The sequence below is a fragment of the Saccostrea cucullata genome, unplaced genomic scaffold, assembly GCF_032062105.1.
Source record: "Saccostrea cucullata isolate Sc308-1 unplaced genomic scaffold, CSIRO_AGI_Scuc_v1 ctg1220, whole genome shotgun sequence".
Classification (NCBI taxonomy): domain Eukaryota; kingdom Metazoa; phylum Mollusca; class Bivalvia; order Ostreida; family Ostreidae; genus Saccostrea; species Saccostrea cuccullata.
Window position 1 is genome coordinate 22,134 of NW_026931211.1, and position 131,649 is coordinate 153,782.

The 131,649-nt window shown below is 34.2% G+C and overlaps 8 protein-coding genes and 2 long non-coding RNA genes across 12 annotated transcripts; 6 read left to right on the plus strand and 4 right to left on the minus strand.

Moving 5' to 3' along the window:
- Nucleotides 1-10,954: 10,954 nt before the first annotated feature.
- Nucleotides 10,955-12,598, plus strand: LOC134231799 (uncharacterized). The gene has a single exon (XM_062713770.1). It carries the CDS (start codon nucleotides 10,955-10,957, stop codon nucleotides 12,596-12,598), a length of 1,644 nt encoding a protein of 547 aa, XP_062569754.1.
- Nucleotides 12,599-32,152: 19,554 nt separating this feature from the next.
- On the plus strand, nucleotides 32,153-32,713 carry LOC134231801 (uncharacterized). Its single transcript, XM_062713771.1, has one exon. It carries the CDS (start codon nucleotides 32,153-32,155, stop codon nucleotides 32,711-32,713), a length of 561 nt encoding a protein of 186 aa, XP_062569755.1.
- A 9,011-nt stretch (nucleotides 32,714-41,724) lies between these two features.
- On the plus strand, nucleotides 41,725-43,365 carry LOC134231802 (uncharacterized). Its single transcript, XM_062713772.1, has one exon. The coding sequence runs from the start codon at nucleotides 41,725-41,727 to the stop codon at nucleotides 43,363-43,365; it is 1,641 nt and encodes a 546-aa protein (XP_062569756.1).
- A 3,892-nt stretch (nucleotides 43,366-47,257) lies between these two features.
- Nucleotides 47,258-59,272, minus strand: LOC134231812 (thimet oligopeptidase-like). 2 transcript variants are annotated; one of them, XM_062713783.1, is made up of 18 exons: nucleotides 58,990-59,272; nucleotides 58,693-58,832; nucleotides 57,220-57,335; nucleotides 56,824-56,955; nucleotides 55,012-55,049; nucleotides 54,826-54,846; nucleotides 54,571-54,662; nucleotides 54,209-54,263; nucleotides 52,518-52,682; nucleotides 51,742-51,903; nucleotides 51,540-51,605; nucleotides 51,002-51,106; nucleotides 50,770-50,877; nucleotides 50,533-50,606; nucleotides 49,382-49,613; nucleotides 48,750-48,881; nucleotides 47,754-47,870; nucleotides 47,258-47,405 (listed from the first exon to the last, which is right to left on the minus strand). In XM_062713783.1, the coding sequence occupies exons 1-18, from the start codon at nucleotides 59,242-59,244 to the stop codon at nucleotides 47,316-47,318; spliced, it is 2,100 nt and encodes a 699-aa protein (XP_062569767.1). In that variant the 5' UTR covers nucleotides 59,245-59,272; the 3' UTR covers nucleotides 47,258-47,315. The 2 variants fall into 2 exon arrangements, with proteins under 2 accessions (XP_062569767.1, XP_062569766.1); XM_062713782.1 differs by lacking the exon at nucleotides 54,826-54,846 and having other exon boundaries at nucleotides 54,571-54,683.
- A 610-nt stretch (nucleotides 59,273-59,882) lies between these two features.
- LOC134231815 (uncharacterized) lies at nucleotides 59,883-74,734 on the plus strand. 2 transcript variants are annotated; one of them, XR_009984631.1, is made up of 3 exons: nucleotides 59,883-59,961; nucleotides 65,703-65,818; nucleotides 74,651-74,734. It is a non-coding gene; the product is annotated as an uncharacterized LOC134231815 (long non-coding RNA). The 2 variants fall into 2 exon arrangements; XR_009984632.1 differs by lacking the exon at nucleotides 74,651-74,734 and adding an exon at nucleotides 74,155-74,225.
- LOC134231813 (protein patched homolog 1-like) lies at nucleotides 63,479-79,735 on the minus strand. The gene is made up of 26 exons (XM_062713785.1): nucleotides 79,382-79,735; nucleotides 78,841-79,033; nucleotides 74,718-74,904; nucleotides 74,486-74,561; nucleotides 74,143-74,243; nucleotides 73,852-73,963; nucleotides 73,629-73,721; nucleotides 73,407-73,528; nucleotides 73,005-73,284; nucleotides 72,649-72,807; nucleotides 72,058-72,156; nucleotides 71,788-71,913; nucleotides 71,557-71,675; nucleotides 71,184-71,440; nucleotides 70,580-70,740; nucleotides 70,165-70,477; nucleotides 69,574-69,719; nucleotides 69,313-69,484; nucleotides 69,117-69,205; nucleotides 68,689-68,880; nucleotides 68,398-68,535; nucleotides 68,111-68,253; nucleotides 65,710-65,809; nucleotides 65,087-65,468; nucleotides 64,748-64,851; nucleotides 63,479-64,505 (listed from the first exon to the last, which is right to left on the minus strand). The coding sequence occupies exons 1-25, from the start codon at nucleotides 79,478-79,480 to the stop codon at nucleotides 64,751-64,753; spliced, it is 3,960 nt and encodes a 1,319-aa protein (XP_062569769.1). The 5' UTR covers nucleotides 79,481-79,735; the 3' UTR covers nucleotides 63,479-64,505; nucleotides 64,748-64,750.
- LOC134231814 (uncharacterized) lies at nucleotides 74,767-76,105 on the plus strand. Its single transcript, XR_009984630.1, has 3 exons — nucleotides 74,767-75,152; nucleotides 75,517-75,629; nucleotides 75,797-76,105. It is a non-coding gene; the product is annotated as an uncharacterized LOC134231814 (long non-coding RNA).
- A 7,962-nt stretch (nucleotides 79,736-87,697) lies between the features above and the next one.
- LOC134231803 (transitional endoplasmic reticulum ATPase-like) lies at nucleotides 87,698-103,826 on the minus strand. The gene is made up of 17 exons (XM_062713773.1): nucleotides 103,702-103,826; nucleotides 101,021-101,123; nucleotides 100,610-100,782; nucleotides 98,314-98,394; nucleotides 95,730-95,922; nucleotides 94,685-94,816; nucleotides 94,348-94,450; nucleotides 93,936-94,069; nucleotides 93,628-93,763; nucleotides 93,077-93,354; nucleotides 92,629-92,751; nucleotides 92,064-92,396; nucleotides 91,306-91,355; nucleotides 89,679-89,808; nucleotides 89,115-89,273; nucleotides 88,671-88,828; nucleotides 87,698-88,044 (listed from the first exon to the last, which is right to left on the minus strand). Exons 1-17 carry the CDS (start codon nucleotides 103,716-103,718, stop codon nucleotides 87,954-87,956), a joined length of 2,394 nt encoding a protein of 797 aa, XP_062569757.1. The 5' UTR covers nucleotides 103,719-103,826; the 3' UTR covers nucleotides 87,698-87,953.
- LOC134231804 (leptin receptor gene-related protein-like) lies at nucleotides 103,792-109,951 on the plus strand. Its single transcript, XM_062713775.1, has 4 exons — nucleotides 103,792-103,826; nucleotides 106,842-106,910; nucleotides 107,189-107,375; nucleotides 109,230-109,951. Exons 1-4 carry the CDS (start codon nucleotides 103,792-103,794, stop codon nucleotides 109,341-109,343), a joined length of 405 nt encoding a protein of 134 aa, XP_062569759.1. The 3' UTR covers nucleotides 109,344-109,951.
- A 14,749-nt stretch (nucleotides 109,952-124,700) lies between these two features.
- Nucleotides 124,701-126,210, minus strand: LOC134231805 (uncharacterized). The gene is made up of 2 exons (XM_062713776.1): nucleotides 125,694-126,210; nucleotides 124,701-125,611 (listed from the first exon to the last, which is right to left on the minus strand). The coding sequence occupies exons 1-2, from the start codon at nucleotides 126,208-126,210 to the stop codon at nucleotides 124,701-124,703; spliced, it is 1,428 nt and encodes a 475-aa protein (XP_062569760.1).
- Between the last annotated feature and the right edge of the window lie 5,439 nt (nucleotides 126,211-131,649).

A 131,649-nucleotide genomic window follows, 5' to 3' on the forward strand; every position in this document is an offset into this window, starting at 1 on the left:
TTTTATTCCTGGGATACCGGAGTAAAGAGATTCCGAACATTATTCAAGCTCAGTTTATTTTAACGAATACAAATAAGGAGCAGAGCAAACGCTGGCCTTTAAAAGTTCAGAGGTGAGATCAATTCAATAAAGGAGTGAGCATCCTCTAACGACCAGTAATACTAGTGTGTGTTCCTTTTCATAATCATAGGCACTTGGGGTATGGATCCCCCCCACTTTCCCATTTTTCTTTTCTTTTTTAAATATAAGGTCGAGTCACCTTTTTCCTATTTTTTGTATTCTAATATGCACTATATATTATCAATAATGTAGCTGTTTTGTCTCTATAAGCTGTTTTTTTTTTTTATAAAATCCAGATAAACAATAGAAACCAAATAATAAGCATGGCTGATTATAGGTAAAGTATGCAACTTGTTTGTTATTGATTTGCTAGTAAAATTAAGAGATAAGCTTTACCTGTGATACTCCACGATCAATAAAACAGAAACATTAACTGACATAGAAAGACAAGAAAAATGGCGCAAATGTTTTAAAATTATTTTATCATGAACATTCTTGCATTATTAGTCTCACTTATTTTTTCCTGATAATTTGTTTTTCAAACACTCCTTCTATTATATTATACTTTATATTAAAATTATTTAGTCAATTTCAAAAAACAGAAATATTTACTGACATTGAAGGGTAAGAAAATTGCCATAAACATTTGCAAATTATTTGATTATAATTTAATTTTGTTTGTATTCTCGCCTCTTGTTGGTTGATTTCCAAAATGGAACGCATATTATTTTGTATAATCTGGTTTGGTATGGGGACATATCCCCTGACGACCAGCTTAATCATCTTATCCACGCAATTTCCTCATTTTCAGTCCTATTTATCTATGGATTATTCCAGATTTAATAAATGTACCTTTATTTTTAAACAGTAGCTCGATCTTACCTCATGTAAATAAGCATCATGGCTGCTAGATCTATTGTTCAGTTATTACCTCCCACGCTTCCTAGCACTTCCGTCACTACGGTAAATTTGAACTCATAAAAAACAACACAAATTCACATCAAAAGTTGTTTAATTATTTTAAAATTAGATCATAAGGAGTGAGAGTCATTCCATAAATAAACATACTTGCATACTGAGTTTTTGTTATTCATTTGGGGGGGGGGGGGGTTAAAATTCTTGTTGTAGTGAACAATTTTACTAGACGTACAGTACATTTTAAAATTTAAAACATTTAACTTTTCATGAAAATTAATGTCCATGAAAAAACTATATTTTTAAATGTAGATTGTCCCCTGAAGTGACATTTTGAACCTAAAAGAAAAAACATATTTAAGTAACACCATGAATAAGGATATCACAACTCAAATTAAAGTGATTCAATGCTGTCAATGTCAGAGGGAAGTTGAATTCTACTGCGGTACATGTGAAAAAAATATGTGTATGACATGTAATCAGAGACACGTTGTGTACCTCGATACCAAAGACCATGATGTTGTTATTTATCGTGTAAAGCATAGAGACTTTATAACACCGGAGTTATGTGATAAACACACAGACTGCAAATATAAAAACTGGTGCAAATCCTGTGAATGTCCCATCTGTGATAAACATTATGAACATCAAGGTCATGAAATTCTAGATATCAAATTAGCCTGGACGGTTCAAAAACAGAAACACAGGGAAAGAATTATTCAGATTAGAGGCGAAAGTCTCCCATACAATCGTGCGATCTTAACAGGTCTCAAATCTGACGTCAAAAGAGACGTAAAAGCCTTAAAAGTAAAACTTTCCAGCATTGGAGAAGATCTTACAATTAAAGCTGAAAACTTGAAAAAAAAACTTCTCGAAATACATAGTGAAGCGCTAAATGATTTACATAAAACAAATGTTTATACGCGTTTCAGAATTAAAACTCAAAAAGTGAAGAAATATTTGCATAGATACGAGCAAATGGCAACCAAGCCTGTGAAGTTTCTATTGTTTATAAATAAAACCCCTGTCCCCAAGATAATAGAACTTGCTGATAACATGAAGTGTAACTTCAATAAAGAAATAAGTATAAGGGACATTTTAAATCTATTAGTCGAAATCAAAATCACAGAGACAGGAAAAAGACAAGTTAGAAATGAGGCTGTTAAAAGGGGCTATCCTAAATACTAAGCATGTTTATGTGATTAATTTATATCAAGGTTGACACATTTCTTTTGTGACGTCAGATAGACTTCGGGCAGTGATCTCATTTTGACAAATTCTAAAGGTAACAATTTACATCATTTATTTGATGCAAGTGAATACTATGGTGTACATACAGTAAACAGTGCAGGAGAGTTGATTTATGAAGACAAAGACTGGAGCATTAACAAACTAAGTGCAGACAATACTACAAAGTCAACACTAATAAAGAGAAAAAAACTATGGGAACCATGGTGTATCTGTCACTCAGGCTCTGCTGGAGATTTGCTGGTCATGATAAGATATGATACAAGAAACCCCACCATAGTATTATCAAATGTGAAAGTCATTCGGTATAATAGTACACTACAACTAATCCAAACTATCCAATACGACAGGACAGGTAGACCATTATATCATGATCCTATCTACATTACGGAGAACAGGAATGGAGATATTGTTGTATCTGATATATGGAATGGTGTGGTGGTCACAGACCTTTAAGGGAAATATCGTTTCACTTACATAGGACCACCAGAGGGATTGTCTATTGGATTTATGCCAAGTGGAATCTGTGTAGATGCATTCTTAAATATCCTGATCTCTGGTCGGTGCTATATCTCACCGAAAATATTCGCCACTTGTATAAATCATGCAGGGGAAATAGCAAACGTGGCACACCTCCGGCTGGTCACGCTACCGGACACCAAACTAGATCTGACCACCCCGACAAAACCGGTCCCTTTATATACTCGTGGCAGAACAGACTCAAATGTATGGAACCCCATTCGAACAAAATTAAAATAATATATACAACAAAAAATCAACTTCTTCACAATCATCTTGCATAAACTTTAATTTACCAGTGTTCGGCTGACTTGTTTTATACCATTTGGTAGAACTTTGTTTTTTGCGCTCCGTTATTAGCAGACTTATTTTTTATATTCATATGAAGCAGAATTTATGCAAAATCTTATGCGTGAAAAGAAGAAAACACTTGCTGTGGCCTTCAGCTCGACATTTAGATATATCGACGTCGTATTATCAATTGATAATGATAATTTCCATTCCTACGTCGACACGATATATCCTGGTGAGCTTGAGATAAAAGATACCACAGAGTCCGACACTTCTGCTTCACACTTGGATATTTAACTTGAAAAAGACACCAATGGTAATCTAACAACCAAGCTATATGATAAACGTAATGACTTTAACTTTTCTATCGTCAACTTCCCCTTACTTAAGCAGCAATATACCTTCATCACCTGCATACGGAGTATATATATCTCAGTTGATTCGATATGCAAGAGCATGCTCTACGTATGAACAATTTCTTAAACGAGGTAAATTATTGACAAGCAAGTTGATGAAACAAGAATATCAACAGTCTCGTTTAAAGTCATCATTTCGTAAATTCTATGGTCGATACAATGACCTTGTCAGCAAATACAATTTATCATTGAATGAAATGCTGACTGACGTTTATCATACCAATTGTTAGTCCATTATTTATACACTGAATTGACTACGGATTTTTTCCGTTATTTCCTGATTATGACAACGAGCACACGGCGGGTGTGACCGGTCGGCAGGGGATGCTCACTCCTCCATGGCACCTGATCCCACCTCTGATGTTTCGGAGGTCCGTGTTTGCTCTGCTCTTATTTTGTATATTGTTTAATGGACGTTGAGATTGAATACTGTGCGTTATTTCCATATCCTTCTTGTACTGTATTTGACTACGGAATGTTCCGTGTATTTGATCAATAAAAAAGGTTTAAGGTAGGGGATGACATTTCAACGGGGGATGTTTTCTTCTCCTATGCACCTGATCCCATTTCTGGAGTGTCCATGGGTTCGTATTTTACTCTGTTCAGAGCATTGTATTGTTTGTAGTTTTTTCGAGATTGATCGTTCGTTATCTTCACCTTTTGATACATAAACAGACAAGGAGATTTTTGACATACTTATGATATAGATGATAATGATCTGATCCATACATATACAGACAAGGAGATTTTGGACACTCTTATTGATATAGATAGTAATGATCTGATCCATACATATACAGACAAGGAGATTTTTGACATTCTTATGATATATATAATAATGATCTGATCCATACATATACAGACAAGGAGATTTTGGACACTCTTATTGATATAGATGATAATGATCTGATCCATACATACACAGACAAGGAGATATTAGATATTCTTATTGATATAGATAGTAATGATCTGATCCATACATATACAGACAAGGAGATTTTAGATATTCTTATTGATATAGATAATAATGATCTGATCCATACATATACAGACAAGGAGATTTTTGACATTCTTATTGATATAGATAATAATGATCTGATCCATACATACACAGACAAGGAGATTTTTGACATTCTTATGATATACATGTAGATAATAATGATCTGATCCATACATATACAGACAAGGAGATTTTTGACATTCTTATGATATATATAATAATGATCTGATCCATACATATACAGACAAGGAGATTTAAGACATTCTTATTGATATAGATAATAATGATCTGATCCATACATATACAGACAAGGAGATTTTGGACATTCTTATTGATATAGATAATAATGATCTGATCCATACATATACAGACAAGGAGATTTTGGACATTCTTATTGATATAGATAATAATGATCTGATCCATACATATACAGACAAGGAGATTTTTGACATTCTTATGATATATATAATAATGATCTGATCCATACATATACAGACAAGGAGATTTTGGACATTCTTATTGAAATAGATAGTAATGATCTGATCCATACATATACAGACAAGGAGATTTTGGACATTCTTATTGATATAGATAATAATGATCTGATCCATACATATACAGACAAGGAGATTTTGGACATTCTTATTGATATAGATAATAATGATCTGATCCATACATATACAGACAAGGAGATTTTCGACATTCTTATTGATATAGATAATAATGATCTGATTCATACATATACAGACAAGGAGATTTTGGACACTCTTATTGATATAGATAATAATGATCTGATCCATACATATACAGACAAGGAGATTTTCGACATTCTTATTGATGTAGATAATAATGATCTGATCCATACATATACAGACAAGGAGATTTTGGACACTCTTATTGATATAGATGATAATGATCTGATCCATACATATACAGACAAGGAGATTTTTGACATTCTTATGATATATATAATAATGATCTGATCCATACATATACAGACAAGGAGATTTTAGACATTCTTATGATATATATAATAATGATCTGATCCATACATATACAGACAAGGAGATTTTAGACATTCTTATTGATATAGATAATAATGATCTGATCCATACATATACAGACAAGGAGATTTTTGACATTCTTATGATATATATAATAATGATCTGATCCATACATATACAGACAAGGAGATTTTGGACACTCGTATTGATATAGATAATAATGATCTGATCCATACATATACAGACAAGGAGATTTTGGACATTCTTATTGATATAGATGATAATGATCTGATCCATACATATACAGACAAGTAGATTTTTGACATTCTTATGATATATATAATAATGATCTGATCCATACATATACAGACAAGGAGATTTTGGACATTCTTATTGATGTAGATAATAATGATCTGATCCATACATATACAGACAAGGAGATTTTCGACATTCTTATTGATGTAGATAATAATGATCTGATCCATACATATACAGACAAGGAGATTTTGGACACTCTTATTGATATAGATGATAATGATCTGATCCATACATATACAGACAAGGAGATTTTTGACATTCTTATGATATATATAATAATGATCTGATCCATACATATACAGACAAGGAGATTTTAGACATTCTTATGATATATATAATAATGATCTGATCCATACATATACAGACAAGGAGATTTTGGACACTCGTATTGATATAGATAATAATGATCTGATCCATACATATACAGACAAGGAGATTTTGGACATTCTTATTGATATAGATGATAATGATCTGATCCATACATATACAGACAAGTAGATTTTTGACATTCTTATGATATATATAATAATGATCTGATCCATACATATACAGACAAGGAGATTTTAGACATTCTTATGATATATATAATAATGATCTGATCCATACATATACAGACAAGGAGATTTTAGACATTCTCATTGATATAGATAATAATGATCTGATCCATACATATACAGACAAGGAGATTTTTGACATTCTTATGATATATATAATAATGATCTGATCCATACATATACAGACAAGGAGATTTTTGACATTCTTATTGATATAGATAATAATGATCTGATCCATACATATACAGACAAGGAGATTTTAGATATTCTTATTGATATAGATAATAAGGATCTGATCCATACATATACAGACAAGTAGATTTTTGACATTCTTATTGATATAGATAATAATGATCTGATCCATACATATACAGACAAGGAGATTTTTGACATTCTTATGATATATATAATAATGATCTGATCCATACATATACAGACAAGGAGATTTTTGACATTCTTTTGATATATATAATAATGATCTGATCCATACATATACAGACAAGGAGATTTTAGACATTCTTATTGATATAGATAATAATGATCTGATCCATACATATACAGACAAGGAGATTTTGGACACTCTTATTGATATAGATAATAATGATCTGATCCATACATATACAGACAAGGAGATTTTCGACATTCTTATTGATATAGATAATAATGATCTGATCCATACATATACAGACAAGGAGATTTTGGAACTCTTATTGATATAGATAATAATGATCTGATCCATACATATAAAGACAAGGAGATTTTAGACATTCTTATTGATATAGATAATAATGATCTGATCCATACATATACAGACAAGGAGATTTTCGACATTCTTATTGATATAGATAATAATGATCTGATCCATACATATACAGACAAGGAGATTTTGGACATTCTTATTGATATAGATAATAATGATCTGATCCATACATATACAGACAAGGAGATTTTAGATATTCTTATTAATATAGATAATAATGATCTGATCCATACATATACAGACAAGGAGATTTTAGATATTCTTATTGATATAGATAGTAATGATCTGATCCAAACATATACAGACAAGGAGATTTTGGACACTCTTATTGATATAGATAGTAATGATCTGATCCATACATATACAGACAAGGAGATTTTTGGCATTCTTATGATATATATAATAATGATCTGATCCATACATATACAGACAAGGAGATTTTAGACATTCTTATTGATATAGATAATAATGATCTGATCCATACATATACAGACAAGGAGATTTTGGAACTCTTATTGATATAGATAATAATGATCTGATCCATACATACACAGACAAGGAGATTTTCGACATTTTTATTGATATAGATAATAATGATCTGATCCATACATATACAGACAAGGAGATTTTGGACATTCTTATTGATATAGATAATAATGATCTGATCCATACATATACAGACAAGGAGATTTTTGACATTCTTATGATATATATAATAATGATCTGATCCATACATATACAGACAAGGAGATTTTAGTCATTCTTATTGATATAGATAATAATGATCTGATCCATACATATACAGACAAGGAGATTTTGGAACTCTTATTGATATAGATAATAATGATCTGATCCATACATATACAGACAAGGAGATTTTCGACATTTTTATTGATATAGATAATAATGATCTGATCCATACATATACAGACAAGGAGATTTTGGACATTCTTATTGATATAGATAATAATGATCTGATCCATACATATACAGACAAGGAGATTTTGGACATTCTTATTGATATAGATAATAATGATCTGATCCATACATATACAGACAAGGAGATTTTAGACATTCTTATTGATATAGATAATAATGATCTGATCCATACATATACAGACAAGGAGATTTTCGACATTCTAAGGAGATTTTAGACATTCTTATTGATATAGATAATAATGATCTGATCCATACATATACAGACAAGGAGATTTTGGACATTCTTATTGATATAGATAATAATGATCTTATCCATACATATACAGACAAGGAGATTTTGGACACTCTTATTGATATAGATAATAATGATCTGATCCATACATATACAGACAAGGAAGTTTTGGACACTCTTATTGATATAGATAATAATGATCTGATCCATACATATACAGACAAGGAGATTTTAGATATTCTTATGATATATATAATAATGATCTGATCTATACATATACAGACAAGGAGATTTTGGACACTCTTCTTTGTATAAATAATATTGATATGATCAACGTACAATGAGAGTTAATATTTATTTTTATTCGTGAGATACCGGGGTATAAAGATAACAAACATTATTCAAGCTGAGTTTATTTAACGAATACAAATCAGAAGCAGATTAAACGCTGGTCTCTGAAAGTTCAGAGGTGAGATCAATTCCATGGAGGAATGAGCATCCCTTAACGACCGGTAATACCTGCGTGTGCTACTTGTCATAATCGGTAAAAGGGGAATGAAATTCATAGCCAATTCAGCGTGTAAATTTATTTGAAAATCGTCCATCAGCATTTTACTCGACATATATGATACTTTTGTTGTATGTAAAATTTTGCAAAATTAATAATGTTGGTAGAAATTCCTATACAAAACATCTTGTTGAATTAAGTTTAAAAGATTAAAATCCTTTTCAAATCAAACTAAAGAAAGTAATCAGCATCCTATAATTGTGTTACTTTTTTTGGTTTTTGGTAAAATAGGTCCCAGGTCACACTCTGAAAGGATTTCTCTTGATATCCTTTTACACTGTAACAAAATATTTTTATTCAATGTCTAAATGTCATTTTCTTCACTGAAAATGTTGTAGAGTATTATATGAAAAATCAGGAAAAAAATAATGTAATTTTGCTTCTTTCATTACTAATATGAACAATTAAAACTAACTAACCTTTTTCTAATGGTTTTAGGACACTTAATTTGTCAAGTACAAAAAGTGTTCAGGATAAGTTGGACAGAAATGTGGTGAATTAAATCTAGAAGTTAATATTTAATCCAAATCTTTTCCTTCTGTCGAACTTTCTTGAGTAACTCCCTTCTTCCACATTATATTACGCACGCATATTATCAGGGTCAGTTAAGAATTCGAAAGAAAGGTTAAATCATTGGGACAGTTCTTACGTTGTTGAATAACTGTTTAATTATTTGGTTTCTATACTGTTTATCTGGATTTTAGACCGTTTTCTTTTGCATGGCTGATTATAGGTAAAGTATGCAACTTCTTTGTTAGTAATTTAACAGTAAAAATAAAGGATAAGCTTTGCATGTTGTACTCAACGATCAATAAAACCAGAGACATTAACTGACATAGAAAGATAAGACAAATAGGAAAATTGTTTTCAAATTATTTTATCTTGATCATACATGCGTTATTATGCTCACTTATTTTTTTCCCATTTTTCAAACACTCCTTTTATTATGACATAGTTTAAAACAAACCTATTTAGTCAATTTCAAAAAACAAATATTTACTGACATTGAAAGGTAAGAAAAATGCAACAAACATTTGCAAATTATTTGATTATAAACATACTTGCATTCTGACTTTTTTTCCGGATAACTTGTTACATGTATTCACTTTGAGGGGGGTTAAAATTCTTGTTTTAGTGAACAATTTTACTAGACGTACATTTTAAAATTTTAGGTAAACCTTTACTTAGATGACTGAAAAATCCACTGATAAGAACGAAATACCACCTATTGCACATTGTACACCTATGATTTTTGTGTTAAATTTCGATTTCAAATAACTAGATCAATTACCTCGTTTCAAGCTAGGGGCCCTTGAGTATTTCTCGGGAAATGCCTCAATTTTTCACACTAAGAGCAACAAAAATAAATAATGAAATATTATGGCAAGGGAACAGAGTTTCTCTATATAAAGAAATGAGCAGAGTTTGGACCTTAAACGTGATAATTATTACGTTACGAATCTCCTCTGTCCTCTTTATATTTTTTTCTATTTTTAATCACGTACTGCAAAAATCTGAGTGATAAGAACTCTAAATTATTTATATAGCTTCGGATTACTTTTGTAACCCTCATTCTCATGGTATTAATATTATATGGGGTCAACGATCAAACTATTGAGATATGTTGACTGGAGTGGTTTTTGTACATGTTTTTGAATTTCTTTATGTCATAGCATTCATTTGTTTGAAACAATTTATGAGCTTAAACACATATAAAATTTTCAAATTGATGTCTTAAAATACATATTACATTTACTTTGTGATTACATATGTTATATTGCCCCCCAAAAAATTTCAAAAATTAAAAATTTAGTTCGAATTTCCTCTACATAGCCATACATTGAGTTTTGTTCCTGTATATTATCTTCAAAGACTACATATTAAATTTTTTAATTGATATTCAAATAAAACTTAGTTATCTTATTCATTTAAAACAATTTTTGATTAAACATATTATACTTTATAAAAATTTTCCTTCTGATTTCTGAAACCTGAGTAAACGTCATTCTTAAATCATTTTACTTATCATGAAAATTAATGTCTGAGAATTCATTATATTTTGTTTTATTGTAGACTGTCCCTTGAAACGACATTTTTAATTTAAATGAGAAAATATATTTAAGTAGCACAATGAATAAGGATATCACAACACAAATTAAAGTGCTTCAATGCTGTCAGTGTCAGAGGGATGTGGAATTCTACTGCAGACAATGTGAACAAAATTTCTGCATGCCTTGTAAGCAGGAACACGTTGTGTACCTCGATACCAAAGACCATGATGTTGTTATTTACCGCTTAAAGCATAGAGACTTTATAACACCAGAGTTATGTGATATACACACAGACTGCAAATATAAAAGCTGGTGCAAATCCTGTAAATGTCCCATCTGTGATGAAAATGATAAACATCAAGATCATGAAATTCTGGATATCAAATTAGCCTGTACGGTTCAAAGACAGGAACACAGAGAACGAATCATTCAAATGAGAGGTGATATTCTACCATACAATCGTGCAATTTCAGCAAGTCTCAAGTCTGCAGTCAAAAAAGATGTAAAAACATTGAAAGCACAATTTTCCAGCATCCAACATAAGCTTACGGTTAAAGCAGAAAACTTGAAAAAACTGATCTATATGCATAGTAAGGCATCTAATGAAAAAACAAATTCTTATATTAGTTTTGTATTTAAGCATCAAAAAATGAAGGATTATGTGAATAGATTTGAAAAACTGGCAAATAAGTCTGTCAGGTTTCTGTTGTTCATAAAGAAAACTCCTGTTCCCAAACCAAAAGAACTTCCAGACAACATAACATGCAGCTTTTGGGGAGAAATCAATAAAAGAGACATAAAGAACTTTTTTGTTGAAATCAAAATCACAGAGACAGGAAAAAGAAAAGTTAGAACTGAAAAAATGTTAAAGCTGATGCAAAAAGGAATGTTAAGGAAGTATGTTACTGTGACTGACTTAATTCATAGTATTCACATTTCTTTTGTGACACCAGATAAAATGTGGGTCAGTGGTGGACTGAATTTAATTTTGACAAATTCTAAAGGTGAATGTCTTCATTATTTGTCAGATGTAAATGAATATTATGGTGTACATGCAGTAAACAATGCAGGGGAACTAATTTATATAGACAACGACTGGAACATTAACAAACTAAGTGCAGACAATACTACAAAGTCGACACTGATAAAGAGAACAGAACTGTGGGATCCATGGTGTATCTGTCACTCAGCCTCAACTGGAGATTTGCTGGTCATGATGAGATATGATACAAAAAACTCTATCTTTAACTCAGTGGTGAAAGTCATTCGGTTTAACAGTAATGTACAACCAGTACAAATCATCCAGTACGACAACTCAGGACAAAAATTATATAGTGAACCTATCTATATCAAAGAGAACCATAATAGAGATATTATTGTTTCCGATGCATGGCGTGGCGTGGTGGTCACAGACCATAATGGAAATTATCGTTTCACTTACAGAGGACAATCAAAAGTATTTCCATGGATGTTCTTTGTTCCACATGGAACCTGCGTAGATACATTCTTAAATATCCTGATCTGTAGTCGAACAGATGACACGATACACATGATTAACAAGGACGGTCTCCTGCTGTCAATTCTATCAACAAAACAAGATGGGATATTTACACCATTGGGTCTGGGATATGATGAGAAAAATCATCTTGTTTGGATGGGATCAGGCCACACCAACAGACTGTGTGTATACAGACATATAGAACGACAAGATTATCTTGCATAAACTTTAATATGCTAGTGGTTTGGATGACTTGATAGAGCTTTGTTTTTTGTTAAATTTGACTACAGAATGTTCCATATACTTGATCAATACATAGGTCTCTAGGCAGGGTATGACCGGTCAACAGGGGACGCTTACTCCTCCTAGGCACCTCATCCCACACCTGGAATTTATATGGATCCCTGTTATGTCTGTTCACTGAATAGTTTAGTTTTTTTATAGATAGATCACTGTGCATTAATACACACATTTTTCATACATTACAGACAAGCATGTTTTAGACGCTCTTATTGGTATGAATAATAATGATCTGATGCCCAAACATTGAGAGTTAATATTTGTTTTTTATTCATGGGATATAGAGATAACGAGCAATTTTCAAGCTTAGTTCATTTAACGAATGCAAATCAGGAGCAGAGCAAACGCTGGCCTCTAACACTTTAGAGGTGATATCAGTGCCATGGAGTAGTAAGCATCCACTGCCGACCGGTCATACCCGCCTTGTACTTCTTGTCATGATCGGAAAAAGAAAAAATTAGACAATTGAGTAAAATTAATATGAAAAAAAAATCCATCAATATTTGACACGATATATAAAATACTTATTTTTTTAATTTTACAAAAAGAATGATGCTGTTAGAAATTCGTACCAAAAAATATCTTATTAAATTCTTTGAAAAAAGAAAATCAATGTAAAAGGGAAAGTTACCAGCATCCTTTAAGTTCTGCTGTAAAATGGGCCCAAGTCACACTGTAAAAGGATATCATTTTGATATCATTAAACTCTTTGACAGAATATCACCTTTATTCAATGTATGGATCACAGTGTTTTAATGTTGAAAATGTAATAAAGTAGTATATAAAATATCAGGATGGCAATCATGTTATTTTGCTTGAACCAATTTCAAAGCTTATGAATACTATTTTAGTTTTTCCATTGCAAATATAAAAATACGGATGGTTTTGCATTTTTTGTCCTTTAGTTAATTACAAGTTTAAAACAGAAATTCCTACTTGAAAGTTTAAGCTCATATTGCTGTAGAGTAAAAATTGAAAAAAAATAATAATCTGCCTAAGACTTGATATCCCAACACAGTAAAGTGTTCAGGAACAGATTGACAAAAATATAAAGAAATTCAAGTTCACATTCAATCCGTTTTTTTTTCTGTCGAGCATTCTTGAATATAACTGCCCTTCCACATTACATAACATATGTACATGTGTATATTACCATCGATATTATCAGGATCAGCGATGCATTTGGAAGAAGCATGGACTTAAAACGTTGTTGTATAACTGTTAAATATTCTTAATATTTTACTTGGTTTCTACAGTTTATTTGGATTTAAGACTGTTTTTCATTTTCATGGGTGATTAACTGTAAAGTATGCAACTTGTTTGATATTGATTTACTAGTATAAAGAAATACGTTTTACCTTTGGTACCTTACGATAAAAAAAAACAGAAATGTTTATTGACATAGAAAGATAAGAAAAAGTGGCGTGAAGATTTTTCAAACTATTTGATCATGAACATATATGTATTTTGGCTTATTTTTTCGGATAACCTGTTTTCAAATAGTCTTTTACTATGACATAGTTTATAAGAAAACAATTCACTCATTTTCACCAGTGTGAATTTATTATAGTTTTTACAAGTTTGTGGTTTGTTTTGTAGTATTAGTTAATCCTCGGACAATTAAGAAGATGCATGACAGGACAATCATGACATCATCAAAGATGGTGAAGTAAAGGAACTTTTAAAAATCATCAAAATTGTCTTCTGTTGCAAGGATAAAAGATTTCATTGCGCAATTGAATAGCACACCAGTGGATTTTTAGGCAGAATGACAAAAGTGAAGTTTTTCTATTCAAGGTTAGTATTTCTATTTACCAATAGTAAATATGCTCACAGAATATTCCCGAATGAAAATAATGTTTATCAAAATTCTTTAATTTTTATAATTAAACCATTTTGCTTTTCTCTCTTTTAAATTCGTATGGATAAATATAAAATTTTCAGTGGCTTACATTTGTATATTTCATCAAATGAGTACCGTTATTCGCCGATTTTTTTTTCTAGTCTAGACGTCTACTTACATTTTGCTATCGTAGAGGCGTAGATACAGCGAAAAGATATGGTTCTAGAGAGAGTATAGAGGAAATCCCCAGTAGATCATGTCCAACCTATAAAAAATATCATACGGTGCATTCTTGTAAAATATAATTTTGGTTTTTACAGGAAAACAGAATTAAACAGATCATACTTTGATGAAAATATAGCGAAAATAAAATTAATATGAGTCGCATTTAGAAACCTTCGTCGACATACATTTAAACTTTTTTTGCGATCAGGCATGTTTTCTAATTAGTGTATGGACGTAATGCATGCTATATTTAGACTATCTCACTATATAATTACACCCCTGTTTTTGATCCCCTTTCATAGAAAACGGTCTGGTGAAAGGTGGGGATACTAATTGTTGGTCTGTCTGTCTAGCTGTACTTCTGTTTAACTGTAACACTTTCGTTTCCACGCGAGATCTCTAGAGGCATTGTATGTGTATCTAAAACTTTCATTTCCAGGCCTTTGAGCTCTGGCAGTGAAATTTTATATAATAACTTCATAAGGTCGAGGTCAAGGTTGCAAATTCTTAATTCCGTCTCTGTGTAAAACTTTCATTTGCGGGCGAAATCTCAAGAACCTTTTTTTTTTTTAGTTTGTTGCAATGAAAGTTTTACTCCTAGCTGTAGCCTCGCATGCCCTTTTTAAAGCCCCCCTTCCCGAATATCTGCATGATCTGCATATGCTTTTTTATCACGACACAGATTCACTAAATTAGCTAGATTTTCCTATGTCCTAGGATTCTTATTTTTTCAAATAACAGAACAATTTTAGTAATTCACGATGTATCCAAATGCTGACTGATGTCTTTCATGTGAAGACGTGGTTTAGATATCTCAGTTTATTCGATACCCAAGTGAATGCTCTTTATTCCATTTCGACATTTCCTTTCTGCAATACATCAGATATAACCAATACTGTTTATGATGAAAAAAAAAAACAAGTCATTTAATTTTTTAAAGATGAAATAATTTTGTCTTTTAAAATATTGGACGATTTTAAAGCAGATACTTTGTGTTTGTCTTTTTTCATTCTAACAATATTAACTTTAAAAGTGACGTTTATCATTTGCTTAACGTTTTAAACATCTATAAAATGAATTCAATTGAACATTATTATATGAAATTTTCAATTTTGATTAGATTTATGTTCATGCATCTTTTGATGCATTACGAGGGTTGTCCGTAAAGTTCGTGGACAAGCCAAAAATTTAATAAAAATTGTGTCATTGATATTTATTATTGGCATATTTCTAATCCTTTACTTAATGTGAATTCAATAATGTAAAAATTTATTCAATTTCAAATGTTTAATTACAATTATGGCTCATAATTAGACGACGGATTTTCCGCAAAATTTTAATTAAAAAAATATTTATCACTTTTTAAATTTCATTTGTATTTCAAAAAATTCTTGGGGGTGAAGGAATTTTACATTATGAGGTTGACAGAAGTTATGATCAAACCTCAAAATTTTAACCAAAGTCCAAAATGGCAGCAATCAGCGTTCCCACCTCGATCAAAAAAAGAGACGTTTTGATTTGGAGCAGTGAACAGTGATGTTTGCTTTGTAAACTTCGGGAAAACATTGTTAAAGAAGTCTTTTAGTATTTAAGTGGCATATAATATTTTCAGACAGAATGAACGGTTTACAGGATGACATGCGTGAAGGAAAACCATTATTCCGAAATTGCAGTGCTGTAAAATATGAATTTCGTAACGTGATCATGCCATATTTCCGTAAATGAAATCGTCTTTACTCGGACAGTGGTTGGATGTTTGCAGGATATGATACAGGCATTTTTAAATATTATTTTAAGAATGAAACCTGAACATTTTGTGTATATTTTTATGACTGGTCAAAACGACATAAGATATGGTATTGAGTTAAACGCTGACTATGTTGAGAAAAGTTACTAGCTCTCATATTTAGTTTTTGACATCGGTTACGTCAAGAATTTTCGTTTTACTCTCCGGGTATGGTGTGTGTCTTTTTTTTTTATCTGATAAAATTATAACTATTTGCGCTTTGTTTTTGTTGAAAACTTGCATATTTATAAAATGAAACATGAATTTAATGAAAATAATGTTTCAAATATTTTGTAATGTTTGTGTAATTATCAATTTGTCCACGAACTTTACGGACAACCCTGTATATTTGATAATATGACGCCAAATATTTGACACAGTGACATTAATTTTAAACCCTGTAAATGGACAAAAATGAGCATTGTTGAATATACATGAAATAAAAATGAGCATTGTGAATATGCGTATAAAGCTACCAGTTTGTGATCCATTTCATGGGAAAATAGAATTCTACTGCAACACATGTAAAAGAGACCTTTGTGTTCCTTGTAAGGAGGAACATGTTATAGATCTGGACACTATGTACCATAATGTAGTAACACGTCAGTTAAAAAATAGAGTTATGATATTAGAGGCGTGTAAAAGACACAAAGGCAGAAAATATGAGCGCTGGTGTCTGTCTTGTGAAAAGCCTATCTGTGTCAAGTGTAATTGTAATGAACACCAGCAACATGAAACACAGAATATAGAATCATTTTGTATGATGTGCAGAGAAAAGAACAATGACAGGATTATTTACCTCCGAGGCGAGATACTTCCTTATAATATGGCTATCTTAGCGGATATAAAATCTGACCAGAAAACAGAAATGATTCAAAGGGAAACATCCAAAATCATGTTGCAAATGGCAAGAAAATGTCAGAGACTAAAGAATTTTATTGATAAAAAAATGCGAAAGGAATGTACTAAATTAAATTCTCAATTAATCTCATTAAAATTTCAGCATCGAAAACGACATATTGAAAAAATAATGAAATATGAACATAAATATGGACAGATATCAAACAGACCAGTAGGATTCCTTTCATGGCTTAAGAGGTTTCAAGTTCCTAAACTGAATGGAATAAATGAGAATTTGAGTTGTTTAATAGGAAATATCCAACGGAAAGAGATAGGGAAAAGGCAAGTAAGAAATGAATTCCTCCTGGAAATTATGCTCGAAATTGAGTTTCACGAATCTATAATTGCGATCAATACCGATGAGGATGGGATTCGTCATATTTCCCTTGGATTACCAAAAAACAATCTGGATAAGCGATAAAAACAAATTGATTTTGACCATCCCAACTCCCTTCATATTCCTGGTACATTGGCTAACAGTTACAGATATTGGAACGGGTGTACATACAGTGACTTACGAAAAAGAACTTATTTACATAAATGAAAATGAGAACATCTGCAAATTATCAAAAGACAACACAACCGAATCAACAATTATATTAAAATCAGATCCATGGAAGCCTCTCTGTGTCTACAGCTCCACTTTAAATGGAGATCTATTGGTTGGTTCTGGTAAATATGAGAAAGACGATCAAACAGAATCCAAAATAAACCAGCATTTTCCTACGGAGGCCAGAGTAAACCGATACGATAGCAAAATATTACAGATGCAAACCATCCAATACAAAAGGCGTAAAAAGAAAATGTATAAGTGTCCTGCATATATAACAGAAAACAGTAACGGAGATGTTATTGTGTCCGATAAAAGATCTTCATAGTGAAGAAGATAATGGTGTTGTCGTCGTAGCGGACCGTCAGGGAATCTTTCGGTTCTCCTACAACGGAACTCCATTCGAGAGCCAATCATTTTTTCCTTGTGGGATTTGCACAGACGGACTATCAAACATTGTGGTTTTTGATCACAACTCAGGCAACATACAATTGATTGACAAAGATGGACATTTTCTTATGTATCTCTTGACTTCCTCAGACATCATGCCACCATGGAGTCTTGCCTATGATGACATTAACCACCGTTTATTGGTTGAATCAAGTATGGGTGAAATATTTTTATACAGATACATTAACAGGAAGAATTACTATTAAGATTGATTAAAGAACAGGATCTGACATAATAATATAGAGAATATTTATTATTTAGAATACGAGTTGAGAAAATAGTGGATACAATTACAATTAGATATGTATTTTGTCAGATTTTAAGCAATAAAATGTATGTTTTTTTCCATTATATTTTGTTTTCTTTTTTTCAGACATTTATAGATATTTATATCATATTTTCCCTTTATGTTATATAATGCTTCAGACATAATCTATAGAATTATCATTGCAATTGGATTTTTATTTTGTCAGATATACATGTAAGCAATACAATGTATCTATTTGTCCCTTTATATTCTGTATGCTTTTTTAGAGACATTATATATATTCATATTAAGTTTTCCCTATACGTTGTAAAATAATTAATCAGACATACTCTTTAAAATATTAATAATTATTGAATACTGTAGACGTACTTTTTCCAGGGGGTCATAATTCAGCGGAATCTCTATTTCTGTTTAATTCGCTGATTGAAAATTACGCGGATACCTTAGAACTATTTATCTATGTCTTATATTAAGTTCAATGGGACAAATTTCCGCGGAAAATTTGTGACCGTGCACATAGCGTAAATTAATACCACGCGGAAAAATGTACTTCTACAGTAGATATAAATGTTCATTTTTACATTCTAATTGAATACTGATCAAAACATTTGCAGTGTGCTACTTGTACTAACAATCACATCTAATATCGTATTAAACATTTCATATGTTATATTGATTTTAGAATTATAATTTATTTTTATATTCCTTTGTTATTAATGTCTGACCGAAGCAAAGTCAACTGGGCTAGTTTTTTGATGGATCAAAAGAAAATAACAACATAAATGAAAGTTAAAAAATGTCATTTTTGAAGTAAATGACACAAAAACAAATATTTAACATATTATGAGGGTCAGACAAGACTATCAAAAACATCTTCGACATCATATTATGCAATCTGATCCTCTTACATTTAATATAGCATAAAGCAGGCACTGATATGCCCGCAATCAGAAAAGGGTGGAAATTTCATATACACGATTATTTGTTCGACACCTGTGATTCCGAATTTCTAGTAAGCAAAAACATAATAAAGAGATCGTAGCGGATATGAAATCTGTCAAGAAAAAAAAAATTTAACTTCAAAAGAAAACGTCGCCCGCGTGGCGCAGTGGTTAGAGCGTCTGCTCCTAGAGTCGCGAAGTAAGGAGTCAATCAGCAGTAGGTGCTGGCATGAAAAAGATCCCTCACTGCTCAAAGGCCCTGAGTGCCGAGTATAGGACAAAATTTGTAGCTCTCCACCGTCAAGTTGTGGCGGCACCATATGAGTGAAAAATTCTCGAGAGGGACGTTAAACAACATACAATCAAGCAATCAATCAATCAATCAAAAGGAACATCCAAATCATGTTAAAAATGACAAAACAAGCTCATAAAGTAAAAAATAATATTGATAAAAATGCGGATGGAATCCACTAAATTAAATTGTCAATTAATCTCATCAAAATTTCAAATTTTACAAGAATATATTTAAAAAAACTGATGAAATATGAACATGAATTTGAAGTTATCAAACAGACCAGTCGGATTCCTTTTATGGCTTAAGAAGTTTTATAGTCCTAAAATAAATGAATTTAAGAAAGAGATGATTTGCTTAATAGGAAAATACAACAAAGATAAGGAAAATGAAAATAGGAAATGAGTCTCTCCTGATAATGTTCAAATATGAGATCCAAAAATTTATAATGTGACAGATATCACAACAGTATTGTCAAAGGGTAAGTGCACTTAAGCAATACTTTATGGACCCTATTTCTGGGCCGATTTTTTTTAAAGAATATAATACCGAATCGTTCTCTTTTGGTAATAGTTAAACAGTATTGAATATTTCTAATCAAAAAATCATTTTAAGCATAATCTAAATCAGCAAACGTATAAAACAATGGAATATTTTAGATGCCTATATATATACCCAGATCCGGAAAAGTCGTACCGAATCCACTTTGAGTTTCGTTTATTTAAATCGAGGACGGAGACATTTGAACAATCTGATGACGGCTCATCGATGGGTGCGTTTACCGATTAATACTTTTTTTTTTGCATTTTAAAAAATCGAATGAGGTTGTGTAGATGCCCGAAACGATATAAAGTAACTCAGCTTCATTGCACGCTTGTATTTAGAAAATAAGTATTCATATTAGTTTCTTTGAATTTTGGAAAAAAAGAGTATTAAGGTAGATTTTATTACTGTCTCATTGTCTTGCATGAACGATAACAATGTTGACACTTTTATAAACGACACTGAGCTCTCTTTACCCCCTAGTGTTGAATACTGTCTGTTATCTCCATACCCTTCCTTCCCGAGTGTTTCTAAAACCAAATACATACAATCATCTCTAAGCAGCACGAATTTAATAATAGAAAGACTGGGTATGCAGTGAGCACCCTTGGAGAATGTTTACTTGGGTAGAACTCAGGTGACTATCAGTATTTTAAAAAAAATATTCTGCTTTTAAATTTTTATACATTTTTAATATTTTATAAATATATAAAGCATCTTTATAATTCGCACAAGTTTGCACAACGTAAGGCTCATGTTAAAGAAAGGCTTAGAAATGAATGACACTTCTCCATTAACTATAGGAAATCACGAATGTCGGCTGACCCCTACCACAGTGTATGGCTTTGCTCTTTGTATATTCATGATTTGCAGTGGTAAAAATTATTGAATCGTATGGTATATATATCAACTGATAACTTCAAATGAAAAAAATGATTTATTTGATTCTTTATTTTTTCATGTTTTACATGGGGTCCATAAGTGCACTCGTTCTTTCCCTTAAATTACAGAACAAAATCTGGGTTAGTGATAAAAATAGCTTAATCTCGACAAATATAACTGATAATAGACTGCACCAGCTGGCAGCTACAAATATTGGTACTGGTGTACATAGAGTGACCAGAGAAAAGAAACTCATTTACATAAATATTGGTACTGGTGTACAAACAGTGACCAGAGAAAAACTCATTTACATAAATATTGGTACTGGTGTACAGAGAGTGACCAGAGAAAAGGAACTCATTTACATAAATATTGGTACTGGTGTACATACAGTGACCAGAGAAAAGAAATTCATTTACATAAATATTGATACTGGTGTACATAAAGTGACCAGAGAAAAGGAACTGATTTACATAAATATTGGTACTGGTGTACATAGAGTGACCAGAGAAAAGGAACTTATTTACATAAATATTTGTTCTGGTGTACATACAGGGACCAGAGAGAAGAAACTCATTTACATAAATATTGGTACTGGTGTACGTAGAGTGACCAGAAAAAAAAAACTAATTTACATAAATATTGGTACTGGTGTACATACAGTGACCAGAGAAAAGGAACTCATTTACATAAATATTGGTACTGGTGTACATAGAGTGACCAGAGAAAAGGAATTCATTTACATAAATATTGGTATTGGTGTACATACAGTGACCGGAGAAAAGTAACTCATTTACATAAATATTGGTACTGGTGTACATACAGGGACCAATGAAAAGAATTCATTTATATAAATATTGGTACTGTTGTGAAGTGCGTTAGTAAAGGAAGTAAACTAAATATTGTTAATATAACTGCTGAAAATGGTGAGGGATAACAATAGGTTACAACCCACCTGAGCTGTGGACCTCGAACAGGACAGGTGTCGATAGACTTCTGTTTGGTTCCAGGGTAAATTCACAATTGGCTTAATATGGTAGTAAATCAGCTGATTGTGACGTATCAAATATATGAATCCCGAACTCGAACTATTATAAAGCCTTTATCACTACATTCCTCCCCGTTTTAATAAGCCTCGGGATATGGCACAAATCAGAACATCCGACTTAATGCCATTTAAATATTAAAGCAGTACACTGTACTAATATATACAATTTTAAAAATAATTACACTATAAAATCAACAAAACATTTTTAAAGCATCTTTCAAGTATGATAGTAAAATTTCATTTCCAATTCCGGTCAAATGTACCCCATCTCTTCTAAAAAGTGTTTTATTTTTCCAATAAGTTTTATGATGAAATATCACTTTCTTTGTTTTTTATATATAAAACATTAAAAACAGTTTATATTAAAATTGATAAAACATATGTTAGATATCAATTCACATGCACTTCTGCTAATTTAATCTTGAACATAATAAGATAGGTCACGGGGTCTTTGTCTTGTCCTTTGACCTCTTTTATCCTGGTCTTTTTCTGTAGAAAGAGGACTTGAAGCTGTACAGGGGTTTTGATGATGCATCAGAACATCCGACACATCATCCCTAGCAAACCTAGATGGTTTAGTAATGGAGTGATCTATGTCAATTTTATTGACAGATATTTGTTCGTCATCTTCCATATCAACCACTTCATCTATTTCCATTCCAAAAAGTTACAAATCTAGCTGTTGGATTTCTAAAGGAAATGCTTGTATGTTCTGAATTAATCACAGAACTTGGAGGCATAATACCCTTAGAAAAGTTTTTTTTCTGTCTCAATACAAAATGAACCTTTGTCTGATCTGTCAACTTTTACTGGTGTACTTTGAACTGTTTGAGGTGGTATAACTGTTCTTTTCTCTGTAAACCTGAACATCAATCCTAGAACCCTCTGTTTTGATCCTCGCGATTGGTACTGATGTTTGATTCAAGGTAAGAGTCAAGTTTTGCATATTGATAATGCTACTGTGTGCTTTCAAAAAATCAAGACCAAGTAATAATGAGTCTGCAATCTCCCAAACCACTACATCCCACCGTTGCACTATTGGCCCTACTCTCAACTTAACCTTTTCTGCTATTTTGGCTTTGATGTTATGTTTACCTGCCCCTTTCAAAGTTATTTCTTTATTTAATTTTGGTTTGGGTTTGAGGGTTTCAAAAAGTTCCCAATTCATAACAGTGACTTGTGCTGCAGTATCTATCTCAGCATCAATTGTTCTGTCGTTTACAGGACAAGGGACGTAAAGGGTGTTTTTCAATCTATCATCTTTGTAAAGGTCAATTTCTTGTAATTTAAATTTTACTTTAGGACGAGGCCTGTCTGATGTATCTGAATAGGCTGAAGAATGGCCTACATCTCCAACCTGTTGAAGTTTAAAGGCTTAGACTGGGCTGATGGGGACCTATTCCTACTCTGAAATGGTGACCTACTTCTACGATTAGGACAGTCATTGGCAAAGTGCCCTTCTTGATCACACTTAAAACAAGCTTGTCTGTTCGGGCTACTTGAAGGGGATCTAAGACTTGTACCCTCTCTACTGTTTGACCTGTAATTGTGTTTCTGATTTGGAGATTTTAAAATTGTTAGAATATCTTGGATGTTTGTTTTCATTTCTTTCATGTCATCTTCTAGTCTTGTGACCCTTGACTCAAGTCTTGACATTTTTGTTTGTTCTGTGTATGATGTTGATGTTTGTTTATTGTAAAGAGACCTAATCTTGCTAACTTTCTCATCTTCCTCACTATGACTTTCTGAACTTTCAAACTTTACCCTTCTTACTTCAGACTTTTTTATACCTAGAATGAGCTTTTGGTTTGTGATTGCACTTTTCATGTATTGTGTGGCAATGTCTAGTGTTTCCGGGTTTTTGTCCATGGCAATGAGTGCAGCTTGTTTATTTGTGCAGCCTCTCAAAAATGCATCTATTGCAACAGTTTGTTGACAATCTTCAGGAGTATCTGGGTATCCGTCTGTGGTCATTTCCAGAATCTTATCTGCAAACTCGTCTATGGATTCCTCAGGACTTTGTTTGATATCTTGAAGTTGTCTTCGTATTATATGAGGCAGGTCTTTCTTGCCAAATCTCTCATTCATTTTTGCACTCAGTTTCTTGAAACTTCTTTGATCTGAACTTGGTCTGGAACTGAAGTATTTCAAGGCCTTGTCTCGAAGACTCTCAATAAGTTTGTCCAGTTTTTGTTCATCAGACCATTTGTATCTGGATGCAATGTGAGAAAACTGTGTAAAGAAGGGTCTCCAGTCGCTCTTTCCATCAAAGGTGGACATTTTTGGTGGACTTGGTCCCTTTGGCTCATTGTAAACTCCCTGTAGTGCTAACTTGTCTACTTCTTGGCTGATTTTTTCATCTTCAAGTTGCTTAATTTTGTTTTCTAAATGTTGTATCTTACCTACCCATCTCCTGTCTTGTTCGTAAAGTTTTTGTTCTAATGTCGCAAGTTCTTCGTTCTTTGCCATCATTTTTTTTTACTAATTGTGTTTTCGTAGTTTGCTTTTGTGTTCGCTAGCTCTGTTTCAAAGTTTTATTGTAGTTTGTACATTTGTTGTTCATGTTCTGATCTTAATGTATTTTCTATATCTTGTATTTGCTGTTGTCTAGAAGTGATGTCTTTTTCTGACTGAACAATTTGTATGTTTTTTCTTTCATTGTCTTTTGTGAGCCATGCTATATCTGATTGTAATTTTGCAATTTCATTTAAAGCATCTTCAATTTTGGGGTGTTGTGTTTTTTCTGATTGTGTTTGTGTGTCCCACTCTCCAAAAACAATCACACCCTCACTCACAAGGGGATCCCATACTGTGCTTGGGATTGATGTTAGTTTTTTTAGATCGTCAACAGAGATTGTCCCCTTTTCTTCCCTAAGTCTCATGATTAACCCTGCCCTTTTATCTCCTATGTTTGGGATTGTTTTTAATTCCCCAAAACTAGCATTGTTTATGTCTACAGGGTTTTCACTATTTGCCATTCTGATTCAGTTTTGTTTTGTTCAAAAATAAAGATAGAAAAACAGACGTGTTGTTGATTAACTATCAGAATGTCCGACAGAAAATCAAGAGTGACTGTGAAGTGTTTATGAAAAATCCGACAACAATCAAATCTAAATGAAAAAATGAGAAAAAAGCAAGTAAATGGTAGAAACCGCCATTGGATTTATTTTTTTAAAAAGAATTTTATTTGAGAAGATAAACGGAAAACAAAGAAAAAAAAATGGCGCGAAATATAAACACACAATATGTCGCACTTCACCGATCGGAAGATCCTACCGGCGACGCCAATGTTGTGAAGTGCGTTAGTAAAGGAAGTACACTAAATATTGTTAATATAACTGGTGAAAATGGTGAGGGGTAACAATAAGTTACAACCCACCTGAGCTGTGGACCTCGAACAGGACAGGTGTCGATAGACTTCTGTTTGGTTCCAGGGCAAATTCACAACTGGCTTAATATGGTAGTAAATCAGCTGATTGTGACGTATCAAATATATGAATCCCGAACCCGAACTATTATAAAGCCTTTATCACTACAGTACTGGTGTACATAGAGAGACTAGAGAAAAGAAATTCATTTATGTAAATCAAAATGTTAACATTTACAAACTATCACAAGACACCACAACAGAGTCAACATTTATAAAGAAATCAGACCCTTGAAGACCACAATGTGTCTACAGCTCAATTGAGATATAACTAAACACTTTCCTTCGAAACCCAACGCTTTCCTTCGGAAATAAATAAACTGATACACCAGCAAAGGAGAAAAACCAAAAATGTCCAATACAGACGGTGTAAAAAGAAAATTTATAATAGCCCTGTATATAACAGAGAATAGAAATGGAACTATATTTGTGTCATTTACAAGACCCTTACATTATGAAGATGATGGCGCCGTTGTTGTTCCAGACCGTCGGGAAGTCTTTCGGTTCTTTTACAGGGCACTTGCATTCGAGAGACTCCCATTTTTTCCATGCAGGATTTGTACAGACGCACTATCAAACATCCTGATGTGTGATTGCAACTCTGTCGACGTACACATTAATGACAAAGACGGGAATTGTCTTATATGGCTGGGTGCAGACATGATGTCATGGAACTCGAATATAGTATAGGATGACAAAAATCATCCTTTATGAGATGGAACATACGTATGTTAATTATGTATATAAAGATACATTAATAGGAAAAAATGTTTTTAAAATTGAATGACGAAAAAAATGAATAATAATTATAACCTTTATTTATTCATGATAACACTTTTAGCTTAAAGCTAGATTTTATTACTTTGTTGTTCATCATTTTAACACATTTACATTCACATATGGGCATATAAAATTAGCATCTTAATATAAACACTAGATAGAAAAGAACAAACACATGCAGATATATATAGGCATGAAGAATCATATTTTTAACACTACACTCATAGATTGGCACACTCAAGGATCGGGGGAAAAATCCGTTTTAAGCATTGAATCTGTTAAAATACTCGGTGAGATACACGGAATTGAAAATATCCACTAAACTAAAGGTTCTAACATTTTTTGCAGCTTGTTCCATACAAATGCATTAAAAATATGTAAATAATGAATATCCCAGTTATATGATAGATAGGATTTTAATATGACGTATGTTTATTTACTTTCAGCGTTAAAGGGACTTGGACACAAATGCATTATTTACAATCTTCAACGTATGTTTTTTTTATTCAAGCATAACTTCAGTTCAATGCTTTGAACTTACATGAATAACATAACATTGAATACTGTTTGTTATTTCCATATCCTTCATGCATTTATTTTCTTAAACTCCAATGACAACGACACACCAAACACCTACGAGCTCTGCTGTTATTCACTTTGTTTAGTCTGCACACATCACTCAGTTAGGACTGACATATTGGTGAGTTGATTCTGCTTTATAGCATTTCTATACTGAACCTTCTGAACTATAGTTTTCATATTTTTCATTCATGCACAATAACATTTCTACTTGTCTTCAGGTAGTCCGATCCTCAGGTATATAAAATTAGCAGTTAAGTAATGAAAAATACTCATAAAAGTATCTCTGAATCCACAATGTTAAGAAAATTTATCCACAATATTTCTTAAAAGAAGGATATGGAGATAACGAATAGTATTCAATCTCAACGTCCACTCAACAATATACAAAATAAGAGCAGAGCAAACACGGACCTCTGAAACATTAGAGGTGGGATCCGGTGCCATGGAGGAGTGAGCATCCCCTGACGACCGGTCACACCCGCCGTGTGCTCGTTGTCATGATCAGGAAATAACGGAAAAAATCCGTCGTCAATTCAGTGTATAAATAATGGACTAACAATTGGTATGAAAAACGTTAGTCAGCATATGACTCAATGATAAATTGTATTTGCTGACAAGGTCATTGTATCGACCATAGTTATAGATGAAAGTTAATCATATTATATAGGGAAAATAGTCAAATCTCCAATATTTTTACAGAAAAAGCAAATTGGAATATCAGCAATGCATTTTCTAATTGCAAATTGATCAGCAAATATATTTTAGATTGAAAAATGATAGGTATCCAGGCATTCAGAGAAATTGTCATGATTTTCATACTAATTTGGTATTTTTTGTCTTCTATTTCCGTCATGTATTTTATGATACATAGTTTAAAAGGCTTTGCAATCATTGCAAGACATCACAAATTACTTCTCATTTCATATCATGCTAATTATCAATGGTATCTAAGGCTGGATTCAAGAAAATCTTATTTCTCTAAAACTGTATTATTTTTTTTCTCCTTTTATAGGGTACAAATGTCAAATCTTAAAAGACCTTTTCTAAGACTTCCAAAGACCTTGCATCTTACAGAGATGAATAAAATAAAAATTGTTGCATGAAAAAAAAATAATTTTCAAGCTTCATTTTAATGCATTTCAAATTAAATTTTATTTTTTGGAGTTATTGTAACGTGCAACGCGGCCGAGCTTACGGTGTTTGTGGATTTGTCTTGTATCACCAGGTGTTACACTTAGGTTCGTTAACCTGTTAACTCAGGTTTTTGTTGACCAAATCAAAATATACAAATACAATATAAACAGTTTCTTCTTGATTGGACAACCACTAACTGTGGTCAACGGGTGTCTCCCGTGCACAAATTTCTTCTTGTCCTGCCACTCCACAAGCACTGTATCCTGGCACTTCCCCCACCTTTATTTGTGGTATGCCACCTCTCTCTATATAAACAAATGACTGCCTTATCCAGGTCTTATGCCTTCTGGTTAACACTAAACTCTTCACTGTCTATTCCCCGCAACTATCTGCCTTGTTCGGGTCTTACAATAGTATGTTAGGAAATAAACGAGTAAAGGTTTGTCTATTCCGTCACCTGAGAGGTCTCAAACACACTCTAACACTATGTGTATTATTCCAGTGCAGTCCGCGTACAATGGCAGTCTCATACTACTTGTATGATCGTAACATTAATATTTTTTAGTGTTTAAGAATTTGAAAGATAACGTAGGTCTAACGTTAATACGAAACTAAACGAACAACCATTTCCGTTTCATTATCCTTCCTGGCTGAGGATCGTATATCCTTAAGTAATTTGGATTAAGTTTACATTGTGAAAGTAGAGGAATATGTGTCATTCAAACCCAACTCGCAAACGAAAAATTTCTATCATAATTAGTGGAATAAAGAAATTGATAGATACTCTCGAGTATGTCGCAGTTAAAAGAATTTTAAGCATCTGATGTTTGATCGCATTCAAGTAAAAATCAATATGGAACAAAGTCTCTGAAATCATAGTTATAGATATTAGTTGGAGAAATATTGTTGTAGGTATGGTATTTACCAAAATACTTTTGTTTGGAATAATTTCTTATCATTTATTGCTTATAAAATATTTAAATATAAAATGAAATGTAGAATTGTGAAAAATAATATTACAAGTGAAACCATGCCAATTCTTGAAAAATGCTCTCAGGAAATTCTATCTTGTGATCAAACCACCTCAAAGCATCACATCCAATTTTCACATTATGGGATCTTCCGAATTAAACTTGTAATTATTTTATTTATATTTATATATCTATTTTGTATTGTTTTATGGACTTTTGATCTTGAATACTGTTTGTTATCTCAATATGTTTCCTGTATGAGTGTAAAAAATGTACGTAATCGATTCCATGGGCACAACTTCAGACTTAATGTACTATTGTGTCCAGTTATTGGCAGACCTACTTTTATATTCATATGAAGCAGAATTTGTCCAAAATCTTACATGTGAAAAACCGAAACACTTGCTGTGTCTTTAACTCGACGTTACTTATTTCGCTTTACTTACTTATGCAACAATACACTTTCATTACCTGCATACGAGTTTATGGTTCAACTTTAAATAAATATTTTTTTTCACTAAAAACAAAATGAATAAATAAGATAATGAATTTATTTACGGTTAATAAATAAATATATTTCCTACAATAAACAAGTTTTCAAAATATATAACATTTTGAATGCATTCACTTCAAGACTACATAACACGATTGAAATGTAAATAATCATGGGTAGACAAGCACGATATGGATGTTTTGTTTGCAAAAACAGTTAAAAGGATTGATTGATTGATTAATTGTATATTGTTTAACGTCCCTCTCGAGAATTTTTCACTCATATGGAGACGTCACAGTATGACGGCGAAGGGCTTCAAATTTGGATCTTTACTCGGCACTCAGGGCCATTGAGAAGTAAGGGATTTTATCATGCCAAAGCCTGCCGCTGACAAGGGGCATTGGTTTTTAAGGTATCATCCAAAGTACCCGCAACTTTTACTTCAAAGTGCTGAGAGCATGACGAAGGAACAGTTGCTAGACATTTTATCGACTAGGTCATCGCGGCCGAGATACGAACTCACGACCTCCCGATCACGGAGCGAGCGCTCTATCGACTGAGCTACTGTGAATGGTGAGTTAAAAGGAAAGATAAAGCGTACCATATGCAAGTCCCTGAAAAGAGAGTGTTGATATTCTTTATTTATCAACTTTCTTGATAATACTTTACATCGTTTTAGAAATATTTCATACGTAGAGCATGCTCTCGAATGTTTCGAATCAACTGAGGTATATACACTCCGTCTGCAGTTCGAAAACAAAGTTGAGAACAATTAAGGTGGAACGGCACACTGACTTTTTTTATTTTATAGACCATTTGAGTCATCCTTTTTAAACAATGGTTTCGGCTCTGAAAGGTCGATATTAGCTGTTAATTAATTTCTTATTAAATGTTTCTTGTAATATAGATTTTATCATTTGGACAGTGCTGTAAAAAGTTAAATGTTTAATAGGTAAATCGTACAACTATAAAATTTTCGATATGCTTACAGAACGACAAAATCCGTGTGGGCATATGTCTCGCCTAATCCTCTCAGATTCTTTACCGATGCACATTTTCTTTTTTTCCGTTAGTAAATATATTTTTAGTTGTCGGCATGTCATCTGCTTGTACTCACATATATATGATTTAAGTGCATATTTCCTTAGAAAAATTAAAATTAAAAAAAAAAGTAATTGTAAAAAAAATGTTTTTATTGTAGATGGTATCCTAAAATTTTATTTTGAACCTAGAAGAAAAGAGAGACCACATAAAAGTAGCATCATGAATACGCACGCAACAGCACAGATTAAAGTGATTCAGTGCACTAAGTGTCAGAATGACGTCAAATTTTACTGCAGGCCATGTAAGCGAAATCTGTGTATGACGTGTAAGCAGAAACACGTTGTGTACCTCGATAGCAAAGACCATGATGTCGTTATTTACCGTTTAAAGCATGGAGACTTTATAACGCCAGAGTCATGTGAGAAGCACCCAGACTGCAAATATAAAAACTGGTGCAAATCTTGTGAATGTGCATTTTGTGATAAAAATGAAAACCACCAAAGACATGAAATTCTGGATATCAAATTAGCCTGCACGGTTCTAAGACAGGAACACAGGGAAGAAATTATTGAGATAAGAGGCGATAGTCTTCCAAATAATCGTGCAATATAATCTTAGCAGGTCTCAAATATGACTTCAAAAGAGATGTAGGAACCTTAATTAAAAGCAAAACTCTCCGGCATCAAACAAGAGCTTGTGGTTAAAGCTGAAAACCTGAAAAAACTAATTGATATACATAGTAAGACACTTAATGGTTTATATAAAAGAGACTTCTATATGAGCTTTGTATTGAAGTATAAAAAAAATGGAGAAATATGTGCACAGATACGAGCAACTAGCAACCAAGCCAATAAAGTTTCTGTTTTTCGTAAAGAAAACCTCCGTCCCCAAGACAATAGACCCTCCAGATAACATAATATTTAGCTTTTATGAAGAAATAAATATAGGACACATAACTGACCTTTTAGTTGAAATCAAAATAACAGAGGCAGGAAAAAGAAAAGTAAGAAATAATAAACGAATGATAAAGTGGATGCAAAAAATTATGTTAAAGAAGTATGTTGCTGTGACTGACTTAATTCAATGTGCCCACATTTCTGTTGTGACACCAACTAAAATTTGGGTCAGTGATGAAAGCAGTCTTATTTTGACGAATTTTAAAGGTACTGTTCTACATAAATTGTCAGATGTTAATAAAAACTATGGAGTACATACGGTTAACAATGCAGGAGAACTAATTTATGTAGATACACACTGGAACATTAACAAACTTAGCGCAAATAATGCTACAAAATCGACGTTGATTCAGAGAAATGAACTATGGGACCATGGTGTATCTGTCATTCGTCCTTCTCTGGTGATTTGCTGGTCATGATGAGATATGATTCAGATAATCCTACCATTAATTCAGAGGTGAAATTCATTCGGTATAATAGCAAAGTGCAACCAGTACAAACCATCCACTATGACAGCTCAGGCCAGCAACTATATCGTGAACCATTCTATATCACGGAAAACCACAATGGAGATATTATTGTGTCTGATAGAAGGGAGGGTGTGGTGGTCACAGACTATAAAGGAAAATATCGTTTCACTTACAATGAACCACCTAATGAAATGCCATCTGGATTCTTTATGCCAAGTGGAATCTGTGTAGATGCACTCTTAAATATTCTAATCTGTGGCCGATTTGATTTCGCAATATACGTGATCAACAAGGACGGTAATCTCCTGTCCATTATATCAACAAAGGAATATGGGATTATTGAGCCATTGGGTCTGGGATATGACGAAAAAAATCATCTTGTTTGGATGGGATCAGGCCAGAAAAACAGACTCTGTGTATTCAGACATATACAACGACGAGATTATCTTGCATAAAATTCAATTAGCAAGTGTTTAAGAGCCACTCCCTGTAATGATTTGAAATTTTATATTGGAGCTGTGGCACGCATAGTCTCAGAATTTCTCCAAACTCTCTATGATAAAAGTCATAAAAAGATGTCGTAATACGTCAGTTAAAGAATGGAGTTATGGTATCAGAGGCGTGTAAAAACACAAAGACAGAAAATATGTCCGTTGGTGTCTGTCTTGTGAAAATCCACTTTGTGTCAAGTGTAATGAACACCAAGAACATGAAACACACGATATAGAACCATGTTGCTTGGTGTGCAGAAAAGAGAGCAATATCAGTATTTTTCACCTCCGAGGAGAGATACTTCCTTATAGTATGGCTATCTTTGCGGATATAAAATCTGACCAGAAAACAGAAAAACATCGAGCGGAATCATTCGAAATCATGGTAAAAATGAAAAGAAAAGCTCAGAGACTAAAGAATTTTATCGATAAAAAAATGCGAAAGGAATGTACTAAATTAAATTCTCAAATAATCTCATTAATTTATCAGCAGCGAAAGCGACATTTAAAAGATATAATGAAATATGAACATAGATTTGAACAGTTATCAAACAGACCAGTAGTATTCCTTTCATGGGTTAAGAGGTTTCAAGTTCCTAAACTGAATGGAATTCATGAGGATTTGAGTTGTTTAATAGGAAATATCCAACAGAAAGAGATAGGGAAAAGGCATGTAAGAAATGACTTTCTCCTGGAAATTATGCTCGAAATTGATATGTTTCACGAATCTATAATTGTGACAGACATGTTAGAGATCGATAAAGATGACGATTGGATTCGTCATATTTCCCTTGGATTACCAAACACAATCTGGATAAGTGATAAAAATAGCTTAATCTTGATAGATACAACTGGTGACACTCTGGATCAGCTGGCAGTTACAGATATTGGAACGTGTGTACATACAGTGACCAACGAAAAAGAACTGATTTACATTAATGAAAATGAGAACATCTGCAAATTATCAAAAGACAACACAACCGAATCAACAATTATATTGAAATCTGATCAATGGATGCCACCCTGTGTCTACATCTCCACTTTAAATGGAGATCTATTGGTTGGTCCGGGAAATATGAGAAAGACTATCAAACAGAATCCAAAGGAAACTGACACTTTCCATCGGAGGCCAGAGTAAACCGATACGATAGCAAAATGTTACAAATACAAACTATCCAATACAAAAGGCGTAAAAAGAACATTTATAATTGCCCTGCATATATAACAGAGAACAGTAACGGAGATGTTATTGTGTCAGATAAAAGAATTTCAAGTAAAGAAGATAGTGGTATTGTCGTAACGGACCGTCAGGGAATCTTTCGGTTCTCCTACAACGGACCTCCATTCGAGAGCCAATCATTTTTTCCATGTGGGATTTGCTCAGACGGACTATCAAACATTGTGGTCTGTGATCACAACTAAGGCACCGTTCAATTGATTGACAATGATGGACATTTTCTGAGGTATCTCTTGATTTTCCCAAACATCTTGACACCATGGAGTCTTGCCTATGATGACAAAAACCATATTTTATTGGTTGAATCAATTATGGCTGAAATATTTTTATATAGATACATTAACAGAAAGAATTACTATTAAAAAAAAGATTTAAGAACAGGATCTGACATAGTATAGAGAATATTTATTATTATTAATATGATTTGAGAAAATAGTGGAAATACTTGCAATTGGATATGAATTTTTTTAGATTTTAAGCAATATAATGTATGTATTATTTCATTATTTTCTGTATTCATTTTTTTCAGACATTTATAGATATTCATATTATATTTTTCCTTGTATGCTGTATAATACTTCAGACATAATCTATAGAATTATTATTGCAATTGGATTTGTTTTTTGTCAGATATATGCAATACAATATATGTATTTTTCCCCTTATGTTGTGGTTTCATTTTTATCGAAATTTATAGATATTCATATCAAATTTTCCCTGTACGTTGTAAATTAATAAACCGTACATCATCCATAAAATTTTAATAATTATTGAATTGGAATAAAAGTTCTACATTTTTACATTCTAATTAAATACTGATCAAAACATTTGCAGTGTGTTACTTGTACTGGCAATCACATCTAATATCTTATTAAACCATTTATATGCTTCATTGATTTTAGAATTATAATTCCTTTTTATGTTCCTTTGTTATTAATGTAAGACCGAAGCAAAGTCAACTGAGCTAGTTTTCTAATGGATTAAAAGAAAATAGCAACAGTAGTGAAAGTGAAAAATTGTCATTTATTGAAGTAAATTACGCAAAAACAAAAATAAAACATATTAAAGGGGTCAGACAAGATTAGAAAGAACACAAAAATCTCTGGTATCATATTATGCAATCTGACCCCCTAAAATTGAATATAGCAAAAAGCAGGCACTGATATGCCTGCCATCAAAAAAGGGTGGGAATTTTATATACATAGTTTTTTGATCCACTCCTGTGATTCCGAATTTTTTCGAAACACAGTGACCAGAGAAAATGAACTCATTTACATAAATATTGGTACTGGTGTACATACAGTGACCAGAGATTGATTGATTGTATATTGTTTAAGGTCCCTCTCGAGAATTTTTCACTCATATGGAGACGTCACAGTATGCCGGTGAATGGCTTCAAATTTTGACCTTTACTCGGCACTCAGCGCCATTGAGCAGTGAGGGATATTTATCGTGCCAACGCCTGCCGCTGACACGGGCCTCGGTTTTAAAGGTCTCATCCGAAGGACCCGCAACTTTCACTTCAAAGTGCCGAGCGCATGGCGAAGGAACAGTTGCTACCCATTTTAACGACTAGGTCAGTCGCGGCCGAGATACGAACTCACGGCCTCCCGATCACGGAGCGAGCGCTCTACCGACTGAGCTACCGTGAACGGTCAGTGACCAGAGAAAAGAAACTCATTTACATTAATCAACGTGTTAACATCTGCAAACTATCACAATTAAGACACCACAACAGAGTCAACACTTATGAAGAAATCAGATCCATGGAGACCACAATGTGTCTACAGCTCCCCGTTCAATGGAGATCACTGGTAGGTAAATATGATATCACTAAGCACTTTCCCTCGGAAGCCAGAGTAAACCGATACACCAGCAAAGGAGAAGAAACCCAAACTGTCTTATACAGAATGAGTAAAAACAAAATTTTTAATTGTCCTGCAAAAAAAAAAAACAGAGAATAGAAATGGAGATATAATTTTGTCAGATACAAACCCTTACGTTGTGAAGATAAACCTTGTTGTAACAGACGGTCGGGGGGTCTTTTGGTTCTCTTACATGGAACTCCATTCGAGAGATTAACAATTTTTCTATGCAGGATTTGTACAGACGCCCTATTAAACATCCTGGTGTTTGATAGCAACTCTGTCAACGTGCACATTATTGACAAAGACGGAATTTTTCTTATATGACTGGGTGCAGACATGATGTCATGGAGTATGGCATATGGTCACATAAATAATCTTTTATGAGATGGAACGTACGTATGTGAATTATGTGTATACAGATACAATAATTAGATTAATTGCTTTTGAAATTGAATGACGAACAAATTGAATTATAATAATAACCTTTATTTATTTATGATAACACAATAACCATAAAGCAAGATTTTATTACTCGGTTGTCTTGTATTAAAACATAATACATTCACATATGGACATATAAAATTAGTATAAACTAATATACTTAATATAAACACAACATATTAAAATACAATCACACGAAATAGATATAAAGGCATGAAGAATCATGTTAATAACACTTCACTCATAAGGAACACTCAAGGATCGGGGGGGGGATCTGGTTTAAGGATGAATCCTAATATAAACACAAAATATAAAAGTACAATCGCACGAAATACATATAAAAGGATGAAGAATCATATTTTAACACTACACTAATAGATTGACACGCTCAAGGACAGGGGGATCCAGTTTAAGTATTGAATCTGTTAAAATACTCAGTGAGGTACAAAGATTTGAAAAAATCCACTAAACTAAAAGTTCTAACATTATTGACAGCTTGTTCCATACAAATACATTAGAATATTTAAATTATGAATATCCCATTGATATAATAGATAGGAATTTAATATGACGTATGTCTATTTACTTTCAGCGTTAAAGGGACTTGGACACAAATGCATCATTCACAATTTTAAATGTTTTTTTTTTATTCAAGCATAACTTTAGTTCAATGGTTTGAACTTACATGCATTTTCTAAAACTCCAATGACAACGACACTCTTCATACAATCACACCAAACATCTACGAGTTCTGTTGTTATTCATTTTGTTTAGTCTGCACACATCGCTTAGTTAGGACTGACATAATGGTGAGTTGATTCTGCATTGTAGCATTTCTACTCTGATCTTTCTGGAGTATATTTTTTTGTATTCTTATCTATACAAAGTAACATTTCTACTTGTTTTAAGTAATATGGATTTAGTTTACATTGTGAAAGTACAGGGGTATGTGTCATTCAAACGCAACTCGCAACTTGTTACCGAAAAATCTCTATATTAGTTTTAAAATGAAATTTTAAAAAAACGATAAATACTGTCCAGTATGTCGCAGTGAAGAGAACTTTAAGCATTTGATTTTTGATTGCACTCAAGTAAGATCAATATGGAACAAAGTCTCTGAAATCATAGGTATAGATATTAGTTGGAGAAATATTGTCATAGGTATAGTATTAGCCTAAATACTTTCGTTTGGAATAATATTTAACTATTTTCAGTTAAAATTGCTCTGGCAACATATATATGTCATAATACAATTTAGAAAACTGTAGAAAATATAATCTTTTACTCTGTCCCAGTCCATTTAAGGGAACGTCCGTCACCTTCTGGAAATAGAAAAATTGAAAATAACCATTCAAAAGTTATGGCCAATGGTCAAGTTTTAAAAAAGAACATCAAACAAATTAACTTCATGATAAAGGCCGAATTCCCAAAGTTTTTCAGTTAGTCGTAATTAAGCCTTTGTGTGAATCGTGCAGCTCTGTGACGTTAGTTACCCCCCCCCCGTTCATACAGAGCTGCGACTCTACGGCGATCATCCCGATCAAGCCACGATCTGAAAAGTTTTTGGATCGGGGCAGATCGCAACCGATCGGCGTCAAAAAAGAGCAATTTGGCAAATTATGGTCTTCGTTACGACCGTACTATGATGTCCCTACGTTAAACGCGTTGCTAACACGCTTCTACTACGATGTTACGCAGACCAATGCCGACACACAGCCGTGTTCACTGCGTTTACGCTACGCTGCCACTACGACATTGAAGACTATACTACGACGCTTCGCAGACCTTGATGACTGTACCGCGATGTCGCCACGGTGTACCCGATCATATTACGATTGCATTACGCTTCTAGTACGATTAAGCGATGTAAATATATCTTGCAACCGCAGATTTTTGTAGTACGATTTTAGCGATGATACATATCTTGCGTTCGCTGTTTATTTTTGCGGCCTTTACCACATGGTTTAAGGACATTTTCAATTCTAACTGTAAAAAGATGTAAAAATGCTCAATTGTAAATGATCATCAAGTTTAGTGTCACCCTTTACATGTAGTAAACAGATGATGATTGATCAAATATCAGCGCTTTAAGAACAAACTTTTTTTTCTGATAGGTCGTGATATGATCGGCGTAAGGTCATTGTAGGTTTTCGTAGGATCTCGAGGAACGTAGAGAGATCGTAGTGAGAAGGTAGTACGAACGTACAGGGAGCGTTATATGAGCGTGCTTGGTAAGTTCCTACGCTCTTACGGCGCTTTTACTATGATCATGAAGATCTCTCTACGATGCTTCTGCGCTGCTTGCACGATTACGGCGCTTCTACTCCGCTCTTATTACGACTCAATCCCGATTCTTGTTGGCCACGATGCCGCTAAGCTTGTTTTGAACATATTCAAAATCAGCGTGGTGAGAGCGTAGAGCTCTCCGATCATGAAGATTCTACTGCGATCATACTACGCTTATGACGACCCCTCGACGTTTCTCCTGCGATTTGTCACGATCGGCCACGCTTTTGGCCACGCTTTGATCGTAGTAGAAGCGGCGTCTATGTGTGAACGAGGGATTAGAGCAGTGCAGTACATATGGTAGAATATGTTGGTAAAATAAAAGGATATAATAAACAGTATTCAAGCTCAGAAGTCCAATATAAAATAAGAACAGAGGAAATCCAGAACTCCAAAACATAGAAGGTGGGATCAGGTGCCTTGATGGAGTGAACATCCCCTGTTGACCGGTCACACATGCCGTGTGTTCCTTGTCATTGAATCGACAAAAGAACCTACGAAATGATGACTTTGAACTAGACTGCTGATATTCTTGTTTCATCAGCAATAATTTACCTCGTTTTAGAATTCGTACATGTACATACGTCGAACATGTTCTAGGGTATCAATGCAACTGAGATATATAAAATCCGTATGCAGGCATGAAAGTATATTGCTGCATAAGTAAGGAAACGGACGATTGAAAGTTAAATTGAATCTTGTAAATTTATCAGAGAGTTTGGTTATTAGATTATCATCTTAATGTCTTTTTCAAGTACAATATCCAAATATGAAACAGCTGTGTCAGACTCTGTGGTATCTTTATCTTATCGGGATTTATTATATCCATAGAAGAATGGAAATAAATAATGTCGATATAAAGAGCAGGTGTTTCGTTTTTTTCACGTGTTATATTTCATATCAAATTATTAAACAGTTCGACGTTCGATTTACGTAATCAGGTTAACGTTATTCATTGGGTCTCGTGTTTATTTTTCACTCTTCGTTTCGAATTCGCGCTTGGCTTGTAAAGGTACCGGGATGGCTCAATTTTGCAATTTTTCTCGTTATATATTTTTCTTGTGGCTTCATTTCAATTTCCCTTTAGATCTGACAGATCTGAGCGCCTGACATGGTTGGGGAGTGGAGGTGTTTTACCCAACCTGTATGAAATACAACCAAGGCAGTCAAGATTCAGCTTTCCACTCTTTATTAAATTAAGCAATCTATTTGTAATCTTTATGATTACAATAATTAATTTCTTACAATATATACTTAACATTATGCTAAACATTATTAGTTCTAGTATTCAAATAAATGTAACCTGTGAATAAATTAAGCCATGTGAAAATTTTAATAATTTAACAAAAACCGCGCAAGTTTAGAAAATTATCTCACCTGTATGAAATACAACCAAGACAGTCAAGATTCAGCTTTCCACTGAAATCTTGTCTATCCCGGCCGTTCATTTCATACTAGGTTTACGTTTATAGATTTCCATCTCCATATTTGGATTGCAGTCAAAATTTCCAAGAATTACTTTATTTTCAAATTTGAATTTTTAACAATTATTTCTTTATCCTACAACACTCTTACTTGACTAATGCATTTTAAAAATTACTTTTTGTCTCTTGCAAAATCTTCTAATTTCACTTAATGTATTTAATTTATTTAAATAACTGACCTCTGGTCGCTCAAATGTTATTGGTCGCTCCTTCCTCCTAACCAAATGCCTTTCCTAATAAACGATTCATTTCTTGGAACTGGCCAGGTTAAAGTTCAACTTTTATTTGTTTACCTCTTTAACTGCTTAAAGTTAATTACGCTGAGCTGACCAGTACAAATCCATCGCAAATGTTATTTTCTTATTTTTAGTGCAATTTTTGTTATGATATATCTCTTGAACAAATTCTTCTTCATATGAATATAAAAGTACGTCTTCTAATAACGGGACACAATACGTACATTAGGTCTGAAGTTGTGCTCATGCAATCGAATGCGTACATCATTTACACGTAATTAGGAAACATGGAGATAAGAAACAATTTTCAAGATCAAAAGCTTATTAAACAATACAAAATAGGAGCAGAGCAAAACGGACCTCCAAATAAAGCAACAAAGGTGGGATTAGGTACCATCTTAGACAAGGGATGCAACGAGCAGTCAAACTCGCTGTCTGAAAACGATTTTGCAGATTTACAATTTATCATTGCGTCAAATGCTGACTGACGTTTTTATGCTTATGTTAGTCGATTATTTATACACTAAATTGACGACAGATTTTTCCGATATTTCCCGATCATGGTCGGCAGCGGATGCTCACTTCTCCTTGGCACCTGATCCCAACACTGATGTTTCGGAGGTCCGTGTTTGCTTTCCTCCTACTTTGTATTGTTTTATGGATTTTAGATCTTGAATACTGTTTGTTGTCTTCATATGTTTCATGAGTCTGATATGGTTATTTTGGCATCTTGGCAAACGGACGTCACACAGGGACGTCTAGTACGTGGTCGAATCTCAGTGTTGCCAAATGTTGGAAACTTCTACATTGTGAACACCCAGTTGGTGTGCAACAACTCACTCTCTGGGCAATCCCAGAATAAAACATTCGAACAGCTTAAAGACATCGATTTTCATCAAACCTTTGCATTTAGCACAACCACTATTGAAATAATTATTTCAATAGTGGTTGCAACATAGCATAATTACAGATTCAAATGATACCAAAAGTGAACAAATCCAGTCTTTAAAAATGTCCCGTTCCCATTGACACAAATAATAATGCCCGAGATACCACGTGAATAAATAAGTCAAAAATCAAAACGTGTTTTTTTTTTCCACCACCAAAAGTCCGTATAAAAGAGTCAAGTTCAAGTAAATTGTCATAAATATCATTACCTGTATCCATTTTTAGCGGGTTATAACTATTAACAATCTGCTTTGGGTTCTGTGCTTAATTTATCGATGTACATTTCTTTTTTTTCTGTTTTTTTTTTCGTATACATTTTTAGTTGTCAGTATGTCGTCAATTTGTACCTCACCTATACATTCTAAATTCCTTATAAAAACCAAAATGTAAAAAAAAGTAATTCTATAAAAATGATTTATTGTAGAAACAACATTTTGAACTTAGAAGAAAAGAGAGACTAAATAAAAGAAGCATCATGATAACGGACGCTACAGCACAGATTAAAGTGATTCAGTGCTCTCAGTGTCAGAATGACGTAGAATTTTACTGCAGGCCATGTAAACAAAATCTGTGTATGACGTGTAAGCAGAGACACGTTGTGTACATCAACACCAAAGATCATGATGTCGTTATTTACCGATTAAAGCATGGTGACTTTATTATACCTGAGTCATGTGAGAAACATCGAAATTGCAAATATAAAAACTGGTGCAAATCTTGTGAATGTCCAATTTGTGATAAAAATTATGAGCACCGAAGACACAAGCTTATAGATATCAAATTATCCTACAAGGTCCAAAGACAGAAAAACAGGGGGAAAATTATTGAAATTAGAGGTGAGAGCCTCCCATACAATTGTGCCATGCTCGCAGATCTCTATTCTGACACCAAAGCTTTAAAAGCAAAATGTTCTAGCATCAAAAATCAACCCACTGTTAAAGCTGAAAACTTGAAAAAACTAATCGATATACAGAATAAGACACTAAATGTTTTGTATAAAAGAAACTTTAATATTGGCTTTATATTGAAGCATCACAAAATGAAGGAGTATGTGGACAAATACGAGCAACTAGCAAACAAACCTGTAAAATTTTTGCTGTTCATAAAGAAGACCCCCATCCCCAAGGCAATAGACCTTCCTGATACCATAATGTGTAACGTTAATGAAAAAATAGAAACAGGGGACATTTTAGAGTTATTAGTTGATATCAAAATCACAGAGGTAGGAAAGAGAAAAGTAAGAAATGAACAAATGTTAAAGCTAATGCCACAAGGCATGTTAAAGAAGTATGTTGATGTGGGTGGCTTAATTCACAAAATTTCTCACATTTCTTTTGTGACACCAGATAGGATATGGATCAATGATGGACGCAGTCTTTTTCTGACTAATTCTAAAGGTAACATTCTACATCGTTTAGTTGCTGTGAATAATTATTTAGGTGTACATTGTGCAACCAGTGCAGGAGAGTTGATTTATGTGGACAAAGACTGGAACATTAACAAACTAAGTACAAACAATGCTACAAAGTCGACTCTAATTAAGAGAATAGAAATGCGGCGGCCATTGTGTGTGTGTCATTCTTCCTCTACTGGAGATTTGCTTGTCATGATGGGATATGTATCAGATAATAATTCCATACAAGAAGCAAAAATGATTCGGTATAATAGTACAGTACAACCAATCCAAACCGTCCAATACAACATTTCAGGAAAGCCATTATACGACACACCTAAGTATATTACAGAGAACCACAATGGGGATATCGTTGTGTCTGATAAATTCAATGGTGTGGTGGTCACAGACCATAAAGGAAAATATCGTTTCACTTACACGGGGCCTCCAATCATATCTGGATCGCCATACGGAACCTGTGTAGATGTATTCTTAAATATTCTGATCTGTTGTAAAAAGAACAAAGCTATATACATGATTAACAAGGATGGTGATTTCCTGTCATCTATAACAGCAGAACAACTAGAGGGTCGGATGGCTGAACCATTTGGTTTGGCTTATGACAACGAAAATCATCTTGTTTGGATGGGATCAAGCAACACCAGCAGACTTTGTGTATACAGATATATAGAACGAAAAGATTATCTCGCAGATATTTCATAGACTTCAATTTGCTTGAGACATATACATTGTATACAGACTTATAGAGAGGGAGAACAACCTAACTAGCATCAATTGTAATTGTAAAAGTACAATGAGATTCTTTTTTTGATAATTTGCCATAATACTTATGTTTACTGTATCGTGTAGATTCACGCTGAAAATCATTATTTTTTATCACAAAATCATTGATTTTTTTTTCTTAATCAAAAATGGGTCCAGTCTTGCATTCTACAATATTTAGTTGAAGACTACATCTTGTATTTCCTACAAATATACATAAACATTTGCTTTCAAGCTTTTAAATTACAAGAAAACTTTACATGGCCTGGATATCGAATATCTGAAATATAATCCTCCATAGTTTCATGTTCTTCTTCGCCCTATTTATAACTAGACTGCTGCTGGACAACACACTTTGAAAAAAATGTCAAAGTGCGTTAAATTTGGGACCAAATCAACGTACTTTTAAATAAAAAATGTCAAAGTGCGTTAAATTGGGGACCAAATCAACGCACGTTGGAAAAAAATGTCAAAGTGCATTTAATATGGGACCAAATCAACGCACTTTGAAAAAAATGTCAAAGTACGTTAAATTTGGGACAAATCAACGCACTTTGAAAAAAATGTCAAAGTGCGTTAAATTTGGGACCAAATCAACACACTTTGAAAAAAATAAAATTTCTTTTCAAAGTGCGTTGATATAAACCATATCAACGCAAATTGAACAAAAAAATTGTGTATGGCTTCATAAATATTCTTGAAAATCTTAGGTATGATACAAGGTAAATGTTGGATAATTTTTCGATAATAAGATCACTTCAGGATGTGAAAGTGAGCGGTTTTGATTTTTCAATACTCTGAAAATTCTCTCTCTCTTAAATGTTTTATTGTACTTATATTTTTCTTCAGTTTGCATGCAGTTAATGTAAACTAAAATTTATTGAAAGTTTTCAACTTCACACCAATTAAGCAAATACATATACATGTATTTGGGTGTAGCATAGGCATCAGTACCATGTACGAGAAATTAGAAAGGTTTTTTGAAAGAAATAATTATAAATTGATTTTCTCAATTACTAAAATCTAATTCTAGAAATTTTGTATTATGCATATTTTTTTTATTCAAAGTGCGTTAGGAGTCTACATGGTAAAAATGTACACTCTTGGCGCTCATTAAAAAATTTCAGTGTGTTGATTTTGTCCCACTTTTAATGCACTTTGAAAAAAAATTTCAGAGTGCATACTTTTTTTAAACTGCATTGCCACACACGTTATTACAGGTGACGTAAATATAGTTAATAATGAGAACCTTAAATCATCAATTTTAAAAGATTGTAAATATATGGAACTTCAATCCTTCAACTGGTGTCGGAATTTCATAAATATTTTATGTTTTATTGAAGATTGCGCCATTGGATGGGCCAGATATGAAAAAAGAAGACAACATTTTGTGGGAATGGATTAAGTGTTCAGATCTATATTACAACCGCATATAAAAGATTGAGAGGTAATATGAAAAACCATTTATCCCTCTGTTTCCAAAAAATCTTTACGTGAAAAAATAATAAGATGAAACATATGGATATATTACATCATCAGTACGTACTGGTTCCTGCTGACAAAGCAAGTAACAACATTGTCTTCGTTTGTAAGGTGCATTTTATAAATTTTATTTTAAAAGAACTTGGATTTAATTCTACAAGTATACATTTAACTTATACTCATAGTTCTCTTAAGTTTTTAAGGACGATTTTTTTTTTCAAAATCATACGTCAGTGTTGAATATTTCTTATATTCAAAGCAACCAAATGACTTTGAATAAACATATCTTTATCGGATTCAAAAACTTCATAAAAAATCTTACAAAGATACATAGAAAGTTTCAGTAAATGCTTTTTGAAATCTTGAAATACCAAAATCAATAGCTTTAAAACATACTACTTGTCAACGTTATACACAACCATTTCCCATGATAAATCAAATAGGAGGAATGTTTTTCAGATGCCTATAAGTCTGGACTTGATTAATCGTGGGGAATGGTTGTGTATAACGTTGCTTGCTTCTAATTTTTTTTTAAATAAGGTTAAGCTGAGTAAAAGTTTGACTTGACTATCTGGTAAGTACAATGAACTGATTAACCTCATTTCCTTTTCAAATTAACCAATATTTTGTCCTCTGGAATACTCGAGGAAAACAATTTCAAAAATACGGTTGGGGAACATAAAATATGTCAAACTAGAACTGTCCAAACGGGACAAAATACACCCGCTGGTTTTTTTCAGAGGTAAGTTTTTCCATAATAAAGATATGTCTCAAACATAAATTATACAATTTTTCTTTCAGTGACCTTAAACTTGCACAGATAACTTTGGGTCATGGTCATGACACACCCTTAGGTCATGGGCAATCTTTGTGTGGAGTAGTAGATTCTTATGTTCCTCCATAAGAAAGATATGGACTGGACATGTTTGCACAGACTGATGGATAGCTAGACAGATGGACAAGCTGATTCCTATACCCCCCCCCAAAAAAAAATTCCTTTGCGGGGGTTATAAAAATAGACCCATGCATGTGTAAATATGTAGTAAACTAGAATGTTTTGTCAATCTTTCATCGAATTGGACAATTTTTTTTTTTTTGGTAAGTGCCTACATGCATGTACGAAATAATAACAATTGCCATATAAAGTAGACTCCTCGGACATGCATATCCCCTACTGTACTGAGATCCGCCCATTCTCTTTCACAAAGAACATACTCTCAAAAACCAGACCGAATTTTGCCGTAATAGGGTCTAAAAAATCATAGATTGTAATGCAGTACCCCTTATAATTAAAATGTCTAATCTATTGAAATTATTCAAACAGCATCATACTTATTCAATCACGTTTAAAACTATCAAAATCGTTGTAGTCAATGTAGATTAGATATAATTCATCTAAGACATAGGGGCAGTTATGTCTCAACATCGGCAAATTGATAGATATGACATCTCCTGTGATCAGACAGATATTGATTATCCAAAGCAAAAGGAAATCTGTCATTCTTTCTACAATATTGGGGGTACCCATTTCTCATCTGCATCACCTCCTATACCAAAGTTGCAGAGAATATTTATTATATAGTGTCATTGAATACCTCCTGGGCTTCAATAACTCATGAATTATAGGACAAAATCAAATGTGATTTCGGTTTTGAAAGTAAGATAGGAATACTGAAAAAAATTAAAAGAAAATTAAATTTAATTCACCTAAAAAGTTAACCCTGCGTTTCTTTTTCCTTTCAGTATATAATGCATGTATAAGGGATACCCAACTCTTTACAACTCCTCCTTTATTTCTGAGTCAAATTTAATCAGACTTTCAAAGAATATCAATAAAACTGTAGAATTGTGTACCTCTCATTTGAGTGCATAAATATTTTTGAATTTTCCATAGCAAAATAAAAATGACTTTGCTATGTAGTCATATAAGACTGGGGTGGAGGTGGGGTATTATTTTGTGAAAACAGTGCTTGCAGTACTTTACTTTGTAAAATGAATTGTAATTGAAATGACTTCAAAGTTAATATCAGACAAAAAGACATCATGGCAGATACTTCAGACTCTGTCCTTCTTTTTTGACAGGTTCCCCATTTTGCATCCAGATTTGTGACAGCACATGATAATATAAAATTACTATAAATACATTTGAAATAAGGCTTTATTTCATATCTCCATAAGCCAGTACTTTGTTATTATTTATATTAATCATCAAAAAATGTCAACCTAAATACATCACAACTATTTATACTTTTTTTTCGTAATAAAGAATAAATTAAGCAAACCTACATTGACTGACTTGTTAATTATTGTCTACATTCTGTTTTGCACACCGAAGATTTTATTCAAGTTGAAATTAAATGTTAGTGGTGTAATCTCTGTTTATCACAATTGTTTATAAATGACCGATTTCACGCCTTTGGGTTGAGACCTTTGCTGATGAGGAAGGCTTCCGGTGTGGGGTCACGACCCAGGAAGTCACGCAGCATGTCCGAAGCATCCTGTATAGAGTTATTAAATAACAATAACATAACATAGGAATATTAACTAAACATATAATTTTAGCATTATTAGCAATGATTGTTATCAAATTAAGTGTCGCTAAATATTGTATAAGCAAAAAAAATTAAAGTTTTCCCTAAAATTGCTAAAAATTAACTACAATAAAATAATAACCATCTTTTTGAATTAAATTTTTAACTTTGCCAGTTGGTAAAATGACCCAACATGGAATATGAACTAAAAGAGTAAGTCAGGTTACAATATACAACCCACAGTCTATTTTGCTGATGGATTTTTTTAAATGAGGTGTTTACAGACTAGAAGTGAGAACATTAAGAGCCTGTTACCTTGGATCCTCCTGGGTGTAATATACATCTTCTGTAATCCCCGCCCACTTTTGGACTCATTATGCCCTCCTTCTTGAAGCGAGTGTAGAACATGTCCATACAGAATACTTCACTCCACTACAATATCAAGAGTCAAACATCAGTACATACAAAATACCTCACTCCTCTACAATATTATATCAAACATCAGACCATACAAAATACTTCTCTCCACTACAATATCAACAGTCAAACATCAGTACATACGGAAGATTTAACATTAGTAAAAAATCATATCAAGTCAGTAAACCTCTTCTTCACATCGTGAAAAAAAATATCAAAAGTGTCTAAGTTTATATACTGACAGCAACACAGACCTAGATTGTTCCTCTTTACATGTTACCATAAAACAATATATAGCAAAACCATAATGGGAGGCCCCCCCCCCCCCCCCCCCTCAAGTACTCAAGGAGTAATTATACCTCCCCTTCCCCGCTTGAAAAGTGGGAGGGTATACTGTAATCAGTATGTCCGTTCGTCCGTTTAGCTGTACGTCCGTCCGTCTGTCTATTGCGCTTTGGGTTACCCATCTCTTATCCGCAACTCCACTTATACCATGGAGTGAAATTTAATGAAACTTTCACAGAATCTTTATTACATATTGCCATTGTGCACTTCCTATTTTATATTTGATCCGACACATATTTTAGGTTTACCATAGCAAAACATGGACATTGCCATTATATGTTTACCTATGATGTGAGATATGGCGGCTTCTGAATTACAGTAGATAATACGAGTTATCCTCTTTACATGTTACCATAAAACAATATATGGCAAAACATGGACATTATGGGGGGGGGGGGGGGGGGGGGGGGGGGGGGGGGGGGGGGGGGGGGGGGGGGGGGGGGGGGGGGGGGGGGATCTAGTGAGCTCACTGCTCACAGTACCTCTAGTTTATTCAGTGGTAAGCCTGAGACTTATAAAATCTATGGCATGTTGATACCGATGACCTACCATGTATCCATAATACTGAGCATCATATCCCCCCGCTAAATGACCAAAGGAGGCGGACATGTTGGTGCCCTCAGTGGAGGGGAATCCAAGGTATTCTTGTGAAATCTCGGAGAAAAGCTTCGCCGTGTCAGCCTGAAATAAAAAAACAAACAACTAAATCCCAGGTACTATTTTAAGATCTCAGAGCTAAGTTTTGCAGTATCAGATTGAAACAAACAAACAAAGAAATAAATAAATAAACAATCATATAAGCAAGTAAACAAATAAATAAATAACAGGTACTCTTGTGAGATCTCAGAGAAAAGCTTTGCTGTGTAAGCCTGAAATAAACAAATAAATAATTTTATCTAAGGTATTCTTGTGAAATCTCAGAGAAAAGCTTTGCCATTTCAGCCTGAAACAAATGAATAAAAATAAGATTATGTGAATGAATGTTGTCTTTACTTCAGATCTCCTGTTTCATAAGATTTTCAAAAAAGATAAAACAATTTTCATTAATAAGCTGAACTTTTCAACTCAAAAACAGTCAATGCACTATCACAATAACCTCTATATCTTTCTGAAGGATAACATGCATGTACATCTAAAGATTTACAAACAGTAAGTCATCTCTAAGACTTTATACACTTAACCTTTTTCTGAGTGTGTATGGTCTGGTCAAACATTCCCAGTAAGATCTGGCGGAGGTTAAACATTCCAGCATTAGCGATGCGGCTCTTAATGAGCTTCTCTAACAGATCGTCGGGGATCGGTGCCCCTGTTTTATAGTGTTTAGACATTCTCTGGAGCGGTTCTTTCTCCCAGCACCAATTCTCCAACATCTGTGACGGGGCTTCCACAAAATCTCTCTCTACACTGGTTCCACTATAATAAATACAGAGTAAAAGCACAATATTCATGTCATTCACAAGACTTTATCTTTAAATAATTCAAAGACGATAAAATGATATGCATCAAAATTACCTCTAACTTTTATAGTACCTTAAAAATTATAAATTTTTAAAAAATTTATTTTGTAGTAAAATCACACAGGGCTTCATTTTACAGTTTATATTGCTCCAGCCATACAGCTTGGTATATGAGGAACATTAAGTATATACTAATATTAAATCGTCAGAGGTACCTATAACTTATATATTCATAGATACATGTAAATATTTTACAACTGCAAAAAAAAGGATAGACATAGAGTAATAACAATATGTATATATTCAAGGCACTCTAATATCAATTAACTTTTAACTTTTCAAATATGGTCATAGAATTGCTAGAAATGTCCAATATAAATGTGGTTCAAATGAAAAAAAAATTCATTTTGATCTTGACTTTCAATTGAGACTTATGCTAATATGTAAGTGGAATCTTTTTACCATTGTTCAGGTATGAAGCAAAATTTTTCTTTAGTTATAAATTGAAAGTATTGTGAAGTCTATACAAGTTATTTTATCACCATAGTGACATCAATAATCTAATCATTTGACAATAATCTTTGACCCAGTAACCTTAAAATTTATAGATACATTGTACTATCCTTAGTCCTTCTGTCCATCAATCAATCAAACAAGTGTTGGTGGACAGAAAGACTACTAGACATATGAAGTTATTATTATTGGGGACCCACATCATGACATGGGGAATGGGGACATCAATTTATTTTAGCTAAATGCTGATAATTTTAATCGAAATTCTTAAAGTCTTAATATAAATTGTCAAAAATACAATTTCAAAAAAAAACATGTTGACATATTGTGCATTTTATCATATATAAGGACAAAGAACTTACCTAAACAAAGCGAATTCTGCCTGAGCACAAATCTGATGCATCACATGACCAAACTCATGGAAGTACGTCTCTACCTGGATTTAAACATCAGTAACGTTAAAAACATGTACGTCCCAAAAAGTTGAGTTTGAAATTAAAACAAAACAGTAACTGTATTTTAAAATTTGCTTCTTTAAATATGTGCCAAAGAAATAACAATGTTTCAAATGTAAACAAATTGGAAATAACATTGGGTACCTCATCATGAGTGAGCAGGGCTGGTTTGTCCTCTGTTGGTTTGGTGAAGTTGGCAACCATTCCTGCCACGGAAACCTGTCTCCTTCCATCAGGTTGTAGACACCCGGGCTGTCGTAATGATCAATGATGTATTTCATACATACATCTACATGTACTTAAAATATTATTTACCAGATATCCTTACACAATTGCTGGCGATTTCAGTAATTAAAAACGTGAATGTGTTACTGACCTGCAGTCCAAAACAAGCAGCGTGTCCGTATTTCCCCTCCCGAGGATAAAGGTCAAGATAAAAATAGCCCAGCAGGTTAGACGATTCTTTATCTTCTACAGTATACTAAAAAAAAATTAATTGTTAGAGAAACTGGACAGAAACATCTTCATGTACAAATGTACATGTATCTCATTCATTCATATCATAATAATTTTAACAATAGATTCTATATTATAACACATTTGCAACAAACAATTCTGAATTCCTAATAAATTTAAACTACTTTTGTTTATTGATTGCAATAGAGCATAATTCAAATTAATGAACCACTTTCCACATTATAATTTTAGTAGTGACTTAGATTTCTTTTCATTTTACCATTGATTGGGGACGTGAATTATTTTATAAAGTTTAACAGGTACATTGTACTTTCTAATCTAGTACAGTTTATACATTTGTGATAGGATACATCATAAAGAAAATGTCTAGGTGTCAAACTTACATGCACATACTTACATCATAGTTATATTTCTACATACAGAAAAGAATAACTTACCAAGGTGACCTCTGGGTGCCAAACCTCAGCATCTTTCACTTGTGTAAATTTGAGATTCAACAGTTCCTAAAAAAATCAGACATAGTTTCACAATTCTATTCATTACTTTTCTGCAATATTTTTGTCTGTAAATATTCCACCACCAAGCTGTAAAATTATTAATTTTACACTTATTGATTTCAGTTTATTGATTAAGATTTACCTGGTAGATATCGAGAAGTCCAGCAGTCACTGTCTCCATGGGGAAGTATTCCTTTAGAAGGTTCGAGTCCACTGCGTACTGGCGTTCCTCTGTCATCGTCATGTAATATCGCAGGTCCCAGTAATTTATCTTCCCATCATATTCATATCCATACTTCTCACACTACAACAATGAAATAGATATGATCCTAGGGCATTAGGAGTACCGGGTAATGCATTTAAAACTTAAAAATTAAGTCACAAATAAAATAAGTAGTCTGTGTTCCAATTCAAATTTAGACCTTTCTCCATCAATAAACAAAGAACATTAACTCTCAAAGAATGCATTGTATTTTTAATGAATGAATCTTAAATAAATGCATTATTCAACAATGACAACTACATGTATGTATTTCAATAATGATACATTGGAGTATAGATTAAAAAACATGTTATCACTTTAATTTTTTGAAAAGAGGCCAATTCAGATGCAGAATTTTCCTATTTGAGCTCTGACCACAAAGAAGGATGTTCACAATCACACCAGGTAGTTTAATTTGCTTTTTAAAATTTGAAGTTGTTTTCCAAAAAACAGCAAACCAATATGATTTAAATCTTCGAATTCAAAGTTAATTATAACACACAATTTTACCTTTAATAAAGCATTTTTCATCAACACCATCATTTTTCAATATTAAAATAATAATTCAATGCCTTAATGTACAGCTTTTCACAACTTAGATTCAGTATGCAATGTTTTCTTAGAATACATCTAAAGGCATCAGCACATCAACTTACTTCTTCTTTCTTGTAGTCCAGGAAAACTTTCACTTCCTGGTTCTGAAGTGGGCGGAGCTTCTGAGCCAGGTCAACCAAGAAGTTCTTCACTGTGTCAGGATCTTTAGCCATTCTCATGTCTAACACAAAGGCAGCGTGGGTAGGGAAACCAAGAATGTCAGCTTTCTGGAATATAAATGTGCCTCCTGAGTAAAGATGCCATGAAAAAATTATTGTAACTAAAGAATTCTCCTCAGAGTCTGGGAAGCAAATTAATCATATTAATAAGAAAATTGTGTGAAATATATTTTGAGAAATATGTCTGTTGGTAACACACAAGAAAACTTTTATTGAGGAATGATGCTGTTATGCATTCTTGTTTCTTGCTACAGCTATCTCTAGACATTCTGAGCTTGTTTCTTTTTCTATACATAACTTAAATGTAAATACTAGGGTTGGCAATCGATTGCAGAATTGCTAATCGGTTAACTGCAAAACGTTCCGACTGATGAACAGGTTAGTCATATCAAGAAATACATTTTGACATTTCTTATCATATACACAAGAAGGCTGAAAAAAGACGTTAGGAGTTACACTCTGTTTATTATTTTGATCAGAGAATTTAATGTACATAAGAGTATATTTTATTTTAATTTCAATACACGAGCAAGAAAAAATTAGAAAACCATGAATCCTGTTTGAGAAATCAGAGGGATAATTTTCCAATACAGACGTTAAAAAAGTAAAAAGAAGTTAAAGAAGCATTGTCACCCATCGTCGCAAACCACGGCCATAATGTACAATCCTCTCCCATTCTGGATGTTGTTGTATGAGACGAGAATATCTCGTAGCTCATTAGAGTATTGACCAATGCGAGTAAAGCATAGTCGGAAATTGACCTTTCATGCGACCTTTCAATATCCAATCGCAGTGTACAAAATACTGCTGATGTACATTGTTGATTTCAATTGCGATGGAAACAAAACATGTCATTGAATGAATATGACGTCACAATAGAAAGGCGTAAATATTCAAGATTACAACACTTTTTGTGGTCAAGCAGCCACGGGTAGGAGAGAGCTATATGCAGACTGCGGACCGTGGCTTGAGATGATGATTGTCACCATACTCAAAACTATGTCTGAACTCTCACTTTATTCACAATTTACAACTTTCTTTCTAGTAACATAATTTAATAGACAACAGCAAAATATACACATGATATAATCAAGAGTGCTAAACATTGATCTTTTTAATATCATTAAAAAATCACTGGACTACATGTATCTGGGTAACAGCATGATGTTTTAAAAACAGTAATAATTATCATGATTAACACTTTACAAACTGACCAATTATCCCTGCGATCTCAATCTGGAGAGCTATAATTATCTCCAAATATTCTTAATTACCGGTATAAGATGTGTATGAACACTAAATAAACATTTATGCAGCGGTTTCCTTTCTAAAAAAAAAAGAAGGAATTTTGAAAAACTGTGCTTAAATTTACAAATATCTTATTTTTTCCGACTAACAGATTGCGGATTTTCTAACCGATTAACATCGTTCTGACCGATTAATCGATTAACCAGTTTCGAATTGCCATCCCTAGTAAATACTGAATTCCTGCAATAGAGAATTTCAAAATTCTAGCAACCAAAGAGCTGAAAGCAAAGAGAATTCTGTATTAAAGAAAGTGACTCTACCCATACCTTTGCTCTGAGCTCTATCAGCTCTTCTAAGATGGCTGTGTTTTCCTTGAGACATCTGTAAATGAAACAAAAAGAATACACAATGTTTTCATACTTGCACTAAATTCTACAAGCACTGTTTGCATATAATAGAAGACTCAGTTTTGACTGACTGACTAGTAAATTAGCAGAATATATTTCTATGCTCTGAATAATAGTATGATGCACTGGAAATCTTCTTTTCTTTTTATGCTTTTAATTATTTATGACTCTATTAAACTATATTCAATGTTCATGTATGTCAAGATTGTGATCAGAATTTTAAAATTGTGCACTGTTAAAGTATCTTTACCAGAACATTGACATTTTTAGCTGTTAGGTACCTTGAGTTGAATGCTGTCTCCAGTTTTCGTCTCGTGTCAGGATTCCTGGCTTTCTTCATACAGGGGAAATAATGGGGATACTTCAAGCTCACCTTTAGTTTACCCTCCTCATTCTATAGAAATAATAATAAACTGGTATACAGGGGAAATAATAGGGATATTTCAGAGATACCTTCAGTTTACCCTCCTCATTATATAGAAATAATGATAAACTGATATACAGGGAAAATAATGGGGGTACTTCAGGGATTATACCTTCAGTTTACCCTCCTCATTCTATAGAAATAATGATTAACTCATATTTATAAAAAAAAAATTAATGCACATGTATGGTCATCAGAATCTGATACTGATTTGCTCTAAGAGTTAAAACAATTTTATTTTCTCTTTGATTGTTAGTATGCCAATTTTAGCCATATATATGTGTACAGCTATTCCTACCTTCTCTAGAGATTTAAGGAAATCTTCAGGGACACCAGCTGTCAAAAACAAAACATGATAAAAAAAGTTAATGTATTCATTCATTTGCCAGGCTGGATCTTAATTTAAATCTATAGTACTTTTTTTTCTCATGCCAAGGACCATTATTAAATGAGCAGTAAGAGTCAGGTCCATACATGTTAACCTATTGTGATGAAAAATAGGGAGATTCAGACCTCAAAAGCGGTAGCACTAACTGAATGTTGTTTAACGTACACATTGGATTATCGATATATATTCATGTAATATACATGTATATTACAAGCCTTAAATGAAATCAGGTACCTACACTAATTAATCTTAAATATCAACAGCAAAGAAGAAGACAGAAACACCTTAAGTTTGACATAAATTGTACAAATTCAAATATTTTTCATGCTCATCATTTTGCTTGGATTGGCTGCTTTACTTAGCCTTTTGAAGAGTGATGTTTGCTGATATAGCCTAGAAGCAATAATTCTGAATGTTCATTCAGTTTTTAAACAAAATAAATGATGACATGGATTAATCTAGATCTAAAACAAGTTCTATCTTTCGTTAAATAAATCGGATTTCCCGCGATGATCGAAAACGAAAGTAGAGATGTGCCACATGGCTTGGTCAAACGAGTGATTTCTATTGACTTAATTGATAAAGTTGTGAGCTTCTGTGCTTTTAAAGACGATGTCAGGGTTTTTATCTATGTTTTTATCTAATTCTTAAAAGCTGTATCTCCTTTTTTCATGGCAGGGATGTTGATTAATTTATCGTAACCAATGTAATCACTGGTAGTCTTGTGTTGTTGTCGTTGTCAAATCCGTGCTTGAAATCTATGTCCAAAAAAGCGTTTGTATGATTCCGAGTCAAATCACGCGATAACTAGCGAGATTTTACGAGAGTGGCTTCAAAAATGGATACCCAAGCGAACCAAAAATACTTTAGACGCAGCTTTTGTAGAAAAGCGGTAGATTTCTGAATTAAATCGGTAGGCGGGAGATGGAGTGAAAAAGCGGTAGACTCCCGCCTAAATCGGGAGAGTTAACATGTATGGTCAGGTCTCTCTTCTTACAACAAAAAGCCTTTCTTTCTGAAAATTATCAACATGTACATCTTCAATATCTTAAAGTGGTTAACTAAAATGATATAAGCAAAGCCTGTACTTTTAGCTGTATAAATTGATTACAAGACAGAAGTCAAAATAGATAAGTTTTATAGGTTCAAGTTGAAGTATTGTTCAGACTATCACAAATTTCCTTGTCTATAATATATTGCATGAATAAAATGCAACATAGCTTGACGAAAACCTTTACTGTAGTATATGAGTAATTTAAAGAGGACAGTAGATGACGTGTGTCTGTGATTTACAAAACTAACACACAAATGGTATTTTGTTTGTGGTGACCTTGACTTTCTGTTTACTTCCTGTTCTCAGTAAAATATAAATCTGTGTTTAATAATAGCATTGTAAGAACAATGATTACTTTTTTTCTTTACATTCATACATTCAACAAATAAAATCAATGGCTAATTTTTCAACCAAGAATTTCATAGCAATTTCTAGTGCATGGATGATCCACAAGAATTAAAAAATAATTAACAGTCATAATATTAAGAGGCCTATGGAATCAAACAAAAAACAGATAGCAATAGGTCACAGTGGTCAAGGTTGGAGAAAAGTGAGAGAGAAAAAGAGAGAGAAAGAAGAAGAGAGAGGGGGACTCAGAGAAAGAGAGAGACTCAGAGAAAGAAAGAGAGGGGAAGAAAATGAGATTTGAGGGGAGATAACTCTCTCACCCAGTTCCTCCTCGGTGAATGTGAGGATGGTGTTTTCCTCGTTCAGATTTTTACTGAAGTCGATCGACAGGTCACTCATTCTCTTCTTGATTTCCTTGATCTTCTCCTGTTTCTCTTTTGGCAGATGTAAACCTGGACAAATACAGAACCAGTCAGTATTTAAATCACTTTCATCATAATTAAAACTTTGTTTTTAGGTTACCATTAAAACATTTGTTTGGGGTTCTACATCCATGGATAGAATTAGTCATCCTGAAGTTGTGAAGTTAACATGTATATGGACCATTGATATCAAACATCAAATTGTATCATGATGAAATATACACATATTGAAATCTAATCAAAACTGAAAACATTGATAACAAAGTCTGTATTTTTTTAGCTACATTTATTTACCATTTCTCCTGCCGAGTTTGATCATTCTTTCCACATATCTTTTTGATTCTGCTGAGCCTTCATTTGAAGATTTCTTCTCAAAATTAACCAATGCATCAAACACATCTTGTCTCATGCTGCCAAATAAAAAAAAATCATTTTATCAGGGGTAGACAAATAGAATTTTTCAGTACTTGCCCTCGGACAGGTTACCATCATAAAACTACTTGTCCTACCAAAAAATATGCTTGTCCCACCTTTTTCTTAAATTACACAGAATTGAAGCATTGATATTAAATTATTTCTTGAGTGAGACACCTAAACTATACACGAAGACCATCAAAGTTCTAAATTAAATCACGAAATTCTTCCACAGATAAATTTAGAGGAAAATGTTTAATTTTAAGGAGTATTCTTCCTCAAAATTCTGCAATAAAATTCACTTTTTAAAAAAAGTAATGTTGTGTTTATTTCGTGGAAAAAGGTGAAGATATCGGACACTGATCAATATGATAAAACCTACAAACAAAACGAGTCTGAGAACAAAACACTACTGCATGCTGTGTGATTGCCAGGGAACACCAATCAACAACAATTTTAAAACCACTATCATCTGTATTCAAAGCATGAATTAAATATTTTGACAATAAATGTCAAGATTCCCACACCACGTTTTTGACGACATCGATAACTCCATGTTTTACGACATCTACATTTTTTCATCACACGTTAACGGGTAAATTCTAGAGGAGTTCCGACTATTCGATGTACGTATGTACAGCTGATGCAGTGGTCAACAGCAGTGAAAACCGGTGTTTTGCTATGATTCATGATACTTTAAAAGCAATAACATAAAAAAATATTTGAGTATTGTACATAATTTCTTTTTTGTTAATTGAAAAACAACTTGTCCGCGGACAGGCAGCTGTTATCACAATCGGCAATCCTCGGCTGACTCCGCTACGCTCCATTCAAACCTCGGATGTGATTGGTGGAGGAATATGCAACAGATCCTTACATTTCTCCGCCGGAAACTGCCTTATCACTCATTTCATATTTCGCTCTGCATAACGTTCTTCAAAAAATGTTTCTTAATTTGTGAAATTCTTTATCGTAAACAGGTTTTGATTCATCCTCATGTTAATAGGCTTTGAAAGCAAGAAAAAACTGTTGTGTGTACCACAAAATAACTCCGATTTCAAATGTATGACATTTGAAAGAAATTCAACTAAGATCACATGACTGAATCAGCAAGATGGTAGATCACCGTTGACGTCCGAGGTTATGTGCGAGGTACGAGTCATCCGAGGAAATCCGAGTGCTGTTATCAAATTACTTGCCCACCAACCAAAACTGGTTGTCCCGGGCGTCGGGCAGTGCTATTTGTCTAGCCCTGATTTTATTGAGATGTAACACACTACTAACTAAATTTCTCATCTTAATACTTCCTTGTAAAGTACTAGGATGATAAGGTGTAAATTCAATCTGACGAACCTCATTTCCACATCAAACTCTGAGACTTTCTTGTCAATTTCCACGCTGGCATCTCTCAGCTCTTTATCAGCAGAAACATGCTGCATAAAGTCCAGGTTGTTCCTCACAACAGCATATTCACAATCATTGTCAGCGAGAGCCTACAAAAAAAATCTAAATTTAACAATATTTAAAAAAAAAAGAGCACACTATTCGTAATCATGTCATCCGAATTTCCTAGGACACGCACCCATAAGATCCGCCTACACACATATATATTGCATAAGCTTTTACATTGAATTTACTGAATGTAAATACCTTTACAACATTAGTGTAGGTGACAGCGTCTGGAGAAAGGGCCCCCACACCGTCGTAAACAGCTTTTGTTTTCGCCATCAGCTCGTCAGCTGATTTCTTTATAATGTCGGGTGTCAGCTTCCATATCAGTTTGTTGTCTTTCGGTGTCGACATGATGTTTGCGAAAGGGTTCGTGTACTGACGATAAAATACTCTGAGAGTGTAGAAAGATGATTTTACAATTCTACTCCGCAAAAATAAAACCGGCTTTCCCATGCATGCAAAGTAATATATCTAAGCGTCAACAATATTCTTTAAACGCATGCTGAATCTCCCGCAATGTTAAGCACCCATAATCCCAAGATTCGAAATTGTAAAGTTAAGTTGTACGTAAATTGGAGCACCATTTTCAGATTAATGAATAATGTTTGATTAAATAACAAAGAAATAAACGACAATGCTTGCAAGTCGAAAATTTAACGTCGAAATACATTTATTTCTCTTGCCCAAAAATAATTTCATTTCTCATTAAAAAAATAATAATAATTAACAGGAGGGAGATTTTTCGAGCTTTAGGAAATTTTAATGCTTTGGAACCACCTTATGCGACATGGAGCAATGATTTTTCTGTAAAAGACAAGAAATAAAGCAATAAATTCAATTTAGGTTCATAAAAATGATAAAAAAACACTCACAAATGACAGATATTGTACATGATTGTAGATATATGTATACATGTCCCATTTTCACAACTGTTCCATGATAATATTCCGTACACTCTAATAAAACAAAGGGGATAAATTTGCAAAAAATGTACACATGAATTTAATAAATAGGAGTCAATATGGATCTCTAGAAAAAAAAATATTTCTTATGTTCAGGTACTACAGGGTACTTTTGGGGTATTAGTCAACTCCGTAACGTCATCAGCAGAAGTTGAGACATAAAGCTCGTGCGGTTGGAAGCACGTGGCAAGCATTTAGCGCCAACAAGGTAAGAAACAGGCTATAGACCACCTTAATTGTCGTGAATTGATTGAATTCTCTTACCAATCACTGCACACTAGATAACGTTCTTATTTTAATAAGTCAATCCACAATTTACATGATTTAGTTTTAAAAAATGAAGCATGTCTAGAGACCCAGAACCATGCATTGGCCGTATTGGATGATAAAAGATCATTGATATTCCCTGCAAACTGAGTTTTTTCCCATGAAAACAAACCTTATCTTAAATGTTGTGAATTGAGTTGTCTTTGCAAAAGAACGCTAAACATCTAAAACATCTACAGCACATTGCTTAATGCTAAATGAGATAGTTGACAGCTGGCAGCTTTTCAACCGGTCCAAAATTTTGCGGTTAGTTGACTTAGATGCATAGCTGTACTAAGCTGTCCATACAAAATATCTAGAAATCCAGCACTCAGCGGCTATAGTTGAACAAGCGACCAAGAGAGCGCGATTTGGTAACTGATCACACCTCTGATGTTTTAGAATGTCATTTGAATGCAGCATTGGTGGTTATGTAATATATAAAAATAACAAGAACGAGACAATGTAAGTATCCTTGGATTCATATTTATTTAAGGTTAGACTTTCAGATAACACGCAGTGTTCCTGTGGATATATATTAATGAAAACACTGAACACTTCTTCTTGTACTGTAAAATTTATGCTGAAATTAGAACATAATTTTTCCACACTGAACAAAATAACAAAGGAGCAATAGACCTTGACATTATCTTACCTAAGGGACCCAAATTTGGGTCCTCAAAATAAAATCAATATTGTTAAAGCTGTACAAAAATATATTAAAAAATTAAAAAGATTTTATGAATAACCAGCATAACAATTCTACATGTATCTTTTACAACCTCATCATTCCTTTTTCTTTCCTTGCATTCCCATTCCCTTCCTTATTTCTCTGCACCCTCGTCCTTCTTCTTATTTTTTTTATATAAATTTATTGTATATCTGTTGTTTGTGCATCACATGTACATAATTTTGTTATTTTGTTTGTGTTGGAGAGGACAATCTAAGTTGGTATTATTTGTGTTCAGTCCCATTGATTGTGTTCAATAAAATATTATTAAATCAATTCAAACATATTTCATCCATGTAACTTTAGGAAGACAGGACAATTTTTTGATATTTTCAAAAAATAATTAAGTGAAAATTTCTTTTTTATTTTCAAATCTTTATTATTTCCTTTTGAATTTGGGATCAATTACATATACTTAGTATATCTTTTCAGAAAATGAGCACCTTTGTTATGAGTTACAAAACACGAGTCAAGTGCTTTGACTATAGGACTTCAGAAGAAAATTTAATTTATTGCAAGAGATTTTTTTTGAGTTTGTTGTTTGAGTTATCTTTCTTTTTAAGGAATTTTTATTTCTGTCACTGAAAGCTTTCGTCCTTGAGATCAGACATCTACTTTCTATGGTTATTTGTTGTTTCTATCCGACACCGAGGTCTCTACTGTCAAACATCTTTTCGCATTTCTCTACCAAAGGGGCAGCCTTTACATCCTGCATTGTGATAGACAAACTACATACTGATACACAACAATTTTAGAACAAAACATGAACTTTGTTTTATTCGAAGTTCCAAGTGGTTGAAACTTTCAAGTTTCAAACGAATGAATTATATAGGTAGTTTGTAATTAACACACATACAGATTACACAAAACGTGAGAGAGTGTGAAACCCTTGACCAAAGTCATTTTAAATGATCATATTTGGAGAAAATGTTGTTAAGGTTGCCCTGATCAAATCTCGCATTGGAGAAACATTGGAAGCTGGGTTGGAGTGTGGTATGACCTTGTCCCGACTTTATTGGGCAAGTTCAAGGTCAGTGGTAGAAATTGTTGACATGCGCGTGATAAATGTTCATCGTCTTTACCTCCAACCAAGAAACTTTGCACGGTACATGTCATAAAGTGGTATAAATTTTAAGCTCGTTCACAGTAGCGCTTGTCAATATAGTGCATTTGAATATTGATTTCATTGTAAATTTAAAAATAAACATTTTTGTCATTGCGTTGATATAGTGATAACTGTTTCAGATCAAACATTTCAGAATTTTTAAATATTTTAGTGTGTGGTAGAAGAATAAAAATCTGTAAGTTAATCATAATTATTCGCTGATTTACGTTTTTTCTTACTTTTTTGTAAGAAACATATAATTTAATTATTTACACACTGAATTGACGACGGATTTTTTCCGTTATTTCCTGATTGTGACAAGGAGTACACGGCGGGTGTGACCGGTCAGCAGGGGATGCTCACTCCTCCATGGCACCTGATCCCACCTCTGATGTTCCATATAATTATATTTTGTACACACTGAATTTATACTGTTCGTTATCATCATATCCTACACCGAATTTGTCCACGAATTTTCCTGTTTGTTTTCCGATCGTGCCAAGGAGCACACGGCGGGTTTGACCGGTCGAAAGTAGATGCTTACTCCTTCATGGTACCTGATCCCACCTCTGATGATTTAGAGGTCCAAGTGTGCTCTGTTCCTGACCTGCATTGTCTGAATATGCTTTTTAGCTTGAATACTGTTTGTCATCACCATATATTTCATTCAGTAATTTTCAGTTGAATTCACAGTTCTTAACTATATTCGTTGATTTTTTTTTTCAATTTATATTTCATGACCTCTTCATATCACATCTACGTTTGTACATTGTACAATCTCTAAAACGTCGGAGGTGAATTATTGACAAACAAATTGATGAAACAAGAATATCAGAAGTCTTGTTAAAAGTCATCATTCTGTAAGTTCTATGGTCGATAAAATGACCTTGTCAGCAATTTATCATTGATTCAAATGCTGGCTGACGTTTTTCATGCTTATTGTTACGCAATCAATGACATGAATACACTGAATTGATGGCGGATTTTTCTGTTATTTCCCGATCATGACGAGGAGCACACGGTAGGTCGGCAGGGGATGCTCATCCCTCCATGGCATCTGATCCCACCTCTGATGTTTTGGAGGTCCATGTTTGCTCTGCTCCTGTTTTGTATTGTTTAATGGACTTTTCATCTTCAATACTGTTCGTTAACTGAAATTATCTCCACATGTGATAATGTTTCATCACTCCTCGATGGCATCTGATCCCACCTCTGGTATTTCGGAGGTCCATGTTTGCTCTGCTACTATTTTTTTTTTTTTTTGGACTTTCGATTTTGAATACTGTTCGTCATCTCTATATATTTCATTTTACAAAATATATACATCACATGCTGATTAATTTTTTAATCTCATTATTTACTTCTTTAATCTGCATTTGAACCCTATCAAGTTTCAAGCTATGTTTGATAAAATCAGCTGCCCTTAAACATTGATTGATAAAGTCATCTGTTTTTAAACGTTGTTTACGTGCATTGGCTATCCTTTTCATCAAAAGATCTTCAATGATTGTCCATAAAATGAACTGTTCACACTCATTTGTTTGGTTTTAGATACCCATGAATGAATAAGAAGAGAAATCCATATTAAGAAAGACATGAATTTTATTGACTTAATGTGAATAAGTCGACCTAAGTCAGACTATAATGCCGAGTGACTCGGCCTATCACAGGTGATGACCCGACCCCGACCCCTCTACTGAGGTATGTCTCATATTCAAACTAAATGCCAACAACAAGGGGGCGGGGCGGATGAAGCGCCTACTCCACCAGAGTGGGCGCCCCTTACAAAAAAAGTTAATGCTGGATAATTTAGGATTTCACCAAATCCATAGCAAGATATCGTCATGGAAACAACAGCAAAACAATCTTTTGACATTGTACAAAATATATATAAAATATTGGCAAACCAGAAATGAATTTAACTTTGACTGGCTTTAAGAAAAAAGTCCTCGCACATATCTGTTATATAAATAAACCTGAGATATTTCAACAATCTAATGCAGTGACAGACGCGTTGTTTGAACGCTCTGTGAAGTGCCGCTCCATCAAAGATGACGGCGAGGTAATACTTACATACAAATTTCTTTGGTTTAACAAGCTATATCACAAACTGTATACACTAATGCAAATAAAACACCTTCAACAATGATATGTTCACCATTCAGCCTGATATGTAACAGTTAACAACGTTCGACACGTGACCGGAAGTCCCCGGGTCTTTTGGCCGGATGTTGAACACACATCACTCAACAGGTGCACACATTTCACGTTTGAACACTAATAAATACAGTCATTCCTCTCTCACACTGCACACTAATGAGGTCTCAATCGCACATACCACTCAACCTAGTCAACATGAAGTTCAAGAAGAAAAAATACCCGTAAGTGAGCAGTTTCTTAGACAATAAAAACACCATGTATTCCTTAACATTTGAACGTTCTTTGTAGCACATTGTAGATAAAACGTCCTGAACACACGTTACGTTTGACGTTAAACGCCGTTCAACACTGGAGTCACGTGACTTCATCACAACCAAAAATAGAACACCACATGAAATACTGTTGTCGCTAACGACTGGAAATACTGTAATGTAGACATGGTACTGGCCTCCTACAAGAAAGAACAGCAACGTTAGACAATACATACAACACAGACAAACAAACGTAGAAATAGCCAGGATTTAAATACTACCGTAAAAGGAAACGTTTTACTTTGTTCTTACAGTAATATTGATAAAATCAATTTAAAAATGTCAGATTGTTATGATTGTTACTCTTTTCTATAATAAGATTCAAATTTGGATTTCAAGTGAACGTAAAATAGAAGACGCTAAACAGGCAGCGGTGACTTACATGCTAGGACTTTGAACTGGAATCCGATTCTGGAGTCTCTGTCTCTTTGTTCTTCCGTCTTTTGCTTTTGTATACGTGGTCGTGATTCACACTCTCTACTGAACCTACCCAAAACAATGAAAAATTTAAATTCTTGTTGCAACCAGTTTTTTTTAGAACGGGAGTGGTATAAAACCACAATTTTGTGTTGGAAAAAGTCTAACCCCCTTTTTTCTTTTGAAAAACTTTGAACATACTTAAGGAAGCAAAATGCTTAAGAAACATGAAGTTATTCTTTCATTCCTTATCTTTATGTTTGAGGGAGAGTTGAAGTAATTAAAAGTGCAGCCTGGTACCCACCTGGAATTGGTGTGTGGACTTCTACTTTAACTGTCGCTGTGGCCTTGACTCGGGTCACGTGATGAGTTTGGGGTGTGGTTGTAACTACGGTAGGGGGCGGTGTTGAACATCGGCTGTTTTCGCCGCTGCTCGGGACAGAATCACTCTGTTTGGTTGGCACAGTAGTGGTCTCCACAACCACTTCCGGCTCTACAACAATCTCATGTGAAGAGTATTGGGTGGGTTCCTCTGTGATGGTGGTTAGGGATATATCCGAGGGGATCCGGAAAGGTCGACCGTGTCCTCGGGACCGTGAAGATGAGGAAGACGATTTCTTTTTAGGTTTTGGGGAAGGTTCTGGCGAAGGGGTTGGGATTCTATCCTCATCATTCTTAGGCCTAATCTATTGAAGAATAACAGAAAAAGTTGGGACCTGAAGTTATGAGCATTTTTTTCTTCAGACGGCATCATAACAGTTATTGAATTAAAGTTATTGCATGACGCGTACTTAAATAGAACAAAAACGTAAATTTTGCTTTCTTAAGAACAGATTGTCTTATGGTTTCAAAAAAACTTCATAAAACATAATGTATTTTTAAATACTATATAATTTTATTAAATTTAATTTTATTGTAAGGATTTACCTCTGCCTTTGGACCGAAGAGCGACAGAAGGATCGGAAGGAAAAGCAATCCATTGATGAGGCCAATAACAATCAGCGCCGCCAACACATTAAAGAAATACCTGTAACAGGTAGGTACAAATAATTAATTAACAAAATATCAGGCCCAGAAACAGATTGTTAGTAGAAGTTAAATTACTTCATTTGCAAATTAAATTGACTAGCAAGGCTATCTTTAATAAAATATTCGTTTGCTCTCTTCAGACTCTGATGAAAAAATTGGAGTGATAGGAACGTTATTTTTTGAATTGAATTTCCACTTGGAGTTTAAATATTTTTTGGGGGGTATTAAAACTTCGGAATGAAAAAAACAAAGAGTTGTTTCCTTGAGATTTAAACACGTTTTAAGTCAGGCCCTTTATTGTCAGTCGGTTAGGAGAGGACAGACTAACAACTGCTTAAAGATGGATCATCACTTAAATACCCTTTATTAGTAATCAAAGCTGATACTGTACAAGTTTTCTTTCATCATTATTTAATTATTATGGTAATTTTTAGTATTATGGAATATAAGTAGAAACATATTTAAAAAGTTTTTTGCGAATAATCCTTTTTTTTTCAGAAAATTTATTTAAAATCATTTTTTTTTCTAGAGAAACCTCAAGTCTTATCAAATGATAATATTTAAATTTCGCGGGACATAAAACAGCTTTGATGCATTGTGGGAAATATCATATTAAAAGATTTCTGCACTTTCTCTCAAAGAGAGAAAAAAAATAACATGATGTTAAACATTCTTGTCATGTTCAGGTAAAGACTTGATAATCAATAGACGTTAAATAGGACCACCCAGCGTGGCTATCGGCAGCCGATTTAAATGTGCATTAGATAATGAAGTTCCATTCATAACTCGATCAGGGGCGCGTTTCCCACTGAACCGCTGTTCTCATTGCGTCAGTATGGCCGATGTAAACAGTTCGATTGAGAAGACCACCCGGCATTTGGCGAGATATAGAGAAAATATTACAAATCAGTGACAATGCAATTCAGATTTCTTATTATCTCGGACGAAATAGCCCCGACCATTAAAGCTGGAATTTTCATTTATGATCCACTTCATAAACAATAAAGATTTATTAACCGGACATTATTTAAGATCCGCTCCCCAAGAAACCTTTCCATCTTTTTGATGATTCTTATTTTATGTGTTGGTTTGTGTGAGTGGTGTCTGGTAAAGGATCTCCGTCCAAATCGCCTACTTTTACTACATTCTGTTAAGCCAATTTCCATTTTATTTATGTGCTCGATTTCCGCTTTAATGAAGACGTAATTGGAAGAACGGCGGTGGCCGCGCGTGTGGGCCAGATGAAGATAAGAGGTACTCAAGGGGAGGCTTCTTACCGCGTGAAAATTGATCAGAGTGATCCCGGGAGGGGAGAGGCCTCGACGGAGACCGAGAATCGTGTTTATTCGCGGGATTAGCACCGTCTTGTGTACCGAGGTTACGGTCAATAGATTGCCTAGATGGGTGGTCCGCCCATCATCGTCATTTACCTTGAGCCAAACCACGTGACTTTAATGGCTTCCATCAATATCAATCTCGTATATAAAAATTATTAGTATACATTTGTCTATCTAGTGTTTATATCTGTTTGTTGTAATGAAACAGACGTTCTTAATTGCATACTTTCTTTTTTTTTTTTTACTGTTGTCCAAGTCGTGGGATAACCCTGGGTCGCCCCCAGTGTAACCTACCGAGCTTTGTATTTTTTGCTGACATCAGAGCACAGAAAAAGCAGATCATTTGTATCAAATAACATAACAGCGGTCTTTCTTCATTGTAATATTCCTTTGGAATTCTTTCATACTGAAGCGAAAGTGCAGCATGTATTTGACATGTGACTTAATTTTTAATGTTTATATTAAAGAAAATAGCGATTTAAGACCCGAGTGAGAATTCGATATCGGTTAAATATAGATTTTTTCCGTACGATTTGATTTTACTAAGCCCCACCCAATAGGCATATTTTCCCTTTAACTGTAAGATAGCAATCTTTTTTTTTCTTTTTTGCTTTGTCACGCGACTTTGAAACATGGTTATTTGGTATGAGTGTATTAAATTGTGAATGGAGTTCAATGCCAGTTCTATCAGATTTAATGACTTTCAAAATCCAAAACAACATTTCTTATCCTAACAAAATTAGCATACTTATATTTTGTTCTTTTATTGGCGAGTTAATGAGCAAATTAGTTAATATAAACTGAATGTTTGAAGCATGCAAATGAAAGTATTTTTCAGCTTATAGGTAAATAACAGATGTCCATACAATAAACACTGATTACAAGCTTTCACACAGGCACCTGACATTACTCATTCATACCCCATTAATAGCAATATAGGATGTAAGGTGTTTAATACTTACTTCACGACAAACTGAAACTCAGCCCCCACCAACATGACGATGCCCAGGAGAGTCGAAATCGCCCCGTGAACAACAGGTGCGAACATATGTTCCAATGACATCGTCATACGCTTATTTCGGGAACCAATGGCTGTCAAAAATCCCTGTAAAATATCAAAAAAGAATTTCTTATAATAAATTTGAATCGCCAGAAAATTATTTAGGGAAGAATTCATACAGAAAAATACCAGGAAAATGGAAATTTCTATCTTATATTTCAATGTAAAGGATTTAAGACTATCTCTTACCACAGAGATGTGGACGGTGAATTCTACTCCGATCCCCACACTGACGATTAGAATAACGGCGGGAACAGCACTGAGGCGGATGTCCGACAATCCCATAAAGCCGAACAGCTCCACCACAATCAGACCTAGGACCACAACCTACCAACAAAAAACAAAATACTTACAACATGGTCACTCAGCAAATCCCCACTAATTGTAGAGTGTCGAAAATTAAAAACGGGACAATGTTCTATCTAAATCAGTTATAGAGTGGGGAGAACAGTGACAAATTTTTGTTATAAGGATACTTACCACAATACTGGCCAGCCATGGATTTAACAACACTAAGGTGAGAACCACGAAGGTGACGATTAGAACACAGAGCAGGGACAAACTGAGGTAGAAGCGGAGGTTGATATACTGTTCCCAGAATGTGAACGGGGTTCCACTGGGATAGTTGGGAAGTCCTCTGTCTGTGTAGGTGTCACAGATATCTCGAATTGCCTGCAATTACAACCAAGATCAACTTCGTATAAAAAAGACTTTATTTTCATATGATGTAGATATTGGTGAAAATTGATGCACTCAATGTAGTGCAAAGATGTATATAGTTAACATGTTTGAATACTTAACCTCTTTACACAGGAACGTTATTTATTTTAGAATGAGATGTGCACTCCAGTTGTTTTAACAAGTTTCAAGTCACACAGAAATTTGTTGCTGTTCTTATTGTTCTTTACCTTAATGGTGTCCAGTACGACATCAGTAGTGGTCTGGTCACTCAGATAGAAGGCGAGTTGTGTGTAAGTTAGTGGCTGGGCTTTAGGCACTGAAAGTGATTCAGACATTCTTATGTAGTGATTTGTTTTCTGTAAAACTTCCTGACTGAATTTCACTGACAACTTAATTGTTGAAGGCTTGTTTTTCGGGTGTTACCTTTAAAATCACGATCTTGAGCATCGTGCAACCAGATTTTTGGTTCTGGATGAAAGTTGGCCTGTGAAGAAGCGTATGCCATGGCGTCGTTTGATACCCAGGCAGTCAGGTAATTATAAAACGCATCTGGAGAAATTATTCCCTCCGAATCCACCAGCTTAGTATTAGGGATCTACAGAAAACGAACGTGTAATAAGAAAGATAAAAGGTATCAATTAGCTGTTCTTCAAATACAAGTGAAGGATTTTTTTCAATGCATACTCTGCTTTTGTCTATGGGGTTGTCCACATCCCCTGTTTGGATTAATAATTTGTAGGCGAGGATAGCGCTGTCTGAAGCATTCGCCTTCCAGTCCTGTTGTGTTACTCGGCCTTCCGCATATTCTGTGTCGAAAGATCTTTGGAGGTCTGTTTTATAAAACATCAATCAATTAACAAAGTCGGACTAAAAATGTTAACATGTATTCACTTAGATGCAAAAAAGAGGAAATGAGTGTTCTCTGTTTAAACGTCGTAGCCTCTCGATAGAATGATGTTTTTACAAAAGAGAACATGCAAAAAACATGCACTGAATCATATAAATAACATTGCCTCACAGGTAAAACATTGTACAAGACTTTTCTCTAATCTTAGGATTTTTTCATGAATTGGCCAGGTGTTAACGTTTTCTCAGCTGTCAATTTTTAAAAAAAACACATCGAATATATTTCACAGAAAACAAGAGGATGACAAATTTGTATACCAAGGCAAGCAACACATTTATATCACAAGATAAAAACGGCATACCTATGAATAATATACAAAGTAGAAATGCATGTTTGCTATTGAGAATATGACAACTATTTCCACCCACCTTGTAACCACTGTTTGAAGAGGTCTAACCAGAAGTTCGGCAAGGAACCATCCTCTCTCTTTATAATTTTATCCACAGTTTGAAAAGAACGGTGGTACTGCGTCAGTAGTCTCTGATTGTTCGGGTAATCTACCCCACTTTTGGTAACAAGGTATATATTAAAGAAGCCGAAGTATTTCGACTGAGCTGTCAAGAAGTTATACTCGGGAGTATGTTTTGGCACAATTTCGGTCAAATCTAGACCGTTCTTCACATGCACAATTCCATATGCACTCACACACAATAAAATTATAAATCCAAGAATGGAAAATACCTGTAAAGAAACAAAATTATAGGTAATTGTTGAAAGTTTCGAATTTCGGGATACTTTTTCAAAAGATAGATTTGAAATTTTATTATAAGGTACAAAACTTACTTTTACGTATGCCTTTTTAATGAAAGGACCATACACATTTCTAGCAAAAGTGTCCAAACTTGAATTAAGTAAATGTCTTTGGAATCTAGCAAAGCGCTCTGCACATGATATATGTTCTGGAGCCGTCAAACACTGCCGTGATGACGTGGTGGAAGGGCAAACTGAAATATTAATAAAAGAAAGTAAGACCCTGCAGATGTATGAACATATAAGACATGAGTTTAACTGACACCGTGAAACACTATATACTTTTAGTAGGAGCAGTTTATAGTTTAAAACCGCGAAACGGTTTATAGGCAAAATCTTTTTCGACCTAGGTTATACAAGTATAACTTGGGGGTAATTGTTAAAACTTGGATGCCTCATAATTAAATTTTCTAATCAATTTGATTGAAATAGGACACTTTTCTTTTCAAAATGCTTTAACACTGCACAAAGTTTGAATGTAACGTCAAGCGAACTTAAACGTTTTTGACTTGAGTTGCGGTGAGGTAGATAAAAGGATTAACAGATAACAGGTTAAAGGATATAAAAACTTTTTTCATCACGTCATTGTTTAATTGTAATATTTTAATAGAGACGAAAATATTTAAACCCCATTTACCAGCCGAAAGTGAGCGAGGACGGCACGAAAAAATTCCCACTGATGGCGGAAGGTCAATTATTGAGGGTCTGGCCAAAGAGGTCACGGCGGAACCACCCTCCTCGGCTGAGCGCGCCACCGTGTTATGTTTGACCACAGAACTGTAGCTTGGGGGAAGAGAATCATTGTAGCTAGGAGGGGGACTGGGTTCCTTCAGGTCGTACAGATCACTTTGCTTGGGTTGAAGTTCTATTACTGTGTCTTTGGTATCCGCAAAACTGAAGAAATGTAAAAAGTCACCTTTAATGTAAATAGTTTATCATAGTTGGGATGAATTTGATACTTTTTCTTGGTATATTATATGTGTGAACGGGGCGAACGGAGTTAAACGCACCTTTGAAAGCAACAGAAGATATCAATTCTTCTATCATCTTTCCTGTACAAGTCAATGCTACATATGGCTGGATATATCAATAGGACACTGAACAAATTGAAGAAGATGAGAATTGATGCCTGAAAAAAGAAATATTTCAACAAGTTGTAGAAGGAAAAAGAATTTATTCATGTCAACTGCGGGACAAACAAGACAATGGATTTTATTGTTGTTGTTGTGTTTTGTATCTACCTGTAATGAGAAAGCTCGGAGTGCGGGGATGGGAATGATGGATGCGGAGAGGAAAGCTAGCATATTCGTCACTGATGTCAGGAACACTGATACACCTGTCCTCTTCAGACATTCGGCCGTCTGGTCCTGAAAAATAGAGGCGGGAAACATCGGTAGACCCTAAATCACTGACTGACCAGCACATTTATTTTTCTTGACATGTACATAAAACAGGCTTAATGTCTTCAGTTTTTAAGTGAAAGTATTTTATTTAGTCAGGGCAAGCCTTACATTGAATGCTATATGTTTGTTGGCCGAGTTCTCTCCATAGGTATGTGCCATTAAAAAGATGTCATCCACTCCCAAACCCAGTGCCAAGAAAGGAATGATCTGAAAGGAAAATCGACATTCTTTTATGTGTCTTAGAAATCCGCTTTAACTGTTCGAATGTTTATGCCATCGGTATTTCCTGCAGTTGAAGAAAATATAAACACGTGAGAAATTTAATACATCACAGCTCCCAATGTTTATATTATATGGGTGGCCTGAAGCGGCTCAACATTCTGCTTTCATTTTATAGCTAAACTGTTCTCCCCGTCAAATCAAATTCTTCCTACCTCAATGTAAACCATTGTAAGGAGATCAAATATGATGGATATTATGTCGATTTGATTATGGCCACTTAAAAGAGGGATCGGAAAGCTTTGAGGAGAATTCATACCATCTAAATAAACTCTCCAAGGAGAGGTTCGATTTCAAGCCTAAGTGGCCAAGTTCTCCAACTGCAGTATTTACCGATCATTTAAGGCAACATCTAGCCATATTACATTATCAGCAAGTAAAATGCCTGAAATCTAATACAAGACTGCATATTTCACTTACTTGTGTAGTAGCGGCATTGAAACTGATTCCTAGTACTGCGCAGACTCCAAGTCCGGCTGCCACGGAGAGAGCTACAAGGAGGACCCCTGCCACGCCCACCCCACTCTGTGACTGGACCCCGTTATTCCACCTCATCAGAGAGATACACGCGTAAATTACCTAGAAAAAGAAAGCAAACGCTTACTTATAGCTCCATTTATAATATTTGAACACTCTTCAGAGGGGGAGTGTATAAAATACTAGTTGATGTCTAGGGACAAAACATTGGTGATTTTTTTTAAAATAAAAGAATGATTATGGTATTTCAAAAATATACCGCTGGTTGTTTTTAGTATTGTTTAAAATGAAAACCGTACCATTAGGACGTATCCTAAAGCAACTCTTGTTGGACTGAGACTAGAAAATTCTTTCATAATGTCTGCAAGAGATACGGAAGAAAATCCGTAAATTTCGTCTCCTTTGGTGCCGTTTTGAGCGTTATTCACGACCTCGGTGAACTTCCGCTGCCAGGCCTGCAATATGGCTCTAGCTTTTTCCAGTGACCAACCAATACTGTGTGTCTTCCAATGTTCTGACCAATACTGGTACATCTCCTGCTCTGCCATCAGTTGAATAATGGATTGCAAAGCTTCACCTCTGTAATTTGAATTGAATATTCTGTAATTTTACGCTTGTATATTTCATAAATACTGAATTCCATAACACAACATAAATAATACATAAGTCTTTTCTTGAAAACTAGTCAGTAGTTTACCTACCGGACTATGTGCCCAGTTCTATTTTTCCGCACCCCTCCCACTATAAGGTCTTCACTCCAATGCATGTACTTAGTAGAAATCCCGGAACATCCCCCGGTCAAAGTAGCACCAATATCCGGGACCTAATGAAAGATCTCATTTAATGTTCAACTTCAAGGATTTATACATTTTTAAAACATAAACATTGTGTTTCTTTTTGGGGGAAGAAATTGCGATACTAACCGTTCTGGCGGCTTTATTAGGTGCAGATCTTGGGCACTCAGATTCGTAGGGATCCAGACAGGGTTTATCCAGATATCCTCGGGTTATACCAGACTGTAATGAAATAATGGAATATGTGGAGATGTCGAACAGAATTCAAGCTCAAAACAAATTAAATTTTGGGTAATAAGATTTTTTAAAGACTTACACATAGGTGTGTATTCTGAATGAAATTGAACCTTACTTTATTCATGATTTCCTCCAGGTCTCTCAAGTAAGAGTTGGATGGATCTTGTTGTCTGTACATCTTTATAAAACCCAGGGGATCCAAATTTGTCCACTTGATTGGTAAACCTCTATAGGGACACATATATAGGAAGAGTTATTACTTCTAATTTACTTTACGAAACTTGGATTTTAAATATTACTGTGTTACTTTAAATCAAGAACAATTTGTTTTTTAAAAAAATTCTGAATTTTTTATCGTATTTATGAATTGTTTTAGATTATTATCAATAGATTTTCTTTTACTTACATATCTACGTAGACATTGTGATCAGGTCCCAGAATTTTTGCACCATCCCAGAAACAGTCCAGAGGAGAAATAATCATACAGGGAATTATTTCTTCCATTCTCTGCAATAAAAGACAGGATGGAAACTTCAACGGGGGAATAATTTTCCGTATGATGAAATGAATACAGTATTAACAATCGCTTAAATATCAATTATAGTAAAACTAAAACTTCACTGATAATAAAGCAGTGTGAAAGTTGTTTTATTTTCATGTGTGGAAACTTTTAAACTTTTATTAATAACAAAATTTGAGTAAAATAATGATCCTATACAGTATTCTTTAAAGATGTGGGGAAATCTTACATTGGCAAACCAGACTCCACTCCCCTCTGTCTTTGGAAATTCAGGGAGATAGCAGAGATCATGGAACTTCCATGTCCTGAACAAAAACAATTTTAATGTCATTTTGATTATTTTCATTTCATTTTTATTATTTTTAAACAATTGTACTTTTACCAACACGAACAGAAAACGTCCAGGCAACACAGAAGATAAATGATAATCAATGTAAAATGGACTTCTGATGAAGACTTACACGTCAAACATATCTACGGATATCTGGGTGACTTTCAGGAGAGTCTCTAGGTGGAATTGTAGGGATGGCACCGTGAGGATGTTGGAATCTCCCCTCGGGGTTTGGATTACCAGTTGACTCGTGGTTCCTCGCCCCTCCCCGACTGTTGTCCTCGTGTATTCTAATTCCTTCTCTAGCCTTCCACCCTCTACAATTACAGGTACAATTTTTGTCATGTTGAAAAAAAATATTTTCACAATATAAGATGTTTGGTTTTCTTTTATATTACATGTGATGCTCATATTTCAATGTGTGGAACAGACATGTTATTGAATTGTTAATTGGGAAATTTTGAAAATGAGGATCCGAGCAATGTTGCACCTGATGCAACCATTGCCTATTATAATCATGATTATATTGTTTTAATCGGATATAGGCCAGAAGGGCCATTGATTTGTGAATACACAATTCACATATAGAACCATATGGTGTATATGACAAATATTTGTATGTGTGCTTCCTTCTATGTTTTTTTCTCATTCAGTCAAATAGCCCCAGGACATTCATCTTTTCTTTCATCACTACTTTTTTATAAATTAAGTTTTTATTATCTTTTAAGTTCTATTTTAGATAACGTTTAAGTTATTTCTCGTGCCATAATTAAAACTTTCATTCATATACACTTGTCATAAAATAAAATCACCATCTTCAAACAAGAAACGCACGCTCTGTTCTCAAGGCAAAATGTATTTAATGTCAGACGTTTTCATGTAATGCTTCTCTTATCTGAATCATTTTATAAAACCCAAATAAAATGCAGTAATTCAGAATTGAGAGGTTACAGACATCAGATTGAGCTTGTCAGGTCATTAATTAGACAGAGGTTACCACCTAGGAGTTCGTACTCAGAGGACTTAGTCGTGTACTGAGGAGGTATGTATAATAATGGCAGCCGAGCTGCGGTAGGTCTCTCTAACTGTCATTCTAATTTATGCGTGTTAAACACCTTGAGATTTATCAATTTAAGAATTTAAAAAAAAATCAGGAATGCCTTCTCTCAGTGACTGACGATGTTTTATTCAGGGTTTATTTTTTTGTAGATGGAAGTAGTGAAATGTCGACGACAACTTGACATTTACATTCGGCCGAGGCTTATCTCTGCTTACACGCATTACAGAAGCTCCCTAGTTTGTTTTCATTGCATTCATTGTCGATTGTCAACATGTAGATTAACTTACGTGAGTTCTATTTACATATAACTGCAAAAAGAATGAAATGAATGCCGTACAGAGCTTATAGAGGGCATACTAATCTGGGTCAGAGAGGTATATGTATTTAGATAAAACGGCACAGTTAATGTTCTATGACTTAATTTTGTTAATTTATTTCAACAAAATTATTGAGCCAATATAGGTTGAACTTTAGACTTTCTTAGTTTTGTAGTTATTCTGCAGTTCTTTGTGTAAGTAAAAATTTGTGAATTTAACTTTCCTTCTTTAAGAAAATTGAATCGTTTAGATACAAATCCAACATTCTTTACGCTTTTTTAATCATATGTGGATATGTTTATTTTATGATCTGCAGTGGCCTGCATTTCTTATCTTTCCTTTTGTTTTTATAACTTACAGTCCTTTACACTGGGCGGTCCTAATTGTCATTTTATTTTATTGCAATATTATATATATAAATACCTGTAGGTCTATCAGTATTAACTAATTTTTGCATAATAATTCGTCATAAATAATGACTGTCTCATTGTTTAGCAAAAAGTTCTTCACTTACAGGTTTTTATTTATACAATGATGTACAAATGTTTTATGATTATGTTGTCCATAGCTCCTCTAGATATAATGTTTTCTATGTTTAAACACTTTACACATTTATATGTGTAATGCATTCTTGCAACTAGTACTTAAACTTACTGTTTTAAATATCATTTCATGTGTAATAAATGTCAACTGGGATTTTAATTTTACCAATTATCTGAAGTAAATTTTATTTATTTCCTGTATACCATCATTTTGACAATGAACTTAAGAAATAAAAAGTTTTTAAAAATCTCCGTATCATTTTTGTCTTTTTTCTCAAAAATACTTTGTCTTTTCCAATTTCTTGATCTAAACTTTACTGTGCGTTATTCTCAGCCTGGCGTAATTTTTCTCAAATTTCTCCAGATATTTTCCATTCCTTTGTTTTTCTACCTTTTTTGCTAATTTATTTCCATGTCTTTTGTACCTTTCCAACCAATTCTGAAATTGGATCTGGTATTAGACGCTGTTTCTGTGGAGGAAATCACTGTGATCGCACACAGTATCAGATTGGGGGTATAACCGCGTTATCTAATGACCGGCAGTGTTACCATTGTACACTGTTACTTCTAGATATGCCAGGGTTTTTTTCTTGTCCAACTTGCCGATTATCTAGATACAATTCACAGCGTAGTAGAAATACTGGGAGATCCCTGACCCGTGAAGCTGCGGCGTCACAGGTTACTGCGTGGCCTCTTATTGGGTTTCTGCCTATGAATGACGAGGACCCAACTTCTGTGTGGTCCCAGATTGATTAAACTTCTTTAAGATTTCATTGTTCGGTAATGTAATGGGGGAAAAAGAAAAGAGGATTGAGTCGCGCTGAGAACTGTGAGTGTACGTGGGTACAAAGAAGGCTTTGTTGGAAGGAAGCTAGGACGTTCGGGGTACACACAATGACAGGGCAACCTTAACCAGAGTGTACACAACAATCCGAACAATGTCCCCGCTCAAAAGCAGTTACTTTTTAACTCTCTTAATTTACTTTTTTTCCAGAAGATCCTTTGACCCAATTTTAACTGGCGCTTCTTAATTTGTTATCTTGAATTCATGCTTCTCTGCCGACCAGAGCGAGTGAACCAAGTGCAGAGTAACCGTACGCTAATATGTAGTTACTTTCCCAAAAATCCTCAAACAACCCTGAATTATTTAAATTTTTAAGGATAAAGTTGTTTTATTTGTTCAGTAAGTAAATTAAGTATGGTATTATAATATCCCTTTTGGTATATAATTTATATTTTTATAACTTTTTAAAACTTAGATAGATGACAATGTTCTGGGTCTCCACTTTTAAAAAGTTTTTTTGCACAATTTTCAGAAATCTGTTAATTTCCTTTGTATCGATAATTTACAGAAATTTTCTAGATTCCTGACTTTTTGGTAATTTATTTGCTATTTATGGTAAATTGCTGGACGGTGTAAGCGCACCTGGGTTAGTACGGGGGAAGGTAACGTGCTAATCACCCCCTAACACGATAGCGGCTTGTTTTGTGTTCGACGAGCGCTACAGCTGTGCACATCTTCATGGTGGACAATTTCCCACCCAAAAATAACATACGACCCTCTAACTTATTACAATAATATTTCCTCATTTCTAAATTAATCTGAAGTGATAAAATGTTCACATTTGCCGTAATTAATCGGTTCTTTGTTGAATTGTGACAAACCTTTGATGGTTTAAAAGATTTCGGTGCGATTTTAAGGAGTCATTGAGCCGTGCCTTGTCACGGTGAATGAGCAGCCATTTAATACACCGTGTGTGTGGTCTGCCCGATCTTTGTTCCTTCTCCATCGGGACGATTAATCAACCTGTTATATGTCTATTTCAGAAATATTCTCCCATTATGTACTTTATTGCATCGGCTTAGGAATGTTTCGGACAAAACAGATACATTTATCTATTTCTCTCTGCAATTTTAACAAATAACTTCATATAAAAATAAATTAAGTTGTTTATATGTATAATAAATATTAGGAGAGAAAAAATAATTAACAGAATCGTTAAGGAACGTTTATTCATGTATTCTGAAGGATAAAAAGAATGGGACTTAGAGAAATCTACAGTAGAACTAGAGTCGTGCGACTTCCACTAATACCCTATCGATTGTTTTCCTGGCGGATTAAATAGAAGCGATGGCGGGTAAATTCAAGCCGAGATACGCCCGGACATTGCGATATTTTCCAGCCTGTATCTTCTCTTTGTGAAGCGAAAACATCTGAAAATATCTGCCGTCTGTACTGTACATTACGGGACCACACACTACGCCGAGTCGTATTTAGGTCACCAAAATGGCGGAGCTACCGTTCTTTTGAATTTTGTGAACTTGTATACATACCTTCAACCCAGAGTTTCTCTACGTCGGTCTGCAGTGTGGTCGTTTTTAATCCGATACAGCACAAAGATAAAAGTAAAATCCCAACAAAAAGTACTTTTCCACAATGTAACTGAATGAATCGGCCTATTTTAAACATGTATCGCTGTATGTGCATTCTTAACCACAGCGCACAGACGCTTCCATCTGCCTTTCCCTGTAAATATGACACAAAATAATCTGATTTGATTTTACTACTGATCTTTTTAGATATTCAAAGAATGTATATCAAATCTTTACTGTTATTTTCAAGCTTTTTAAGGTCATAATAAACAACATTTTTCGCGTTTCACATGAGCACCACGGCGTAACATGTGTGTGTTGTCAGTTATTATTATGAATGATTTTTTCCTGATTTCCAAACAATGTCAATATACTGCTATCAGAACTAAGCTAATTATAACTTGAATGACTTTCATAATAATTTTAACATCCCATTCAGGTGTCCCGAGGGTCCGATTCCCCCGGAACGCAGTTTAAGGAGGGATGGCTATTTACTACTGACCTTTTTGACGTGTTTGTAGGCTAGTTCGGCGTTGACCCAGCTCGTCCGAGTCACTAACTCCTCGTCCACCTCTTTATCAGGTTTCTTCCTGGATCTCATTGTCTTTCCATCAGAGTAAAGGATCAAATCACGTATGTACAGTTGCCATTTGGAAGTTTAAAAACCCACGTGCAAAAATTCTTCCAAGATTTTAGCCGGTATTTGAAGTTGAAACAAAGTTTTCAAGATACTCAGCTCTAGATCTACATTGTCCTTTAATTAACTCCTGAGTAATCACTGTGTAGTCCATTATATTCAGTATATATCATTCAAACATCAAAACACCGTGCATTCCATATGATTCTTAGAATAGAACTGCTTGCTTGTAAGATTTGCATCGACTCCGCCCCTCTTCCCTTGATTGACGTAGGAAGATCACCCACATCTTTAAGACGATTGGAGGAGCACTAATAAGAATTCTCTTGTAACAGCGGCATTACATTAGTTGCCTAGCAACCATTCACCGCACAGGAGAGGCCACCCAAGTTGTGCGACCGCCAACAGTGCGATAAGCAGACATACTTTCATGGGGAATCTTGCACTGAAGCGCCGAGCGGCAGATGCCATCAGAGTTGTTAGCTACTAATCACATTATAATTTAATATCTATCGAGATCGGCTTTGTTTTTATTTACCACTGGGCTGAGAATTGCCGATCTTGTTTTTGAATAAAAATTTAAATGGTGTAATTACTTGTGCACACACTCCATAGTGCGGTCTCGATTTGTACCGATAATTACATTTTTCTGCCGTCTTCTTGGGCGGCCCTTCAATCTAGATTCGGTCGGACTATCATGTGAAAGCTGGCAGACGAAGAGGATGTCAACACAAAACTCACTTTTATTCTGCTGCTGAATTTGACATGAGTGGCCTCCCCCTGCTTTGATGTTTTTCCATAATTAGCTTACCACAGAAATTTATTTCCTTTTTTGTATGGTTTTGTTGTGTTCTTTATAACTTTTCTATAGCATAGCCCACAGAAAAACGAACCCTTTTTCCTAATCTAGTATAACTATTATAGACCCGCCGATTGCCCCTTGTCTTTTTGACAAACGACTTGAAGTAATGGGTAAAGAGAGCAGCCTTAATCTTTTAAGTTTTATCTTTTTATGAACTTTTAAAAAACTTTATTTGCTTTTGTTTGACAATTTTATTTACAAGTTTTATTCCATGCATATAAAATAAAACCCATTTGACGATGTTCACATTAGATTGATTCTAAGAGAATTAAAAAAAAAAAGAAACTCCCCCAGAAATAAGCATATCTTTTCTTTCCAAATAATAATATTTTTTAGAACAAATTAATTGAACATTAAGTCGGATGATTCCAAAAAGAACTATTGCATATAACCTGCTGCATCTCATCTGAATAAGATTGGAGAAATTTTCAAATCTTTCTTGTTTTAACTCCGTGACATGTATACATACGTTAAGTGTTTTATTAAATCCTTAAATTATTTCCCACTCATGAATGTATAATATCCTTTTGCAGTTCAGAGCCTAGAAAACTTGCGTTCTTCTATATAATATTCATACTGAGAATGATATTCAAAAGTTTCATATTATAACTTTAACTTACGTAGAAGGAATTAAGTGATAAAAATCTTGAAAGAACACTCAGATGATATTTGTTATATAGAAGTGATTGAAAGTAAATAGATCATGCAGTCGTTTATTAACAATGGTAAATTTTGGAACTTAGACAAAAAATAAATTATTTTTTTCAGATACACATTTGATTTTCACAGAATTGTTTCATTAGTTTCACAAGCGATATTCATTAACGATAAAAACTATAATTGTCTAATATTGTGAACAGGAGAATTAGAGAAAATGTAATAAATAGATAAGAGACTGTTCATGTATAATGTTCTTTGAATTATTTTGCGTATAAGACGGGATTATATTAAATATGTATCTTATTTCCTCGTTGCTTCGCTTTCGTAACTTTTTTTAAATAAGAATATTCTGTCCCATTCAATAATGAAATATATTACATACATTGAATATATTCGATATATTTTAGATAAAATGTTAAATATCTCTAATTGATAACTCGGTCAAAAAAAAAAAAACACCTTTAAAGCATTTTATTTTAATTTGATGGGAATGTATACTAATATAGATCAAATGAGAATGGAATCTTGTATAGACAGAATTACCCTGACTGATAAGGAGACATTATTGTCACACGGGATAACCGTGATATGTGCCACAGCATCGGATCTGTCAAACACCAGCACAGTGACAGAATGTTGTCTGTCTGTCTGTCAGATTCCGATATCAGAGAATGTCAATTACGAGGCAGTGGTAACTCTTCACGCTAAGTTAGATTACCCCCTTAACATTTTTGGTTTGGGTGGGGGAACTTGCTTTTCGTTAAAAATGTTAGCTGAATAAGAAATTATTGATTTCTGGTTAACAATTAACACTGTGTGACTATAAATCGGCTATCTTGTTGAGGGAGACAACTCTTAAACAGAAATAAATATGATTGTAATAAAACTTCCTTATTTTTCTCGAAGTTGATTGAAAAAAAAAATCTGAAGACAAAGAATTGTAGCGTTCGATCTCTTATTTCGTTTAAACAAAATAAATTATCAATGAGACAAAACCACGGACGGTTGGAACTGGAAGCACCATAGTTGAGGTCAGGTGCCTAGAAAGAGTAAAAGCATACCCCTGTTCGTAAGCTTATAAGAAGGCAAACAAAGTATTATCATTTAAGATACATTGGGCAGCACGATACATGTAAGTATAAAACATGGCCAAAAAATACTACCAAAGGATAGGTTGTACTTAAAAAGTACCATAGAATTAGCAAAATGTTGACTTCAAACAAAGTTTTCGAAGTCGTTGTGAAATCAAGTTATTTGACAGTAACTTGTATCGATTTAAGAATTGGTCGAACTGAAGACCTTTCTCAAAAAAAAAATAAACTGTGATCTCAGAATTTAAAACAAGATATTGAGTAACATCTTTAAAATGCACATACGATATATGTATCACCTTTTTTTCATGAAATACTTTAATGCATATATATATCCTAGATTTTAAGCAAAAAAAATTGAGAAAAATCTTTTTTTTTGTCCAACTTACAATGATATAACTTATACCAAACAATGGTTTAATACACTTTGCTGCATTTATAAAGGGCACGACTAAATTTAACTATGGGCATATAGCTCAAATCAATTGCACTTTCCATGTCCAATAACCTTTGTTGTGCAGTGGTTGGATCGTAGTAGCTAGAAAATTAATCATTAAATCGCGGATTTTAAAATAAACTGAGAAAATGCGTGTCACAGTGAGTGCTGGCACGAAAAAGATAATACACTGCTCAATATCCAATGTGACATGCCAATAAAAGATAAGCACATCCTTCTGAAGCTTCAATATAACTTTAATGAAGTGGAGGTGGACTCTATACATACGGACTTCTATAAACCTCAGTAGTTGGAATCAGGTGTCACTAAGGAGTAAGCATCTCCTGTCTCACACTCGCTGGGTACTCCTTGTCAGGATTGGACAATCGGGAAAATCCATAGATAAATTCAGTGTGAAAAGAATCCGTAGAGCAATTCAGTGTGAAAAGAATCCGTAGAACAATTCAGTGTAAAAAGAATCCGTAGAACAATTCAGTGTTAAAAGAATCCGTAGAACAATGCAGTGTAAAAAGAATCCGTAGAACAATTCAGTGTGAAAAGAATCCGTAGAACAATTCAGTGTGAAAAGAATCTGTAGAAAATTCAGTGTGAAAAAAATGTCTAAATAATCTTTCAATATTCAACTTAATTAATGATAGTGTGTATATGCTAAGAAGGACATTGTAAATACCATTGATATTGCGATATCTAGACTTTAAGAGTCTTTTGATATCCTTATATCATAAACTTATTTGTTAATAGCTTCCTTGCTTTGGAATTTCTTGTACTTAGAGATGACTTTTCCATCGTCAACACTGTACACTTGCAGACCCTGTGATGGAGGTATATTGCTACGTAAATAAGTGAAGTTGACGATAAAGTTGGAAGTTATCAGAAAGTTTCATTAGGTTACTTTTAATGTTTTTGTCTAGTAAAATACTCATAACTTAAAATATGTGTATCATTTATTTCAATTTCACTAGGATACATCTAGTCGACATATGAATAGAAGTAACAATTATTAAGGGACAACGACCCTCAGCCAGGAAGGACAACTCTTTAATTTATAATTTAATTCTAAAAGTCTTTAAATGAAGCTTGAAAATTAAATATTTTCATGCAACAATTTTCATTATTTGCCTCTCAATGTGCTTCAAGGTTCTTTGCAAAGCTCCATAAATCACTTCTAATTTCATATCATGTTAATAAACATTGTTGGCCCAACATTAATTGCTTACAATGGCCCAACTGTACAAAAATGACGTTTGCCCAACATTGAAAGAATACATTGGCCCAAAAGTGGTCCAATATTAACTATTACATTGGCCCAACAATAAGCCAACAAGTTGGTTTGATTAAGGCCCAATGAGCAAATTACCGTTGGCCCAACATCAATCGCTTAAAACGGCCCAAATGTACAAAACGTTTGCCCAATATTGAAAGAATAAATTGGCCAAACAGTGGCCCAATACCGTTGGCCCAACATCAAGTTGGATTGATCTAGAAATGCTTTTACGGGATAAAAATTTCTACTTTTAATTAGACCTTTCTGAGAAGTTCAAAGAACCTTGAAGCACATTGAGAGGAAAAAGCTAAAAGTCATACAACTTAGTTGTTAATTGGTCCAAACCATCTATACTCAGTTGGAGAGGACAATCTAAGTTGGTATAACGTGTCCAATTCCATTGATTGTGTTCAATAAAATATGTTTAAATCAAATAGTCCGTAAAACGCCCTTTTGTGTTGTCTTTTATTTCAAGTTCACTGGGAGTCGTCGATTTATCTACAAGTCGATTTGAAGATCACAGCAAGATGCTTCTTTTCAAGTGAAAGTTTTTAAAAATGTATTCTGCTACGAGGGCTGTTCAATATATAATGTCTTGAACTCTATGACATACAATATAGAAATCATATGACATTAAGCTTGACTTTCTCTCATGATTGAATCTTTGATGAATTATTAACAGTTTATGTGACCACTTTTCATCAAAAACTTTCATTGTGAGAAGCTGGAAAACAAGGGTTATTCGAGACACTGCATTAAAAATGAATGGTAAAGAATCGGTAAACTAGAGTGAAATTAAAGCCTTCATTAAAGTTCCTGTAAACCTTGTTAAGAATCCCAAAGAAATATTCACTGAAATATGTGGAATTTACAGTAAGAATATCTAAACAACTATTTTTAAAAAATCAGAAATTGTAGTTATCCATATTTGTCAAAAATTCAAACGGATAATGAAACTTCAATCCATTGCTTATAACCCTCAAAACAAAATTTACAATAAAGATGCACCTGATAAAAACAGCAAAGGTTTGAGAAAAGCAAGGAATTGCAAGAGCACCAAGACAGTTTTATATGCCATTTTCTTAAATATTAGTGGTCTTCTTGTTCAAATTCTTATTCGGGGAGGCAGTCTAATTTCTTAAGGAGTATAGAAGGCAAAAGTTTTACAAAAAATCGAAAGGTTTATGAGGGGAAGGAACCAGAATCAGGAATCCACTACATTAAATTTCTTAATGGCAGCGTCCAAACCCGCACGCCATGAAGAGTAAATAAGTTTGGCATGGGAAAATAACTTCTCTAGAATCAGAAGTGTAAAACATCAGGAAATATTAAAACTGTTGATATTCTTGTTTCATCGACTTGTTTGTTAATAACTTACCTCGTTTTAGTGTTCATACGAGAGCATGCTCTTGCGTATGTATCGAATCAACTGCGATATGCAGTTGATATTAAAGGTATATTCCTGCATAAGTAAGGGAATGTGACGATTGAAAAGTTAAATGCATCATGTTTATCATAGAACTTGGTTGTTAGATTACCAATCAGGTTTTTTTCTAGAAAAATATTCAATATATGAAATAGATATAGAAGTGTGAGATTTTGTGGTATCTTTTATTTCAAGCTCAAAGGGAGATATCGTATCAACATAAGTGGAAATAACCGTTCTTGACTGACAATACGTCGTCGATATATCTAAATGTTGGCTGGAAGGCAAAGCCAATAGATTTAATGCAATCTTTCAAAAATCTTCTTTCCCTTTACATATCAAACCGTTAAAACTGTCTCCGTGATATTAACAAGCAATGAGTTCACCAAATTGTGAAATCCATGGTCCCAGAGTCGTGTGATCCTATGATTCACTCATAAGGAGAAGCCACCACTTTGCTGGTGGAGAGCTAAAAAAATGTTCTATACTTGGCACTTAGGGTCATTGAGCAGGGAGGGGTCTTTTTCATGCCAGCACCTACTGCAATACAGGACCTTGGTATATACGGTCTCATCCGAAGCATGGTCCCCACGTCCCACAGTTCAACTCCTTACTTCACGACTCTTACAGCACACGCTCTAACCACTGCACAACACGGGCGACTTGAACACGGTTGTGATGAGCGAGGGTGCTTTCAGTATTTTGAAAGTCATGGCTCCAGAGTCAGGAGTTCTAAGTTAGAGGTTGAGACGCCATTGATACATTAAAAGAAGTAATGCTTTGAAAATCTTCTCTCCTAATGGATAATTAACAGAGAAAGTGCATTGTTATGATGAGCAATGGTGCCTCGATCTTTTAAAATTATGAAATTTCTGGCCCCTATATTAGGGATTCTGGTGTTGGATGATTATTTGGTGAACATACATTAATTCTTTGACAATCTTCTCTGCTTCTGGGAAATATTGAATAACCAGAAAAAGTTAAGGAATAGTTATTGTGAGCAAGGATGCTCCTTCCTCTCTTTGAAAATCTCTGCCCAGGGTACATAACACCTTACCAAATGCATGTATTGATAAGCATGGGCACCTCTTTCAAAATTGAGAATCCATTGCAAGAAGTTTTGGTGTTAGGGTGGGTCTTTTGTTTATATAGTGAAAATGCATTTAAATGTATATTTTTTTTTAATTTTCCATGTACTTGGGTTTTAAGAAAGTAACAAAGTACACAGTTATGATAAGCCTTGATGCCTCTCATAAACCCCTGCAAAAGGGGCTAAGGCATTAAGTAGGGCTCTATTGACCATAGGAAAAATCTATACTTCAGAAAAAAATCTAATTCTCTTCTCCAGTATCAAGTATTCTGATTAGCAAAGATGCCTCTTCCAAATTTGTGAATTTCCCGATCGCTAATAGGGATTCTGGTGTTAGGGTGGGGCTCCTTTGATATTTAGTAAGAATATATTCTTTGAAAAATCTTCTCTGCTTGTAGGCAACAACAAGGCAATCAGAATACATAGTTGTGATTAACATACAAGGGAGTTTTTACTGAATATTTGAGAATTTTGGACCACTGGATCATGTGCTTCTTTATAGTGTGATCTTTAAGGCCCTGACCTGGAGTCTCTTGTTTTAAGAAGCATACTTGCTTGACTTAACAATACTCACACAATCCTAACCACAAATTTTCTACTGAATTTACTAAAAAAAAATTTCTCTAAAAGCATTGTCTTATTGTCTTTTAAATATTATCGAATTTTTATTAGAGATGGAGCCGAGACCATCAGATTTAGAGGTATCCACCCATTATGAAACAAACAAGCTCACAATACAGGGAAACATTTCAGAAAACTGCTTTGCATTTGATTGTAATGGACTTTTACGAGAAGCGCTGACTTTTACAGTTGATAGCTTACTTTTACACTGGGCCAATGTACGGATGCTCTTTTATGAAATAAATATTTAGCTCAACATTTAATTCAACAAAAACAAAAGGTTATTCCAATGCACACATAAGTTAACCTTGAAGAAAATGACAACCATCTTACTTCCTGCCTTCAAATGTTTGTGCCCCTAACACTATATACCCATGACCACTAGAATAATTTTCTTATCTATTATCAATTCTTACCTCCGTACATTATGTCAAAGTAAACCCTCAACTGTAAAAGTTGGTGCTTCTTGCAAAAGTCCATTACAAAATACAAAAGGTAAAACTGAGAGGCATGTTCTTTCCAACGGCTTAGATCATTTTTAATGTTTCAAAATAACCTTACCTATCAGTGCTCAGGGATTTAATAAATGTTCATAAATCAAAAAAAATAGACATCAATTTAATTTACAGCACATATATCATGGATTATATTTCAAACTTCTGTACTATTTTTACAACATCATCTTTTATTAAATTAATAAGAAAACAAAGTACTGGTTTCTGATTTAATACACATCGTACACAGAGCTAGTCATGCTGGTACACGTACTGTGTTGTGATAATCTTATATTCTGTGGCATTAATGATGACTGAATGCGAAAAAAGCTTTGTCCCACAAAAAATTCATATGACAACAGTCTTATGTTTGCACGACTCAAAAATGATAAATGAAATAAAATGAAAACAAAACATTATAAATATTACTATCACTGTCTGTATGTTTTCAGATAAGAGATGTTTATCACAATTAACTGTATAAATCGTCATCTCCATCATCATTAAAGTTCCCGCCCTGACCTTGATTTGGGGGGTTACTGCCACTCTGTTGTCCTGGAAACCTGAAATTTATAAATTGCTCATTAGCGCTATTTCTATTTATGTACCACAAGTTCAAAACAAATATTTAGGTCATTTTTCACTTTTATTTTGTTCAATTTAATTTAATGCATGCCTCTCATGTGCTTATGCAAAGCTCCATAAATCACTTCTAATTTCATATCATGTTGATAAACATTGGTATCTAAAAATGCTTTTACGGGATAAAAATTTCTTCATTTAACTAGACCTTTCTGAGAAGTTCAAAGAACCTTGAAGCACAGTGAGAGGCATATAATGAAAATTGTTGCATAAAAAGATTTAATTTTCAAGCTTCATTTAAAGACTTTTTGAATTAAATTATAAATTAAAGAGTTGTCCTTCCTGGCTGAGGGTCGGAGTCCCTTAATGCACATTTATGGCAAGATTTCAAATTGTTCAATTAGTATATAATAATAGAATGTCCCAATTTCAAACTGACATAATATTTTTCTGATTCCACTGGTGGAGAAAAAGTGAGTCAACATCATTATGGAACCCTTCCCCTCCCCTGTATCTCTCTCATGTCTAATAGATCACTGTATAAATCTGCATTAAAATTACTCGTGTATGATATATGAACAATAAAACCCTGCCCTCAATGACCTACCTGAAGTTTCCTCCAAATCCTCGACTCTGCTGTAGTGTTTGAGCGAACATCTCGTATTTCCTGATATCATTGTCACTGACAGACCTACGGGCAAACTTCATTGACTCCTCAAAATGTGCCCTGGTTATTTCTGGAACGGGGTCAAAGTCCTCAATTTCCTGTAAGTAAGACCAGCCATAAACAGCAACCAAACAGACCTTTAGATTTCAGTTTCTTAAACATTGCCTCACTTGAGAGGACATCGTAAACAAAATGATCTTTTCGCCCAAAAATAACAAACCTAAGAATGATTTACTCTATTCTCACAGACTTACCAAATCTGCGTTGGGATCTCTGTCCCTTTCTCTCTCCATTCTGATTTCTGCCTCAATAGACTTACCATGTCTGAGTTGGGATCTCTGTCCCTCTCTCTCTCCATTCTGATTTCTGCCTCTATAGACTTACCATATCTGCGTTGGGATCTCTGTCCCTTTCTCTCTCCATTCTGATTTCTGCCTCTATTGACTGCCTGATGGCCAGTTTACAAGCCCTCTGACAAATCTCGGTGAGATCAGCTCCACTGAAGCCATGTGTCACCTTGGCTAGGTAATCCAGGTCTACATCCTGACCAAAAAAACTTGGGTGTTAAAAGCTTACTTCTTTTAAAATGTTATCAAAATTATTCTACATATTGCATAAACTGTCGCAACTTATGCTAGCAGTACCAACCCATTTTTGTTACACATTATGTATTCTACTCTGGATAAAGATGTGTGATAAATGTAACACATCAGGCTGAAGTAATGGTAAAATACATGTATAAATTTTCTAATAAAAAATACTTGGGCTATATATATGTGAACACTTTTAACATGAGTAGACTGTGAACACCAGAGGCTTGTTCAACAGAGCAAACATTCATGAGCACTTACCACAATTACTTATACCTCCAATAGAAATGTTTGCGAGCGCTCGCCCTGTTGAACAGGCCATTGATTAGCACCTGACATGTTTACACAGTAAGGATACCTTAGCTACTGGTGACTTTCTGAGGTTGGCTTTGAGGATGGCGATTCTGGATTTATCATCTGGCAGGGGAATGTAGATCAACTGATCCAGACGACCAGGTCGTAAGATGGCAGGATCAATAATGTCAGGTCTGTACAAAATGGGGAAATAAAGAACTTAAATTAATCTTTGTAAAACCTATATAAAATCTAAATCTAATTTAAAGAATGATGAATTTCTAACTTTGGCATCCAAATGTCCAATTTTAATATTTTTAAGAGTGCAAAGAAATTATTGATTAGTTTCCACTTCTATGTATAACAAGAGGCCCAGGGGCCACAGCGCTCACCTGAGCACATCAGGCTTGAATTTACCCCCCCCCCCCCTTCCAGGCGTTCATCATTTGAACAAACTAGAATCTACACTACCTGAGGATGATTCCATATAAATACCCCGGGTATCACTAATCATAGCTTTGAAGTACTTGAAAATAAGATTTTAAAAGGTTTCCCAATATTTCCCTATGTAAAACTTGGGTCGGCCATTTTGGCCCCACCATATCCCAAGGGCAGGGGGTCATGATTTGAAAAAATTTTACACTACCTGAGGATGATTCCACATATATTGGCCCAGTGGTAATTGAGAAGGATTTTTAAAGATATTTCCTATATATTCCTATGTAAAACTTGGGTCGGCCATTTTGGCCCCATCCTTGCCCCGTGGGTCATGATTTGATCAAACTTGAATCTACACTACCTGAGGATGATTCCACATGAGTTTCATCTTTCCTGGCCCAGTGGTTCTGGAGTAGAAGATTTTTAAAGATTTTTCTTATATATTCCTATGTAAAACTTGGGTCGGCCATTTTGGCCCCACCCTTGTCACGGGGGTCATGATTTGAACAAACTTGAATCTACACTACCTAAGGATGATTCCACATGAGTTTCATCTTTCCTAGCCAAGTGGTTCTGGAGAAGAAGATTTTTAAAGATTTTTCTTATAAATTCCTATGAAAAACTTGGGTCGGCCATTTTGGCCCCACCCTTGTCCCAGGGGTCATGATTTGAACAAACTTGAATCTACACTACCTGAGGATGATTCCACATGAGTTTCATCTTTCCTGGCCCAGTGGTTCTGGAGAAGAAGATTTTTAAAGATTTTTCTTATATATTCCTATGTAAAACTAGGGTCGGCCATTTTGGCCCCACCCTTGCCCAGGGGGTCATGATTTGAAGGTTTCTGGACTTTCTGGACTTTCTAGTTTCTGGACTTGAAACTACACTACCTAAGGATGATTCCACATGAGTTTCATCTTTCCTGGCCCAGCGGTTCTGGAGAAGAAGATTTTTTAAAAATGCCATTAATTTTTTAACAAATTATATATTCCTACGTAAAAGGGCGTTGCCATTTTGAACAAACCCATCCCCTTTACCCGGGGGATAATTTGTGCCAAACTTGAAACTACACTACCTAAGGATGAAAATTCCACAAAAGTTTACAACAACGACAACCTACGACGACAACAACGACTGGAGAAGAAATTTTTTAAAAATGCCATTAATTTTTTAACAAATTCATGAATTATCTCATTGTTTAAAAGGGCATTCTCTGCACCTGTTTGTTGCACAAACTGATGAATCCCCTTTACCCAAGGATAATTTGTGCCAAGTTTGGTTGATCAATTGGCTGCAGCTCCACCTATAAATAAAGAAGATGAAAATGTGAAAAGTTTACATGTATACAACGACAACGACAAAATACAAAACCGACAACAATAACATACAACGATTAGGGCAACAACATTGAACTTAAATTTTTTAGTTTATTTTTGTTATTTTTTCCTATGTCATGATCAGTCCTTGTGTTACTGTAAACTAAAAACGAAGTGAATTAGATATATTGTTTAACTTGGCAAAATTTCTCTCAAACTTCACTCATATATGTTGCACCAATTGATGTATAACATTATACCGCTTAGGCTCCCTTTGCCGTCCATTAAAACTATATCAAAGTTATTTTTAATTTCTTTTGTAATTAGTTATGAAAACATAGTGATATATAATCACAACATAAAATCATACCAAAAAGGCTAAATACACGCCGTGTATATCAAGTTTTATCAATTGATCGCTTTAATGAAAACAAATTACAATTAAGAAATATTTTCAAATCTCACACAAGATAGTTTGTACAATCTTACACAGTGATGGTTGGACAAAAATAAATTTTAATGATTCCATTATTTGCAACAACATTGAACTTAAATTTTTTCAAGTTTATTTTTGTCATTTTTTCCTAAACAAAAAATCGTCAATTTTTCAACTCGTCAATATAACCACGTTGTGTTATCTTCAAGGGGCTAAAAAATGTTGTTGTGTAAATTTGTGTTAATGGAAACTTTTTTACAGAATTTTTCTGTACTTCTGAGTAGCCTCCCTTACCTCCATCACCAGCGTTTCCTCCTCTGGCTTTAGCTATGGAGTCCAACTCATCAAAGAACAACACACAGGGGGCAGCAGATCGCGCCTTGTCAAAGATGTCTCGGACATTGGCCTCGGACTCTCCGAACCACATGGTCAGCAGCTCTGGACCTTTGATGGAGATAAAGTTGGCCTGGCATTCGTTAGCGATGGCTTTGGCCAGCAGAGTTTTACCACATCCAGGTGGGCCGTAAAACAGGACGCCTTTAGAAGGAGTCATTCCAAACTTCAAGAATTTCTCTGGGTGCTCTACTGGGTACTACAAGAACAAAGAAACTAACAATACAGAACCCTGTGAATCTGCTGGTAGTTCACATGAAAAATAGATGTTCTATCAATTTACTTGTTAATTTTCTATTTTCATTATTTAAAAACACTGCATTTTCTAAAATATTTTCTTGATTTTACAAAAATTGCACTTAGGTCTGCTCTTAATTAAAAGCCGTTGTTCAGAATTATTTATGAACATGTATGTATGGGTTTGTTTTTACCTGGACCAGTTCCTGCAGCTCTTTCTTGACGTTCTCCAGACCTCCGATGTCATCCCAGGTAACCGAGGGAACCTCCACACAGGTCTCACGTAAAGCGCTGGGGTTACTCTTACTCAGGGCCCACTGAAATAGGTCACATGACAAGTGTTAGTTACTTAACTGAACAAGGGATTACAAATAACGTTAAGTCCTTTTTTTGTCTCTTATTCCTTCAAGAATTCCAAAAATGTGGTTTAATCATAATATGAAATGTAATCAACTTAAAGATCATAATATGAAATGAAAATCCTACAAAGATTTAAGCAACGTAGTAAAAAATTTCATTTTCAACAATCGGCTGCGTTTATAAACCATGTTAACTGTTATAAGTAGAAGTTTAATCTTAATATAAAACTTAATATGAAAGTGTGAGATCAGTAACTTCACCCCTGTCATTTAGACCTCTTACCCTGAAGTCCTCCATGGTGACGGCCAGACTGTCCAGGACTTCAGCGTCAATGTGTTCATCCTCCAAGTCAATCAGGTCCATCTTCTCTCGGATCTGTTGTAGGGCAGCCTCAGAACACAGCGCGGCCAAATCAGCTCCCACGTGACCATGTGTTTCCTGGGCAACCTGTTCCAAATCTACATCTTCTGCAAGCTTCATGTTCTTTGTGTGAATTCTCAAGATTTCCAAACGCCCAGTGGCATCAGGAATTCCAATGTCAACTTCTCTATCAAATCGACCTGCAAACATAAGATTACACTAATTTTTACTTTAATGAGACAGAATTACAACATGATCTTTTAGCACTGGTGCTAGTAAAGTCATTTCAAAAAACTTTGTTATAAAGAAGTAAACAAACATGTATGTACTGAAAATTTCAAGCAATTTAATTCATAAGAAGTCAGAATTCATCATTTTTAATCAACTATTTCATATCTATTGCTGGTGCAGAATTTCAGTGTAATTGATCGATGACTTTGATGAAAGATTGCTTTTAGTTACAGACACCTTACCAAATCGTCTAAGCGCTCCATCCACGCTGTTGGGTCTGTTTGTGGCGGCCATGACGATGACATGTGCTCTCTGTTTAAGCCCATCCATCAATGTTAACAGCTGTGATACAATTCTTCTCTCCACCTCTCCATGTGTCTACAAGGTTTATTGCATTAAAATATCAGTACAAGAAATATTATTGGGTACTTCATATCTTCACAAAGCTTAACATTAAAATTATTGCAACACTGGAGTACCATTTCCTCAGCTCAAGATATTCTTATTGATCCATGCATGTTACTCCAATGAGTCAGTGTAATGTCCTTACCTTTTCACGTTTGGGGGCTATAGCATCCAATTCATCAATGAAAATGATGGCGGGAGAATTCTTCTCAGCTTCTTCAAATGCCTTCCTCAAATTACTCTCAGATTCTCCTGCCAACTTACTCATAATCTCAGGACCTTAAAAAAATTTAGATACCTGAAGATTATTCCAGTAAAAAGTTATCAGAGAGACAGTAATGACATACAGGATAATATAACTGAACAAAATAAAACGAAGAAAAATGACCACCTATTTTTAACTGTGTGTCTTTCATAGCCACCTTTCAGATAATATTCATGCAAATTTATATTTTTTCTATTGAAGGTAAAGTGGTCGAAAAAAAGGTTTTTTTAGTAGTAGGGATCTTTCTGAAATATTTCATTTTACTGAAGTAATTTATTTTAGAAATTTTTACCATTGATAAGAAAGAAAAATGCTCCTGTTTCATTGGCTACAGCTCGGGCAATCAAAGTCTTCCCTGTACCCGGGGGTCCGTAAAGCAAAATACCACGTGGAGGCTGTTAGATTTAACACAATAAATGGTCAAACAATATTGTTCAACATTCTCTATAAATACAGTATATCGTTTACTAAAACAGTTTTCTACTTTTATTCGATATACATGTAAGACCCTTTCAATTCATCAGAGGTTAACAGGGCCATCAATCAAATTACAAAGTCACTGCATAAATTTTCATTCAAAGATAAGTTCTAAGTATGACAATTATACTTCTGATATACGGTTGACAGACCTTGACCCCGATGGCCTTGAAGAGCTGTGGATGCCTGAGGGGTAGTTCCACCATTTCTTTGATTTGAGCCAGTTGTTTACGGCAGCCTCCGATGTCATCGTATCCGACCTCATTCAGAGCTTCCTCTTCCTCCTGTATCAACAGACGAAAAACGCTCAGTCACAACCCAGGGATAAAATAAACAATCATCATATCAAACACATTAAATATATGTATGCTCAAAAAACTCTAACAATTCTCAGATTGCCTTATGTAACACACACTAGACGGTCAGTCAAGGATACAATCAACAATAATCGTATTACCGGCTTCCATGTTTTGTGAACAAACTCTACAATTAAGTGTTTGTCTTTAGAAAGATTTCACATTTCTTTTAACTTATTCTGATGATTCCGTATGTATCTATTTTCTTCATGTTTGGTACATAAAATTTTATTTTGTAAAATTAAAATTGGAGATAGCTATTTCTATATGTTTTCCTTCATTTAGGCTTAAAAAAAAAAAAAGTTTGTTTCCTGTAACACTCCCAAAAAATCAAGGGTCGGTAGGTCGGAAATTTTTTTTTTTTTTTTTTTTTTTTTTTTTTTTTGCTTATGAATGGTCAAACATCCCCGGACCGAAAATACCAGGTGTTATATTTACAGTGGACACCCAATATGGCATCCAAAATGGCTGCCAAGCGGCAGAAAACAAACTTCAGAAAGTTGTAGGGGGAAACTGTTGTTACAATAATGATTACTCTTTATATTTAAGGTAAATGTACACTAAGTTGACATATTTTATGTCTCAAATTAAGCTACAAGCTATTTTTTAAAATTTAATAAATGGAATCAGCTGATTGATCAAACGAAGTTTTGCCATTTGTCAGGAAAAAAAAATCCACCCGGGAATAATTTGAATGGGTCAGTCGGGTTACAGGAAACAAACATATTTTTTTTTTAGGCCTTATAACTTTCCTAAACCCTAAGACCTTGTACATTTTAGTACCTCTTAATATCAGTCAAAACACAGACTCAAAACAATAAAGAAGTTCTAATAAACGGACCTCTCTTTTGACTGGTTCCCCTTCACAGTGTATGACGGTGTCTGGTGCCACGATACAGTAGGGATTAGGGTCGGTCTCAATGACCTTGAACTCCACTCCTCTCATTCCCCCTCGGACCAAGAATATGTCGCCTTTTCTGATTGGTCTATAGGCTTCCAGAAAGTAGGGCTTCAAGTACACCTCAAATAAATTGCTGAAAAAAAGAGAAGTCTCTGATGAGAGTGATGCTCTACTGGTTTGTACTTGAACCAAATCAAGAGCACTTGGTCAGTTGGACTTGAAACTATGCAACAGCAATCAACAGAATCATGATCCTTGATTTAGTTTCTTTTTGTGTGTCAGATAAATTTCAATCAAACTAAAACTGCAGGTGGACTAGTCTATTGCAAGAATTTTACAGAAATTTCTATTTTATCAACCATGGCAACACCGTTCATCAAAATCAGAAACTGATCTTAGTGTAGTCTACTTGTGTACTTTGTTGAAATCAGACCAAAATTGTAAGAGGAAAAGTGTTCTGAAATATTTTTCATAGAAATTTCTACTTTTGTAACCAAGATAAAATGGTTCATTGAAATAAAAAATTACATTTCATAGTGTAGTCTACATTTTGAAACCTACTTCTGTAGGAGGAGTTCTATTTTTGAAAAATTGTTGACAGATTTAAGATGGACTCCTTTATACCCCATAAGCTCCTCTGATATCTTAATAGAAGAGCTCAAAACAAATTAGATAACAACAATCATCATGGCAAAAATAAGCATGAAAATACAAAATTTATGTATTATTTATGTAAAGGAAATGAAGTATTTTAAACATACAAGAAGATCTATGCACAATGGCATGCCTGAATTCTGCTCTTGATTATCCAAATATCACATGTACAAATATCATACAAATGAATACAACTTATACGGAACAAAGGTTTGCCAATACATGTATGTATATAAAAGCATTAGCTATGTGCTTAATGATAACTTTATGCTGATAATGTAGCAGGCTGGAATAATGCACAAAAGGTGTGTTTTGAGTTGGGGGGAAAACTTGAGAGGAGACATAATTCTGGCTTAGGGCAGCTTTTACTATATGTTTTGACTGCTTCATATATTGTGTATTTATTTGGTTTTTATTATCTGTTCATAAAATGTTATGGACTATAACTCGTGTGATTTTTTTTAATACAGAAAAACAATTGAACAGTAGAAGATTTTTTATATTCAGCCAAAACATTATTTTGGCCAAAAAAAAAAGAAATTCAAAACTTGAGAATTCAAAGATAAATAAAAACAAAATCCTGAAAAATTGAATTAAGGGGCCTCAGCACTTCAGCAATACATGTACAATGACAATAACATGTTAAAGCATGAAAGATGGTTATAATAAATCAATAATTACTTCTTTGGATGATATATATTTATTTTTACTAACATGCTAATGTTATGCATGATAAGGAAATGTATGCACAAAAAGCAGAGAGAACAAAAAAATGTCTTCAGAATGCCCCTTTTACTAGGGATGTCAAAATGAGCTTACTTCATTAGACAATTATTTTTTTAGCTTTTAATCATCTAACATTTGATTTTTCATTTCTGTCAACTTTTTTTCAAAAATTTGTAATTTCTTGAATTGCATACATATTCTGGGAAAACTTTGAAAGATGAGGGCATATATATTCTTCATGCACAAACCAATCAATTCAAAGAAATTGCATACTTAACATTTAAGACTAGTTTTTTTTTAAATGTATGTAATCATGTAATATATAAACTTTTAAAAAATCCAAACCAGGTAAAATTTATAAGGAAACTCACAATGGTGAAAAATCACATTGGCTGACTTTTCAATTTTGCTTTTCTTCATAAAATTCACCTGGCTTTGCATATTTTTTTTTCAAATTTATATTACACTTTTACAGCAATAAGCCAACACATTCTGAAATTTGTTTTCATTCAATTTACTAAGTTGATTTGTCCACATTTATTAATTTATTGAAGTACTAACTAATATTTTCCAAGACTATTTCATTTTCCAAGACCAAGGAGAAAAAACAAAGAATTATTCACTTTTCTAAACCTGTGACATATCAAGTCTCTTCTAAAGAAAAAAAAATGTTTGTATCATCTGTCCTTAATCTTGCACATTGATTTTGATTTGAAAAGCTTAGAACTAGCATATGAGCTTGATTGAATGTAGTTCTGAAAAAAGAACAGTTCCATGGGAATTTAGTGTAAAATTCTTGTCCGATTTGCTGCTTTGGGATGGAGAAATGTTGCCTCATAAATGTAGTGTATATGTAGCTGTTTGATTAATACAAAGGTAAGTAACATATCATTTCCCAAAAAATGTATCAATATCATATCAGAGCATATTAAATCAATATTTTATTCAACTCATCAATGACAGCCCCATCTTATACATTACCTAACCGGACCATCATTGCTGGAACAGTGAAATCTCTGATATTTAGGACACATTTTTATGAGTCTTGAATGTGTATGTACACAGATTTATGATAGTACTCAAGACAGCCAAAATTACAAATCCACTAACTATATTTTTTTATTCTATCCCCTCCTTTTCTTACCCTGTGAGTCCCTCCACTGTGTCATCAATTGGCAGGACATGGATCCTTTTCCCGTACTTCACATCAGGACAGGCCTGAATACTGTAAACACATAGAAATAATAAAATCCAGAGCAGGCCTGATTACTGTAAACATAGAAATAATATAAAATCCAGTAAACACAGAATAGACAGTAAAACATTCAGTCTAAATAGTTTGATATACAGTATAATTTGTCCAAACCGGCTACCTCCGGTTCCATAAAATTTGGCCGGTTTAGACAGAATCCGGAGTGCAGGAAAAATGTAGGAAAATATTATTTTTGAAAATTTCGTTGTTTATGTACAAGTTCATTTTTATGCATAATATAAAATATAATTAAATGATGAAATCAATCAATATTTTGGAGTATAGAAATTATAAAATAGTCTCTCATGACTTACTGTATTTTCTTGTTTTTCACGAAGTTTGAAAGTCGGGTGAAAGGTAACCTAAATCAAAATCTACAGGCACGCATAACATAGGCCTACTATATATCTAGCGAATCATGTTTCGCTTGTCAAAGAGCTCATTCAATGTAAAAACAGTAATGCACAATTATTTACGATGTGCTATTTATTAGATTGAACTTTTAATTTTTATGTAAAACATTACGTCTTCCCCCAAAGTGTTATGGCGCCATTTTGAAATGCGTCCGATTTTCGATCCCGATTTATAAATTGATCTGAAAATCGCGAACATATTTTTTTTGTTATAATGTGGTAAAAGGATCGAGTAAAAACAAAATTATTTTTTGTAATTCAATAATACACTGGTTTTTTTTTTTTAATTGGGCTGTGTCACCGCCGCGTTTCATTAAGTTCGTTTCATGGCACTGCTAATGTAAACACAATTATCAAATCCACCACGAAAGGTGTTAATTGCTTTGAAGTGACTCAGGTGTGGCCGGAATAGAGGAAATAATTACCGTTGTCCAGTATGGCCGTTCGGAATACAGAATAGACAGTATCCGGACTACACAGAATTTTTTCTAATGAATTTGTTAAAGAAGTGCATGGGACTAAAATTTATAGACGGAATGGACAAAAATCCGGAGTACACAGAGTCCGGATTAGACAAATTTTACTGTATATACGAGGGGTTATCAAAAAGTTCGTGGACTAGCGTCATAAAATTAAAACCGCTTTAGGCAAATCAATGAATTTTAAAATATCTAGTTAGCATAATCTTTTCTATGTAAAGAATAAACCATAAATCATAAATTTTATTTTTTAATAAATTAGTAATGCTTTTGTGAGCAATGGTGTGTCCAGGCGGCGCAACCTCGAACACGACGTTTTGCAACCTATGTGTAACTGAGAAAAACTCTTTTGATATGATCATTTGACATCTAAAAATTCCGTTAATTCAGGTATGTGTCGGGACACAATTGTTCCATAAAATATTATATTTTCACTTCATTCTGGAAGTTCTATGAAATTTTATCGTATATTTTCACGGAATGTCCTAACAAATGAGGCCTTGAAAATGACGTCAAAAGGGGGAAGGGGTTTCCGTTTCCAACATTCTATAAAGTTTTGCCCCTGAAAAAACTGGTATAGACCAAAAATATGTTGAAGCTGGCCACAGAGAAATAATACGCATCCAGAGTACTTGTCTTTTAATGTCAAAATAGATTCAGAGAGAAAAGGGATACACAGTTAATGTGGATTTGCAATCAAGGTGTGAAAAATTAATCACGTCAAAAAATGACGTTGATCATTATGTTGTAGATATTGAACTCCTAAAAGCAAAATATGCTTGTACAATCAAGTGCGGATCTCTCCCAATGTATTAATCCATTTGTAATATTCTATTCATTAAAGGCCACTGTTCATGACATTGTAAAGTCATATAAACAAGGCGGGTTTAAGTCCATACTCAGCTCCAGGGAATCTCATCAAAAAAGTGTATGAGGTATAAGAAGCGGATATTGAAAAAACAATGACGTTATCGGACGTCATGAAAATAAACGACGACAGCGCCGGGTGATCATATAATGTCGTTTTCAAATTGTAATAATTTGGCAAATAATGAACGTATCAGGCTAAAAATTTCAGCATTTCTTTATTTTTTGTTGTTTTAAGTTACATATAAATTTTGAAAGCACAGACTACATAGTACTAATTTTACAGCCTCAGTCCACGAACTTTTTGATAACCCCTCGTATATTATCAGTTATCTATCTTTTTTTAACTAAAAAAATAAATTTTTGGTTTTCAAGTTCAGAAGTTCTTACACTTCTGATTTGTTTGTGTGACTTGGTTTTTTACATTACCTGACCACGTCTCCCAGACGGACGCGGAGATTGTTACGGACACATCTGTTAATTCGGATTTTGTCGTCACTGACTGTGTCGTCAGACAGGACTATACAAACTGTGTCCTTTCTCCGCTTCCCCTTCAACAAAACTGTGTCTCCACGAAACAACTGTAGCTCATCCATCTTAGCCTAAAAATAAAAACATTCAAGTCATACTTCATATCCCGATATCTGTAAGTTATCGAGACAATTTTTTAAAAAAAAATTTAGATAACCGAGAGCAGTCTATAAATATAGTCAAATCTTGTTATCTCGAACTCTATGGAACTGTGAAAAAAACGTCAAGTCATCCAAGAATTTGAGATAATTAAAGAAAAGAAAAAATTATGACATATATTTCAATGCCAATCTAGATTTTATTTCATACCTGAGAGAGTGAAACGACCGAGTTGTCCTCATTGATGGCTTCCTCAACCAGTAATCTGTTGGGGCGATCTTTCTTCTTTAGGATAGCTGTCGCTAAATCATCACTGAAAAGTCATTCAATTTATTGGATTAGTTAGCAAGCAAGAAGTATGATGGGGATATGTTTTTTCTAAGGCCTATATAAACCAGAAGTCTCTGTCGAGACTGAAGCTCTACTGGTTTGTACTTATAGCAAAGGAAGAGGAAAGTACTTAAGCAGTTGGGAATTGAAACTTTACACTAGCAAAAAAGAGAATAATGATCCTTGAATAAGTTTCTTTATGTTCTTAGTGTAGTCTACTTGCATGCCACATTATATTATAATCATACTAAAACTGTATTTGAAGTAGCATTTTGAGAGTAACAGAAATTGCTATCTTTATTAACCAAGGTAATAATGTTCATTGAAGTCAAAAACCGATATAAAGAATTATGTACCTTAGTGTAGTCTACTTGTGTGCCAAGTTATATTGAAATCAGATCAAAACTATAGGAGGAGTAGCATAATTTCACAGAAATTTCTAACGACGCCTACACCATTCGTCAAAATCAAAAACCGGAATTATGTATCTTAGTGTAGTCTACTTGTGTGCCAAGTTATATTGAAATCAGATCAAAACTGTAGGAGGAGTAGCATTTTGAAAGAATTTCATAGAAATTTCTATTTTTAGTAACAACGCCAACACCGTTCGTCGAAATCAAAAACCGATACACAAAATTATGTATCTTAGTGTAGTCTACTTGTGTGCCAAGTTATATTGAAATCAGACCAAAACTGTAGGAGGAGAAGCATTTTGAAAGAATTTCACAGAAATTTCTATTTTTAGTCTATTTGTGTGCCAAGTTATATTGAAATCAGACCAAAACTGTAGGAGGAGTAGCATTTTGAAAGAATTTCACAGAAATTTCTATTTTTAGTAACAACGCCAACACTGTTCGTGGAAATCAAAAACCGATACACAGAATTATGTATCTTAGTGTAGTCTATTTGTGTGCCGAGTTATATTGAAATCAGACCAAAACTGTAGGAGGAGTAGCATTTTGAAAGAATTTCACAGAAATTTCTATTTTTAGTAACAACGCCAACACCGTTCGTCGAAATCAAAATCCGATACACAGAATTATGTATCTTAGTGTAGTCTACTTATATGCCAAATCAGATCAAAACTGTAGGAGGAGTAGCATTTTGAAAAATTGTTTGCATTTTATCGCATAAGCTCTTCTGGTCTCTGACCTATATAAAAAAAGGAGTGAATGGATATATATATGCTTCGATATAATTATACATGTACAAATGACCTGTAATACATGTACTCCATAGACCTGACCCATCTGGCAAAACATTTTCATACTTAATTTAGTCCCACAAATTATTGCTATCTAGAGCAAACATTTAAAACAATTTGATAATTGCATTTTACAACACAAATAAACCAAAACTCAGGAACTGTTTGCAATGTCTCCTAATTTTTTATCACACTTCATATTACTTGCAAGTGTTTTTTTTTTCTTCAGATACTTCATCTTTACAAGCAAAGGATTATCAGTCCAATACACCCAAGAAAAAAAAAAGGTCGCCATATTGCAGCACTAAAGGTTGTTGCTGTTGTATTATCCATTAATACACCAGATACCAATAAAAAAGATGTTACCATGGTTACAAAAGGCAGAAAAACATTTTTATATCATTTTGCTACTTTTGTTCTTGTACTGGGTAACCCATGACTCCATCTCTTTTCTCATCCAGTTGATAAACCTGGATCCCCTGGCAGATTTTGAATGTCAGAAAATTCAATACATTTTATTTCCTGCTTATTAAATATTTTAAAAATCTGAACATTTCTCCTGCAAGTGAGAGGAAATAACACTTATAAATAGTCTTCAGAAGACTCGAGATAAAAAATGAAAGCTTATTTGTGTTATAAAATATTACAAAACAACTTTAGCAATGTATTGTCCAATTTGGCTATAAACTTTTCTTCAAATTGCAAATTCCTTTGGTTCAACATATTATAAGCAAAGGTCTTGTGTAAATTTAAATGATTTTATTTGTTAAACTCAAATCTGGGTTTATAAAATGAAAGTGAAACTAAAATTGTTACACAATTTCAAGTGAAACAGCATTTTTGATCTGACTGTGACACGTCTGTATTTAGAACATGACGTCATTATGTAAACACACAAAGAGGATCTAGGATTTCCCCCAATTTGTTCGAATTTTCAACACTTAAAATAAACCTCAGTTGTTTTTTCGTGATTTTTTGAAAAACATATTTCATATTAATTAGCATTTAAGCCTAGTCTTATAGTGGGAAACTTAAATTGATTACATGCTTACTGATTGAAGTCGTCTGCAAATTCAGACATGTCCTTTGTCCGATGAAGAAAAAAATATATTGATAAAAAGTAATCCTTTTGTACTTAATCAAATGAAATGAATTTAATCCATAAAACAGATTTCTTGGAAAAATTTTCATTTAAGTGAACTGAAAATAGCATATTCTTGAAATGATGACTTGCTGATTTTGAATAAATACGAGACTACCGGCGTAATGATTTCTTACAAAAATAACATGGAGTTCTAAGGAAATATTCATTGAATATGAACAGGTCTAAACAATATCACATAAATGAATTTCTTACTTTGTTCCTTCTGCCATTGTGTCTTTAATTTAGGATATATGATAGTCTTTCTCAAACACAACTTCACGACGCAACGTTCGTGAGCACAAAATGGCTGTTTATATTCTAAAAGAAAAATCTCGAATGTAAACCTTACATTTCCGGAATATAAATAAACCTGACGTGTAACAATACCTCATTTCGCAAAATAAATATTATGATACATATCTTGATTTTTTCATCAATCAAATAAAGAAAGAAACAGAATGAAGTCAAAAAATGTAATTCTATGTCAATTTTAAGCAAAAATTACGACCGCAAAATCAAATTCTTTGGAAATTGCACAACTTCTCAATTATTTTTTAAAATTGATTTTTAAACCGGTAGTTATCAATCTATTTATTTGCTAATTCTTTTTTATTTCAGTCTTTTGATGCTTATAATTGTCCATTTTATTCCATGTGTAGGGGCTTGTCTTCCGGATTGTTAAATGTAAAATAAATTTTAAAATTTTTTGAATCTTCTTTAAATACACTTAAAAGTTATTAAAATAAAATTCTTCACACTTTCAGGCAAGAAAAACCATGTTTACAAAAATAGACGTACCACACTTATATGCATAAACTATAGAGTTTTTTTTTCTTTTAAATTTAGATTTTCATCGGCTAACCATGCTAACAGTGCATTCAAACTCGACGGTATACATTTGACGGATTTGATTTCATAACACATTTTCATTAATGTTGATCACATTGTAGCACATTTTGCTAGTTTTTTTTTTTTTTTTTTTTTTTTACTCCTTTATAGAATAAATTCTGTTTTTGACGCATTCATTTTAAGTTTATTACCGTTCATCCAGTTGTTAATTTTTGCAAAATCCTCATTCTGAACATTATGTCTACTGCTACATATTAGAAAATCTATATAATTGAGGACCGCAAGGAATGCAAGGCCAGGCTATTGATTTTCAAAGGGATCAATGACAAATAATTTATATTTATCTAATTAAAATAATATCCCTGTCATACATTTAAATATTTATGCAGAAGTTTTACCGGGGGGAGGGGGTGTCTGGAAAAATCCTGTATTTGCCACAGAATTTGCAAAATATATTTTATTTGATATTTAACATAAAGATTTCCGTCCGATTTGCTATCTAAGTAAACCCTCATATGTTAAGTATGCCTTCAACCTAAAATAGAATAAACTTGGCACGAAATCGCCATTTAACTTGGTTCTCCTTTTTGTGGAGAACCAGTTTAACATCTCGGAAACACTCTAGATTTATCTTTTAATCATATATTCATGACTATTCGTCAACAAAAATGGCCGGAATAAGATGTAAGCTTCCAAAATATTTTGGATTCTTAGAGAATTTTATTTGCATTTTCATTATTTTTTTAAGATTTTATATGAAGTATAAATTTTGCTTCGCTGCAAAGTGTTCGCTTGAACTTCAATAAGATTGAGATGATGTTACATGGGCTTGGTCAAGTTTGTAAAACAAGACAGTTCCGGTCAGTCAATCTGCAGATTTTTGTGTGTGCTGTATTTCCTGGATTTACTAAGTCCAATGATCATTAGCCCTTGCTTATGCAGTGTTTACATCTAATTCCTGTCAATGCGAATGATGTTCCAGTTTCAAGGAATATAACTCTGTACACTGTAAATTAATTTTCTATCATATAAGTCATTTAGATGATTAATCAGAGTGATATATTTACTGTAGCGTTTATTTTCCGAGCATGTAAATCCTAAATAATTAATATTCCATCCACAAAACTGTACTATATTCCTTTTCTCTTAAATGAAAACACAGCGTAAAGTTCACAATTTATTAATGGCGATAAATCCAAAGCATAGCAAATAAACAAAACAAACGAGTGACTTGGTCAAAACTTTCCTAACTACTACTGCGTTTCTACAATTCTTCCCCTTATATACTGATTAAACTCACTCCTCCCATGACGCAATAATTTAACTCCTCTTTACAAAATAACTCCTCACTTGAAATACAAATACAAAATCTAGGTCATAGCTGAGGAGTAAAAGATATAAATAGGTTACTGGATTACATTTTAGGCCAACTAATAAAATACTGCAGTTAACTTTAATTAATTAAACAGTTTATACAAAATAATATATAGACATAAATATGATTAATTTTTAAATCTGCTACATTACCTCCTTATAGAGGGGTAAATATATCATACCGACCAATCATAATATGTTTACGGTGCAACTGTTAAGGCGAGTGCAGATACTTATTCAGTTTTAGATTAATGTAGATAGGGCTCGTCAAACCACACTTGACATTTGGTGCATATAGACGCTTTAGTTTTATGTCATAGTAGTAAGTAAAATTTTAAATCAAACCAAGACTTGAAGAGTGCTGATTTTAAAGAAGAACATTATATTTACGGTACATTTTATATATTATTTATCTGCGATATATCCATTAAGGCGATGTATGGCGTATCTTTGTTGTTTTTTTTTTTGGTCAGTCTCGCCAGGATATAGCTTAAAGAAGCTATGCATTGAGGGTCCAAAATTATTGTGGGAAAAAATTTTATTGGAACAATGTGCAAGTCAAAATTTTCTCTTCGCCCAGGCGTCGTTGTTAGAACTTGCTGCACTGGCTATAATGGCTTAATGATAGAAATTCACGGCTTGTGATTTAAAACAAAATATTATACATGTTCTTGCTCCATATAATTAAGCATCAAAATTCTAATGCAAATTATTCTTATTTTTCATTTGATGATCTGTTCCTCCTGGCCCTTTGATTGAAATGTTCTACAGCGTAAGTATATAAACACAGATGAAACACACTATTACAAGACTAATCTGAATGTAAAGTTTTTGTCAACTGTAGACAATTTTATTCAGACACCATTTTATTTTATACATGCAACAGATTCAGCGGATTATTCTAAATGTTGATGTCATACGTACAATATATATATAGATTAACCATAATAAATGAGTTATTTTTATGAAACTTTTAATTACCTGAAAATGAATATGACACAACTTTAATACTCATGTAATGCAATCTGTTTGGTAAACATAGTAAATGTAGAACAAAGAGTACAACTTGAAGAAAGCCATTTCGTTCTATTTCTTACATGTGTATGATTGATCAATGATTTTATTTGTAGATTAATAGCCTTGGCTTTCTCTGCTGCCATTGGGATCACGTTTCTTGTACTAGGATGTGCTCTGTTTCAGTAAGTTACATGTACTTTGAAAATTTGATAATCTTCTAACTGCAGTCGGGGACATTCAGTTCTGCTCAACTGCATTTCATTAATTCAAATCATGGTAAAACAGGATTGCAAAAACTGCATTCAAGAGCAAATGTATCAAGTTTTCAATAATCATCAGTTTTTGGCAGTGAGCATAACAAATATAAACAGTTAAAATTTGATCAAGTTTACAAATAATATGACTACAATGATAGGGTGACAGATCAACATATAACAGACTTCTGTATTGTCTACGTTAGGAACTGGTGGCCGATGTTTGTGCTGTTTTTCTACTTCCTGTCGCCTGTACCCACCGTCATCTCTCGCCGTCTGTCCGGCAGTCTCGACTCCTCCAGCAGTGCCCTTATTGAGCTGTGTATATTTCTGACTGTGGGAGTCGTCATTTCAGCGATTGGTTTACCCATCGTATTGGCTAGAACCTCGGTGGTAAGTAGAATACACCAATACTGCATGTAAATGATGATTAAAGTATTTAAAAATCCATCAAAGAATTGAAGAAAACACTTGGCACTTATATTTTTAAGCATTTCTTGATTCAACTTTGTTAAGTTATTAGACTAAAATTCATGTTTATTGTTTCTAAAGTCGTAAAGATATGAATATAAGATAAAATTCAATATCAGTGTTGACTGTTTGTATAGATGAACATTAAAGTCAATGACAGTGTTGAATCGTAGGTTGAATGTTCTGGTTGTGTCTGGGGTTAAGGTTAAGGTTATACGAGGGTTGATCCAAAAGTAATGTCACAACTTCGATAAAATTGCTATAAATTGACGTAAAACAACAAAATTATACATGATGAAAGCTTACTTAATTTCAAATCAGATCTGAAAAAAAATGAAAGGAATATGATGTATACTTTCCAAAATATCAGATTTTAAACAATGTGCGTTTATGGTAGTCGCCGCACCTAAATATAACATCATATGACGGATACGCACCGTCATTCTTTTAAGCGTTTTCCCTTTATTTCATTACAAAATATTTGTGATTTGCAAAGACTTTCACCAATTTCACTTTCTTTAAGAATTCCTGGTACCATTATAGACTCAATCTTTTCATTATTAAGCCCTCTGTCAAAATATTTTGAACAGTAGCAGAGTACAAACTTAAAAATTCACATGTCACTCTATCCCTCTTTGTTTTTTGACAGCGTCAGACACCATTGAATGTTTCTCCTATCTTTCGGGCTTTTTGTCCTCTGCTGATCATTCAATGACCCACCATCCGACCAAAATTGCTGAAATCATCGATTACGAAGTCTCTCATTTATATTCTTTATTCTTTGAGTCTTGTTTATTAACACAACTGTCGCTAGAGAAGATTCCCATATTTTGAAGCAAAAATGTATTACACTTCGTCGAGCTGTTTTTTTTTTTTTTCCTATTTCGACAATCCCTTTGTTCACTTCAATAAAGTAAAATAAAATGTTTATGATCACAAATACCAATACCGTCATTTAATTTTCTATTAAAGACAAGAAATTCACTTGAATTGTGTCTTTTAAAAAATAAGAGATTAGGTGCTTTTTAAAAAATCTTTTTAATGTGTTTGTATTTTTCATTCTAACAAAAAATACACTTTAAAACTTGACGTTCAGTTGTGATGCGGCGACACTCCCTATGCTCTATATTTTAAATATCTATAAAATAAATTCAAATAAACATTATTAAATGAGAATTTCAATGTTAATTAGATTTGTATTTGTGCATCTTTTGCTCTATTGTATTTGATAATATTACGCCAAATATAAAAGATATGGACACTGTGACATTACTTTTGGATCAACCCTCGTATAATGGACAAAACTTAGCATTTCTAATTGTTTTCACTTGATTAAGCTATTCAGTACATCATTGATATAACTATTCAGTTTATTGTTGATGTAGTTATTCAGTATATTGTTGATATAACTATTCAGTTTATTGTTGATGTAGTTATTCAGTTTATTGTTGATGTAACCATTCAGTATGTCATTGATAAAACTACTCAGAATAATGTTGTTGTAATAATTCAGTATATCGTTGATGTAATCATTCAGTATATCGTTGATGTAACTATTCAGTTTATCTTGGATGTAACTATTCAGTATATCGTTGATGTCACTATTCAGTATATTGTTGAGTTTGTCATTGATGTAACTATTCAATATATTGTCGAGTTTTTATCAATGTAACTATTCAGTATATTGTTGAGATTTTTTCGCTGATGTAACTATTCAGTATATCATTGAGTTTGTCGTTGATGTTATTATTCAGTTTTATCGTTGATATTTTGTAGATCCAGTGGGGAGCCTGTGGCTTGGTCCTGGCGGGGAATGTCGTCGTGTTTCTCACGATCCTCGGATATTTCTTCGTGTTCGGAAATGATGACTTGGATTATTCCTCATGGTGATGAACACAGACCTGATCTATTTATATTTTAAAACAAACCGTGAGAATGTGACATTTTAATATGTGATTTGAAAGTTTTTATTCTACATCTTAATGTAGAGAGATTTTGCTGGAAGGGAGAAGTAACGTAGTGTTTTATGTTGCAGACTTGTTGCTGCGTAACAGAGATGGTGAATTGTTAGTATTAGTCAGATCATCCTTATATCATTAGGTTTGCATCTCCACATGTCTTGCATCATTTCCTATGTAACCTAATCTGAAACATTTAAAATCAGTATAGTTTATAATCTAAGATATTTACATGTATTCAGTTGACTGCAGTAACTATAGTTATAGCTAATGCTTCAAACACCAGTGGTGTTAGCAGTTATGTATGATTGATTTGATGCTGATTTGATGCTGGGTTTGATACAGTGGTAGACAGTGACACACAGGCATGTCCATAGCAAAGTCCTGCATGTATCCTATTACAGGTCATATAAAAAGTACTGCCTCTCTCCAAAATAGCTGTATATCTTGTTACAAGTACTATGAAATCACTTATTTTCATGGAGATTAATTTCCATAGCTTTCTTAAGAAGAGACCTACAGATTTATGTCCTATAAAAATGTATTAAAATTTTAAACTGTGCAGTATCAAATTCACATCTTTAACCACAAAATATAAAAATGTATTAAAATTTTAAACTATAAATGTGACTATGGTTGTGTATGGAGCTGCTTTCTTTTAGCCTTTGGGTCATATAACTTCAGAACTCAAACTGTATCAAAAACTATTCATTTTAAAACATAAGTTTTCATCTGCTTTTTTATGATATTTTGCACATTTAAATTGTATAGAATTCAACTTATTACATTTTTTAAACTTATGCAATACCAGAAAAAGTACTAATTTGTATAGGATTTTAAGTAATCAGCATGATTTTTTTTCATGTCTGTATAAAAGGATGTACATGTATAAAGTTTTTGATCATTTTCATGCATATACTTATCAGTTGGAAAGAAAAAACATGACAGTGTTTTATTTTCAGTAATTGCATTAATAATAGTACTTTTTTCCAACATATTTTTGCTCCTATAAGAATTCTGTGAATTCAAGGTTTATACTCTTTAGGTACGAAGCCACTAGTGATCAAATACACATTTTTTTAACATATCAGTGAGAAACTAAACTATGAAATATAATTAGGGATGAAATGTTCAGTGGATGAGGGTTTTGCATGAAAATGCAATGTTAATATTTAGTTATCAATTTCACCCCTACCTTTTATCTTCTATACTGCTATCATGAGTTTTTGAAATTCATTAGTTTTAGAAAAAATATCTGTGAAAACAGGATAATGCATTGCTAAAACTGTGTGCAAAATTTTCAACATACATTTGGGGTTTTAAGTTAAAGAAACTTGCGTATGTATGTTTATTTTTAACTAATATAAATCAGACGTAAAACTTGCAATACAATTGTGATGCTTATATGTGAAATAATGATATGATTTCCCTCATATATATATATATAAACACATACATGCATTATTACATGTACTAACAGAGGAGTAATTGAAAGTAAATAACATTCTAAAGTTAAGTATTCAATTTCTGCCTTCTTCCTTTATTTTGATTTGTTTGACTTTATTTTATCCACATTTATACTTTCATATATATAGGCACCGTGTACAGCAGAAATCAAGACAAAGCTCCCGTTATACGATGGATTGCTTCAGTCTAACATTGTAGGAACCACCTAATTATTTGTTTTTGCCAAAATGTCCAATACTTTGTTATTTATATAATTTTTTTTTGTTATTCTGTAATGATTTGTAAAAGCTTGATAAACTTTATACGTGTTTGTTTATTTGATAAAAAATAAAAATTGTCAAAAATTTATTATTTATTTATCTTTAATTAAAAAAAAATTATGGAGATGGTTTGAGTTTTTCTACAACACCAGACAAGGAAATAAATATTTTAAAAAAAAACCTTGACGAGGGAAGCAAGACTGGGAAGCAGGAAGGAAATTTAAAAAGTGAAGAACAAAAAGGAACCCTAGTTAGGCCCCAAAAAATTAATCAAATGTTTCTCAGGCACCGCCGCATCAGTTCAAAAACGGCCGCATTGATGAATTTTATTGACATATTGGAAAGGGAAATAACCCAATTTTCTATTTTTTCCAAGTTGAAAAAGAAAATTGAGTTATTGCCCTTTTCATAAATGCTAAGTTCGACGTTTTTATTAGAATAACAATATCTTTCTTGTAAATCTACAGTATTTTATAAGTTATCTTTTGAATAAATGTTTGGATTAACATTATTTAAGGTTGAATACATATTATAACTAATTTCAGAGAACAAAACTTAAGAATTAGTAGATATCATTTTATTGAACAAATGACTTTGAAAAAAGGTGTAGACTAAATCCTGCTTCAAAAAAAAAAAAAGCCTGCCTGCCGCATTGAATTTTGATTTTTTTGGCCTGAGAAACAATTGATTAATTTTTTTTGGCCTTATTATCGATATAAGAAATGAGCAAGAGAAAGTGCATGTATATAGAATAAAAAGTAATATATGCGTTATTTTGTGCAATCCCTAATTTTGAATCTATTAATACCTGTTAAATGACACGACAGAAAGAAAGTCCAATCAGTTGTGTTCACGAGATAATGTGTAGAGTGAAATAAACTGAAGAAACAGAGATAGATTAAATCTATCAAATAATAGTTGAAATCTTGCATTATATGATTCAATGGCAATATACAATATAAAAACCAACTATAACAGACCTGTCTTTCAGAATGCAGAAGTAGTGGAGTGCGCGTATATAGATCACGATTTGAATTTCGCGCCAATGACGTCATCAAACTTTCGACCAATCAGAAGGCAGCATTTGAATTTTGGTCACGGGACCCTATAGGCGGGATTTTTTTTAAATCACCTATGCTTATGGGGGTCAAGGGTCCAACAAAGAGGTGTCCTAAAGGGTATTGTGTGACCTATCAAAGGAAAGGTCTGGACGAGGAGAGGTCATCCCGGGGGTGGTCCGGGGTCATTTAGTGCCAAATCAAAAATTTACTTAAAAGGTAGCGTGTGACATATCAAACGGAAGATCTCCACGAGAAGAGGTCAGCCCGGGGGTGTTCCGGGTCATCAAGTGCAAAATCAAAAGGTTACTAAAGGGTATCATGCGACATATCAAATAGAAGGTCTCGACGAGTAGAGCTCAGCCCGGGGGTGGTCCGGGGTCATCAAGTGCAAAATCGAAAAGTTACTCAAAAGGTATCGTGTGACCTATCAAATGGAAGGTCTGGAAGAGGAGAGGTCATCCCGGGGGTGGTCAGGGGTCATTAAGTTCAAAATAAAAAAATACCTAAAGGGTATCATGTGACCCATCAAATGGAAGGTCTCGACGAGAAGAGTTCAGCCCGGGGGTGTTCCGGGGTCATGAGTGCAAAACAGTTACCTGAAGTGTTTAATGTGATATCTCAAATGAAAAGTCTTGACAAGTGGAGTTTAACTCGGGGGTGTTCCTGGGGTCATCAGGTGCAAATTCCAAAAATAACCTCAAGGTAGCGTTTGACCTATCTTATGGACGATTCCGGGTTTTTCCGGGCCATTAGGTGCAGTATTTAAGACTTTCCTAATAGTATAAATGCTCTGAACAATCGTGAATCTCTTCATTATCAAACAGAATGGCAATGACGCTAGTCCTTCGATCTTCGGAGGGCAAACACCTGTTCCCAAGCAACAAACCTTTTGATTTCACCGTCACGTTGCCAAAAACGTTGGTTTTTAAGGAACAGTGGACACTAGAATTAAGTGAATTTTATATCACAACCCCTGTCAAGACCACAAAGAAGGAGCTTTTCATCTACTGTGACGCATGCGACACTTCTGTGGTGGGTGAACAATACAGACCATTGCTGAGGCGTGTTGTTTTGGAATCCAACAAGAATCAAATCTTCACGAGACCGTACCCAGTTCTGATGCGAATCCAAGAGTTGAAAAAGATACGCCTGGAAATAAGAGATAAAGATTTTGAGCATGCCACCTTCTTGAATGGCGAGATTAGCCTGACTCTGATATTTCGACCCGCAGTCATGACCAGTTTCTCGGCCTAAAGCTATAAAAAGTGATTCAAGAATAAATTGGTCACATTTTAAGAGTGTCTGCGGAAGAGTCAACATGCATAAAGTCCAGTGTGACGATTGCCGAGGCTGGTTTTCCCGAAAGGATGTCTTAAAGCGGCATCAGCGAAGTGTACACGGAATGATGGAAATGCCGCCATCACCACCATCGTCGCCACTGCAGGTGATCACACCGCCGCCGCCGCCGCCATTCAAGCCACCGCCGCCGCTGCAGATGATCACCCCGCCGCCGCCGCCGCAACTCAAGCCACCGCCGCCTCCATCAGCGACTCTTCCTTTACAGCAACGGCACCAGGACTTTGTCTTCATGCAGGCATCCCTTTACTGCGAATATTTCGGGCCCCACGTGTTGTGGCAAGACGTATTTCTGTAAAATGCTCTTGCAACACTGCCTGAAAATAATATGGCCTCCTCCCGAGAGACTCATATGGCTCTACAAACGTTGGCAACCCCTGTATGATGTCATTCAGAGTACCGTTTATCCCAAGGTCGAATTTATTCAAGGAATACCTTTGGATTTGGATCAAGATTCCTTTATACATCCCAGAACGAGGAATCTCGTTATTTTGGATGATCTGATGTCTACGGCATCCAAAGATTCCAGAATCAACGAATTGTTTACGGAGGGCAGTCATCACAGAAATATGTCCGTCATAGCCATCAATCAAAACCTATACTACAACAAAGATCCCACCCAGAGACGAAATTGCCATTACCTGGTCCTGTTTAACAATCCTGTGGACAGACAACAAGTTATGACCTTGGCTCGTCAGATGTATCCCGAAAATCCTCAACACCTGCTGAGACATTTTAAAGACGCCACTTCCAAACCTTATGGATACCTGTTAGTGGATTTGAAGCCCACTACTCCCGAACATCTACGTATGCGCACTGACGTCTTGAATTCTATTAAACAGCACGAAGCAGAGAATTTCCATCATTCTTCAACAGATATTCCTACCGATCGGACGTACCACGTGTCTGTTCCTTCAACCTTCCAATCCATCGGGTCGGATTTTCAACACGTCACACCTACAGAAGATATGCCTTTCTGTGACGATTGTGGTCTGGTCTTTGAAAACGTCCACGACCTTCAAAGACATGTGAAAAGATGGTGTCCAGAAAACGGACAAGGGAAAGATGATATTGCCCCCATGGAGGTGGATGGATCAAATGCCTCAACTGTCGAACCAGAGAATGAAAATGATGACGAACACAAAGTCTTTAACTTTCTCATGGAAAGGGCCAAAATAGACAACGAAAAACTATGGGACCTGAAATATAATAAATACATAAAGGAAGGTCTATCACGAGAAGACGCTCGAGTTCAAACGGAGGAAAAAATGAACTCTAAAGACCTTAAGAAATTCTCTGAAAAGTATGGACAACTCATCCTGTACATCCTTCAGTTACAAAACGGATCCATTCACACAAAAGTCATGGATGATGTTAAAGATTTCCTGTCCGACGGCTATGACGAACGCAGAGCCATCAGAATGGCTTTGAATAAGAACCGTCCTGTCCTTGAAGAAATGTGGGATCCCGAGAGCGATATGGAGATCGACGATGCTTCCGAAAGCGAAGACCAAGTGGGAAAGGATGACGACAGCGAGATGGAAGAAGATAGTGATGAATCCTAAGAACTCTAAATAACATTTTGAGACTATTCCCAATTATTGTTTGAAGAATGAACTATCGATTGTATACTGTTGCATTTACTTGAATAAACAGTGAAAAAAGCATTGTTGTTTTTTATGTCATTATAGGTCACGTGCTTAGGTATTAAATAAGGAGTGGAAATACATTAAAGCTTCATTTTAACGCTGTCCATGCCAGAAGAAACATGTCTTGGGAGGATTATCTCAAGCAAGTGTATTACGATCCATCCACAGCTGGTAGTTTTACCGGAGTGGATAAATTATTCAGATACGTTCAAAAAGAGGGAAAATATGATATCAGCAAGTACAAGGTACGCAAATGGTTACAGAGACAGGAACCCTACAGTCTCCAGCGACCCGTGAGACGACCTTATCGTCGCAATCAGGTCGTCGTCGCTGGCCTTGATGATCAATGGGACGCTGATCTCATGGACATGACCAAATTCAGCAAAGAAAATGAGGGTGTGCAGTTCGTACTCTTGGTCATCGATATCTTCTCCAAGTACCTGTGGATGCGACCTTTAAAGGATAAGAAAGGGCCAACGACAGCCCGGGCGTTCGAAGACGTATTGCGTGAAGGGAGGCAACCTAAGAAGCTTCGCACGGACAAAGGACAAGAATTCCGATCAAAAGCCTTCAATAATGTATTAAAGGATCACAACATAGAACATTTTTATTCTCAAAACACCGAAGTGAAAGCCAACTATGCAGAGAGAGCCATCAAGACGATTAAAACTAAGATGTATCGTTACATGACATTCAAACAATCCCAACGATACATTGATCGTCTTCAGGAATTCGCTCGGAGTTACAACAAGACGTACCACCGCACCATTGACACTGAACCAGAACTGGTTAGACCAAACAACGACGAAGAAGTGCGCGTATCAACATTCCTGTCTCGAGAGGAGATCCCTCGCAAGCAATCAAAGCGGCCCTACAAGTACAAAGTGGGTGATAAAGTGCGCATTTCGAAAATATCATCCATTTTCGACAGGGAATACGATCAAAAGTGGTCTGGTGAAATTTTCATCGTGTTTCAACGTTTCCTGAGGAACGGCATTCCAGTGTACAAACTCAAAGACTACAATGACGAAGCCATTACGGGGACATTCTATCAACCGGAACTCCAAAAAGTGGATGTTAGAGACGAGGATACGTTTAAGATTGAAAAGATCCTCAAGACCCGTGGAAGAGGACCAAACAAGCAATATTTTGTGAAATGGCTGCATTGGCCAAAGAAGTTCAATTCTTGGATAAATGCTGATGATATGGCTACATAATGCAATGCAATTATCATTGCTTGCCTTGAAATTATATGTATTCAGACTTATGTCGAAAATATTGCTCTTCATGTCTTGCAATAAAATATGAACAAAAACAATATATGTGTTGTTTTGATCAACCCCTGACTGATCTTTACTCGACCTTCCATTTGATATCTATTTTTTATTTGCACTTGATATGCCCGATAGACCCCTGGACTGAACATAACTCGTCAAGACCTTCCATTTGATATGTCACAATATACCCTTTGGGTAATCTTTTGATTTTGCACTTGATGACCCCAGATCACCCGCGGGCTGAGCACTTCGCGTTGAGACCTTCCATTTGATATGTCACACGCTACCCTTTGGGTAATTTTTTTATTTTGCACTTAATGACCCCTGACCACCCCCGGGCTGACCTCTCCTCGTCCAGACCTTCCATTTGATATGTCACATGATACCTTTTGGGAAAACCTTTTGCTTTTGCACTCGATGACCCCGGAACAACCCCGGGACGACCTCTCCTCGTCGAGATCTTCCATTTGATAGGTCACACGATAGCTTTTAAGTAACTTTTTGATTTGCATTTAATGACCCCGGACCACCCCAGGGATGAAACATATGTGATTTGAAAATCTGGTTTTCCCGTCTATAGGGTCACGTGACCAAAATTCAAATGCTGTCTTCTGATTGGTTGAAAGTTTGATGACGTCATTGGCGCGAAATTTGAATCGTGATCTATATATGCGCACTCCACTACTTGCAGAAGTTAACTAAGAATTAAGCAGATAATACGATTCGTAAGTATTGGTCCCAGCTTCCAAAGCAGGAAACAACTTTATCTTTGCTTGCAAGTGTCATGTTTATCTCAAGTACATTTTATTAATAAAAAGAAATTTTGCTTCATTAGCAGATATTACCAGACTTAGTTTTGTATTCAAATGAAGCAGAATTTGTCCAAAATCTTATACGTGAAAGAAGAAAAGAATTGCGCGTGGCCTTCAACTCGACAAATACTGGTAGTTATAAATTGACGACGTATTTTCAATATTCCATTCCTATGTCCATTCGATGTATCCTTGATATATCCCATTGAGCTTGAGATAAAAGATACCACAGAGTCTGACGCATCTGTTTCATATTTTGATATTTTACTTGAAAAAAAAAACGCTAATGGTAATTAATGTAACAAACAAGCACTATGATAGAACGTGATGACTTTAACTTTTCAATAGTCAACTTTCCTTACTTATGCAATATACCTTCATCGACTGCATACTGATTTATATATCGCAGTTGATTTGATCCGCAAGAGCATGCTCTACGTATGTATAATAAATTATTGACAAGCAAGTTGGTGAAACAAGAATACCAGCAGTCTCGTTTAAAGTCATCATTTCGTAAGTTCTATGGTTGATACAATGACCTTGTCAGCAAATACAATTTATCAGTGTGTTAAAATGCTGATTGACGTTTTTCATACTAATTGTTAGTCCATTGTTTACACACTGAGTTGATGACGGGTTTTTTCCGTTATTTCCTATCATGACAAGGAGCACACGGCGGGTGTGACCGCTCAGCAGGGGATGCTCACTCCTCCATGGCACCTGATCCCACGTTTGATCTTTTGGAGGTCAGTGTTTGCTTTGCTTCCATTTTGTATTGTTTTATGGACTTTTGAGCATGAATACTGTTCGTTATCTCCATATGTTTCATGAAAACAAAATAGGTTTGCTAACAAAGGAATGTAATTTAAATTTAAAACGGGGTGATTTCAAATTACACAGCATAATTTCTAAAACAGAACTATGACTGGTTGAATGGAAAATGGAGCAAAATTATTTGCAAGTGTATATAAAACACGTTTTGCAAAAAATAACCCTGTATACAGAATTACTTCTTTTGTGGTAAATTACTCTTGGAGTTTCTTCTTCACCTCCAACCTCTTTGTGGGGTTTGATTGTGCTATATATCTTTGTATGTTTGTCATATACCTGGAGCTTTGAAAATCTTAATTTTGTCAATATAAGGTATTCATTAATGAATAAATTATTAAATGTTGACAAAACAAAATGTGTGTGTGTGCATTTCATGCATACTCAAAAATATTTTAACTTTGCTCATTTTGTAAAGTTTTGATATATATTAATTTTGTTTTGAGGGTTCACCAATACTAGTTGTTCAGTTATAGATTTTCAAAATTGTATTGTCTTTGCAGAGTCCAATGGCAATATGTAATAAAGATTCTGAGAAAGTTTCGTTAAATTTCACTTAGTGGTATAAGAGGAGTTGCGGATAAGAGATTGGTACCCCAAAGCGTAACAGACAGACGGGTGGACGGACGTCCAACTAGACAGACGGACGGACGGACGGACGGACATAACGATTACTGTATACCCTCCCACTTTTCAAGCGGGGGGTATAATGATTAGAATTTTATTTGTGCTTTTTTGCATCATATCACTAATAAAGTAATTACATGTACTTAAAAGGACATCCTATGATTATACCTGTAAGACTGTAATGTTATCGCATTTATAATCTTCACCATTAATTTCTTTATTTTCAAAAGCTTATGTACATCCAAGGTTAAAAACTTCTATCAGCACCAACTTTTACAGGATGTAGAACAGAGTTCTGAGGAATTTCAGTTAGACAAATCTGAAGAACATCCTCAACTATATGCAAAACTGTATTCTAGGGTAATGACTGGTACATTGTCTCCTTAAAAACTCATTTTGAAATCCTTTTAGAACAGTTATGAACAATTTGTGATTTTTTCATCTAAGGGTTTACATGATTAAAGGACTTTTCATGCATTTGCAAAGAATGTTCCGTATCTGATATAACTTTAAAAGGTATTTGCAATTCAATGATATAAATCTATCTTTTATGTCTTGGATTCTATTGGCTTCATTGAAACCTTTTAATGTGTCATTTTTACATCATCTTCATCACGAGAACATAACTAGAATCCTCAGACTGCAGAAAACAAATCATATTCTGCCTTATTTCACTTTCCCTTGTGTTACCTAAAACTTCCTTTGAGTTACCATTTTTAATCATCATTTATTTTTAGAACTTCATTATTATACCCCCCGCTTGAAAAGCGGGAGGGTATATAGTAATCGTTAATTCCGTCCGTCTGCACGTCCGAACGTCCGTCTGTCCGTCCGTCCGTCTGGTACGCTTTGGGGTACCCATCTCTTATCCGCAACTCCTCTCATATCACTGAATGAAATTTGATGAAACTTTCACAGAATTTTTATTACATATTGCTATTGTGCACCTCTTATTTTACTTTTTGATCTGACATATATTTTGGATTTTCCAGAGCAAAACATGGACACTGCCATTTTATTCATGTGGGAGGCGGGGGGTATCATTTAGTGCGCTCATTGCTCACAGTACCTCTAGTTTTATTGTTACTTAAATTGCAAAATCCCACCACAATTGTTTTTTGCTATACAATGAGCACAATTACCACTCGCTTGTTTTATTTTTCTATCTTTGATCCTTGCTGTGTCCCTTGAGTAACTGAATTTGTCTATGGTGTTACCATAGGCTACTATTAAAGAGCATAAAAGGGGATATGATTGTATTACATAATGCATTTTGATATTTCAATTTAATCAAAATGAAGAAAAGTTGTATATTTTACTACAGAAACAAAAGGAGATGCAAAGAGTATGTTAATAACATAAATATTTAACCGGTTTTACATCCATTGTGTTACCAAACATTGTGCTTTGTGTTGCTCAAATTATTTATTTAATTAACTTATAGCTCATGGAAATATAATATAAAAAAATAAATGCCAATTTAATAAAGATATTTCTGGTTTTTTTACATTGCAATAAACTTTACACAAATTTTGTATTAGAATTGGCAATTTAAAGGGTTTTTTTCCAATTGGTCCGCGGAGTTACCCAGTTCTGTCCTTTGCATAACGAAGACTGCAAAATCATAGGATTTTCAAATGGTAAAAACATTTAGTAAATAATTTGGCATTTTAAAGAAAATTAATTACTGGTTAGTTTTAAATAAGGGAGGAACATAAAACATATGACTCCAACTTGCATTCTTTTTAAATATTATTTATGTAAATTGTCCATGGAGTAATTAGATACGTCATTGGAGTAACTTTTCTTGCAGTAACAAAATGGACAGTAACACCAGGGAATTATTATATAAATAATTGGAAGTATAAAAGCAATAGCTGACTTATAAACATAAAGCATAGCTCCTAGATGATAGGTATTTTGTTATAAATTTGCTCAATGCATCAAAGAAATGGTAAATTAATTTAACATCACAATATATAAGTAACTCTTATGACTCAAAAATAAATTACTATTGCACTCAAACTTGCCTTCAACCACATATTGTACCTATGGTGTAAAGACCTGTGTCGCCCCGTGGGGATCCGAGAGAGAATAGGTCCTCAGTACCAACTTGCTTGTCGTAAAAAGGCGACTAAATGGGGGCGGTCCTTCGGATGAGACCGTATTAACCAGGCCCCGTGTCACAGCAGGTGTGGCACGATAAAGATCCCTCCCTGCTCAAAGGCCGTAAGTGCCGAGCTTAGGCCTAAATTTGCAGCCCTTCACCGGCAATGGTGACGTCTGCATATCAGTGAAATATTCTGGAGAGGGACTTTAAACAGTATAAAACCAATCAATCAATCAATCAATAAAAGATCTGTGTTTAGTGTCTCATGATATTTTGGCGGGAACAAGATCAAAAGAAGGAGGCTATAATAGTGAGGAGTTTCTTTAGGAAAGATAACTGTTACAGATAACTTTTATGTCCTGGTTACTCCAAGGACACGGCAAAGATAACACACACTTACCATAAAAAAATCCTATTCTTACTCTTTTTCAAATTGCATTTTAGCATGTATTTAGACAGTATTAAACATGTACAATACAATAAAGGTCATTTTACACTAACTAAATATATTTACATCAATAATCAGAGTTGAAGTCAAACATCTGGCGAAATCACAAGCAATTCTTTTTAATCTAACTCAAGTTGAAGGTGTTTTTTTTCAGTATTCAAGTCAATTTTTAATCGCACTTAATTTTTTTCTACACTTATAGATTGTTGTTAAATTCATCAGGTAAAAATATGTGATTTTATTGCAATATTTTCAAAAAAGCTTGTTTAACAGGAATTTGGACATTTTTTGAAAATGACCCATAAATAATCTAAGGTCCGAACTGAAATTAACAAACAAACTTTAAATAAACAGAAGTTATATCATCAGACTCCGGCTATCAAACAGTCAAATGTTCCAAATATTTAAGGAATGAAGCTTATTTCAACTTATGTTATCCGATATAACATAACTTGGGGCAGTTTACGCTTTATAAACCGCTTCTTTATAAGAAAGCGAAAACTGCCCCAAGTTTTGTTATATCGGATAACATAAGTTGAAATAAGCTTCATTCCTTATAATTTAATTTCAGGGTAGACAATAATACAATATTTCCTCCGGAAAAAGGTTTAAAATTGAGCGTTATATTAAAATTAACGTCAAGCGAAGTAATACGTTTTTGATGTAACTCATTGTGACGTAGGTAAGTTATGTTATACACTCAGCACACCTCGGCCTAGCCTGGTCCCCTGTCTCATCCTTGCCAAGGCAGGAGAGCCAGGTGGACTACATTCTATGCCTTCCTTTGATTGGTCAGAAAAATGCGCGCTAAATCATGGGTTTTTTGATCCGTTGCCGTTAACCACAGAAATAAATATCGACGTAACAATGACACGTTACGTCGACGAAGTAGAAAAATACGACGTCATCATGAACGTTTTCACCGGAAGCGCAGCCATTTTCGACGTCACAATGGGCTAAGATTCGGGGCAGATTTGCCCTGAATCCATTGTACTCCACCTGGCCCTAGTGACGCGGAGAATACGAAGCAAAACAGGGACAGGGAACCAGGCTAACCTCGGCCGATTCGTACCTCATCTAACTTGATGTAGTTCACGGAATCAGCCGAGGTTTGCCGAATGATGTTAAATACTAGCCTGGTTCCCTGTCCCTATTTTGCTTCGTACACTCCGCGTCAATAGGGCCAGGTGGAGTACAATGGATTCAGGGCGAATCTGCCCTGAATCTTAGCCCATTGTGACGTCGAAAATGGCTGCGCTTGCTTGAAAACAATATTGTGACGTCGTATTTTTACAAATAAACTAGAGGACGTAATGGATCATTGTTACGTCGATATTTATATCCGTGGTTAACGGCAACGGCTCAGTAATCTACGATTTAGCGCGCATTTCTCTAACCAATCAAAGGAAAGCATAGAATGTAATCCACCTGGCTCTCCTGCCTTGGTAAGGATGAGCCATTGGACCAGGCTAGTTAAATACAAAATGGATAAAACCGTTTAACAAATCAAATGACGTGTTACAACTAAAATTAAATTATTTATGTTTTCTAGACCCTGGTTATACCCCCGCTTACTCCCCGCTTGAAAAGGGGGAGGGTATATAGTGATCGATATTTCCGTCCGTCTGTATGTCCGTCCGTCCGTCCGTCTGTTATGCTTTCTCTTATCCGCAACTCCTCTTATACTACTGAGTGAAATTTAATGAAACTTTCACAGAATCTTTATTACATATTGGCATTGTGCACCTCATATTTTACTTTTTTGTACAACACGTATTTAAAGTTTCCCATAGCAAAACATGGACATTGCCATAATATGTTTACCTATGACATCACATATAGAAGCTTCTGGATAACATTTGATAGGACGAGTTATTCCTCTTAACACATTACCGTAAAACAATATAGCAACACATGAACATTATCGGAGGCGGGGGTATCATTAAGTGAGCGCATTGCTCACAGTACCCCTAGTTAAATGAGGAATGAATAAATTTCATACTCGGTGTTTGCTTTCATCAATATTTCTGAATTTTTACAAATAAACTAGAGGTACTGTGAACAATGAGCTCACTAAATGATACCACCCGCCTCCCATATGAATATAATGGCAGTGTCCATGTTTTGCTCTGGAAAATCCAAAATATATGTCAGATCAAAAAGTAAATCAGGAGGTGCACAATGGCAATATGTGATAAAAATTCTGTGAAAGTTTCATTAAATTTCCTTCAGTGGTATGAGAGGAGTTCCCAGATAGCATGACTATGTTGGACAAACATTTATTAATACAGTAATTGTATTGTTTCTAATCTAGAGAGATAACTCTAGCTCTGAAATAGATACAAATAATTTAGGAAAATATATAAAGTTAACATATGATTTAAATGTTCAAAAACATTACAGTATTCATTTAATTTTTCATGTTTTCTTCAATATTTTTTAATAATATTGCAGGAATCGTCTAATTCTGAAGTTGGACAAAATTTAAAATATCTGTATCTAGGAATTTGAAAGATTGATTGCGTGTCGAATAAAAAAGTGAAATAAAAGGTGCACAGTGGACTTTTACGAAGAGCGCTGACTTTTACAGTTGACGCTTACTTTTACACAAGGGCTATGTACGGTAGCTCTTTTATGATATTAACATTTAGCTCAACATTGAATTAAACGAAAATAACGGGTTATTTCAATTCACATAAAAGTTGTCCTTGAAGAAAACGACAACCACCCTACCCTCAACTCCCGGTCTTCACATGTTAGTGCCCCTACCACCATACTTACGACCACTCAAAAGGTTTTCTCATGCATTATCAATTCTGTACTTCCGTACATGAAACAAGTTTAAATGTCCAAGTAAACCGTCAACTGTAGAAGTCAGTGCCTCTCGTAAAAGTCAATTGGCAATATGTAATAAAGATTCTGTGAAAGCTTCATAAATTTTCACTCAGTAGTATAGAAGGAGTTTTTGATAAGAGATGGGTACCCCAAAGCGTAACAGACGGACGGAAGGAAGGAAGGTAGACAGCTAGACGGACAGCTAGACGGACATAACGATTACTATATACCCTCCCACATTTCAAGCGGGGGGTATAATAACGATTATCATTCTATCAAAATCATTGACATCTTCTAGGGAAATGTTACATTCGATTTAAAGACAATTTGTTTAATAATTTAACGAGACTTCTGTTCTAAACGACCAGAGACAATACTTTTATTAAAAAAAAAAGAAAAATAATTTACAACTACAAACTGAGAATTATATGTACCCTTGAATCAAAAAGAATACTACTAAGTATTCAGTTACATGTTCCTCTCTGAATCAACATTTCTTTTTAAAAAGTAGCTTGAATGCATGTCAGCATGACTACATGCAAGATCACGTGAAAATCTGTCATTTCATTTCATAGAAAGTAATTGTTTTATAGTTGCTGCATACACAGCAGAGTTTTCTTTTCTCGTCAATTTTCATAAATACGGGGCTTCTCATATTTTGAAACAGTCGAATGAATTCACCAGTATTTGATATAACATGGATATTATGGCTTTTCATTCCTGCTACGTATACATTTCCCTTTGAATCACTGTCAATTCCATATTGACATTTTAGTTCAGGACTTATGTAATCCCACAACTTTTCCATTTTCTCAGTTATTGCAGTGACTTGGTTTTCCTTCCAGTCAGTGTAAACTATATTTCCGAATTTTGTAGTTGTAATATGTGAAGCGCAATTACACTGTGTATCAGACTCTTGTATAAAGTTGCCCACATCATCGACTTTAGCAACCCCAAAACCACAGGCCAAGTAAAATTCTTCCATCCAGCTTGTTATTCCCAAATGTTCGTAATTAATTCTTATGGTCCTCAATTTCTTGAAATCAGATACAGAAAATACTCCAATAGAGTTTGAATCAATGCACGTAACAAAAAATTCATTTCCTTTTTGCAATATGTCAAAAGGGTTTTTTAAGAAGTTAATGTTTCCAATTACTTTCCATTTCTTTTCCTTAATCTCTCCATAACAAACTTTACCTTTCTCTCCATTAGAAAATATAAATATTTTGTTTGATAACCATGTTCCACTGCGTATTTTTCCTTCGGCAATACTAAATTCAGTGATTGCATAGAGCTGCACATTACTCACATCAAAATTAACTGGAATATCATGAGCTGATTCAATGACGTCAACACATGCTATTTTCTTCATTTTTGCTATTTCTTCTAAAATAGGTTCTCTTTTAGCCATTATCTGTGTGTCTCTTGTCCTAAATCTAATAGTTTGCAACTGCTCAAACGTCTGTTTTGCTATGTAATATTTTGTAATTAAGGTTGACTCTTTCTGTTTTTCTTTGGTTTTTTTCAAGCATATCGTAACAAAAGTCAGCACACTGGGTCCCATCACTAAAGGTTGCCACATTTTTATTCAGCATTTCTTTGCCTTTTTTGACAGCAGCAGAAAACTCATCCAGATGTTCATTTTTCAATCTCTCTATGAGACAAACAATATCATTTATGACTTTTTCAGTCTCCTCTGTGACTTTATCTAATGTGATTTCTAGCTGTGTAATACTCTTCTCTTGTTCATGTTTTCCATCTACCAGTTTCTGTTTAAAACTTCTGACATCTTCTAACATGTTGTTAATTTTGCCACTCTCTTTAAAACTTTGTGCAACTTTTTCAACAGGTTCAACAGAATCGCACTGTCTATGCTCAATTCCCCCACATATTATACAGCAAGGTTGTTCATGTTTGTAACAATATAGACTCAACTCATGGTCTGGGTGCTTTTTACAAATGCCATTTTTTCCAAAGGCTGACTGAATGTGTTGCGATTTTAACTCATTAAGAGGACAGATGCTATGATCTCTTGATAACAAATGTTTTCTATGAAACTTGGTACACATTTTGCATAAAAACTCCAAACAAGATAAACAAAAGTCAGACGCTTCTTCCTCTTCGTTATCTCTCATACAAGAATTACACATTTTTTGGTCTGGACTTACAAGAATTTTCTCCAGTATTTCATTCACAGGAAAAGTTTCAGCCCATTCCCCTGGCTTATCAACAACTGGAATATATCTTCGACATAAGATGTAGATGTAGATATCTTCGACATAATGGGCAATTAAAACCTAAGCGTGGTTCCTCGGCCTTACACACACTTACAATGTGTGACGATAAACAGCCATGACAAAAGGAATGGGAGCATGGTAGATATCGCGGTGTTTTAAATCTCTCAAAGCAAATAGAACAAACTGTGACGTCCTCAAACGATGAGCTGTCAGTCAAAGCAGTGGCCATCTTCTTACAAATATCACAGTATATTTCGTATGTTAAAAAAGCCTGAGGATGTATTATAAGAACTTAGAACAACACATTTTTCATTTTTCTCAGAAGTGGGCCAGCTTTTACTTTCGATTTTGTTTAATATATTGTATTTCGAGCCCGAAGTAAATTGTCCATCGTTTGATTGATTGATTGATTGTATATTGTTTAATGTCCCTCTCGAGAATTTTTCACTCATATGGAGACGCCACCACTTGCCGGTGGAGGGCTACAAATTTTTGTCCTATGCTCGGCACTCAGGGCCTTTGAGCAGTGAGGGATCTTTTTCGTGCCAGCACCTACTGCGACACGGGGCCTCGATTTATACGGTCTCATCCGAAGGACCGGTCTCCACGTCCCGCAGTGGGATTCGAACCCGCGACGTAAGGATTGACTCCTTACTTCGCGATTCTAGAGCAGACGCTCTAACCACTTCCATCGTTTGAAAGGAAAAAAAACGCATGGTAAACTTTAGAATTAAGAACAGACGAGACGTTCCTTTATATAATAGATAAAACTTTTCTGAGAGTTTGTCATTGAAGTATTGCTACTAAAACATGTTTAATCACAAAAAATTGAGGTACCTTACCAGGCATTTCTGCAAGATACCAGGGGTAGGTTTTCTAATACCTTTGGGGAAGAAAAATAATTTTCCAATTTCAAATGTTTAAGTGTTTGGATTTTTTAAAAAAACGTTTAGAAACTGGTTTAGAAACCAGAATGTTATTAAAATTTTGAATATTTTTCATACATTACGAAGATATACAAAAAAAAAAAAATGGGGAACGTCTTGTCTGACCTTAAATTAAAACTTTTATTATTCCGAATATATTTTCCAGCATTGTTATCAAACGTTTTAATTCATCTTTAAACAACTAGTTAACCAAAATCTTGAGTGACTTCATCGTCGCCAGCCAAGGGTTTCTGATATGCTAATTGCGGATAAGAGATGGGTATCCCAAAGCGTAAAAGACGGACGGACGGACGTACAGACATACCAACTACTATATACCCTCCCGCTTTTCAAGCGGGTGGTATAAATATGGTATATGAAAAGTTATTTTGAAACTTTTACTTCAATAAAATGAAAAGATTTATTATACCTCCCGCTTGAAAAGCGGGAGGATATTTAGTAATCGGTATGTCCGTCTGAACGTCCGTCTATATCTGTACGTCCGTCCGTCTGTTACGCTTTGGGGTACCCATCTCTTATCCGAAACTCTTCTTATAATACTGAGTGAAATTAAATGAAACTTTCATCTTTATTACATATTGCCACTGTTCACCTCATATTTTACTTTTTATTCGACGCGTATTTTAGGTTTCCCATAGCAAAACATGGACATTGCCAATATTTTCTTACCTATGACGTCACATATAAAGACTTCTGAATTTGATAGGACGGGTTATTCCTCTCTACACATTACCGTAAAACAATATATAGTGCTCAACACATGGACATTATGGGAGGCGGAGGTATCATTTAGTGAGTTCATTGTTCACAGTACCTCTAGTTTTTAGATATGATTAGACGTATTGGTAGTAAACCAATATAAAATATGTGTTTCTTTTTCGATTCAATCTGTAATGTAGACGAGTCCTTCATAACTAGAATTTTATATAATTATAATATTTACTATTACCAGGTATTATCTAAATCAGTGAATGGAACAGATAGAAATTTTTGAATCCCTTGCATCATCCTTGCGTAAAGTGAATCAATTCATTTTATTGAAATAATTTTTTTAATTTACTTCTCATTTACCATATATTTAAAGTAAAAATTCAAACATGCTTAAGAATTCAAAATAAAAAAACGAGTCAGTATTTATTTCTTTTCTACCAAAGGGCAAACTGAACAGTCCAAGGTATAGCAACCATATATAATTGAAACATTTGAGTGCTTGATTGACGGAATCTGGTGAAACTGCATCGGTGTGCTTAATGTTGACTTTGCTGCGGTTTGGACTGTAGATTAATTAGTTGTGCGATTCCGTTCACCATCGAGACACCATTCCTAGTTACTGGACGTGCTTCTGTAAAGTAAGTATACCTTTTTGAGATATATATGTTGTATGAATATAATATTCTTTTAAGTTATGTACGAAGGACTTTAAATAGTTTAAGTGTTGGACGACAAATCTTATCAATTGGTAATTGATCGTCCATTTAGAAGATACACGCAATTAAAAATTGAGCGTAAATGACATCGGGTATATATTCTTTTGTTTCAATTTTGAATTGTTTTATACCTCGGGCACTTTGAAAAAATTAATCCATAAACATGATAAAGACGACTGTACTAAACTAGCTTGAATTTTTGTTTTTTAAAATAGTTAAGATCTTTTCACTGAGTTTGCATCTAGACAATTTGTGGTATTTTCTACTCCATATTTTAATCTATTCAAAGGTTGTGTTCTCTTCCTAACAATCTCACCCTTTCTAAATCAAATAAGATTCTAGAGTTTGCAATTCCTGTTTGTTGCCTGAATATGTGTAGAATTAATTAGGTAAACTGATAGTAATTTTTTGGGATGTTTTATTGCAATTCAAATAAATTAACATAGGTATTTTGGTTCAATTTCATTCATACAAAGCTTTTGTTAGAAATTTGGATCGTTAGATCTTGTTTTTATGCATGCACGGGACGTATTTACAGCGAATATAAAATATCCAAACCTATATAGATTCTAGAAATTCAATAATCAATAAATGGATATTGACCATTCTGCGATTTACCATATTCAGACTATTGTAAGTATTCAATAAAACATTGACTCAATCCTCAAGATCACGTACCTATTAATGCTTTACATTTCTATTTACCCGCATGTTTTGTTTTGTGCATGCCAATATGTATTCAACAGAATCGAAAGAAAAAGCGAGGTGGTTACCTGGAATACCTTCTGCTTTGTTGTTACACAGGTACAGGAAGGAAGGTTGAAGTAAAGCGAATGTTCATTGAATTTTTTTAAGAGGTTTGTGATAGTTTATAACTCATAATATAATTATAATAAAATTAGATTTACATGAAGACGTTCAGGAGAGAAATGCAGTATTACATAACGCTAAAATGTCTATTTGAGTTTGGTCATACAAAGCACAATGCTAGATGCAATACCGTCTTGTTGAATTATTCAGAAAATTGTCCACCCCTACTAATGTGTTCGGAACCTTTTATTTTTCGGTGTTCTGCAAATTATAAAACCCGATGAGTTCAGAGTAGCTCTGGCAGTGGCTCTGGCGAGAGTTAGCGAGACTTCAGCGAGATAGGGTAAATTATTCACGGAAATGTGGCTAGGAAGTGACTAGCACGTTGAGGCATGGTAAACAGGAAAGTTATGTTGCGTTTCAGTTTTCACCACCCTAGAATCAGCTGATAATGTCTGTAGAACTGTACTTCACTCAATCGATCTCTCTTACATTCATTCAAACTTAAATAAGTACTCTCTATAATACAATTTTCTGCAGTCATGAATTAAAATTTCTCTTTGGACAAATAATTTTGCATGGGAACCGGGACTATATTTTTTGGCGTCAGATTAGCAAATGAGGCACCAGCATGATTTTAATTAACTGACCAATCAGCTGAATGAGTATTGCATTATGGGTTACTACGAATACTACAGGAATTTTACACTTGAAAAAAAAACTTATGATAAATGAAAAGCATTTTTTAAAATATTATTTTCATGCTCATAATGACAAACAATTCATTTGTGAAATAAACGGTGGAAGGCTAGGTTTCTGAAAGTCATGCTGCAAAAGCGATGTGCGTCTGTATTAATTCCTTTGTTGTACTATCGGTGAATACAATTGCCAGGTGGATTCCTTGGCCGAACACGTGATCACGATCGTAAACAAAGTTTTGTCCATTTAAATACCCTTGAACAGTGCTGGTGTTCGTGGTAAGATCCTCTGTGCGCATTTATAACACTAGCTATATAAGGCAAACAAAGGTTTGTCAGAGTAGATTATAATACACATTTTTACCAGCGAATCGGTCGCTAGTGAGCTCTAATTTTCGCCGAAAAGTATAAGATATATTGTTATTTTAACACCCCTCCTTTATCCACTTTTTTTCTGTTGAAAATCATGAGAGTCTTTCAGAAAGGTCTGGAAACATTTACTAGAGGACATGTTTTCAAAAGAAACAGGCTATAGCAATATCATGTTTACTGCCAATTTTATTTATAAAACCGGTTCTACCCTATAACCTTTGAATAGATCAACCTAAACCACGTGTCTTGAATTTAAATCACAATAACATTAGTAGGGGTGTTGTCGATCATTGAAATTTGTCCTTCAAAACCAGATAGTGAATTATGATAGGAAAAATGATACTGCGTCACTTAACGTTTCCTTGGCAATCCTATTGAAAAATAAAGGTTAAAGATAACGATAATATCAATGTCATAAAGACATAAAACAATGTAAATAGGGGAACAGAACATGGACAAGAACCCTTGGAAACTCCAGAGTTGTATTGATCAAGAAGAATTATATAAAAAAAACCTAATCTTTAAGGTAAAAATCCATTTTCAAGAAGCAAAGGGTTAATTGTTTTTTTAAAGGACAATATTTCTGACATATGGAAGTAAAATTATATCAGAGGCAACAGCTGAAATATTTATTCAAACCTTTCGCAATTAGGGTATAACTAAATTTAAATAATCATGTTTGAAGAACCCAACAAATTTAAGATTTAAAAGTAGTATTTTAAAAATACTGAAGAATAACGCTCCATGAAACAACTCTTTCTTCAGCTTACCATCACCTACCTCATTAAAGCGTTCTGTTAGCTGTGATTTTCCTCGAAAAGAAAGCAATTGAAATCTGCCAGCCAATAAACATAAAGATTATAAATGCTGTGATATGCTATTATCTTACTTGAAACGATGACCGAAGTAGATTTTCAAACGAAATTTAAATTTGTCCGTTGCCTGTTGTCATTATTGTCTACAAAGTTATTGAAAAATACATTAAGTTTATAAAACAAGGATGTCAACAGTTCGGCT

Bases quoted from the DNA above. Each gene is read 5' to 3' on its own strand.
- LOC134231799 (XM_062713770.1), top strand. From the start codon at position 10,955: ATGAATAAGGATATCACAACACAAATTAAAGTGCTTCAATGCTGTCAG.
- LOC134231801 (XM_062713771.1), top strand. From the start codon at position 32,153: ATGGGACCATGGTGTATCTGTCATTCGTCCTTCTCTGGTGATTTGCTG.
- LOC134231802 (XM_062713772.1), top strand. From the start codon at position 41,725: ATGATAACGGACGCTACAGCACAGATTAAAGTGATTCAGTGCTCTCAG.
- LOC134231812 (XM_062713782.1), bottom strand. From the start codon at position 59,244: ATGGGAAAGCCGGTTTTATTTTTGCGGAGTAGAATTGTAAAATCATCT. The intron at 51,904-52,517 runs GTAAGTTGATGT...TCATTGTTGTAG, and splicing joins TGGACTACAAGAAAGAAGAA to TGTGAGAAGTATGGATATGA. The intron at 50,607-50,769 runs GTACCCAATGTT...GTTTAAATCCAG, and splicing joins CCCTGCTCACTCATGATGAG to GTAGAGACGTACTTCCATGA.
- LOC134231813 (XM_062713785.1), bottom strand. From the start codon at position 79,480: ATGAGATCCAGGAAGAAACCTGATAAAGAGGTGGACGAGGAGTTAGTG. The intron at 72,157-72,648 runs GTAAGTGAAATA...TTTTCCTTTCAG, and splicing joins TCAATGCCGCTACTACACAA to ATCATTCCTTTCTTGGCACT. The intron at 70,741-71,183 runs GTAAATGGGGTT...TTAATATTTCAG, and splicing joins TCCTCGCTCACTTTCGGCTG to TTTGCCCTTCCACCACGTCA.
- LOC134231803 (XM_062713773.1), bottom strand. The intron at 100,783-101,020 runs GTATGAAATAAA...TTTTATTTTTAG, and splicing joins CGGTCGTTTCACTCTCTCAG to GCTAAGATGGATGAGCTACA. The intron at 94,817-95,729 runs GTCCGTTTATTA...CTGTTGATACAG, and splicing joins GGGAACCAGTCAAAAGAGAG to GAGGAAGAGGAAGCTCTGAA.
- LOC134231804 (XM_062713775.1), top strand. From the start codon at position 103,792: ATGGCTGTTTATATTCTAAAAGAAAAATCTCGAAT. The intron at 103,827-106,841 runs GTAAACCTTACA...TTTTATTTGTAG, and splicing joins CTAAAAGAAAAATCTCGAAT to ATTAATAGCCTTGGCTTTCT. The intron at 106,911-107,188 runs GTAAGTTACATG...TGTCTACGTTAG, and splicing joins CTAGGATGTGCTCTGTTTCA to GAACTGGTGGCCGATGTTTG.
- LOC134231805 (XM_062713776.1), bottom strand. From the start codon at position 126,210: ATGTGTACCAAGTTTCATAGAAAACATTTGTTATCAAGAGATCATAGC. The intron at 125,612-125,693 runs GTGCTGACTTTT...AATATTACATAG, and splicing joins CTTTAGTGATGGGACCCAGT to CAAAACAGACGTTTGAGCAG.